At 36.1% G+C, this 144,179-nt stretch overlaps 1 protein-coding gene across 3 annotated transcripts; it reads right to left on the minus strand.

Moving 5' to 3' along the window:
• Positions 1-2,958: 2,958 nt before the first annotated feature.
• Positions 2,959-85,476, minus strand: RBBP8 (RB binding protein 8, endonuclease). Of its 3 annotated transcripts, XM_032602360.1 has the most exons (20): positions 85,270-85,448; positions 82,526-82,730; positions 69,695-69,737; positions 65,194-65,289; positions 53,831-53,943; positions 47,763-47,829; positions 44,004-44,147; positions 36,740-36,915; positions 34,743-34,847; positions 30,692-30,777; positions 29,073-29,182; positions 27,113-27,989; positions 26,905-27,031; positions 25,894-25,982; positions 24,877-24,994; positions 15,516-15,656; positions 11,300-11,369; positions 7,542-7,638; positions 4,659-4,800; positions 2,959-3,352 (listed from the first exon to the last, which is right to left on the minus strand). In XM_032602360.1, the coding sequence occupies exons 2-20, from the start codon at positions 82,632-82,634 to the stop codon at positions 3,255-3,257; spliced, it is 2,808 nt and encodes a 935-aa protein (XP_032458251.1). In that variant the 5' UTR covers positions 82,635-82,730; positions 85,270-85,448; the 3' UTR covers positions 2,959-3,254. The 3 variants fall into 3 exon arrangements, with proteins under 3 accessions (XP_032458251.1, XP_032458252.1, XP_032458253.1); XM_032602361.1 differs by lacking the exon at positions 44,004-44,147 and having other exon boundaries at positions 3,184-3,352; positions 85,270-85,460; XM_032602362.1 differs by lacking the exons at positions 44,004-44,147; positions 82,526-82,730 and having other exon boundaries at positions 3,184-3,352; positions 85,270-85,476.
• Between the last annotated feature and the right edge of the window lie 58,703 nt (positions 85,477-144,179).

Raw genomic sequence — 144,179 nt, forward strand, 5'->3', positions numbered from 1 at the left:
AGATGCCAGGAACAAGTGAATAAGATTCTTAGGTTCTTTAAAAGCTTGCCCCTTTGGAATAAACTTGTCAAAATTGGCCTGATTCTGATACTTGTATTATACCTGGCAAAGATAAAAGTGCTTGATAAAGGTTTAAGTAAACGTACTAGTGTTATTTGGTTTACGTAACACTATTCCTTTTTGACAACTAGATTATAAATTAAAGACGATCTGGGCAAGAATCTTTTCAGACTTATTTTAGAGGGCCTAAGAATATTCTCTGTAAGTTTTTTTTTTTTTTTTTTTTTTTTTTTTTTTTTTTTTTTTTTGCGGTACGCGGGCCTCTCACTGTTGTGGCCTCTCCCGTTGCGGAGCACAGGCTCCGGACACGCAGGCTCAGCGGCCATGGCTCACGGGCCCAGCCGCTCCGCGGCATGTGGGATCTTCCCGGACCAGGGCACGAACCCGTGTCCCCTGCATCGGCAGGCGGACTCTCAACCACTGCGCCACCAGGGAAGCCCTGTAAGTTTTTTAATACATATGCTAGATGCAATTTTAAATCGAGTTACTAATATGTTAAGCTGCCTTTCCAGTTGGACTTTGGGAAATTTTTCACTACGTGAGAGGTGTTAAGAATATTCTTCTGCTTCATTTGTTCTTTTCTCAAGGTAGCATGTTGTATCTTCTGTATACATTTGGATACCTATGATTAACTCATTCAGACTGTTGCCTCTGACAACCTTACGTTTCAAATGATTTAATCGGGATGCCTGTCTGTCAAAGGCAGGAAAGGTGTTAATCCAATGTGAAGTGCTGACGTTGCGGTTCTGCATGCTTTCAAAGTTTAAATCACAGGTCTTCAACTTTAGAAAGCTCACAGGCAACCTGAAACTATATGTAACTACATACAGTGATTGATACATATGTGCATGGAAATACTGTCTAACATATATAATGCTTTACAAATGAAGAAGCCCTTTCATATATCTTCTTAAATCACAAACTGCAGTTCTGTGTCTAAATGCATCTGTCTAACTCAAGTGTTTTTAAAAAGTGTCTATTACTTCATTTAAAGGTAGAGCTGGTCAACAGCAGATGGAGAGACCTCAGTTTACCCAACCTCACAGGGTTACTGAGGAAAAATGAAAAATGCTGGCTAAAGGGTTGGATTTCTGTCAAGCCACTATCAGGTAGACAATCTCTTGTCTCCGCTTAGGCTACCCTTTTTTTTTTTTTTTTGCGGTACACGGGCCTCTCACTGTTGGGGCCTCTCCCGCTGTGGAGCACAGGCGGACGCGCAGGCTCAGCGGCCATGGCGCACGGGCCCAGCCGCTCCACGGCATGTGGGATCTTCCAGGACCGGGGCACGAACCCTCGTCCCCTGCATCGGCAGGCGGACCCTCAACCACTGCGCCACCAGGGAAACCCTAGGCTACCTTTTTTTAAAAAAAAACATCACTGGCGATATACAGCTCTAACTGCACATCCTGTGGCGCCCTGTTCCAATCCAGGTGTCTCTCAGTGGCTATTCTGGCCATTGAGACACAGGGAAGGTTACTGGGAGGGGCCTTCTGGAAAACTTTTTAAAGAAGGACAAAAACAAATGACATGTGCCTTTTTCTTTTCCCTTCTACCTGGCTAGAACATGGACATGATTCCAGAGGCGGCATAACTATTTAATAGTCACAAGGATGAAGGCCACGTACAAAATATGAAAGCAGAAAGCTAGAAGAAATCTGGCTTTACGAGGGCATAGACCAGCTTTGGACTGCCCATCTCCAGACATTCTAATGTGAGAAAAAGAAAACTAGTCATTTGTTGTTTAATCTTTTTTGGATCTATTTTTTTGCAGCTTAGTGTTAAGCTGATACATAAATTCACAAAATTATTTGAAGATTAAAAGAGAAAAATCTATGTGAAGAGTGTAACACGGTTTCTGGCATATACTAAGTGACCAATGAATGGCTATTATTTGGGGAAGATTAGTTGACTGCCAGCAGAGAACAAAAAACTCAAACATAGGATAAACAATTTGGGAAGGGAAGAAAAGTGCTGAACAGAAGCTATGATAGGTCCATTAAAAAAAAAATTGAGAATCACATTCAGAGCCAAACAATGTACAGAGAGGGTCTAACATAAATGTAGATACTAAATATAAGTGATTTCTTTTCCAACCCCCTCTGTGAAAACATAAAACTGATGTCATTTATTCATGAAAACCTTGATCAATGAGGAAGATGAGACTAAAGAGATTTTTAAAAACTCTGAGAAGTAAAGGTTGTATCTATAAGGTTATTTAGATTATTTATTTAGATTTTGGTGAGGCATTCCATTCAGTGTGTCATGTACTCCTGCTTATGTAATACTGTCAAGATCTGGATTAAAGGAATACAGAAGACACTGATAAAATGCCACTAGAAAAGGTGACACAGATGTGGTCACTCATCTTGATGACTCAGACACTAGGTTCCAGAGGAGTAGAAAGTTGCTAAATAGAGAAATCTATTTTTGTTCACAAATTGGAAGTTCATAACATTAGTCAATCCAGAGAAATACAACTAACTGAATTTGAACATGTGGGCGGAGAAGAACTCAAATTGTTTGAAAACTGCACTAGGAAGAACAAGTATGATGAAAACATGTGAAGAGCTGGAATAGTATGATCAGGTGTTTGTATCTACACCTGATAAATTAATTTTTAGTACGTGGCAAAGGAAAAGATATTTGTAGTCACCTTGAAAGGAATTCACTACTGAGTAGTTCATTTCAAGTCAATGAAAGAAAGAAGCTGGAAAGTTAAAAGGATTGTTAAAATTTAGCCTTTTAAAAGACATGAACGCCAGACATTGGAATGACCTACGTAAGAGCAACTTGATTAAGAGAATAAAAATCTATGTTAACATGAAGTCACTGCTGAATGTGAATACCAAGGGAAGATGGAATAAAAGACCCGAAAGGCAACAAATCAGACTACAACTATCATATTTTCAAAACTGTAATTAGGTATTACCAAATAAAGTAATAAACAACTTTTAACTTAGAGTGCAAAATAAAAGCACCTTATTATTTTAAAGGTGCAAAAGCAAGAAAATACGACATAAACTTATCCATTTTTAAATAGTCATCTGTGTGATGGGTAAATGCTATTTCAAAACATTTTCAATAGAAAAATGATTTATAAATCAGTTCAGAAGATCAAAAAAATCAATGTTTAATACCAACTTTAACTATAAATAAAAAGAATATTGTCGTCTCTCCTGTTCTTGCTTCAACATTTATGTCTTCTGCTCTTTGCCTTTTGGAGAAAATATTGCATTGTAAGGCTGCCGTCTTTTTGGACGAGGACAAGGATCAAGGTCTTCTTTAATGTAACCTTAAAAATAAATCACAAATTTAGAAGACAATATCTGCAACATATTTCAGCATATATCCAGTAAACATCTGTCTCATTTAATGCCTTTTAAGTTCACATGATTTTTCTATTAACTGGTCGTGTTGATTAATGATTTCACTACCTAGCATCAATTTTCTCATTTATACTAAAAACAATAGCAAACATTTATCAGATGTGCTGTATACATTATCTAGGATAACACTCTCACTCCTCTGCAGCAGCTTCCACCACGCCTATTTCACAGCTGAGCTAAAGGAGACCCAGGGAAGTTTGATAACTCTGCTCAAGTTCCCAAAGCTAGGAAGTAGGAAAGCTGGCGCCCTGCCCAAGATCTAACTCCAGAACCAGAGCACTTAAGCACTTTCCTATTCTGCCTCCTGTTGGTTGCAAATGGGGACAAATGGTAAACATGAACTTTTTACTATTATGATAAATTCCAGGTGCTTATCAAAAAGACTTTTTTCAGTAGCTACTTGTTGAGATGACATGTCCCTATATTCTTCAGACTATTCGATTCTCCTAAGGTGTCTCCTTTCACGTAGTTTTCAGGGGAGGATTCTGCTCTGCCATACCCCTAGGCCGTATTAGGGGTACAAGCACAGGCTCTATCCAGACTGTCTAATTTTATTTGATGACCAAGCAGAGACATCATGTCAAAGAGGACTTGTTAATGGGGAAAGTGGAAGTATGGTAATACCTGTAAGAGACTTTGCATCTTTTAGAAAAACTTTTCTCTAAATATCTGGAGCTTTAAAGCTGCATACGTTCTCAAATTACATTAAATGTAAGTGCTGTATCTGAAGGGGCTAGTTGCATGTCAACAGTCTCCCAAACAAACAAAAGTCCTTTTTACTCAAATATGTTGTATAAATAGTTAGCATTCTGAATAGTGAGGTTTTAACATCTAAAATTCAGGGTAGTCTCTTTAAAAAAAAAAAGATGCTTTCAACGATATAACTTTGCTGGCAACTTATGTAAAGTTATGAGAAGTCATTTTGATGACTGGATAAAACAAATTACTTTCTGAAATTTGAATGATAAAGGAGGATAATGCATACACAACTCCATTAAAGTGCTTATAAACAATCTATGATTCCAATGAAGTTATTTGAAAAGTTGAAAGTTAAGCCTTTATCTTTACAAAATTGTATTTATGTCACAAAACTGGCACCCAACTTACAGCAGAAGGTAGAGGATCATGGAGAAAAAGTTTAGTGTTTAGACTCGGGTATACACAGTATTTAAAAAAGAAAAGGTTCCAAAATGTTACAATCTGTATTCTCACCTCTTTCCATACAAGTCTGAGTGGAAGGAAAACCAACTTCCCAGAAATGCTCTGGTGTGTTGGGTGGAATGTAGCGAAATCGGTGTCTTGAGCAGGAAGCCAACTTCTTTTCTCTTTCTTCTGCTGGAAAATCTGCATAATACTGATAATAAAACTGGTGAGTTTTCCACTTAGGAATAATAAATGGAGTGTTATGCTTACTGGTTATAAAGTAGAAGCTAAGAAGACTTATTCAGCATGCTAAGGAAACTGAATTCTCACTGATAGTAATACTATCTCTAAGTAAATTACTATATAAATTACTACTAATAATTAGTGCTGGTCTGTGAAATGTTTGCTCCATAAAGAAAAGGAGCCTGTATCACAATGTAAAAAAACATACTGCTTCCTGCATCAGCAAAGTCTTACAAGTAAAAAAAAATGCCAGCTGAACTTTACAGCATCCTTAGCGGTACAGCTGATTTACATACTGGTGCAAACTCTTCATCTTTCTCAGCCCAGTAACAAGAAGGCCAAGGCCTGCACTCTGAATAGCACATTTCTCAATTGTTATTTGACTATAACGTGTGTTTTGAAGTAATTTTCCTTTCACTACAATTTTTTAAAATAAAAATTTAGCTTTGAATGTTGTACGCTTCACGACTTCCCCTTTTAAACTAGATCTTTCAATTAGGATCAAAGGCATATTACTTTTTGCAAGTGTGATCATAAAGAACCTGAACTTCATGCAAAGAAAGATAAAACTTTTATGTGAAAACTATACCGGTCTTCAAGCTCTAGATCTAAAGAAAATAAAGCAGTAGTGTAAAGTTTAATAGAACACAGATGATAGGACCACATAATCCAGCTAATTCCATTTTACACTTGAGGAACTGAAAATCAAAGTGATAATTCACCAAAGATATCACCTATTAAAAGTGGCAGACTTAGGATTAGAATTTTTTTGAAGTAAAGGTTTCTAATATATTTTTGTTTTACATAGATTAATTAAAGGTTTTAGAGTATCTCTGAAACTTTTTTGGGGGAGGGTATCTTTTCCTTCATTCTCATTGCCATGAATATAAGCCTTTGTTACCTTAGCCTGGGAACTGCCCTTAGAGAATCATGGTTATCAGTCAGTGTTAGAGAAACATTGCCACCAAATTACAACATATTTGAAAACAACAGTAGGCTAGTGTAGCTGTTAACGCAGCAAGCAAGCAGAAGAGTGTTAGAAGATAAAGTCAGAGAGGAGGTGGGGTGGGAGTCTGCTGTCCTTGATAAGGGCTTTGATACCATTTCTTTGAGAGGAAGACAACTAAGCATTTTGGGCAGAAAAGTGACATGATTTAACTTTTATTCTAAAAAGATCATTTGGAAAAAAGACCATTCATTGCTGTGTTGAAAGTACAATCAGTAGGATTTGCTGATAGATCCATTACTGAGATATGAAAGAAAAAAGGTAACTGCAAGATCTCCGGTTTAAACTAGAGAAGAATGGACACATAAGAGGCTCAGAGGTAAGGTTTGACAATTGGAGATAGAAACTGTGTTTGCTTTAGGACACGTGAAATTTGAGGTGACTATTAGCCACATGTATGTTGCATATTCCACATGTGGAACAGGCAATGGGAAAAATTTAGGAAGTGTAATTGTAAGCATATAGACAATTTTTGAATACATGGGACGGGCACTTTCACTCCTGGTCATGAGGGAGTAAAAGGGAACAGAATTACTCTCTACCTTAAAAAACTGAAAAAATGTAATAAAATGCATGAAACAGTGTTTTCAGAGACTGGATAACAGCACAAAAAATGATTCCTGAGAAAAGGAAAGCAAATTAACAGTGTTTCCAGCAAAAGAGCTTTTTTCTCACTGGTAGTAATAGTTCCACTTAGAATTAAAAACTGGAGGTTTATTTAGCATAGACCATATTCCTTAATCAAGAAATCATGATACATTCATGTTATGAAAACTCATGATACAGGAGGAGGTTTTGCTTGTATCGGCAAACTGCTTTCCAAAATAGTGATCTCAATTTACACTCCCACTGTTAGTATATGACAGCATTTTTCTCACCAAATGCTTACCGGCACTGTAACCTATTCATACATAACTTTAATGTGCTTGGTTATCAAATTCTCTAGCCATAGTTTTTAAGAAGAAAATTTAAAAGGGGAAGTAAATTGCTGGAAGCAGGGATCCAAGAGCTAAAGGATAGCAAGGGAAGAAATAAAAACAGTAAGTTTCAAAAAGGCATAGAACCTGCCTAGCACTATTTATTAAGAGGACAATTAGTACAATCTACTTCAAGATATATTATCTAGTCCAAGACACCCAATGTATAAAAGGAAAATACAATTGTGTTTTAAGGATGAAGTAGAGCCTATTCATCACATTTTGTTTAGAAAGGAAAATGGGGAAGAAGAGCTTATGGTTGTACCAGTTATTTAGAAAAAACAATTATGAGTACATCTCATTTCCTGAGAGTGCTGGTGTTTAAGTAAAAAATAAAATAGCCAAGTTTCCAACTAAAATGTCAAAATTTCGCCCAAATAGTATATGTATTAGAGCCTCTGCTGTAACGTAACACAAGGTAAAAAAATTAAAAGATATACAAATGAATATAGAAAAGACAAATGGCACAAATGTCTTAAGCTGGAAATAAGAACTACTGCTTAGGCTCCAGATTCACTTAGAGAATCTAAGAGAAATTGAGGGCTTTCGTTTTCATCTATATCTCTCAGGTCCCAGCCAGTATGTATAGTCTATGTATTCATTCTGTTATTCCTGGCTCAAACTTGTTTCTAGATACAAAAACGGTTTGTATATGTGATTTTTAAATCATGTATATAAAGCCATCTTTAAAAAAACCCAAATGACAGTATTTACATTAGTACTTACAATTTCACATTCCTTACATGTGTGTCCAAGCAATTTTCTTCTTTCTTCTTTTTTCCGGACTACCTCAATATGAGGAAAATTTTGTAAGCTAGTCTCTCTGGGGGGAAAATGAATTAAATTTATCTGTTACTATAGAGAGCTTTGGTTTAGGTTTTAAATTAGCAAAGGTGAGCATCCAGAGGAGAAATAATCCCAAAACATTCATTCATTTTATTTGAAATGCTTCCTCAGAATGTGAAAAAAAACCCAAGCATGTCTTCATTCACTCTCCACTGAAATATAAAGTATTTTACATATTACATAGTATTTTACATATCAGGTATTTTTATAGATATTTTTCTCTAACTGAAAAAGATAACTATTACTTCCTATTTTTGCCTCTGGCTGGCTGAAAATAATTCAGGTAAAATATAAAATAACCTAATCGTAAAGGAATGCTGTATTAATACAGCATAATGCTGTATTATTAAACTCAGGAATTGCTATTCTATAACATAACTGAGAGAATTCTGCCTGTTAACTCGGTTTCTAGTACTAAAAACCCATAAATCAGGGCTAACCTACTCCTCCCTAAAGAACAAATTCATTTGTTTGCATGTCATTTACTATTCTCTCCAACAATTTCTTTTGTTACTTAAATTCTTCAAATTATTAGGCACAATTATCATTTGTGCTTGTCCTTAAAAACAAAGATTCTATTGTGAACCACTGGAAACCTAGGAAGGGTCAAAGCCACTGAAGTATTGATTGATGAGGTATATAGTTCTTTGGTAAGAAAAAGCAATCAGGAAGCATGGAACATTTCTTTATTAATATACCTGCATCCTACTTTAAAAAGCCCAATATAGAAAACTCCAAATTTACAAGTAAATGAGGACTTATGTAACACCATATACATTTGTTTATAATAGAAACATCACCAGTGAACTTAAACAGTCTGACTCACAAAAACTGGCTTTTAAAATGACCTGTTGGTAACACATCTACTCCTTTGAGGTATTTTGATAGTGGGCAAGTACTGTTCTTCAAAAAAAAGCTTTAAATGCTCTATTTCAAAACGTATCAGGTTATATAGGTCCTTTTTGTGCTTAAATCCAACAACTCTCTGGAGCAACCGGTAAATTAAAAAAGACCAAGAAACAACAGATAAAAAAATATTGCCATGACTATACTTTCTTTCAAATAGTTTATGGAATCTTAGGTTTACATAGAATATAATTTAGCCATATCCTTTCCTCTGAATCTGTTCTGTTTCTGTAGTGTACTATAACACAGCAGGGAATCCACTAGTAGACTGGCAGTTGCAGTAGACATCAAGCATCACCTAAAAGGTTACTAAGCTTCTTGTACTATCCCTACATCTTTACCCACGTGCTGCATCTCCAGCTATCTAATGGTTTTAGAATAAATAAAACTACTCATGTGTTTTTTTAAAAGTTAGTGAACCTATGGGACTTCCCTGGTGGTCCAATGGTTAAGAATCCACCTTCCAATGCGGGGGACACAGACTCGATCCTTGGTCGGGGAACTAAGCCTCCGTGCCAAAACTAATGAGCCCGCACGTCTCATCTAGAGCCCAAACACTCTGGAGCCCGTGCGCCACAACTAGAGAGAAGCCTGTATGCCACAATGAAGATCCGACACAGCCAAAAATAGAAAAAAAAAAAAAAAAGTTAGTGAACCTGTATTAGAAACATCTGAAATGATAGTTCTTACTTTGCAATCTTACTTCTAGGAATCTATTCCAAAGATGCACAGGCAAACATTTGAAAAGAGAATGCACAAGGCTATTCACTGTAGCATTATGCATGCTAGCATAACTGTAGACAACCCAAATGCTCGTTGCTAGGGAATAAGCTATGGTACAAACAACAAAATACCATGAAATTAAAAAAAGAAATGAGGAATATCACTGTATACTACTATGAGTGATTTCCAGGACATATATTTAAATGAAAAAAGCAAACTAGAGAAAAGCATATATAGCATTCTACCATTTGTATAGAAGAGAGAGTACAATTATCTACATCTACATCAATTTCAAGATATATAGATAGAAATTTGCTTTTACTTTTTAAAATGGATGGAAAACCATAAATTTTTAACAAATGGTTATGTGTGTAGGAATAGGAAGCTACCAAAATGAAGGGGACTTCAGAATAGAAGACAGACTTCTGAATATACCCTGTTTTACAGCCTCTAGTATCATATACATAATTTCCTTAATTTTAAAGAAAGAATTAAAGATAAAAAGAAACAATTTCTAAAAACTCAAAAGCAAAATAACACAAACATGGATACTGGGTTGGTGGCACAACTACAGTGAAAATAATTATCCTAAGTGACCTGAAAACACAGTGATTTGACTGTACCTTTCTGATGGGATACATCGTAAGGACAAAAAGACTCAAAAAAGTCTTAAACCATTTTCATAAATCATGTTATTCATGATAGTTTGAATTATTCTGAGACTGTTCTGTGGAATCAAGTTAAATGAAGAATGATGTTAGTGGCACTGAGAAGTGGGATTTTCAGTAAGCGGGGAACTAGATACAGATGTAACAGAGGAGGTTACAGAGAAATCCTGTAGTCCTGAACTTGAATTGAAGCTATCAGTATGAACACATGTAGTTTATCTTAAAAAACAAAATGACAAAAACTTTACTTCTAACACTGTCCACCTAAAAGGTCCAGAAACAATGGCTAACTGGAGCAATGAGCAACCCCAGCAGTCAGACTACGGCCTAAATACTGTTAAACTAGGGCTCCTGGAGAAATGACAGATTCCAGCCTATGGCAGGAGCCTAGAACAGCTTCTCATACCAGAGCAAGGAAGCTATGAAAGACAGCTAGAGTAGTGTCCATTCAAAGAGGCTTCTGCTGGGCAAAGATGGGACAATCTGAGTATCATAAGGGTGATAAATACAATGGATTGAAATGCATCAAACATTTAAATCCATTAGTTCATAATCATACTTAAGACACTCTCTAGTCACATTTGAGATGCTAGGGTACTATTTCTTTGGAAAACTGGTGAATAAAGGGAAAGAATTAATCATTTAGCAACAAAATGACAGCTCTTATCTATTAGAGTCTTACAGGCAACAGTAGAAATTTATCTTGGCCTGTCAGATTTCTAAATTCTTGACCAAAGTATAAACAATAACTTTACTTATTGAGTGACTGAACTTGCCCATATCATAACTTAAAGAAAAAAAAGGATAAAAAGTTTTTTTGAATAAACTGCTATGCCTTAATTCACTTCTAGGATTAACAGTACATGACTGAAAGAGAATTTGCATATTTGCATAAAAGGCAGAAAGCAGCATTATGGTGTAAAATCAAGATGCTTAAATTTTTCTTTTAAGTTTAAAAATTCTCATAAAATAATTCTGAAGCACAGCCTAAGGCCTGCCACCCAAAGGCTATACTATATACAAGTTATGGTATTCAATAAATTCCTCAAGTTCAAATAAAGTTCACAATAAAATAGGATAAGAATAAAAATACGTTATAATGAAGCAGAGAAAATAACTGTCATCACTGTCCAAAACAGGATAGTGGTGGTAAAAAAATTTCCTTATTTTAAAAATTTGTCATTTTTATACTTGAGTTCCATTTTTGTTATGGTCATAAAGTAAATGGTATAGATTCTATTTTAACCAAAGTAGCAATTTTAATAGGTCAGAGATCCTCTGACAAACATAGCTTTGTGGTACTTTCAATCACATTGCTGGTATTAACCAAGGCCAACTTACCTTTCATCATCTTTAAAATATGGCTCCACAAATGTTTTCTGTTTGACTTTATCTTGTTTATCACCAGGAGCTGTAAACAAAACAATCATACCACAAACTGAATGTAGAACTTACTTAGAAATAATTCATTTTGGGGAAAAAAAGGACATATACCAAAACTTCTATTTTTATTGGGTTTCATACTCTGGTCCCTAGGCAATTAGTTTAAATTTTCTATAATTCCTTCCTTTCTTTTTCATCTGCATAATAAGGAGAGTGCTGATTATCTCACCTAAGAATTGCTAAAGAGATAAAAATCATAACTATAAAAGTATTTAAGACTTCAAAAGAACTACTCAGATGCCCATTATCATCTGGCACCAAACAACAATAACATGGCTTTTAATCTGTTCACTTATTAGTCCCGTTGATTTTTATGTGTCTTTAAGGTAGCTGATAACTAGGAAATAAAAATATTTTAAAATTTAATCAAAATATTGGTGACAAAATAAGAACTAGAGCTCATGGACGTGAATCCCGAGTTGTCTAGACTCAAATAGCTAACTGCTATCATCTGTTCAAATAATCAAAATTTACTGAGCATTGTGCTAAGTTCTGGACATAAAATGTAGAACAGGAGAGACCAGGTCTCCTGTCCTCATGGAGTTTACATTGCAGTGAGGGAAACAGACATTAAGCAAGCAGACAGCTAAGGCTACCTGAACATGTAAGGTAATAACTGATGAATACAGAGAAGTCAGCCGTGAGAAGAGGTATGAATGGGGAATGTTCTAGGTAAAGGTCCTCGATGGCAAAAAGTTTGGCACATTATAAGAAGTAAGAGGAGGATAGTGTGGTTGAGATTTAGCAAAAAAGGGAAGTGTTGGGGAAGATGAGGCTGGGGTGGGGGTGGGGTGGGGGGAGTGGGCAGGTACCAGATCATGATGGGACTTGGAGGCCAAGAGGAGTTTGAATTTTATTGCAAGTGCAGTGGGAAGCCACTGAATACTTTTAAATATTATCTACTTTATTGAGGCATAATTTACATACACGGATTTTAAGTATACTATGATGAATTTTGACATGTATATTCCAGTGTAACTGCTACTACCCAAATCGAGACAGAGAACATTCCCATGAAAGTTTCCTATTCTATTGTTTCTCATGCAAAAGAATGTTCTCTTATGTCTCTCCCCTCCCCAACAATCACTGATTTAATTTCTATCACCATAGCTTAGTTATGTCTGTTTTAGAGCTTCATATCAATGAGATTATATAGTACGTATTCTTTTTCATCTTGTGCATTTGTCTAGCTCAACAGGTTTTGGAGACTGATCCATGTTGATGAGTCTAGTAGTTCCCTCCTTTTTGTTGTGAAGTAGTATTCCATCATGAGTATACCACAATTTATTCACCTGCTGATGGACATTTGGGTTGTTTCCAGTTCTGACCTATTACAAATAGCACTGCTATGAACATTCTTGAACACATCTTTCTGTGAACATGTTTTCATTTTTCTTGGGTATATACCTAGGAGTGGAATTGCTGGGTCACAACACAGGTATATGCTTAGCTCTTACAAAAAACTGACAACTTCAATAAAGCTGTTAAAAAACCCCTGCTGAACTGTTTTCCAAAGTATAGTCAATTTTCTACTCTACCAACAATGCATGAGAGTTCCAGCTGCTCTTCACACTTGCTAATGCTAGATGTTAGCAATCTTTTTAACCATTTCTGGGGGTGTGAAGTGTTATCGCCATCCCTGACTGTCCAAGAATGTTGATCGTCTTTTCATGTGCTTATTGGCCATTCAAATATCTTCTTTTCATTGAAGGATTTTTAAGCAAGAATACAATCCAACTTAAATTTAAACTAAATCACTTTTAATTCTCTGTAGAGACTGGGCTAGAGATAAGAGATACATAAAAAGATCAGTTAGGAGGCCTGGAATAGAATAGGTAGAGATCAGAGTGGCTGAGACCAGGTAGAGGCAACAGAGATGGAGAGAAGTGAAGTGTTATGAAATATATTTTGGAGATACTGCTGCCAGAGTATTAGACTGGGCATGAAGGTCAGGTGAAAGAAGTCAAACATTTCCATCTTTAGTAAATGGGAGAATAGTTACTGAGGCTTAATGAAACCCAGAAAGGCAGAGGAAGATCAAATATGGGTAGAAAAATTAAGATTTCTAATTGGAATATATTAATTTTAAGGTGCTTGTAAGATGTCCAGTATATAACTGGAATAAAGTCTGAGGTTCATAAGAGAAAGGATGAGGCTGGTAGTAATGAATACACTGAAACGTCTTTTTCACTTGTCTTACAGAACAGCACCTACTCTCGTGTTCTTCCTACTTCATAGGCTGCACCTCCTTCTCAGTTTCCTTTGCTGGTTTCTTCTTTGTTTCTCTGACCTTTTAAAGTTGCCATACCCTAGAGGTCAGAACTTGAAATACTCCTCTTTTCTATTTATATTCAATTCTTGGGTGTTCTCACTCAGTGCCATGACTTTCAGCTCCATCTACTTGCTGTTCACCTCCTGCCCACTAAATCATTTTCTTTTATTCTGGATTTTCTGTCCAAACTTGACACATGTCAACTGCCTACAAACACCTCCCCTTGAATATCTAGTAGGTACTAACATGTCCAGAACTGAGCTTTTGATATCCTGCCCAAAATCTACTCCTTCCTATGAGGGAAGACTAGGTAGAATTTTGTGATATGGGTGTCTAGAAAATGAAATAAATGGACAGAAAGTCCTAAATTCTATGCCTGAGTGACTGGGAAAAATAAAAAAGTCTGAAAGTTCACTTGGTAGGAAATAAATGGAACTTGGTTTAGATATCTTAAGTTTAAGCTGTTGAAGAGACGCAAAAGTAGGATAACTAAGAAATACAGGGCTGGGATTCATTGCAGAAGTCAAACTAGAGATACAGATTTGGAGTTTTATTTTCAGAGGTAATTTAATAAAAGCATGAGAGAAAATGAGTATGAGGAAGAAAACAGTGTCTTGGGGATACGCTAGGAAACAGAAGTTTGTAGAGATCAAAAGAGCAGTGCAGCACTGCCAAAAAAGTTAAGTAAGAAGAAATTCTGGGATGTTCAGTGTGAAAAACTTAAAAAAAGATAGAAATTAAAAATTATACCTTATAAAAGAATATATATATATATATTTTTAAAGTGAAACCAATTTGCAAAGGATTTTGGATCCACCAAACAGGATTCATATTCTTGGGGAGTAAATGAATTGAACAGTTGTGAATTTTTTTTTTTTTTTTTTTTTTTGCGGTACGCGGGCCTCTCACTGTTGTGGCCTCTCCCGCTGCGGAACAGAGGCTCCGGACACGCAGGCTCAGTGGCCATGGCTCACAGGCCCAGCCGCTCCGCAGCATGTGGGATCTTCCCGGATCAGGGCACAAACCCGTGTCCCCTGCATCGGCAGGCGGACTCCCAACCACTGCGCCACCAGGGAAGCCCAACAGTTGTGAATTTTTATCACGAAATTTGCTTGATCAAGTTTTTGCCATGGACTGAGCAAACAAAAGCATGCTGTTATGTATCTTTGGTTAAGGTCTCATCCTGTGGGCTGTCACTTTAAAAAGCACAAGGAAAACATAATCAAGATAGATTTATACTCAATGCTTTGACTATTGTCATAGCAGAAGTTGTGCTCATTTAAGCCACTATAAAACCACCTTTGCACTAAATTAAAAATTATGACCGTTTTACTCACAGTAAGAAAATGAGATATTTAGCAAGAATTTTAACTAATTTTCAATTCAGATTATCTACTTAAGAGTTTCACTTAGACTGTTCTTTTGATTGCTAACCTACATTATAAATTACTGCTTCTAATAAAACAGATCTGAAGAAGGCAGATATAGTATTTTATCTGGGAAGGTAAAGTATTCAAGCAGGAAACGGGTCTGAATTTTCTGCAAAACTTCCTCTTTTCACTCAATTACAATAATTCACTTAATTATGGTATCACTTAACAAAGAATTTTCTCAAAACTTTTATAAGCTGAGTGAAAGGTTCATAGGAACCCTCTGAACTGTTTTTGGTAACTCTTCTATTAATCTGAAATTATCTTTAAAAAAAACTGGAAAAAAATTTATTCAAGAAGCATGAAACTTGGTTAAGATACCTCATTAAGCCTCTGTTTAATAAGCATGATGACTTAATTTACTAAACTCAGTGTACTGGAAACACCATAATTAGAAAGGAAAGTGCCTTACAGTTTGGCTTTTTTGTAACAGTTGACGACTCCTCTTCATCTGCTATTTGGGGGAAGCTATCCACCAAACAGGATTCATATTCTTCATGTGTAGTCCGATCAAACATATCTTCCAAGCTATCATTCAGTTTTCTTTCTCCATCTGTGTGAAAAAGCATTGGCTTAGGCAACAAGCAAGCTTTTTGCTTTCTATGTAGACCAATGTGAAACTTGTAGGAACTGCCACAAAATAATTCAGATGTGTATGAGGCAAACCCCAAGCCTGGGTAAACCCCAAGCCTGGGTAGTTACTGCACATTTATAAAGGTTTTATGTTATGCCTTCAAATGTCCTTTACTCATGTCAAGAGAATGCTAGTTTTTGTTACTGTCATTATAAATGTTAAAAAGTCTTTTTCTCTCTACCTGCTCATGTATCAATATAATTCATACTAAACCAAAAGGAACTACCAAAAGGAATGGTGAGGAACAGAAAACACAGCATAATAAATGGTGAAAAATATGAAGTTTAAATAAACTATGTATAAATAACTGACATCAAAACCTCTATAGAGTTTTGTTTACCTGCTTATTTTTCTAATGTGGTAGCAAAAAAGTATTTTCTTGCATTATCATTAACACTTGGAAGTTCAGTGTTACAGAAATAATGAATTCAATTCCATATTTGATATGCAAAGTGCTAACTTCATCTTCAGAGTACTAACTACATTTCCATTATATAATTGTATTTTTAAAAACACCAGTTTACTAAAAATAGAAGTAGATTCAGTTGGCTAACAAATATGACAAAACTGAAGCCTACCAAGATTACTCTATATAAAGTAACTACCACCTCCCCCCACGCAGACTCTCTGGCACCTCACCCCGTTTTATCTTTCCGTAGCACTTGCCATCATCTAGCATACCATACTTGTTTGTTTCTCCCCTATTACAATGTAAGCTCCATGAGGTAGGTACTTTTGTTCTGTTCACTATTATCTCCAATTCCTGATACAGAACTGTGTCTTGATAATTACTGAATGATTAAACATTTGTTCATTTTTCATTTTGAGGGTCAAATCTGTAAGTAAAAATAACTTCTATGTGCCAGGCAGTATGCTACGCATTCTGAAAGCATTCTGTGTATGCTGTTAGTAAATCACAATAAGTTAATGATTTATTTGTTTGCGGGTCAGACTTCTGATTGTAAAGCGCTTGAGGACAGAGACCATATCCTTATTGATCTTTCTATCACAGCATCTACTAAGTCTAACACAGAGTAGAGATATAAAAATCAGTTTTTGACTTGAAATAGTAGTAATTGAGAGTTTAATGGTATGCTTCATCTTTAACCAATTCTAAGTATGAAAAAGACCTACTTTATGGGTAAAATGGGCAGACTGTTTTTTTCCAAGTATGGGCTCAACAATATCTCCTATTCCATTTGCTGTTCTTATAATGTGATCTTGGAACTCCTCCTACTGAGCAACTCCTGAGTCCAGATCATAAAAATATCATGCACTTCTACCTTGCTCTTTGGGGATGCTCACTCTGGGAACCTAGTGTCCAAGTAATAAGGAAGCTCAAACTAACCCATCTGGAAAGACTATATGGAGAAGCCCTGAGACTGAATAAGAAGAGAGAGAGATGCGAAGTATCTCCCATCTGTCTAGCCCTCTGCTGTTCCGGCTCGAGCCACCATGTGTCTATGACTGCATGAGACCCGGAGATAGAACACCCAGCCCAGACCTTCCTGAATTCCTGAGGCACAGAAACTATGAAAGATAAGAAAATGGTTGTTGTTCTAATCCTCTAAATTACTGGAGTGACTTATTTTTCAGCAATAGTACTCACAACACCTTAGTCAAATTTATCTAGGTAATTTTAGTTTAAGATCAAGTTAAACTCATTCGTTTAAGTTCTAGTTTCACCTACATATGATACTTGCTTCAAATATATTTAGGAAACTATCATTTTCTTAGATTAACTACATAAATTTGAAGCCAAAGTTGTCATACTTTGTTTTTCCCTTTTCTACAAAACTGAGGAAAACATTATCAGGAACTGGTCCCAGGAAAAAACTAATCTTAAAAGCAAAGTCATCTTCTTAAGAAGAAAGTTATTTAAGCATCATTTACTATAAAAAGACAATAAATCACTGTTAAGGTTTACTTTTCTTTTTTTCCAACATCTTTATTGTAGTATAATTGCTCTACAATGGTGGGTTAGCTTCTGCTGTATAACAAAGTGAATCAGCCATACGTATATACATATCCCCATATCCCCTCCCTCTTGCATCTCCCACCCACCCTCCCTGTCCCACCCCTCTAGGTGGTCACAAAGCACGGAGCTGATCTCCCTGTGCCATGCAGCTGCTTCCCACTAGCTATCTATTTTACATTTGGTAGTGTATATATGTCCATGTCACTCTCTCACTTTGTCCCAGCTTACCCTTCCCCCTTCCCGTGTCCTCAAGTCCATTCTCTACGTCTGCATCTTTATTCCTGTCCTGACCCCAGGTTCTTCAAAACATTCTTTTTCTTTTTTTAAAGATTCCACATATATGTTAGCGTACGGTATTTGTTTTTCTCCTTCTGACTTACTTCACTCTGTATGACAGACTCAAGGTCCATCCACTTCACTACAAATAACTCAATTTCGTTTCTTTTTATGCCTGAGTAATATTCCATTGTATATATGTGCCACATCATCTTTATCCATTCATCTGTTGATGGACACTTAGGTTGGTCCCATGTCCTGGCTATTGTAAATAGAGATGCAATGAACACTGTGGTACATGACTCTTCTTGAATTATGGTTTTCTCAGGGTATATGCCAGGTAGTGGGATTGCTGGGTCGTACGGTAGTTCTATTTTTAGTTTTTTAAGGAACCTCCATACTGTTCTCCATAGTGGCTATATCAATTTATATTCCCACCAACAGTGTAAGAGGGTCCCTTTTCTCCACATCCTCTCCAGCATTTATTGTTTGTAGATTTTTTGATGATGGCCATTCTGACTGGTGGGAGGTGATACCTCATTGTAGATTTGATTTGCATTTCTCTAATGATTAGTGATGTTGAGCATCCTTTCATGTGTTTGTTGGCAATCTGTATATCTTCTTGGGAGAAATGTCTATTTAGGTCTTCTGCCCAATTTTGGATTGGATTGTTTGTTTTTTTGACATTGAGCTGCTTGTATATTTTGGAGACTAATCCTTTGTTAGTTGCTTCGTTTGCAAATATTTTCTCCCATTCTGAGGGTTGTCTTTTCGTCTTGTTTATGATTTCCTTTGCTGTGCAAAAGCTTTTCAGTTTCATTAGGCCCCATTTGTTTATTTTTGTTTTTATTTCCCTTTCTCTAGGAGTTGAGCCACAAAGGATCTTGCTGTGATTTATGTCATACAGTGTTCTGCCTATGATTTCCTCTAAGAGTTTTATAGTATCTGGCCTTACATTTAGGTCTTTAATCCATTTTGAGTTTATTTTTGTGTATGGTGTTAGGGAGTGTTCTAATTTCATTCTTTTACATGTAGCTGTACAGTTTTCCCAGCACCACTTATTGAAGAGGCTGTCTTCTCTCCATTGTATACTCTTGCCTCCTATATAAAAAATAAGGTGATCATATGTGCGTGGGTTTATCTCTGGGCTTTCTATCCCATTCCACTGATCTATATTTCTGTTTTTGTGCCAGTACCATATCGTCTTGATTACTGTAGCTTTGTAGTATAGTCTGAAGTCAGGGAGCCTGATTCCTCCAGCTCCGTTTTTCTTTCTCAAGATTGTTTTGGCTATTCGGGGTCTTTTGTTGTTTCCATACAAATTGTGAAATTTTTTGTTCTAGTTCTGTGAACAATGTCATTGGTAGTTTGACTGGGATTGCACTGAATCTGTAGATTGCTTTGGTTAGTATAGTCACTTTCACAATGTTGATTCTTCCAATACAAGAATATGGTATATCTCTCCATCTGTCTGTATCGTCTTTAATCTTTTATCGGTGTCTTATAGTTTTCTGCATACAGGTCTTTTGTCTCCTCTTCTTTTTGTTACAATGGGAAATGGGAGTGTTTCCTTAATTTCTCTTTCAGATTTTTCATTGTTAGTGTATAGGAATGCAAGAGATTTCTGTGCATTAATTCTGTATCCTGCTACTTTACCAAATTCATTGATTAGCTCTAGTAGTTTTCAGGTAGCATCTTTAGGATTCTCTATGTATAGCATCATGTAATCTGCAAACAGTGACAGTTTTACTTCTTCTTTTCTGATTTGGATTCCTTTTATTTCTTTTTCTTCTCTGATTGCTGTGGCTAAAACTTCCAAAACTATGTTGAATAATGGTGGTGAGAGGGGACAACCTTGTTTTTTTCCTGATCTTAGTGGAAATGGTTTCAGTTTTTCACAATTGAGAATGATGTTGGCTGTGGGTTTGTCATATATGGCCTTTATTATGTTGAGGTAAGTTCCTTCTATGCCTACTTTCTGGAGGGTTTTATCATAAATGGGTGTTGAATTTTGTTGAAAGCTTTTTCTGCATCTATTGAGATGATCATATAGTTTTTCTCCTTCAGTTTGTTAATATGGTTTATCACATTGATTGATTTCCATATATTGAAGAATCCTTGCATTCCTGGGATAAACCCCACTTGATCATGGTGTATTGATCCTTTTAATGTGCTGTTGGATTCTGTATGCTAGTATTTTGTTGAGGATTTCTGCATCTATGTTCATCGGTGATATCAGCCTGTATTCTTTTTTTTTGTGACATCTTTGTCTGGTTTTGGTATCAGGGTGATGGTGGCCTCACAGAATGAATTTGGGAGTGTTCCTCCCTCTGCTATATTTTGGAAGAGTTTGAGAAGGATAGGTGTTATCTCTTCTCTAAATATTTGATGGAATTCGCCTGTGAAGCCATCTGGTCCTGGGCTTTTGTTTGTTGGAAGATTTTTAATCACAGTTTCAATTTCAGTGCTTGTGATTCGTTTGTTTATATTTTCTATTTCTTCCTGGTTCAGTCTCGGTGAAGGTTGTGCTTTTCTAAGAATTTGTCCATTTCTTCCAGGTTGTCCACTTTATTGGCATATAGGTGCTTGCAGTAATCTCCCATGATCCTTTGTATTTCTGCAGTGACAGTTGTTACTTCTCCTTTTTCACTTCTAATTCTGTTGCTTATAGTCTTCTCCCTTTTTTTTCTTGATGAGTGTGGCTAAAGGTTTATCAATTTTGTTTATCTTCTCAGAGAACCATCTTTAATTTTATTGATCTTTGCTGTCATTTCCTTTTCATTTATTTATGATCTGATCTTTATGATCTCTTTCCTGCTGCTAACTTTGGGTATTTTTTGTTCCTCTTTCTCTAGTTGCTTTAGGTGTAAGGTTAGGTTGTTTATTTGAGATTTTTCTTGTTTCTTGAGGTAGGATTGTATTGCTATAAACTTCCGTCTTAGAACTGCTTTTGCTGCATCCCATAGGTTTTGGGTCATCATGTTTTCACTGTCATTTGTTTCTAGGTATTTTTTGATTTCCTCTTTGATTTCTTCACTGATCTCTTGGTTATTTAGTAGTGTACTGTTTGGCCTCCATGTGTTTGTATTTTTTAGTTTTTTTTCCTGTAACTGATATCTAGTCTTATAGCGTTGTGGTCAGAAGATACTTGATACGATTTCAATTTTCTCAAATTTACCAAGGCTTGATTTGTGAGAAGATATGATGTACTCTGGAGAATGTTCCGTGAGCACTTGAGAAAAAGTATTCTGCTGGTTTTGGATGGAATATCCTAGAAATATCAATTAAGTCCATCTTGTTTACTGTGTCATTTAAAGCTTGTGTTTCCTTATTTATTTTCCATTGGATGATCTGTCCATTGGTGAAAGTGGGTGTTAAACGTCCCCTACTATTATTGTGTTACTGTTGATTTCCCCTTTTATGGCTGTTAGCATTTACCTTATGTATTGAGGTGCTCCTATGTTGGGTGCATAAATATTTACAATTGTTATATCTTCTTCTTGGATTGATCCCTTGATCATTATGTAGTGTTCTTCTTTGTCTCTTGTAACAGTCTTTAAAGTCTATTTTGTCTGATATGAGAATTGCTACTCCAGCTTTCTTCTGATTTCCATTTGCATGGAATACCTTTTTCCATCCCCTCACTTTCAGTCTGTATGTGTCCCTAGGTCTGAAACGGGTCTCTTGTAGACAGCATATATATGTCTTGTTTTTGTATCCATTCAGCCAGTGTATGTCTTTTGGTTGGAGCATTTAATCCATTTACATTAAAGGCAGTTATCAATGTATATGTTCCTATACAATTTTCTTAATTGTCTTGGGTTTGTTATTGTAGGTCTTTTCCTTCTCTTGTGTTTCCTGCCTAGAGAAATTCTTTAGCATTTGTTGTAAAGCTGGTTTGGTGGTGCTGAATTCTCTTAGCTTTTGCTTGTCTGTAAAGGCTTTAATTTCTCGTCAAATCCGAATGATATCATTGCTGGGTAGAGTAATCTTGGTTGTAGGTTTTTTCCTTTCATCTCTTTAAGTATGTCCTGCAGCACCCTTCTGGACTGCAGAGTTTCTGCTGAAAGATCAGCTGTTAACCTTATGGGGATTCCCTTGTATGTTATTTGTTGCTTTTCCCTTGCTGCTTTTAATATTTTTTCTTTGTATTTAATTTTTGATAGTTTGATTAGTACGTGTCTTGCTGTGTTCTCCTTGGATGTATCCTGTATGGGACTATCTGTGCTTCCTGGACTTGACTATTTCCTTTCCCATATTAGGTAAGTTTTCAAGTATAATCTCTTCAAATATTTTCTCAGTCCCTTTTTCTCTTCTTCTTCTGGGACCCCTATAATTCGAATGTTGGTGCGTTTAATGTTGTCCCAGAGGTCTCTGAGGCTGTCCTCAATTCTTTTCATTCTTTTTTTTCTTTATTCTGCTCTGTGGTAGTTATTTCTACTATTTTATCTTTCAGGTCACTTATCCGTTCTGCTGCCTCAGTTATTCTGCTATTGATTCCTTCTAGAGAATTTTTAATTTCATTCACTGTGCTGTTCATCATTGTTTGTTTGCTCTTGAGTTCTTCTAGGTCCTTGTTACACGTTTCTTGTAATTTTCTCCATTCTATTTCCAAGATTTTGGATCATCTTTACTATCATTACTCTGAATTCCTTTTTCAGGTAGACTGCCTATTTCCTCTTCATTTGTTTGGTTGGGTGGTGTTTTACCTTGCTCCTTCATCTGCTGTGTGTTTCTCTTTTTTGTTTAACTTACTGTGTTTGGGGGGTGTTTGCAGGCTGCAGGTTCATAGTTTCTGTTGTTTTTGGTGTCTGCCCCTAGTGGGTAAGGTTGGTTCAGTGGGTTGTGTAGGCTTCCTGGTGAAGGGGACTGGTGCCTGTGTTCTGGTGGATGAGGCTGGATCTTGCCTTTCTGGTGGGTAGGATCGCGTCTAGTGGTGTTTTTAGGGGTCTGTGAACTTAGCATGATTTCAGGCAGCCTCTCTGCTAATGGGTGGGGTTGTGTTCCTGTCTTGCTAGTTGTTTGGCATGGGGTGTCCAGCACTAGAGGTTGCTGGCCATTGAGTGGAGGTGTGTCTTAGCATTGAGACGAAGACCTCTGGGAGGGTTCTTGCCAACTGATATTATGTGGGGCCGGGAGGTCTCTGGTGAACCAATGTCCTGAACTCGACTCTTCCACCTCAGAGGCTCAGGCCTGACAGCTTGCTAGAGCACTAAGACCCTGTCAGCCACATGGCAGGAGAAGGTGGGCCACGAGTTGGGTGTCAGCCACTGCCCAGTTGTAGCTCTGTCACAGCTGTCTCCAAAGGTCACCCAGATACGTTGGGTTATTCCACCATTCCTCAGAGCTTGCACATGCCTGTCTGGGATTTGTAGATGTCCTCCTGATACTCTTCATTGAAATACCTTGCATTCATGGTGGTGAGAGATATGCTAATAGTGTTGGTTCTCTTCAGTTCAGAGACTGGGGCAGTCTGAGCCTTCATGTGGCCAAGTCAGGAGCAGCTGGCCAATGGTCCCAAAGTGATAACATGTCATATTCCAAAAAGGCTTTCTGCAGTGCCCGAGCAGTAGTCCCAGGCAGCTGCTCAGCTGGAGCACTCTGACTGGGGAACTTGGTGGGACCCTCAAACGAGGATTTCTGCTGGCCATAGTGCCTAACTTGCCCACCCAGGCAAGGAGCTGAGGAGAGCATCTTCCGGCCCCATCTCACCAGAGGAGCGGACACCTGGTTAAGGTTTACTTTTAATAGGTACTGTCCTCTCAACGTAGGCAGCCAGGTACTTGACTGTATGGATATTATTACTCAAGAACAAAGAATTAAGGCAAAGGCTATTAAAATTTTCTCTCACTTACTGCATTTGGGGCAGCAAGAGATAAGGTGTTTCTTAAGAAGCAAGGATAAGACTGGCTGTTTTACTACTGGGCCCTAAGCAGGTAGACTAGAGAATATTCAGCAGAAGATGCACACACAGTCTGAATGTCCTCAATTCTAAGAGACGATCATTGGAAAAGGCCTCTGCTTTTAGCCCTGCATCATGTGGCAGGTCCTAACTCTTTAACACATAAGGGTGATGAATGACAACTATTCCCAGTCTAGTTGATCTCATGTCATATGCCTCTGTAGTTAGGAATGTTACTAAGGTGGTGCCAAATGAAATCCTTCCATTGTTCCCACCTCTTTCAGAAAATCAAGGCTTTAGATGAAGAATTAACAGTTTCTCACTACAAAGGGCTGTAGTTTTGCCAAATCTCCTTTTCCATAGAAGTAGAATATGGCAGAGTCACTCACTCATCATATACACTATCATTCTTAGTTTACTGCTAATTTGCAAATCTATACTAATACTTCTCAGTGGAATCCTCCCATTTTTCCCTTATCAAATTGCTTTGGAAAATAGTATTTCTAAAACAGGACTCTCAAGATTCCCTTTACACCTTTTATTAAAAAAATTGTCTAAACCAGGGATCAGGAAACTTTTTCTTAAAGGGCCAGACAGTAAATATTTTAGGCCTGTGGGGCCATAAGGTCTCTGCAGAAACTACTCAGCTCTGCTGCTGTGTTCAACAAGCAGCCATAGGCAATAAATAAACGAGTGAGGCTGCGTTCCAGTAAAACTTTACTTACAAAACTGGTAGCTGGCTGTAGTTTGCTGACCCCTGGAAACAACTTGAATTCTTTTGGAAATAAAAATTATTTTTACTAAAGATTTTTTTCCTGAAATATTGACACTAAGCTTTACTAAAGAGAAATCTAGTATTATGAGAACGGGGGGGGAAAAAACTAGTTTATGGTGAAGAGGTCACTTATACTCATCAGTGCAATGGTATGTCTATAAACTTCCCTCCACATTTGTATTAAAATTAAAAAAAAATCAAATCTTACTTGGACTTTTTTCTCCCTTCTGCTCTTGATTCTTCATTTTTAAAAGCATAGTTTCACTAACCAATGTACAGTCCATGTCCACTGTCTCTCCTCCTGCTAATCTTGACTGACTGCCATCCTGAATAAATATTTAAAAATTCAAAATTTTAACAATCATTCCTTTACGTTCTAATATTTACTTTTTTTGGGGGGTGGGGTAAAATATACATAACATAAATGTTACCATTTTAATCATTTTTAAGTGTACACTTACATTTCAGTAGCATTAAGTAATATTTACCTTTACCCTTTAGGAATATAGATACATTTAGGTTTAAATGCCTATAAACCATTTTTAGCTTTGATATACAAGCATCGTCTCTCAAGCCTAGGAAAAGGACTGCTGCCAAGCATGAGAGAACTATGCGTTACCACGATCCCTGGAGCTTCCTTTCTTCCCTAATCTGCTTCACAGAAATGAACATCAATGTACACTAAGAACAAAAGTTCACAAGTCAAATTTGATTTCTTAATGGATATTTATTATTACTCTAGCAAATGTTACATACTTTATTAATATGCTACCAAGTGAAAGAGAACTTCTCAAACTATGAAGAACCTAAATACAAACCAAAAAATTTATTTCTGCTATGAATTTTAATGAAAAAATACACAGTATTTAAAAAAATGAGCCAACTGGGAAAAATGAAATTTTTTTCTTGAAGGTAGATTATTTTAAGTTAATCTTTTGATAAAAAAATAAAACTATTTAAAATATGTAATTAGCATTTTACATTATTTTAAAACTATATTTTTCAGCAAAGTTCTCTAAAGTCAGAAAGTATTATTATTACACTTTCAAAAATACTATAATGTTGGCATAATAAGTGTTATTATTTCATAGTTTTCTGAACAAATACATGAAGGCTGTAAGAGGTATGTGATTCCCTCAAGGTCACAGAGTGAGTCAGGACAGCAGGGTGACTAACAATACACTAGAATAACCACAATGGGCTTTGGTTCTATTTTCTAACTTACCTTTGTATCTACTACAGTAATATCCATTTTATACTGAGACAGGTCTGCTCCTGGATCTATACTCCACTGGATGTTTTCAAAGGATACATCTTAGATAAGGAGAAAAAAATGCACAAATAAAAACAAAGTTTTAAAATTCTCATCACTTTAAAACATTATGGGACCCACAGAATGAGAAAAGTTTTGCAAATCATATGTCTGATAAAGGACTTGTACCTAGGATATATAAAGAACTGTCACAACTCAATAATAAGACAATTACTTCAATTAAGAATAAGCAAAGGACATGAAGAGACAGTCCTTCAAAGAAGATATACAACTGGCCAATAAGTACATGAAAAGATGTGCAACATCATTAGCCATCAGGGAAAGGCAAATCAAAACCACAACTGAGATATAACTTCACACCCACAGGATGGCTAGAATCAAAAAGACAGACAGTAACAAGTGTTGGTGAGAATGTGGAGAAACTGGAACCCTCAAAATGTGAAGAAATTGGAACCCTCATGCTGCTGGTGGGAATGTAAAATGTTGTAGCTCCTTTGGAAGAAAGTTAGATAGTTCCTCAAAAGGTTAAACACAGAGTTAGCATATGCAAATGTTTACAGATATACATGTAAATGCAAAGAAAAGGACAGGCTATCTATGGGTGAGGAACAAGGTTTGGACGATAAATTTCTACTTTTTATATTTTTAAAATCTGTATAGTTTAAATTTTTTAAAGCTTTCTTTTTGTAAAGAAAGTAAGAAACAACTACATAGAACAGGTAAATCTATAAAATCACCTATAGAAAGTAGGTATTAAAGATGTCAATTTATTTTTTCAAAAAGCAGGAAAATCACATGTAAAGTGAAACCAATAAGAATTGTGCTATAAACACAGAAACACACAGGGATAAGATATTTTTTCTGAAAATAATTCAGTCTATCCAAAGAATGTACATAATATATTACAATACTCAATTTAAAGTCATTAAAAAAGAGTAGAAATGCTATTTATAGTGTACATACCTTGGTTGTTTTGTAGAGACTTTGTTTTAGCAATTCTACATGGATTTAACTGAAGAACTGATGCAAGTTCACATGCTCCATGGACTGACCTGGTTTTTATTTTTATAGGCTCACGAGAACCAGCACCCTAAAATAGAAAGAATTATTAGCATCTAGGAGAAATCACAACAACCATTTTAATCAAAATCCTTGAACATTTAACACAAACCTTCATGTCATCAAAAAGATTCTCTGTCTCCAAACTTTCACGTGGACGTAGAGGGATTTTAAAGATAGAATTTTCTTCCTTTATTTGTAACAGTGTTTTATTATCTGGAGATTTATTCAAGGACTGGAGGAGGGACTCCTGTAAGCTGCTGGGCTCTTCTGGGGAATCTCTGATTAACCCACAGCTCCCACTCAAGGCCTTACGGCTTGAGGAAGAGCCCTTTGGAACAGGCTTCAAAACCTCATAGAGAGTCACTTGCCTAAATCCGATTTTAGAGTTCTCACTTCCTTGGCTTTTCTCTTGACGCTGAATAGCTGAAAATCGATCAGACAGATCCAGAGGTTTATCCATCACATAGTCTCCATTCATGTAAGAATGACTATCCGGTGGAAAAGGAAAAGCATTTTCTTTATCAAAGGAGGCTTGGGGGCAGCTTACTTCATCTTCACTTTCTTCCTCGATTTTCTTCCTTTTGGTTCGGCCTCCCAGTGATTTCAGGGCTACCACATGTTTATCAGTAACAGTATCTTTAATGTGATCAATACTATCCTGCTCACTTGTATTTTTATTTATAAGCATCTGCTTATTAGAAGATGACTGGTTAGTGATCTTCTTCACTTCAGCCCCAATATTATGATGTGTGAAAAGGGCACCATCTTCAGATTTTAATCTAGGTTTCTCTGATCTAGAATTAGAAGTGTTGCTGAAAGGCATTGTTTTCAGATGGTTTTTTTTCCCAGTCTCTAAAAGAGAAGGGGACAAACTTGTATTCAAACCTAAACTACTTTTCACGTTAGAGGTAGCTCCAAATACAGGAGATGATACCCGAGTAGTCAATTCTTCTTGAGGAGGAGGCTTTGAATTAGAATCTGAAAATCTAAAAAAATAAAGAGTGGTAAAGCTTTTTTCCTATTAAAGAAATAAGGTAAAAATTAAAAGACAAGCATAATGAGAAAACTTTTGCTAATATACAATTATTAATAGCAAGGTCTTATCCACATCTCAGACGCAGACCATTAACCAAAATTTAAGATACAATATAGTTGCTGGCTTCTCTTTATTTGGCTGACAAAAAGCAGAGGGAAATGATACAGCAAACCTATTTCAATACAATGATATTCCTATCTATAAATATTTTTCCTAAGTAACTTAAATAAATTCACTATATAATAAAATCATATTTTAGTAAATCCCACTGGGGACCCAAATTCTTTTGCTGTTATGAAATCTTATCATGAGTAACTCCAAGAAACAAAGTTCTTATACTACAGAATTGAACATAACTCAAGACCCAGACTGCCTGTAGCAGAGGAGACAGCTGTGGCAGTAGAAAGAGCATTAGGGTTAAGTTTGAAGACGTGGAATGGCTAAGAGCTCTGACTCTCATACTTAATAGCTGTGTGGTCTTAAAAAGACATTTAACCTTTGTGAAGCTGCATTTTTGTTGACTGTAAAAAATGGGGGTAATAAAACCTACTTTAATGAGTTACTATGATGACAAATTAAATGTTATGTATCTAATACTGAAAGCTCTTTTAAAAAGCAAAGTACCACATAAATATAGGTACTGTTAGTTAAGGGATGTTCTGAAATTAGTAAAAACAAGATGTATCCCAATCTTGGAAGCTCATCTGAACTAATAATGGATTTCATAAAATGTCCAGTTTTTGAAAATACAAACCCAGAAGGGATGATTGGATCTTTAAAGGAGATAAGGCTGGGACCTCTTAAGTACTCCTTGATAGAAGTACAGAAAGAATCTAAAAGTAATATCCATCTCTCTACATTAACACAAAAAGCCCTCAATTGGTCATAAACTGGGGAATATATTTTTTTAAGTAAAAATTAATACAACCAGAATAACAAACTTGAGGGAAAGAAATAGTTTAAATATATGGAACTCACTGTAATGGAATTTCATCGACAGTTTGTAAGTTTTTACCAAAGTGCCCCAAATTACCTTAAACTATCTTCACTATTTCTTCTAGATTCCTCAAAAGGTTTTTTGTGATCTCCTTCCAGACAGTGGTAGAGCTCATCACCAACAGGGCTCATAGGACCTCGAGATTCCTTCAATAATAAAATATAAAGTACATAAATACAATGGAAGATTATTAATTCTCTCTTTGTTTTTTTGGCCGTGCCACACAGCATGTGGGATCTTAGTTCCCTGACCAGGGATCAAATCCGTGCCCCCCGCAGTGGAAGCGTGGTGTCTTAACCACTGGACTGCCAGGGTAGTCCCAAGATTATTTATTCTTAAAAAGGAATGAAATACTGATACACGTTATGATGTGGATGAGGCTAAGTGAAAGACGCCAGGCTCAAAAGCCACATATATGATCCCATTTATATATGAATTATTCAGAATAGGTAAATTCATAAGGACAGAAAGCAGACTGGTGGTTGCCAATTCCAAAAAACAAGATTAGTTAGATTAGAGGAAGGGAAGAGAGATGACTGATCATACTTATAGGAGACAAATTTAAAAGGATGCTTTAGAGAGCCGTGCTTCCTGAACTTTAACATGCATACAAATCAACTGAGGATCTTGTGAAAATATAAGTTCTCTTTCAGTAGGTCTGGGGTTAGGTTTGAGATTTTCTATCTCTAACAAATTTCCAAGGATGCAAATGCTGTCGGCCTGTGGATCACACTTTGAGCAGCAGGTCTTTAGAGATCAGTTCCGTTACTAGATTTGGTGTCTAAACTACTGACTTGCCAGGTTTATGGGCAGGACGGAATTAAAAACCATTAAAACATTTAAAGTTCAAAGGGTAAAAACTACCCACTATCACTTGAAGAGAGATTTAAAACTAGAAAGGACCAAAAAAAAAAAAATTCAAATGCAGTGAAAAACCAATTCAATGGTTTGAATATACATTTACATATATTAAATGTATATTCAATATATACATTTACTGACTAAAGCAAAAGAATAGTTTTAAAGCTGTACCAAAATGAAACTTCCCTAAGATTGAAGAATTCAAGGTTTCCATTTTTTAGGGATCAATTAAGAAAAAAGGTAAATGTGTCTGATGGAAGGAAGAACTAAAACAACGAAAAGAAAATCATGGGGTCAATTTCTGACTCAATTCCTAAAGATCTGGTCTAATTGGACTGGCATTTATAAGGACAAAGATGAATTAAAGGATCTATAGTAGACCCAAGAATTCAGACTATCTTCCAAATCAAAGCCTGGTTTAAAGGATGTTGAAAAGATCCAATAAATTCTGAAATCAACCTAAAGGTTTAAGACTTCTCTTAAAGTCTTCTCTTAGTTGGAATAGGGTAGGGAGGAGAGGGGGAGAGGGAAGACGGTTGCTAAATCCTCTATGTCATATAAATTTTGATTCAACCCACAACCTATATCTCCCAAGAATTCTAAAGATTCTAGATTTCTGCGACTGCCTGGGGTGAATAATATAAATGGGCTTTTCTAGTCACATCAATTTTTGTTCTAGGCCTTTATCCAATAATCTTTGGATAAAATAATTTTTCTCTTGCTCAATTCTCGAAAAACTGACCTCAAAAGACACTAATTAACTCATATTATCACCAAAGTAAACAATTACTTACAGACTCATCTTGAACACTAAGTCCAAGTGTTTCACCAACAACTGTAGCTAAATTATCAGGAGGATAACTGCTTTTTCCATGTGTATCTAAGTTTAAAAAATAAACAAATTATACAATTGTAGAAACTAGACGTATGAAAAAATACGTAAAAGGAAAGAAAAAGCTCAAAGGACCACTTTACAAAATGGCACTGAACAATTTTTAAAATTCTACGTGAAGTCCAAAATATCTACTATAAATTGCAGTAAGTTGCAGGTATCTAGCACTTACACTTGCCAAACTTTTTCAGCTAGTTTTCTATTTTTCCTAAATGAATTGAATGTTAACAGGTAGATTATTTTTCTTATTTCCACTGGAAAAAAAACATATAATTAAATGGAGTTCTTGTGATACAAGACACAGCATGAATATCAAACCGTATTTATATAGTAACCTTTCATGAAAACACTTTCATGAGAGTTTCACTTCATGAAAACTCTCACAGTGCAGAGAGATTTTCAGCATTGCATAATTTTCAAGTTTTAAGCTAACACAACATATTTATACAGAATTCACCTGTGTTCAAATATTTTATAAAGTTTTATGTATACAGAGTTTCAATAAGTCAACAAGTATTTACGTAGCACATACTAGGTTTCAGGCATTGTGCTACGAAGAGAAAAGGCTGTTGTCCTCGAGGAGCTTATGGGCTGCTATAGTTGAAAGGTATAAAGAAAATTGCAATAAAATGTGATAAACATTAAAGGTACATAAAAGGGGTCATTTAAACACAGAGCAAGGACTCCTAAATCTGCCTTGAGAAAACAAGGAAAGCTCACCAAGTGTTGACTAAGCTGACCCTTGAGAGAAAAAGGAATTAAACTGGCCTGAGGGCAGAGAGGATTCTAGGTATGTGGAAGGTGTGATATGTGAAACAAAACTGCATGTTCAGGCAACTACATGTGGTTCAACTGCTGGAAATCAAAGTGCAAAAGCTAAAATGGTAGTTAGGACATGAGCGCAGACAGGTTGATAAGGGATCAGATTATGCTAAAGAATTTAAAATTTAACCTGTAGACAATGAAGAGATAGTCAAGGGTTTTTTAATGGAGGACAGATGCAATATTTGGGCTAAAAAGGTGATTCAGACAGGCTGACAGAACAAGAAGCGCTCACTAATAGGCAACAGGACTAATTAGATTACTAAAAGAGTCTCATGAGAGATGCTGATGGCCCAAGCTAGTATCATGTGGGTGCAGAAGAATGTGCATGACAGATGTGTAGGAGGTGCAATCAATACGACTTGGAGACTGTTTACATGTGAGAGTTGAAGAAGTAGGAATCTAAGATGATTTGAAGTTTTCTGATTTAGGTAACTCAAAGAGGTATGTAAACTGTCATTCACTGAGACTGTAAATAAAAGGATAAGCAGGTTTGACAAGAAAGTCTCACTTTGGACATGCTGAAGTGGAAGGATATCCAGGTATAGATGTTCAATAGCAGGCAGATACATCAGTTTGGAATTCAAGAGAAAAGTCTTGGAAAGAGATAGATTTGGAATTTATTATCATATAGGTGGTAGCAGAATACTAACTCTAAGTGAAGATTCCTCCAGAAAAGAAAATGAGAGAAGACTAGGCCAAGGATCATATATACTGGGGACAGTGACATTTAAAAGACAGATGGAGAAAGAATAGCCAGTAATGGAAGGTGAAAAATGAACAATAAGTAAGAGAATCAGGAGAGTGGCACCACTTCAAGAAAAAGTGTGTGCAATGTCAAGTGTCATAGAAAGGTCAGGTAAGATAAAGACTGGTAAGCATTCACTAGATTTAACAACCAGGAGGTCTCTGATGACTACTGCCAAGCAGTTCCAATGTAATGAGTGAGAGAAGAGAGTGTGAGGATGTGTCCGCTTTTCTCCCCCTTCCTCTCCCTCTTTTCCGCCCTCCTTCCTCCCTTCCCCTGCACCCCTTTTTCTTCCTGGAGTGAATGGGAGTTGACAGAAAGGAGAAATTGAGCACAGACTGCTTTTTCAGTTTTGAAGAGAAGCTCTAGCTGAGAGTGGAGACAATTAAGAGGGGGTTATTTTAAAAGACAAAAGATAACATGTATCTTTATGTTGAAAAGAAAGAACCTGCAGAGAAACTGGAGATACAGGATAAGAGAACAACTGATGGAGTAAAGTTCTGGCAGCAGCAGAAGAAAATGGGCTCCCGAGTGCTGAGAAGCAAGGTTCTGACACAGTCTAACATCCCCTGCAGCCTTTGCCTGACAGTCTGTCTACACACATGCACACAAACATACATACACTAATATAAAAAATTTGTAGCTTTCAGAGTATAGGCTCTGATTTTACTAATTTTACTAATATAAAATGAGTAAGTGATTAACCATGGCCAGTCCTCCCAGTTTTGCTCTGCATTTCATCTCCTCTCACTTTTTCAAGGATCTAGCAATTGTTCCCTCTTTCTCCAGAATTACTCATTTCTCTCTTTACAAGATCATTCCATCAGCATAAAGACATGCTGAATATGCTATAATAGACCATCTTTTAAAATCCTCCCTGGACCCATGTTTCTCTTTAGCCACTGTCTGTTCTCCCTTCCCCCTTCACCACAAAAAGGCCCAGAAGGACTTGTTCACAAGTGCTCCTTCCGGTTCTCTTGAACATGATAGTCTAGTTGATCACCTCTACACTTTAACAACTCTCATTAAGAGTTAAACACTCAGTGATCCCCAGGGGACCACATCCAACGGTCAATACTCAGTCTTCATCTTCTGCGACCTATCAGCACTGTTCTCCACAGTGACCACTCCGTCCTTTCTCTTTTGGTTTAAAGGATGCTACTTTATCTTGGTTCTCTTATCTCACTGGCAGCTCCTTCTCTGGCTACTTGGTTGTTCTTCATTTTCACAATCTCTATATCATCATCCCAACAGCTGCGATATTGCCTCCGAGGAAGTGAAAATGGTTCTTGGGGGGCAAAAAAATATTTTTATGTATGAGACACAGATACACATACACTCAATACAGTATATCTGCAGTATTATAATCTCATGGGGGAAGTGATGCAGGGGGGCGGTAGGGTGTCTAAAAAGGCCACGTGGGATTGATAATAAAAAATAGCTGAGAATCACTCCTTTACATAATGGAGTGCCTCAGGGCTAAGTACTGGAACTTCTTCTCTTTCCCATCTTCACTCACTTGCTTGGCTATCTCATCCAGTCTCATGGCTTCAGACACCACCTACATGCTAACAACTTCCATTTGTATCTCTATGTTAGACTTCTCTACATTCACACCCACCTACCCATCCAAAATCTTTACCTGAATGTCTACCCGGCATCTGAAAACAAAATATTCTCAAAACCAAACCCCTACCCTCAGCCACCCTGCAAACCTCCTGCTCCCAGTCTCTCTCCTCTTAGCAAATAGCAACTCTAAAGAACAGAGTTGCCCAAACCAATCTCCCTTTCCCTCACTCTGCCCCAGCCACACAGGGCTCCTTAATGTTCCTCAGTCAAACCAAAGAACACCCCCACCTCAAGGCCTTTGTGCTTACTGACTTCTCCACCTGGAATGCCCTTGCCCCAGAAATCAACACGACTCACTTGCTTCCCTCAGTCTCTGCTCAAATGTTGCTTTTAAAGTGAGGCTTTCTAATATCTCTTCTTACCCTGCTTTATTTTTCTTCAGAGCCCCTGATCCATCTAACATATATTTATTTTCTCTCTTCCCCAACTAGATTGTAAGCTCTATGAGGTTAAAGATTTTGTTTTGTTTAGTGCCCGGTATACATTAGGCATCCAAATATTTATTGAATGAATGAGTAAACCACAGTAAAGCCTTATTTACTTAAAATTACTAGCAATTGTAATTAATGTGGATAGGAATATTAATATGAATTAATAACAGGATAACGTTATTTTCCAATATGAAAAGGACTACTAAACAACAAATAATACAAACAAAATTATACGGAAAATACTTTAAAATGTTGTCTAATTCAGACGGTCACTCTTGTCCACCAATTTTAAACTTATAAAGTAATCTCAGTATCTTGCTTACTAGCCACTGAAGCTTGACTCTGATCACAAGTGTCAGCCACTAGAATTTCACGTTCATTATGTTTATGTGGTGGATGAGTTGAAGACTTTGGTATTTTTCTCAATTCTAAGGGAAAAAAGAAGAGAGATTACATATAAACAATCATGAAAAATGATAAGCCAATACAAATCTATCTTTAAATGCACTAGAAGTGCATTTTATTCACGTAACTTTAATATTCTAAAAAGGTTATTCCTTTAGTTTCACTGAGAAACAAAGTTGGTAGAGAGGACTGGAACAGATAAATTCTTCTGACCTAAGCCTTCTAGAGTTGTAATATTTTAATGTATCTTTTTCTTGTGTATCATTGCAAATCAGTAGGTTCATTTGAAATGAATATTGCATCATACAGCTTTTTCAATCTTTGTTTTAGAGTTTTCATTTTCTGGAAGGAAAGCTGAAACATGCTTTATCAGAAATCATTCCACTATTTAAGGGTTTAATTCAAAGAAAACCAAAAGAAGGACAAAGTAAAGGGAAATAGACTTTTACTAATTATAACTAGAAATTATCATTAAAAAGCAGTATACATGTAAAAATAAATAAGCATGGATGGTTAGAAAGAGAAAAGGAGTAACTAGTCATTAGTTTTACCATAATTTGCACGGCTCAAAAGCATATTTTAAAAGCAGAATTTCATATTCCAAGTAAAAATGATCAGAACAAGATTAAAATTGACAAAGTTTTAAATAGTTACAGGTTATTCTCATACAATGAAGAAATAAACCAAGAGCATTTTACTAGATACAAAAGACGACTTTTCCTAAAAAAGAAAATTGCTGTGATTTGCTTTTCTGGATATTCTTTCAGATGGATTTAAACATGATCTAAATTATGCCGATGCTTATCTGTAGTGATTCATGTTCTATCTGATACCAGACAAAAAGGCGCACAAATGTTCATTCTAAATCCATGATCTTACATTTTAATTTAGCTCCTAATTACGTGTAAGATTTTTAACAATTCTTTTGTTTTCCACTAGATGGTGATGCAAGCTCATATAAAATGGGGGAAAACTGTCAATTTTCCAGTATCAAAGATTAAGATCTACTGTTTCTTTAAAAGGCATAGCTACTGTCAACAATTTATTTGCATTAGAAAAATATCTCTAAGACTGTGTATACTCCTTTCCCTCGAGTGCTTTCCTTGTTACAAACAGTTTAGGTTAAGATGAAAGTTTTAAAAATATTTACTTTTAGATTAATGTTAAAAGGAATAAGCACTGTATCACGTCACAGGATGAATCTCAGGACTACATGGAAAGGTATTTCCAAGGCATTTTGCAGAAATGGTCAACTGGCTTGGAATTAGAAATATGCCACTGACAAGCCACGAAGTAGATACATTATAAAGCCATTTCTTGATTTACCACCAAGTGCTACATATTATAAAAAATAAAAATAGCTAGTTAAAGCACTGGTGGGAGTAGCTGTGGATAAGACTTGGAAACTACAATAGTTTAGAGCCAGGAAGATCTATATTTGAATTTTGACTCATCTACTTACTTGACAGGTTACTTAACCCCTCTAAAGAGCAAATCTTTCCTCATCTATAAAACGAAGGTGCTAGTAGCTACCTCAAACCTGTCATGAGGATTAAAACACAGTAATAATATATTCAAATCAGCAAAATAACCAGCACACCGTAGGTGGAACTTAATGTTAGGATATCTCCTCTTCCCATGTATCCTACTCAGATATATACACACAGGAATAGTTTTTAAATAAAAAGAAAACTATTCACTACCTTTGTAAAATGCTGAGTGTTTACATATTCAGATGAGCAACACACGTCTATACATAATACGGGCAGTAGATGCCTTCCCGGTCACTTCACTAATGGAAGTTAAACTTACAGTTGTAACGTAAGTTACCTGAAAAATGACTATCTTCCTAACAATAGATGAATACTTTTTTTTTAACAGAACCAGGTAACTAAACTACAACTCCAATCCTTACCCTGTGCACACCCAGAGTGCTCCAGTTTAGTATGTGTTTGTTCTACGTATCGGACGTGGAGGTTCTCCTTCCTTCGTAGTCGGTTAGCGCCAGAAAATGAAAAGGTTGTTATTGGTGAATCTGGAATAACATCTTCCTCAGTTTCAAGATCGGTTGCTTGATGTGGTTGATCATTCCTAGAGGAAAATAAGGACAACTGAATGAAAATTAGTTTGATAAATATTTATTAAAACATCTAGCACATGGTATGAGTGACAGCAGAACACAGGTATGAAGCCGTTATAATTCCTTGCATCTGATGTTCCAAGTCTAAATACAAGGATTAGAGAAATACTCACATGACCGGAGTACCAGGTGGGGAATATTACTGTGAGAAGTGAAGTAGAAAGTGTAGTTGGTGGTACTTGAGGTGAAATTAAAAGAATTTCAAATGGCAGAGAAAATCAGCAGAGGATCCTCCAAGTTTGAGTCAAAGGCAGGCAGTACTGTGTACCTGTGTTAGAGAAAGACAAGCCGGAACTACATGAAGGAGAGCCTCGACTAAGCGTGCACATAATTTAGAAAGCAAGAGGAAAGGAATGAAGGTTTTAGAGAATGGAAGTAATGTGACAATCTAGCAGCAAGACTGTGCAAGATTGACTGGGACAGAAAGAAAGGAAGTAGTGGCTGTAATAGTTCAGCAGGAGCTTCGCTGGGTTTGAACTGGAATTCTGAAGATACGTATGGAAAGGAAGGAACCAGTGTTAAACACTCTGGCAACAGAATCAACAAGACTTGGCAAATGACAAATTCAGGGTGATAAATAATACTAACACCGGTAACACCAACATTTGTTGCAGGTTTACACTAGTAGGCACTGTTCAAAGCGTTACCTGTATCAGTTTAAGTATAAGGTATTATCATTATTACTCTCATTTTACAAACAGAAAATACAGATACAGAGGTTAAGTCACTTACTAAAATAAAATAGGAAGGGCTTCCCTGGTGGTGCAGTGGTTAAGAATCCGCCTGCCAATGCCGGGGACATGGGTTCAAGCCCTGGTCTGGGAAGATCCCACACGCTACAGAGCAACTAAGCACGTGCACCACAACTACTGAGCCTGTGCTCTAGAACCTGTGAGCCACAACTACTGAAGCCCAAGCGCCTAGAGCCCATGCTCTGCAACAAGAGAAGCCACCACAATGAGAAGCCCGTGCACCACAATGAAGAGCAGCCCCCGCTCAACGCAACTAGAGAAAGCCCACACACAGCAGAGAAGACCCAATGCAGCCAAAAATAAATAAATAAATTTATAAAAAATAAAATAAAATAAAAACGTTTAACAGAAGCAGGATCTAGACCCTGGCAGCCAGACTCCCAGGACAACACTGTTATCCTTGGTATAGACCATGGGGCTGATGACTGACTACAAGTAGGACTCAGACTTTGAATTTCTACTTCTGCTTCTATCCACGCTTCACTGTCAGTACTCTCAACACATCAGTCAGAATAGTCTTATTAAAACTTACATCATATCATGTCACTCTTCTGATTAAAACCTGCCACATCTCCCCACTTCACTGAAAACACAAGCCAAACTCCTTATAATGATTGATCTGATCATCCCCCTCCCCCATGACCTGCCTCCTCTCATATTACATTCTACTCCAGCCACCCTCACTTCCCCAGGCTCCTCAAACACACCAGGCACACCCCTACTTTACGTTCTTTGCTCCAGCTGTTCCATCTGCTTGGAATGCTCATCCCCAGATATCACATGGCTAACTGCCTCATCTTCTTCAAGTGTTTGCCTTCTCATCAATGCCTGCCTTGAACATGCTATTTAAAACTGCAAACCCCCTTCCCACACCCTAGTACTCTGGTTCCTTGTTATTCTGCTATTACTTTATCCATAGCAGTTACTGCTTTCTAACATAGTACATAATTGATTTGTCTATTGCTCACCAGCCAGAAAGTAAGCTCTAAGAGGATAAGGATCTTTTTGGTTCATTGATACACCACAAATGTCTGCAATAGTGGGTACCTGGTACATGCCCAATAAATATTTATTGAATGAATGAATATGAGAGGTTCCCAGATTTCACTAGAAAAATAAATTTGTGCTGATCTAGGCATATGTTCTTGCCCAATTCAATTCAGGCCCGAAGGCACCTAAAGACTGGGTTTGGACTGAATTGTGGGTATTGAGTAAAATAAAGTTAATTCACTTTAACTCAACTGCCTTTCCCATGTCAAGCCATCACTGACCTTATTTGCCACCAATTTTTATCAGTCTGTCAGGCATTTAGGCTTTACATGACAAAACCAGTCTATCCTAATACACTCATATCAGTTTGTAATACTACGTATTTCAAACAAAGAATAATGAGATTTTTATAAATTATGACCAACAGAGATTTTTTTTAATTAAAAGAGATTAATTTTTCCTAATGGATTTGTATCTTAATTTCCTAGATAATATCAATATTTTTTGTGGTCTATAATCCTATATACTGAGTAAAATCTTTAGCGCTAATATCTAATCTCTACCTACAATTCTACCATCTTATTCTGGAAAAAACAGTAAACTAAAGTCATACGAGAAACCTTTACAAATTAATGGAGTATGAAATCTATCTGACCTCACTTTAATTAATCACATCACAGGCTACCTGCCTATTAGTCATAAAAATTCAACCTGAAACATGAATGAGTCACGAGAAGAAACTGATTTCCTGGCAGAGTCAATCTAGAAGTAGCTGGGATCACAAAAGGAAAACACACACACCCACACACACACATACACACACACACACACACACACAAAACCAGCTCTAACTAGAGGTGTCCAAACTAAGTAAACAAGTGCTGGCTTTGTCCTCCTTTGTCCTTTGTCATAAAAGAAAAAGAAAAAAAACAAAACAAAACAACTTTCCATGTGTTAACCAAGTTTCTTCTTTAAAGCATTAGGTCTCATTCGGATTTTCTGAGAAAAGTTAAAATTTTATGCCACAGCTTTAGGTTAATTATGTACACTGGCCATCTTTCTCCTTCCACTTTTCTTTCTAATGGCCCGAGAGCCTCCCCTTATATTCCTGTCAAAACAATTTTAGTTGTCCATTTTTCTAAGAGCTGTAAGGATCCAGGGTGTCCCTTCATAATGAGTCTGTAAAGAAGCTTTTAATATTCAAGCTTTTCTCCTCCTCCAAAAAACTTACACTTCCAGTTAAAATATAATTTAAATTTAATGAAGTAGTTACAGCTATCAGGTTCACTTAAACATTCTGATTTTCAAAAAAAGGGTTCCCTGAAATATACACTAATGAGTCTGATACCCTGCTTTCTTGGAACCAGTTTATGATATGAATAATTCAAATAAGACTAATTTTTTTTTTTTTTTTTTTTTTTTTTTTTTTTTTTGGTGGTACGCGGGCCTCTCACTGTTTGGCCTCTCCCGTTGCGGAGCACAGGCTCCGGACGCGCAGGCTCAGCGGCCATGGCTCACGGGCCTAGCTGCTCCGCGGCATGTGGGATCTTCCCGGACCGGGGCACGAACCCACGTCCCCTGCATCGGCAGGCGGACTCTCAACCACTGCGCCACCAGGGAAGCCCAAATAAGACTAATTTTTAAAAATAGGGTTATAAAGCCAGTTTTCTGAAGAATGCTCTACTGCATATCTCGCTCTCAGGAAGGCATCTGACAGTGACACTCTTGTTATCTTCTCACTGTAAACAAAAGGGAGAAATACAAACTTGGTACTAATAGAGAAAGACAGACTCCAAACTGACTGAACACCATCAGACAAAGAATTATATCGATGAGGAAACCTGTGGAAGTATGCCTCAGGGCTCCATCCTCAGGCAGGTTTTGTTCAACGTTTATTACTGATTTTGATGAGGGTACTGATGGAATATTCATTGAATTTGTGGAAGACACAAAGCTGAGAATAAGTTAACCTAATACATGGTAGGAAAAAAATCAACATATGAAAGACCCCCAGAGGCTGGAATAATGGGCCAAATCTAACAAAATGAAATAGAACAGGATAAATGCCAAGAGAAAAAGCCTCACTGAAGTGAGTCAGAAGAGAGAGAATCCACCTACGCAGAGTGACACCATGCAGGTAACCTTCTAAGGCTGTTTCAGCACAAAACTATACAGAGGGTTTAAAAACTCTGAAGTTGAGGTAGACCTGGGTTCAAATCCTGCATCTGACGTCTACTAGTCACATTGGGTAAGTTAGTTAACCTTTCTGAGCCTCTATTAAAGTAGATACAGTACTGTACTTTCCTACTTCGTTTTTGTGGGAAAGTGGTGAGAAAGAAATAATATATGTAAAAATGTAATGCAATGCCCAGAAAATAGTATTTAATCAATAGTGCTCTTTACCTTACAATGAAGACTCCTTTGATAGAAGGTTTCCATAACAACTACTATAAAGCCATAGGGAAGACTTTGACTTAGAGGTTCTAGTTAGCAGTAAACCTGGTAAAGAACCACCAGTAATGTATGTTTTGACCACATTAATATAAGTAAAAAGATACAGAAAAATGGAGGGAGCAGTATTGCTCTACTGGTCAGACTATACCTAGAAGACAACTGAATTAATTAAAATATTGACAAACTGAAACATTAAAGAGAAATGATAATTTGAAGAGTCTTGAAGTAATGTCTCACAAAGAACAGTTAATAAACAGAGAATATCTACTCTGTATATCTACCTATTTACAATTAAGACTCAGGAGGGCCCATACCCTGTCTTCATGTAAACAAAGGGCCGTCAGATAGAAGGCGGGGGGTGGGGGGGGTGGGGGGGTGGGGGGGTGGTGTGTGGGGGGGTGGTAAACTTGCTCCAGATGGTCCCAGAAGGCAAAAATCAGAATCAATAAATATCACTCTGTACAGTGACTTCTACCCAAACTTAGAACTTCTAACAGTATCATCTCGTTAAAATTAAATAGGCTTAGGACACAGTGAACCTGTATAAGAGGTATTCGAACAATGGCTATTTGTTAAAGAAGTTATACAAGGAATTCAATTTAAAAGAGAGCACTGAGGGAACTCCCTGGAGGTCCAGTGGTTAGGACTCTGTGCTTTCACTGTCGAGGACTTGGGTTTTAAAAAACAAACAAAAAAGCAGACTCCTTTGACTTTCACATCCAGCTCATCCATTTCCCCAAACAAGTCATGACCTCAACACTTAGCTTATTTAATTACTTGCCTTCTGTGACTGGTACAGCTGAGTATATATTTTGAACTTTATAACAGCACATTTTTTCTGAATAATTTCATACTATAGTGTCACTAAACAACTGTCCTACCATAAAAGGTCTCTGTGGGACTTCCCTGGTGACGCAATGGTTAAGAATCCGCCTGCCAATGCAGGGGACGTGGGTTCAATCCCTGGTCTGGGAAGATCCCACATGCTGCGGAGTAACTAAGCCCACGCGCCCCAACTACTGAGCCCACGTGCTGCAACTACTGAAGCCCACGCGCCTAGAGCCCATGTTCTGCAACAAGAGAAGCCACCGCATAAGAAGCTCACGCACCACAACGAAGAGTAGCCCCTGCTTGCCACAACTAGAGAAACCCCACATGCGGGAACAAAGACCCAATGCAGCCAAACAAAACAAAGCAAAAACAACAACAAAAAAGGAAGGTATCTGTAACATCAAACCCAGACAAGGTGAGTCAGAATTACTGCATTTAACAAGAAGAAGTATAAATAAAATAACACTTTTTCTGAAGTTCAGGGAAATTTCAGGCAAGATAATACTTGCTACTTCTTTTTCTGACTGAAAGCAAAAGGGAATTTGAGGAGAACAAGTTGTAAAAGAAGCTGGCTTATGAGAATAACTATCTTAAATTTCAGGAGAGAACTGAAAGACACAACAGATTACCTCCTACACTGTTCTAAGGCCATGTACTAAATAAAACATACAGGCCCTGAGCTCATCTATATGATTGATCTTCACTGTTATTACAAACTTCAGCTTTTACTTCTTTTCTAATGTATCAATGAGCTTCAACAGAAAAATCTGTGAATTCGAGAACACTAAAACTAATTCTGAACAAATTAGAATTCACAGTTGACCAAGCAAATGACATTATCTAGTTACAAATCACTTTATAACCTTGGTTTTGGAGGCATTCACTCATCTAATTCTGTATAACCTCTACAGACTAGTTATCTTATTTATCTTTGGAATTCATAAATATCAGGGCTGATGTGTTCAAAATACCATAAGCTACATGTGCCAAATTAATTCACAGAACATAAATTAATGTAGGTCAACCACCACTTATCTGAAATCTTTGGAACCAGATGTGATTCAGAATTCAGTTTTTTTAAAATGAAGGGTACACCTAAAGCAACTAGAGAAAGAAGAACAAAGAAAACCCAAAGTCAGTAGAAGGAAAGAAATCATAAAGATCAGAGCAGAAATAAATGAAATGGAAACAAAGAAAACAATTGCAAAGATCAATACAACTAAAAGCTGGTTCTTTGAGAAGATAAACAAAATTGATAAACCATTAGCCAGACTCATCAAGAAAAAAAGGGAGAGGACACTACTCAATCAAATTAGAAATGAAAAAGGAGAAATCACAACTGACACAGCAGAAATACAAAGGATTATAAGAGATTACTACAAAAAACTATATGCCAATAAAATGGACAACCATGAAGAAATGGACAAATTCTTGGAAGCGTGCAATTTTCCAAGACTGAACCAGGAAGAATTAGAAAATATAAACAGACCGATCACAAGTAATGACATTGAAACTGTGATTAAAAATCTTCCAACAAACAAAAGTCTAGGACCAGATGGCTTCACAGGTGAATTCTATCAAACATTTAGAGAAGAGCTAACACTCATCCTTCTCAAACTCTTCCAAAAAACTGCAGAGGGAGGAACACTCCCAAATTCATTCTACGAAGCCACCATCACCCTGATATCAAAACCAGAAAAAGATATCACGAAAAAAGAAAATTATAGATCAGTATCACTGATGAACACAGATGCAAAAATCCTGGACAAAATGCTAGCCAACAGAATCCAGCAACATATTAAAAGGATCATACACCATGATCAAGTGGGATTTATCCCAGGGATTCAAGGATTCTTCAATATGTGCAAATCAATCAGTGTGATACACCATGTTAACAAATTAAGGAATAAAAACCATATGATCATCTCAACAGATGCAGAAAAAGCTTTTGACAAAATTCAATACCCGTTTATGATAAAAACTCTCAGAAAATAGGCATAGAGGGAACCTACCTCAACATAATAAAGGCCATATATGACAAACCCACAGCAAACATCATTCTCAATGGTGAAAAACTGAAAGCATTTCCACTAAGATCAGGAACAAGACAAGGATGGCCACTCTCGCCACTCTTACTCAACACAGTTTTGGAAGTCCTAGCCACAGCAATCAGAGAAGAAAAAGAAATAAAAGGAATACAAATTGGATAAGAAGAAATAAAACTGTAATTGTTTGCAGATGACACGATACTATACATAGAAAATCCTAAAGATGCCACTAGAAAACTACCAGAACTAATCAATGAATTTGGTGGAGTAGCAGGATACAAAATTAATGCACAGAAATCTCTGGCATTGCTATACACTAACAACGAAAAATCACAAAGAGAAATTAAGGAAATAATCCCATTTACCACCTCAACAAAAAGAATAAAATACCTAGGAATAAACTTACCTAAGGAGATGAAATGCATGTACTCAGAAAATTATAAAACACTGATGAAAGAAATCAAAGATGACATAAACAGATGGAGAAATATACCATGCTCTTGGATTGGAAGAATCAATACTGTGAAAATGTCTATACTACCCAAAGCAATCTACAGATTCAATTCAATCCCTATCAAACTACCAATAGCACTCTTTACAGAATTAGAACAAAAAATTTTACAATTTGTATGGAAACACAAAAGACCCTGAACAGCCAAAGCAATCTTGAGAAAGAAAAACGGAGCTGGAGGAATCAGGCTCCCCGACTTCAAACTATACCACAAAGCTACAGTAATCAAGACAGTATGGTACTGGCACAAACACAGAAATATAGATTAATGGTACAGGATACAAAGCCCAGAGATAAACCCACATACATATGGTCACCTAATTTATGACAATGGAGGCAAGAATATATAATGGAGAAAAGACAGCCTCTTCAATAACTGGTGCTGGGAAAACTGGACAGCTCCATGTAGAAGAATGAAATTAGAACACTCCCTAACAGCATACACAAACGTAAACTCCAAATGGATTGAAGACCTAAATGTAAGACCAGACACTATAAAACTCTTAGAGGAAAACATAGGAAAAACACTCTTTGACATAAACCACAGCAAGATCTTTTGTGACCCACCTCCTAGAGCAATGGAAATAAAAACAAAAATAAACAAATGGGACCTAATTAAACTTACAAGTTTTTGCACAGCAAAGGAAACTATAAATAAGATGAAAAGACAACCCTCAGAATGGGAGAAAATATTTGCAAACGAATCAATGGACAAAGGATTAACCTCCAAAATATATAAACAGCTCATGGAGCTCAATATCAAAAAACCAAAAAATTCAATTAAAAAATGGGCAGAAGAGCTAAACAGACATTTCACCAAAGAAGACGTACAGATAGCCAAGAGGCACATGAAAAGATGCTCAACATCACTAATTAGTAGAGAAATCAAAACTACAATGAGGTATCACCTCACACCAGTCAGAATGGCCATTATCAAAAAGTCTACAAACAATAAACGCTGGAAATGGTGTAGTGAAAAAGGAACCCTCCTGCACTGTTGGTGGGAGCGTAAACTGATACAACCACCATGGAGAACTGCATGGAGGTTCCTTAAAAAACTAAAAATAGAACTGCCATATGACCCAGCAATCCCACTACTGGGCATATACCCTGAGAAAACCATAATTCAAAAAGAGACATGTACCACAATGTTCACTGCAGCACTATTTACGATAGCCAGGACATGGAACCAACCTAAATGTCCATCGAGACATGAATGGATAAAGAAGATGTGGTACATATGTACAGTGGAATATTAGCCATAAAAAGAAACGAAATTGAGTTATTTGTAGTGAGGTGGATGGACCTACAGTCTGTCATACAGAGTGAAGTTAAGTCAGAAAGAGAAAAATACCGTATGCTAACACATATATATGGTATCTTAAAAAAAAAAATGGTACTGATGAGGCTAGTGGCAGGGCAGAAATAAAGACATAGACATAGAGAATGGACTTGAGGACACAGTAGGGGAGGGGTAAGCTGGGGCGATATGAGAGTAGCACTGACATATATACACTACCGAATGTAAAATAGCTAGTGGGAAGCAGCAGCATAGCCTAGGGAGATAAGCTTGGTGCTTTGTGATGACCTAGAGAGGTGGGATAGGGAGGGTGGGAGGGATGCTCAAGAGGGAGGGGATATGGGGATATATATATGCACATGGCTGATTCACTTTGCTGTACAAGAGAAACTAACACAGTATTGTGAAGCAATTATACTTCAATAAAGATCTATTAAAAAAAAAAAGAAGGGTAATGCAGAGCATATACAGCTTGTTACAAAACACCTCCAGTGGAGCCTGAGGTATCATCCTGTAGTCAAACACACTGATATTATCACAGTGAAGCATAGGAATGCTCACAGGAAGTGGGACAAATAAGGACTATAATAAAAAGTATCTTGTCAATTGAAGTGAGATTAGGTTGTAACTTTTCAAAGAGAAAAACTCTGTGTTTTGGAATCATATAGAAAAGACTATTTGTTTTCTAGTTTCACTTCACTATGCAACATGAGTAAAATGAGAAAGGGTTGACATTTTCATACACACATGTTTGATAACCTCAGTCTGGCCTGATAGCCTTCTTTCCTCATCTATTATCCCCTCTCAAAATTCTCTTTGACTACCAATATTCAGTGGGCTGAATATTGGACCAATATTCATGATAACATGGGAGAAATATCAAAATCCTATTGGACATCCACTAATTAAAAATATACTGATATGATAAAGATGTTAATTCCACTTGTGATATGTGTTTATACATAAGACAGTAAGTACTCGTAAGCCAAAATAATGTTACGTCTACATAGTTTAGCAAAGTTTTTGTAGATGTCCACTCAGATGCAACAGAGTCTTTAAAACCCTATAAACCATTAACATTATCCTGAATCCTAACTTTTAAAAAATATTATATAAGCTTTACATAAATGGGAACTAAGAACTGGCCATAACTCTGCTTGGCATCAGTCAGACTAGACCCAGAAAAGGATTCTTTTTTTGAGACGCTGTCAAATAATGGAAAGAACAGAGGCTTTTAAGTCAGAAGATGGGGTTCTGAGTGATGTCTCATTATCTACTAGTTGTGAGACCATGGCAAGTTACTTGACTTTTTTAAGATGTGGATTCCTCATCTATAAAGTAGAGTTAATAAAACTACCTTGAAGAGTCACAGTGAGGATTAGAAATAATAAACATGAAACACAAAGAAGAGTAACTGGATGAAAAATGAAAGTTATTATTTTTATTATGAGAAATTGGGGGAGAGGGAAAGGAGGAAGTTCTCCAGGCCTGAGAAGTGTATAAGAGGAAATAATTATTCAGATTGCTTTTATAAAGTTTCTGGGACAGGGCTAGAAAGGTGGTAACAAAACTCAAATATTTAAAATGTAAGTACTTCAAATAATTTATTTGAATGCTTTGTTATTTATAATAAAGTTATAAAAATTAAAGTGCTTTAAATTAAAATGTTTTGATTTTTATATATTCACACACTAAGCTAAGAGATGCATACACACCCTTCATATATACTCCCAGAACAAAAATATAGTGATTTTCTTTATATTTTCATTTGCAGAATACTTTATAACTTTTAAAAATGAGACCTTTAACTCTTAATATATCTTTACAGTTTGCAAAGAGCTAAGTAAAATGAAGAAAGAGAAGCTAGGGGAAAATATTCAATTTTCTGCCACAATTAAGAAAAAATACTTACTCAATTTTCTGCTGCAGCTGTTCAGAAAGCTTTTTGTTTTCTTCCTGTAGAGTATTCTTTTCATTCACTTAAATATAATGTGAAAAGAAAGCACAAATTATAGCTATAATAAGATGTATGTCAGGTTCTTTCAACAGTTGCAACAATCATGGAGAATTAGGATTTCAAATTCTAAGTCATGATGTTAGGGTTAATGCTACTGTTCAAAACTAATCTGTTACTAGGTAGTGATTATTACATCTCATGTTGTGCAAGTTCCACGTAAATGATTAACTGATAATTCTATGTAGTGCTTGTGGGCAAAAAAGAAAGAGTACCTCATGTACTGGGGAGTATAGTTTAATTATTCATACTGAGCACAAGAAAGCATTCCATCTGGTTACTCAGTCCTACTAATTTCAAACACCACTTATCTTGGAATAAATCTGATCATAAAATATAACACTGAATATCAGTGTAATTTTTATAACATAAGCACACTTAAGTAAATTTTCCTCCTTAGTCATACTCTACGTTTCATTAATAATTATGGTGTCAGTAACTTAAATATACCATTGAAGTAGTATCTCCTTGTTTGAATCTACCTTGACGAAATTTTCCTTTCCATCCTTATTTATAAAGCAGAAACTCAGTTTTGGGCTATAATTTCTACTGCTGCCAGCACAAAATTATCAATCCTTGATATTATGTCACTGGTTAAGCATGTGTTTTACGAGGAGAAATATATCAAAGAAATCAAGTCACAGTAAGTACAATTAACCTCTCAGAAAGAAAGTTAATCATACTCCAAAAATCTGTTAATAATTTAGTGGTTTACAAATCCAAACATATTTTCTTACACTGAGTAAATAAAAATTTGTTGACTATATCAATACGTGAGGGTTAATAAACTACCTCCTGTGGAGGATCTGGAAAAAAACAAAACAAAACAAAAACCTGAAGATATGACAGTGACCTAGAGGAAAGTGTAGTCTAATGAGAGACAAGATATTATATAAACATATTTTTTAAAATTGAAAGTGACAAGGGCATTAGAGAGGTACAGATAAAACACTAAATGAAATTCCAAGGAGAAAAAATGAAATTCCAAGCAGAAAAGGGTTAGGTTGAGCTGTTGAAAAAATCAGGAAAGGATTCAAGAGGACAACTGAGCTGGACACAGGAAGAGAAATCCAAGAGCCTCCCATTCCACCACCACAATCAACAACAAAAACAAAACAAATTGTGAGTAAAACCCAAGCAGTGTAAGCAAGCGGATACTGGTATCAGCACTGGTGGAGGGACTGAACTTGAGATTTCCAGTTTAAGCCTGAACTCCTGGAATGGAGCCAAAGTGATCTGAATTCACTTACCACTAGAGTCAGTAGAAAATAACTCATATATAGGTTCCCAAGTATTTCAGATAACAGAATTATATGATAATGAAATGTTTAAAGATGGAAGGCTCAAAACTAACATGATAAAAGTGATTACCAAAAATGAGTAGACAGACAAGATTGAGATAATTTGAGCATCAATAAAAATAATGAACATAACTGAATGACACACACTGAATATATAAAATTACACATCTATTATGCTCAAAAAAGAGAAAGCTCCATTCGTGTCAAAAGCAAAATGAAACATAACATATACAACACACAAAACCTCATTTGTCCTAGAGACTGTCATACAGAGAAGATGTGGTACATATGTACAATGGAATATTAGCCATAAAAAGAAACGAAATTGAGTTATTTGTAGTGAGGTGGATGGACCTACAGTCTGTCATACAGAGTGAAGTTAAGTCAGAAAGAGAAAAATAAATACCGCATGCTAACATACATATGGAATCTAAAAAAAAAAAGGTTCTGAAGAACCTAGGGGCAGGACAGGAATAAATATGCAGACATAGAGAATGGACTTGAGGACATGGGGAGGAGGAAGGGTAAGCTGGGACAAAGTGAGAGAGTGGCATGGACTTATATACACCACCAAATATAAAATAGATAGCTAGTGGGAAGCAGCTGCATAGCACAGGGAGATCAGCTCAGTGCTTTGTGACCACCTAGAGGGGTGGGACAGGGAGGGTGGGAGGGAGAAGCAAGAGGGAGGAGATATGTGGATATATGTATATGTATAGCTGATTCACTTTGTTATAAAGCAGAAACTAACACACCATTGTAAAGCAATTATACTCCAATAAAGATGTTAAAAAAAAAACCTTATTTGTCACCATTTAGGTAACTATTATACAAGATATTACTCTGAAAACTGGCAATTAAAGGGAAAACATTAAGATGTATCATGCCTTTCAAGTAGGAACTACATCCCACGGTGACCAACAGCCCCAAACTGATGAGGGAGAATTCTTGTTTACAGAAGAATGCCAGCTGATAAAGAATAAGAATAACAGAAATGGAAAATTATCATTTTGTAGTCTGTAATTAAATAATTGATTCAGGCCAGAATCACAAATGGATATTAAAACCATTAAAGAAAGATTGAGGGAGAACTGTATTTTTGCAAGATTTCAAAATATCACACATTCATCCTCCCAATTTAGACTACTTGGTGGTACTTGGGGGAGAATATAACTCTATAATGGAGAAATGTGGCCACCAATCCCAGAGAGTGGAATAACCTGACAATATCTATATGCTAATATGATACAATATGAAGTAGACAATTTTACCTATAAAGTACTGCTGTCAAAAATGTTTAATCTGGACCTAATCAAGGCTTCAGATACAATTTCTATTTTATAGGAAATAAGATAAAGAAAATGATGAGAAAAATCCAGAAGGTGGCATAATTTTAGGAAAACAGCCCTCCTTCTTCAAGAAGTCAATGTCATAAAAGAAAAAAATAGGAAGGGAGCTTATTCCAGATTAAAAGACAAATGCAATGTGTGGTCTGTGATTGGCAGGTTTGAACAAAACTGTTGCAAACAGAGGGACAGCTGTAGAAATATGAATATGGACCGGCTCTTAAACAATATTAGAGAAAATTATGGGTAATCTTTGGTAGGCAAGGTAGTGGTATTGTGGTTAGGTATAAATTATCCAAGTATTTAGGGGAAAAAATCTCCTGATGTATGTAATTGACATTAAAATATTTCAGTTCAAAAAGAAATGAAGAAAATACAGCAAAACATGAACAACTGTTAAATCTATGTGATAGGTGTATGAGGGTTCCTTACTATTCTCCTTACTTTTCTATATTATTAAGAAATTTCATTAAAAAAAAGACTACACAGATTTGAAAAAGAACCAAACAGAATTTTTAAAAATGAAAAATTTGGTTACTGAAATAAAATAACTCAGTTTAACAGAGCTGAAAACTTAGTATAATAAGCAAGAAAGCTAAAGAAATTACCCAGAACGCAGCAGAGTGAAATGAGGGGACGAAAAATAAGAAAGAGATGTTAAGAGACCAAAGGATCGAACGACAAGGCCTCATCATAACCCCCAAATAAGGAGAATGGAGAAGACACAATATTTGAAGAGCTAGTAGCCGACAGTTTTACAGATATGATTAAAGAAGTGATTAAATAGATTTTGTAATGTATACTAAACAGACTTTTTTCTTAAAAACCTACTTGAAATTGCACTAAAACTACAGAATACCAAAAATTAAGGAAAAAATCTTAATAGTAGCCAGAGAAAAATAATTGTTATCCTGTAAAATAGCCTTATAAAAATAACGGTGAAATAAAAACATTGAGGATAAAAACTGAGGGTTTAGAACCAACAAATATCCTCTAAAGGAACTTTTCAAGAATGAATCTCAGGACTTCCCTGGTGGTCCAGTGGTTATGACTCTGCACTTCCACTGCAGGGGGCGCAGGCTTGATCCCTAGTTGGGGGAACTAAGACTCCGCATGCTGTGCAGTGTGGCATGGCCAAAAAAAAGAAAGATCAGAAAGGGTAATAATACCAGAAGAAAAGTGAGATGTGAAAAGCAATAATAAGCAAAGAAACTGCTGCACATGTAGCTAAGTCTTTTAAAAACTGTCTGAATAAGGTAATTTTTTAAAAAGTTTCTAACTTGCAGGGCTGAAAAAATAAAATACAGGCCATAAACAGTATGTAAATGGAGAAGGAGATGATCAGAGTGAAAGTGTAAAGTCCTTGTACTATTCAGAAAAGAGTATCTTTATATTTTAGGAAAGCATGGTAAAATTTCAAGGTTGATCAAAAAAATAGAAATAAAGAGTTTAGAAACAAAGTAAAGGATAAAATAAAGATGAAATAACAAGATAAATATCCTCAAAATGCAATACCTGGAAAAAGTAAGAACAAAAAAGAGAGGCAGGCCGGGGTGGGGGGGGGGGGGGAAGTAGCAACAATATAGAAACAACAAGAATTCATAAACATGAAGCCCTTAGTATTTTTATTCATAAAATAACTTTGTTTGGGATTTGACCTCAATGATTTTCCTGTTGCTCATTTTAATGTAAAATTAGTTTTCCTGAACTTTTCAGTAATCACATTGGGGGTATTATTAGTGGTATTATTCTAAGACTATTGTGCTATGAGATTAAAAAATGAGTAGTTAGGGGATATTTTAATTCTAGCTCCCTGTGTCCTTGAGAACCATGATTCTCAGTGTGGAAGAAAGGGGATACAGATATTATTAGAAGAGGTTAGCAAAAGCTCTATAGTCTTGAATTTGAATTTTCAACATGAACTCATAAAGTATTTTATCTATCTGAAAATTAGACAAAGGATATTCAAACCATTCACCCAAGAAGAAATGCAAACTGAAGATCAAGTAAAAAGATACTTGACCTGAATAGTAATAAAGAGAATGCTAATATTAAAAAGGTATATCATTCTTTACCCACTGAACTGGATATTGTCAATTAATACATTTTTGCACAAAACTGAAGAGAATGTAGGGAAACTGAAATTCTCAAACACTCAAACAAAAAATTGACTTGTTCATCAATATGAGAATGGGTAAATAAATGGCATCTACACAATGCAGCCATTAAAAAGAATGCTGTCTTATTCCTCAATACCTAGGGTTTTTGTTTGTTGAGTTTTGGGCTATTTTTCAGACAGTTAAAGTTGCTAGAAATCTATTAGACATGTAGACATTACTGCAGATTATTTCAAGTACTAATGGTAATATAATTGTGGATCGCAACTATATCTATTGAAATGTAATAGTTTTCTACTCATTGATAATCTTATATTCCTAAATAAACCACGCATGCATTCATTCATACACACCACAGAATCTATGGGTCTAAATATATAAACAAACATATAAACATGTAAAGACTTCTAATATATAGTCTAAAAAAAAATAACATATGTCAGAACAAGAAGTATGATATGATCCCATTAAAAATTTAAAAGAGAAGATAGAGGAGGGGGTAAAATGAGGGAAAGAGACAAACAGAAAGATAGATAAATCTGGACCTGTAAAGATATTTATTATATACTTAAGAGTAGTTACCTCTGGGAGCAGAATAAAACTATGTTCCTTCTATCTTTTTTTAAAACAATCAGCATACATTCATATATTCTTGCTTGAGTAACCAGAGGACAGCAATATAATTAATAGAAAAAAAAAAGTCAAAATACCAAATTAGTTTGGAAAAGAAGATAAATGTAAGAAAGTCCTACATAAAATGGTAAGTAGACTAAACTAAAAATGGTACACTTGTAATAGTGTGTCCAAAAAAATTGTGAAAATAAAAAAAAATACACCTTTGTAGAACACTAAATTGTCTGCTTTGTGTTTAAATTTACTAAATATAAATAGTTGAATTAATATGAAATAAAACCAAAGAAGCAAATATGGATATAACCAAAGAAAATTCGCTTCTTGTCTTATAGCTGGTGAGACTTTAAGGCCAACGAGGACAGTATCTGCACAACCTTTCTGTACCCTATTTCTTACTAAAATAAGCATGAGATTAAATCTACAAAAAGGGAAAAAACAACATTTGAACTTTTGCCTAAATAAAGAAAAACATATGTAAACAATCCATCTGATTGTAACCAATTTAATAACAGGTTTAACAATAGCATACTATGCTTTACATACTTAATAAATGAAGAAAGGAAACTCACTAAGCTCTGTGATAAGTTTAAGATTCTGCTGTCGAATATTTTCAAACTCTTGTTGTTTCTTCCGCATATGTTCTTCAGTTACTGCACAGCGATCACATAATCCTGCTCTTAATCTACAAAACAAAAACAAAACATTTTCAGAGTAGAACTTAAATGTTCTCATCAAAAAATAAAAAAATATGTGAGGTGATGGATATGTTAATTAACCAGATGGTGGAAATCCTTTCACAATATATACATTTATCAAATCACCATGATAAATACTTTAAAAAAATAATTTTGTCAATTATACCTCAATAAAACTGAAGTTTAAAAAATTTTTTCAACTACTAAAAGATACTTATTCATATTTGAATTTCAAGATTTTTACATTTTATGAAGAACTGAAGAATTTACTTGGAAAATACAGAGAAAACTAACTAGTTATTATACCTTTAACATATTCCCAAATAGGCTGAAATCATGCTACATCATTTTCTACAGACTGCAATTCTGTAAAAATCTGCCAATTTTAAACTCTATTCAAGGGAACTTATTTATTGAAGCTCCCTTGTTTTAATTTATTAGAGCCAAAATATGAACCAAGTCTCGTACCAATGGACAGAATTTTATCTTAAGCAAGCTTGCATCTGCTTAGCATAGCATATAACACATAATGAGTGTTCAACAACTAAGTTTTAGTTGAATGAATACTAAAGGTCAAAGAATACAAAGTTTAAAAAAAAGTAATGCTCTTTTCAGCATTAAAAAAAGACTCCAGTGTTAGTAGAAATTCACAGTGTACTATTTTTTAAAAAAAGAAAAAAGATTACAAAATAGCTTTTACTAATTATTTGTGAGTGCTGAAGGGAAAAGGGAAATACATGTATTACACAGGAGGGGTGGGTGATGGAGAGAAAGGTGTATTTCAAAACATTAATACAGTTATCTTGTAGGTACCAGTAATATAGAAGATTTTCTTTTTAGTGTTTTACTATATTTTTCAAAATTTCTCTAATTTCATTATATATATAACCAGGAAAAAATATGGTTGAAAAAAATGACACATATCCCACATTAGGAATTTAGAAAATATAAAATCTAAGATAATCATTTTAACTCAATGACCTAAGTCAATAAGGTACTAAGTACGTGAGTGTCTATGAAAGTCATAGCATGGTAGTACCTGCCATGAATTTTAAAATAAGACGACAAAACATGAAAACGATACAACTAAAACAAAAAGAACCTAGAGATTTTTATATAAAAGTAAAACTCATATCAACAGTATTGATATGGATGTAAAAAATAAAGATTATAGATCATAGGTTGCATTAATAGGACTAAAATTTCTAGAATGAAGGAATAAAGCATTGGGCAACATGGTTTAATTGGAGTACATTCCAGAACAGGAATTAGGCCAATCAAGATCTAAGTAAAGATGACGAAGTGAACATCTGCATCTACTGTCGCTTCCTCCCCAAATCCCACTAAACTAGAGTAAAGATCTGTGTATATTTTTAAAGACACAAGACTATGAGAACTGGGAGAATGGGAAAGAAAAACAAACGAATTAAAAAGCAAGGAGCTGGCGGACAAATAGAAACTGACCTGAGAATGCTGAATCGTAGGCTAACAATGGGAGAAGTCTAGAACTCTTGTCCAAAATGGTAGCCACAAGCCACATGTGGCTATTTCAATTTAAATAAATTAAATTGAGAAAAGATAAAAAAGTAGAAGATTATCCTAGAAGGTCCATCATATCAATAATAGGAGTTATAGAAAGAGCAAGGTGGGGGCAGGTACAAAAAAACAGGAACAGAGGAACAAAAAAGACTTGAGACATACAGAAAGCCAAACGACTAGCATAAATCCAACCATATCAATAACATTAATTATGAGTTGATTAAACACTCCAATCAAAAGGCAGAAACTGTCAGACAGGACAAAAAAAATAAGATCTAACTATATGCTGTCTACAATAGACACACTTTAGATCTGAAGATACAAATAGGCTGAAAGCAAAAGGATGGAAAAAGAAATGCCATGCAAACAAAAACCAAAAGAGAGCTGGTTATTAATTAATTAGTATCAAACAAAAGAGACTTTAAGGTAAAAGTGTTTCTAGAGACAGTGAATTCTATAACAAAAGGGTCAATTTATTAGAGATGTAACAATTAACATTTAACACGAAAGCCCCCAAATATGCAGAGCAAAAACTGACAGAATTGAAGAAAGAAATATATAAATTCGTCAATAACCGTTATAGACTTCCACTCTCAATAGTGGATAGAACAAGACAGACAGAAAATCAGCAGAGATATAGCAGACTTGAACACACTACCACCTAAACCTCTAGGTTTAGGAACATTCTCTAGGACAAACTATTTTCTAGGTCACAAAACAAGTCTCAATAAGTTTAAAAGCACTGAAATCAGACAAAGTATGTTCTCTCATCACAATGGAATTAAATTAAAAATCAAAAAAGAAGGAAAATTCACAAATATGTGAATCTTAAAAAGAATGCACTTCCAAATAAGCAATGAGTTAAAGAAGAAATCACAAGGGAAATTATAATAATAGGGCTGTAGCTGAGTGAGTGCCCCAGTCTAAAATCCTACCCAGGTCAAAGGATAGCTCCTCATTTTCTTATTGAAAAGTAAAGCTCCCATAACATATACAGAGTCCTCAGTTGACTTTCCTATTCATAGGAAAACTCCTGGGGGAGGGAGAATTGGGAATGGCTGGGGTAAAACAGACAGACAATTAAAAGCAGACTACATATACCATATGTAGTCTAATGCAGAAAATTCATTGCAGCCATACACTACTAAATACAGACAACCAAAGATCAATAGTGTATGAAACAAACCAGTAACATAAAAGAGCTAGTATCCCTGGAAAAATGAGAAGTGATGTTGACATAAAACAAGAAAAGGGTACACATACACACACGTACATATAAATGATCAACAAACAATAAAAAGTTCTTGGATACTAAACATGTGATTACCAAAATAGCTTCAATAATAGGGTTGGGGAGTAAAATAGAAGAAATCTCCCAGAACATGGAAAAAAACAAGTAACAAAAACAAGACGAAAGATTGTACAGGATCAGTTTATGACTAAGAAGTGCTCCAGAAAGAAAGAACCTATAAAAATGGAGAGAGGAAATAATAGTCAAAAATAGTATCTTAAGAGATACTGGTCTTCAAGTTAACGGGATGACTGGACAGCACAATGAAGGAAACACACACACACACACACACACACACACAATTATGAAATTCAGAACTAGGATAAAAAGATCTTACATTCCAGAAAGGGAAAACAATCTATTGCCTATAAAGGAATGAACATTAGAATGACAGCTTTGGATGCGCACAGGCAATGAGAAAACGTCTTCAAAGTTTTGAGGGAAAACTATTTTCAAGCTAGAATTTTATATCCAGTCAATATACCATCTAAATGCAATAGTAAAATAAAAACATTTTCTCAGATATGCAAGACTCTTTGAAAATTTACTTCCTGTGCATTTTTAAGCAGTTACTTGTGGGTGAGCTATAAGGGAAAAAAAAAAAAGGAAAAACAGGTCCACATTTTTCCAACCATGTATACTAGTATATCTTCAAGGTCTAAAATAGTGCCTGGCACAAGACAGGAGCTCCATAAATATTTGTTGACTAACATGAGTTGAAAGAAGTAATGGAATTAATGTAGGGATCCAGTGAGAGAAATTCCAGAATTGCTGTTGTAGGACAGCCTAGAAAGTAAATGGTCCAAATTAGTACAGAAAGTTTTTCAGCCCAAGAAGTATGTCTGCAAGAAAAAGAACAAAAAAGATTATAATCAAATAGAATAACAGGCATTAAATAATATTAATGACATGATGAGGAAAACACTTCTAATCTCAATAAGAAAAAAGGTAGTTAGAAATTATAAAAACAACAAAGCAAACTTATACAAGTACGTCGTTATCATAATACAGTTATAGGGTGACTTGAGCAACTGATTTGGGACAGAGTAGAAAAGAATCTATTTGACCTGGACATTAGAAACACTCTCCTTGAGTGGCACAGGGGTCATGACAATGGATCTATAGAGAAGGAAATGAATCTTGGCTCAGCAGTGAATAGTCAATAAACATTGTTCATTATTTTCCAACTTCTACAATCAACTTGTAAACAAAATACAAGGGACTGAAATCTGGTAACAGAAAAGAACATAGCAACTATCAACTTTGTCAATATTTATTGGTTCCGCTAACACAAGGCAGAAAGTAGCAAGAGAGGAAGAGTGATGCAGGTAAGGGTGAAAGCATCAGTATCCTCCTGTGATACAGAGGTGAGTTCAGGGAGACTGTTCAGACCTCTCTCTCTAAAATATCTTTATGTAAATATGTATATCTGCATAAATGTATATATTAAGGTCCAAAAAGAAAACAGCACTAAAATAACTTCAAAAATAGGTGAGGGAGGGAAAAATTATTCCTCTTCATAGCAAGATGTAAACAACTATTGTCTCAAGTTGATAAATCAAGTGTTGAAGTGAAAATACATCATTTAGAACTTTGGAGAACTAAAACCTGGGACAGGCATGGGTGGGAAAGAGTGGAACAGGAAACTATTGGTTGATGATAACTATACAACTTTATAATGTACATGTATTACTTGAATAAAAATTATAAAAGGAAAAGCGTAAAATCAGCTAAATAGTACGTTATACTCCTTTTTCGTCATAGCTTTTTTTTTTTTTTTTTTTGCGGTACATGGGCCTCTCACTGTTGTGGCCTCTCCCATTGCGGAGCACAGGCTCCGGACGTGCAGGCCCAGCGGCCATGGCTCACGGGCCCAGCCAATCCACAGCACGTGGGATCCTCCCGGACCGGGGCACGAATCCGTGTCCCCTGCATTGGCAGGCGGACTCTCAACCACTGCGCCACCAGGGAAGGCCCGTCATAGCATTTTAATTTAATAGAAATATATTCTAGTAAACTTTACATCATTTTTTTTTTTTTTTTTTTTTTTTTTTTAAATTTTGCGGTACGCGGGCCTCTCACTGTTGTGGCCTCTCCCGCTGCGGAGCACAGGCTCCGGACGCGCAGGCCCAGCGGCCATGGCTCACGGGCCCAGCCGCTCTGCGGCATGTGGGATCTTCCTGGACCGGGGCACAAACCCGTGTCCCCTGCATTGGCAGGCGGACTCTCAACCACTGCGCCACCAGGGAAGCCCTACATAAAATTTTTTTGAGAACTGAGGTACTAAGGACGTACACCTTCTTATCTTTCTGCTGTAACACTTAATGTTTTCAGACTTTCAAGCATTTCCAAAGCTAATAGTAAAGTCTATTTATGCCTTTAAAATTCCAAAGGAAATAAGAATAAAGTTCTCTCTAAACTATTCCAAAACCAAGACATTGTTAAACTGTTATAAAAAGAAACTCAATTTTAACTATTGGTTTAAAATACTTCACATTTCACTTTTATATTTCTCTTTTAAGATCTATTCAAATTAATAGCTTGAGATTCATGCAATAAACATTCAAATAGTTGACCTGATTGTGGTAAATAACTTATACACAGAACTACTAAGCTAGAGAGGCCAAAAAGAGCACTGACACTGAAAGGTCACTGAAAAACACTGAAGGAGTTAAATGGCATTAATCAATCCTAATTAAGTATTCAAATGTCACCCTACCACTTTGTCATTGAAAACTGAACACCTTATTGTTTCCAAGAAATCAACTCTGATATATTAAAATGTCGTAAGATATCATGTTAGACAACCTCTTGAAACCCTTAGTTTCCAAGTTTAAAAATGCCACTGGTATAAACAGTTATAAAATGAAACAGTATTCCCTAACTTGTTTATTACATCTAGTTTTCTCCAGTTAACTGCCACTCTTGATAATACCTGTGAAAAAGAGTCAACTCTTGATTGTTCACTGATCCTAGCTTAAATTTAAATGAATGTGAGAAAAACAGGCTAGCTCCTATTCCATCAGCAGGATTCTACTGTTTTCCTCTTGCCTATCTTCAACTGCTGCTGTCAGAGAAAGAAAAAACAACCTCAATTTCACAGGAGAATGCAATTTCAGTAGCTATAAACAGGTAAACGGGAAAGAAGAGTAATTCTACTTGTAAGGGCTGAAAGTATCATGCATTCTGAGTTATATTCCAGCCTGTTCACAGATATGAAGAAAGAAAAGATTTCAGTTTTCAGTTAAAACTTACCAGATAAACAAGTATGCTCAACTGTTTGCTATACCCTAAAAAGATTTCCTCACACTTACTCATTTTCATTCAAAAGGATTTTACTAAACACCTACAGTGAGTACTGTAAGTGCTAAAATACAACAGTGGCCAAGATAATGTCACTTCTTTAAAAGTTTACAGTGTACTAAAAAAAGAAAGACAATAAAAAGTAATTACAATAAAGTATGATTCACAACATTAAAGTGGAAATACACGGTACTATGAAACCACAGAGCACAACTAAGTCGAGTCTAGGAAGTCTGGGAAGGTCTCCTGAAGAATACATTTAAATTCAAATCCATAAGTAAGAAGAGTTAGCAAGACAAAAGAAGACATTTGGTCAGTATTTCAAAAATAAAGAACCACAAATCCTCTGATTATGAGTACCAATTTTCCCTTTTAACAACAGTTGAAATATGAGTTTCCTAATATTGACAAAAATGCTTTTAAAAATATTAAAATCTATCAGACAACTATGGTTTAACTGCTTTGTTCAGATTTTTCTTTTTTAAATGCCTTCTATCCAGTACAGTGACTGTTCCTTAGATTAAGGAAATACTTTAGTTTCTTGAGGGAACCTGCAAATGGTTCCTGTAAATAGTAATGTAATAACAGTACTAGTAAAACACAAACAAGCCACATTAAATTAGAACTTTTTATTATCTAATTTATCTTTACTGAATAATTCCTTTCATCTAAACATCTCCTAATGTTTTCATAATGTGAGCATAAGAAATAAGAATCACTTCAACTTATGAAGGGTAAACAGCAAGTTGCAGAATTACCATTTAGAAATTTAAACAAAATGTATGTTGCTTTTAAAATGTCTCAGCAAAACATTAATTTTTATAGATATTTAAAGCTTGCTCTAGGATTATCATTCTTACATATGACAAAATTAAAGTAAAATTTTAAGTAAGGCAGAACTTTACTAAATGTTACCTACTTTGACATTTAAAGGCAGGATTTAGTTAGTAGCAATTTAAAAGAAAAATAACCAAAAACAAGCAAAACAACCTTCCAAGAAAACAAGACTAGATAATAGGCAATGTTGAAGACTTAATATTACAGAGTACTTGTTTTGGTAACTTAAATCAAGCATAAATACTTTGAGATAATCAGTTAAGTTGTAATTCATTTAAACGTTTATAAAGTTAAGACAACACGCAGACAAGGCATCGTCAAACAGTAGAAATTGGGAAGTTTGAGGGGCAAATTTAACCTAATTATCCATTAATTATGTGATCCTGGGGAAGTTTCTTAACTCTTTGTCAGCATAGTTTCCTCATTTGTAAAACAGATTTATCATCTACCGCACAGTGTTAAGGTGAAGATTAAGTGCTGGAAGGATGGGTATAACGTGAGCCCTCACAACTAGCAGATCCTACGTTAAAAAAATGATTAGATCTACATTGTTCTTGGTTTCATTAAATGAACTTCATAAAATGAGGGACAAATCTTAAAGTAATCCCAGAAGGAAATTTCAGATTTAAAGAAAGGAAAGAAAAAGCATGTAAATAAAGAAATGAGCTACACTCCTTGTCCCACCCCCAGATTAATACCATGTAATGAATTATAGGCCCACCTACCTAAAAATGTAAAGGTGAACAGAATGAAAGGCAAGAGAACATTTAGGGTAAGAAACAGCACAGAAGTGTGACATCCACCTGAAATTAGTGAAAATAGATGATAAAAAGAAAATCTACTTTTTAAAAACTGCAGAATAAAAATGATAATTTTAACAATTAAATATATTAACCAAATAAAGGATGGTAATTTAGAAAATACTTCAATGGGAAGGGTAGGGGCACACATCCACTAACATTTCTTCTCAGAATGAGCCTGGAGAAGAAAAATTCACTTAAGAAGAGAAGCACAAGATGCAAAGAATAAAAGAACAGCCAAAACTTTAAATCATAAAATGAAGAAATGTTCTGAAGATATTAGAAAGGAGTGTCTTCAAGCGCTAAGATGAAGAACACTATATCTTGGGGATGAAATGGAGAGCGAACTGTATTAAGCCAATTCGTGTAAAACATAATGAAAACCTTGTGATTTTTTTTCAGTGTACTGAGTCCTAAATAACTTGCTAATTATCAACTAAACCGAAAGGATGCTGGAAATAAACACAATCAGTCTTTGAGTGTGGCAACCATGAAAACGTATCTCCTATTGTGGGAAGTAAAATCACCGGCTCCAGCTGTTGTGCTCTGAAATCCTTCACCCGCCAGACAGGTGAACATACCAGGCATCCCACAGTGAGAAGCCAGCCAATGAATGAGTAGAGCAGGGATACCATGGCTCCAGAACTCCCCATTGGCCTTGCCAAAGCTTTCTTAAAACTGCAGTGCAGTCTAAGACCTTCCTTTTTCTCTCTTTTTCAAAAGGGTTAGATGCATGGACATCTCACAGCTCTCCCAGTCACCTCCAGCTCCTTCTTCATTTACCTTACAGGTGTGTTTCCCCCCAAAATCTCTTGAATATCTAATGTCATCTTGATGTTTGCTTTCTTAGAGAACTCAGACTTAAAATTTTCTATCCTTGGAAATCACTGAACAGAAAGAAAGTTCCTAATCTCTTGCCATTACTACCATTATTATATGGAAGGAAGAACCTCATCGCTTGTAGAAAGTAGTGGAGCAGTAGAGATGAGAGAAAAAGTATGGTGAAGTAAGAGAAGGAAGTGCTTCAATCACTGGAGAGTTAAAGGCTGAGAAAGATATGCTCTCCACCCTTCCTGCTCAATCCTGTACTACATATCCAGAGAAAATAGAAGGAAAGGCTGCACCACACTGCAGGAAGAGTAATTGATGATTTCCTCTTTGATCCTGGACTAGGGAAGAGTGAGACGGACAGATGGCTTTCTAGTTTCCAGATATCTCAGCTTGAGGGACTAGTCTGGCTGTGTGTAGAGTACAGACTAGAGCACTAGAGGTTGGAATCATATTCACCAAACAGGAGGGATATTGTAAGTCTTTTTAAGCTTCCATTATGTATTTTTACTTGCATTATCTCATTTAACGTTCAAAACAGCCCTGTGAAGAAGGTATTGTTAGTGTCACGCCATATGTTCTTGGCTTTTCTCCTACTCTGCTAATTCCTTTCTCAATCTTTTTTGCTGGCTGGTCCTTATTCTTCATTAAACCTTAATTAGTATGCCCAAGGATTCAGCCCTGAGCCCTCTTCTATTCTTTTCCTATACTTTTAAAGATGTCCTTAGGAGATCTTATCAAGTCCCAAGATTTTAAATGCTGTTTATATACAGTTGATCATTTTCAAATTTGTTTCTCTAGCTCTAACCTCTCCCGTTAGTTCCAGACTCACATATGCAACTACCTACTCGACATCTACATTTGGATATAACAGATGCTGTCAGTACCTGCTCGTATCCCTTTGGCATTCCCCTGCTTAAACCCTCCAATGGCTTCCCAATGCAATTAAAATCCAAATTTTCTGATGTCCCTACAGAATTTAGTTACTTCCCACTTTTCCAATATTATCTATCATTCATCCTCTTACTCATTTAGAATCACAGTGGATGTCCTACTCCTCAAATATTTCAAAATCTATTTCCACCATAGGCTTTTGCACTTGTCCTCTTCTTATCTTCAGTTCTTCAAGTGACGGCTCTTTTCTGTATCACTCAGGTCTCAGTCCTAATGGCACCTCCTCAGAAAGGTCATCCCTGACATCCATCAGTAGCCCTTCATTTCCCAATGCTTGTAGTCACTCAATTACATAATTCATTTTTATTTCTTCTTCAGCTCTTGTAATCTGAAATCGTCTTATTTGCAGGCCCACTCCCAATCTTTGAAAATTAAGTATCAGCTCCATGACATACTAAGGATAGTATTCCTAGCCCCTAGAACAACACCTGGAACATATTAAGTACTCAACTATTAATTGTTGAATTCAATTAAGGAGATAGTGTGAAGTTGGAATTCAGATTCATATCTATGATTCCAAAGCATATGGAGCCTTTTCCCACAACAGGCTGCCTATTCCAGTAAATGTGCATCCACTGAGATAGCAGTCATGGAAGAAAGAGTACTCAACTTTAGTTTGCATCATGTAGAATGTTAGATTATTCCACCACTAAGACACAGTGGCGAATTCAAACCACCAGCCTTCCTGTAACATATACAAAAATGAAAATAATGGAAAAATATTAACTATAAATTAAAAAAGCAAGAAACATAGTTTGCTATAAAGAGTTCAAGTTCCTAAATAGCACTTACAGTTCAGACAAGGGAAAACAGCAAAATCTGAAAGCCTTTTCTAATGTAGAGTGTTAACCTCAAAGGAGTGGGAAAGAAAAAAGTCTGCACATGAGGTGAAGTAATAGGCATTATCTTGGGAATACTCAGTAAAAAGAATCCCTAGAATGCCTAAAAGTGGAGAAATATGCAAGGAAGAAAAGAGAATGGCAGGAGTAAGAAAATAAGACAGGAATAGGGCTTCCCTAGTGGTGTAGTGGTTAAGAATCCGCCTGCCAATGCAGGGGATGCGGGTTCGAGCCCTGGTCCGGGAAGATCCCACATGCCGCAGAGCAGCTAAGCCTACGCCCTAGAGCCCGTGAGCCACGAATACTGAGTCCGCGTGCTGCAACTACTGAAGCCCGCGTGCCTAGAGCCCGTGCTCTGCCACAAGAGAAGCCACTGCAACGAGAAGCCTGTGCACCGCAACTAACAGTAGCCCCTGCTCGCCGCAACTAGAGAAAGCCTGCGCGCAGCAACAAAGACCCAACACAGCCCAAAATAAACAAATAAAATAAATAAACTAAAAAAAAAGACAGGAACAGAATTGTGAAGCAGTTTCCACCTATTTAGAAGTAAAAATGGAATGAAAGCATCAAATGCATTAGAACACTGCTACTCTTGAGCTTGTCCTACAACAAATACCAGATAAAGAAACATCATTTAAAGGGTAAATTGATGTGATTGCTGTAATTAATGAAAAAACAAACCTGTAAGTTTGTTTTAATTTCATAAAGTATTTATCCAAAGTTGACATAGAGTTGGAAAAAAGATCACTTTAAGTCTCAGAACTGATTACAAATGAAAACCAATGTATACTCTCTATTAAGAGGGAAATCACCTCTTACACAAGAAGACCCAAGAACCAGACTCACCGATCTTCTAAAACTTTAATGGTTTCATGAAGAACTTTCTGTTGCTCTCTCAGCTGTTGATTTTTGGTGAAGAATTCTTCTAGTCTCTGTGCATCTCTAAAAGTCAAGAAATAAGTCATTTTTTTTTTAATGGAAAAATACTCTAACAAGACTATTCTGTCATTAAGAACTCCAAAGCATGATCTCACCACTTACATATTATGAATTCGTTGTATCAAAACAAACAACTTAGAAGGTGAGGTTTGAATATCTTGTTAATCAGAGTTCAAATTATACTAGAATTTGCTCTGCAGTATTTTTATGTTCTACAGAAGTATCTTCGTAAGCACCAGGTATTCATTATACAATGCTGGAACACAGATGAAGGAGTAAATTCTGATGCCACCACTGACTCAACATTGTCAAAATTGCTATTAAAATGTACACTTACTGTTTTTTTAATTATTTTATCTACATTCAATAATGTAAATAGGTAACTCCACTCATATCATTCCTATTCCAATTATGAGGGATTTGTACTTTCTATTTTACTAATTTTTGTGTTGCTTAAACTTTTACCTGGTATTACTTTTAAGCCAGGGTTTACTGTGAAGTAGAAGTACACAAACCCTACATCCTGAAGCCTAGGTTTGAATCTCAGCTGTCACGTACCAGCTGTGTGAGCTGGTGCAAGTAACCTAAACTCTCTGTGCCCCCAAAAATGTGGATACATTAGTAGTATCTACTTCATGAGACATTTGCAAGGACTAAGTACTAATGACTATACAGAACAGTGCTGGCACACAGTAAGTTCTATTTAAGTATTTACCATTTTGATTTTAGTCAGGAAAAAAGAAAGACACCTAAAATTTTCTTCTAGTAAACTACCTGGTTACTTTCCAAGGTTGTGCCATATTTTACCTCTCCATCATTATACTTCAAACAATCACATATATAAAGTATGCATATATTTTAATTCTATGAAAACCCATTACAAATTGAATCAGGATTCTCTGTGTCATCTGGAATCTGAAAATATAGGATAATACCATGGTTCAAATATCTTCTCCCAGCCCTCTCAAGGGTCTGAAATATCAAATCAAATAAAGGAGACAAACCAGTCTGCCAGAAAAAGGAGATGTCCAAATGACTGTGTCAAAATTGCTAAAACGTAGAATGTAATATCACTGGCAACAAAACAGACGAGCAAAACAACTAAGTCAAAATGTCAGATACCAATACGAGGGTACTTCTTATATACTGATTGAATATTTGATATTGAATGAAAAGCCAATACATCTAAGAATGGCCTCCTGCTATACAACAAATATTGTTCTGGTAGCATATGTATATATATATGAAATTTTGGAAGTAATAGATAGCTGAAGCTAATAATAAAAAAATTTTCTAATACTTCTAGAAAATGTATTTAATTCAGAAGCAGCACTAGGTTTTCACTGATCCTATTTTGGGAGTATTCAAGTCAACATTTCTATTGATACATGTGTAATTTTGTAAATGAATCCGTGTAAGAGAGGAGCATTAGTCACGTGCAGAGACAACGATCATCAAAACACAAGTCTGAAGCAATTAAGTGACAGACAAATATAGTGCAGTTGCTGATTTCTTTTCTAATTGCTTCTTCCAGGTGGGAATCCCTAGGACTAAGATACCTCACAAATAAAGCTGTTCTAACAATATGGAGACCAGACATCCTATTACTGTACCCTGACTGTCTATCATAAAATATACTTGGAAAGGAGAGTTATGGTCATACAGGCAAATCTGAGTTCTTGGTCCCACAATGCAATGACCTATCCTTCTACAAAATAAAGCATCCCTTTAATTCTCTGATTACTCAGGGGATTTAGTTACTTACCCATGCTTCCAAAATGTGTAACCCCAAGCTACCTAAGGTAGGCAGGTACAGAGTAATTACAATATATATTAAAAGGTTGCTAAGAGGATCAAATGACTGAGAACTATACAGTGAAGTAAACCATTATTATCACCTACTGAACAACCAGCTGTGTTTCCACTCCTTAAGATTCAGAAATGTTTTAGGTGATTTTTGATAAAGTAACATTCAACAGTCATTTACAAATTAAAGGTTTTTCATGTGGTTGTTTGGTTAGAGGTATGGAGAAATACATTTTGTATAAAAAGTCTCAGTTTAAAAAAAGTACATTTGTTATAAGCAAATCTAGATCTTTTAAAAAATTTTTAATTTATTTTTATTGTTTTTGGCTGCATCAGGTCTTAGTTGTGGCACGTGGGCTCTCTTGTTGTGGTGTGTGGGCTTAGTAGCTGTGGTGCGCGAGCTTAGTTGCCCCGCGGCATGTGGGATCTTAGTTCCCTGACCAGGGATCGAACCTGCGTCCCCCACATTGGAAGGCAGATTCTTAACCACTGGATCACCAGGAAGGCCCTAGATCATTTCTAACTATGCCTAATCATTCAATCTGCAGGAAAATGATTCTGATTCTAGCTAAGAGGAAATACTATTCTACAGCTATAAATCTATCATTTAAAATAGTAACATTTTAGAAAATAAAATTACTAGGTCTACAAGAAGGATCCATTTTTAATAAAACTAAATTCCTTCAAAAACATTTAGTGAATGTAGTTTAAAATATAAAATCAAATAGCAAACACAATGTTTCTAAAAACTGACCAACACTTTGATTCTAAAGGATGTCATTCTAATCAATGGTTGTTAATCTAGGATTTACAAGGTCATTTACTTCCAACACTGAACCAAGGTACAATATAAAGAGCTCACTGTCTAACTACTGATCAACTCCAAAATATTATACTTTGGGTATTATAATGGTAAGAGGGAACAAGAATTCCTATACAGTATTATTATATATAAAAGAGGAGACTTGTAGAATAACTCCAACAAACAGTAATTAGCTATTTAGTGTAGTATGTGTTAAATCAGCATACCAAGTCACTGATAGTACATACTCATCTTCTGATTAACAATGCTTGTAGCCACCATCACTAGCTGGGCTATAAGCAAAGGTGAAGATGAAAACAATAGAATAAGTGTATTTCATAATTTTTAATCTCAAACCACTCAAAAACAATTTCACCACTGAGGAAAAGCCTCCTTATCAACAATATATTTATTTGTTCACTTAATCCTAGAATACATATAAAGTAGTGTCAGAATTAGTATAAGCCAATCATGTGAATTCAATTCTCTTTGCCAGTTATTATTTAGGAATGAACATTGTCAATGAGTTAGAGGAAGTCTGCTGGGGGCTGCTTCTGACAAACCTTTATAATTAGTAAAAATAAAAGGACACAAAGATGCTGTGCAAGTGATAACTAGAATGATGATGGCCAGCTTGACATACTGAAGTGAATCAAGACTAACAGGGCAAGTCTGAACTCTAAAGATGGCAGAGAAGAAAGACAGAAGTAAGTGATAACCAGTCCTAGAATCTCCGTACTTTGGGCCTTCTATGTGAAAGGATACATCTTCTTTACCATAAAAGTCCCTTCTGGTGTTTTCTTGGTCTCACAGTAAGAAAATGATAAACTAATAAGATATACATCCTAAATTTAAATGTTTAAAATGACACCTTTAAGGTAGGAACAGGTACATTTTCAACATGCAAAGCATTTAAAAGTGTCAGCAATTAAGAATCATAAAATTATTCTTCAAAAAAACTTTTAAAAATTTATGATTTCTCATTTCTGTATCTAGGTCATCTTCCAAACATGACTACAGGCGTAATGGAAAACTTCACAATTTCTATTTTCAGATTATAATAGCAAAAATAGTGAGGTGTGTTTTGATGAGTGGTTGGTAACTCCAGCTTCTGGTTAGTCTTGGAAGCTTTAGAATATGAAGGAACTGAGACCTATTGGTATATACTGTAAATCAAATGCAATTATTATTAGTCACAATGATATTAATTTTTGTTATGAGTAATAACATTCTATTATGCCATCTGTTTCAGATTCCTGAATGCGGAAGGTCTAAAGAACCACGAGTAAAATCTGTTCCTGACTTAGAAAATCAGATCTGATTCTGGGCTTAATAACCAAAACAATTCAGGGGAACTGCTGGTAATTTCAAATTAGTTAAAAGGGGTCTCAGAATATCCATTTAGTTCCCATTTCTTATATGAGTTAGAAATCCCAGACTTATTCTGCTCCCCATCTTGTAGTATCTTAAATTCCAGGTATCAATCATAGCTGAGAAAAAAATGCCATTAACAGATCAAAATGATTTATAGATCAGTTTCCATCTTAATAAATATTTTAAGGAAAAAGATTATACACATATTAAAATTATGTTAAAATATAAATATATGCAAATATTAACTAAGATTATACTCAAAATTATTCTTTTTCCTTTAGAATTTTGAATAACTCGCTGTCAACTACACAAGGTCCACACTAAGTAAAGCTAACTTCCTTATAAATAAAACACTCAATTCAAATAGGACATCAATATCAATTACTTTATAAATAGGACATCAGTGTTATATATGCTGATACTTACAAAATTCGTTCCTTTTTCAGTTTGGTTACTTTTACTTGTAAACCTGAAAAAGAAAAAAATCCTCAGTATTTTATTTATACATTTTATCGTTTCAAAAGCAGTTAATCTAAGTTTCTTTATGAATCTAATGCTACACTATTAAGTTACTTGAGCCTGGCCTCTAAACAATGAGCCAGGTCCCATTAGTTTGAAAAGTGTATTTCCCTCACTTGCACCCTTAGGTCACAAAAGAGTATTTGCAACATTATTGCTCTTAGTCTATTGTATGACAGCCAAATAGAATGAAATTTTCTCCACCTAAAGTGAGTTACTTCCCAATAGCATGGGCAAGCATATAATTAGAAGTTCACTATAAATGAAGGTTTATGTTCTGGCATAGCCTATGTATTTTGATAACAGCAATAGTGCTTATGTAGGCTCAAATCTTCTGGGATTAAAGCAGATTGTGTCAGGAAGTCCGGGACTAGGAACACAATTGCTTACAAAAAAGTACTTAACATAAGGCAGTACTGTTTTTAGCTCAAGATATGTATTACATGTGTTATATGTATTTTTAATTTTAATTGAGTCCAATACAAAATAGAAGACCACTGCCTATGGGACTTGGGTAATTACTGTTAAGAAAGCAGGCTGATGAGCATTGAGACTGCAAGAAAGGATATAAACAAAATAAGAGTGACATTCCTCAGTCTCGGAAACAATAATTAAAAGGAGAAAAACAGCCATTAAACAAACATGAAAATATATCCAACACCACTAGCAATATAAATCCAAACCCAAAAAATTACTTAGCAAAATTATAAAAATTATAATACCCAGTGTTGATAAAAGTGTTGTAAAACTACACTGCCATGCTTTGCAGGAGGTATTATAAATTAGCACAATTCTTTTGGAAAGCAAGCTAGAGATATATAACAGGACTCTTTTTCATCAATATCCCACATCTTGGATTCTAACCTAAATAATCCAAACTATAGAGAAACTCATAGTCACAAAGAATATTGAACAATGTATTGAAATATAAAATGCTTAAAATAGGGACGAGTTTAAGTAAAATATGATGTAACCACTAGACAGAATAATACACAGCTATTAAAATCATTAAGTAAAAAAGAATAAGTCTATTTAGCAACACTAAACTATTTGGTTCTCTATTTTCACTATGCTATTTTCTGCAATGTGATTATTAAAAGGGGGGAAAAACTTCTGTGTTTACATTTTCAGATTCCTAAACCAATTTTTTTACTATTCTACAATTTTCCCACTTGTGGATATTATATTCACTTTTAAAAATAGTGCCTAGAAAGTTTAAAAATTCTATATCTACTTAAGAATTTCTTTTATTTGGGGTCATAGTTAATCCCCAATAAATGGTTATTAGTTAACTAATTTCTGAAAAATTAAACATTGACTGTCTTTGGTAGTTTATGGATTCTAATAAGTTATACATTTAGAAAATCTTTCCATATAATTTGTATAGAAACATTAATAAATTTGTCACTTCTAAGAACAGGATTTTTTATTATCTGTCTGAACAACATTATTTAGCTAAGTAAGAGTTTTAGAAAACAGACCTATACATTTCTCCACAATCTCCCCCTCCCTGGTGCTGACTAGGGATGAAATTAAAAGTCATACAGATACTAATGGGGAAGTCACCTTTTCTTACTGCCCAAGAGGTAAGGATTTAATGCCAGGAAATCCAGTTATTATGGAAAAATAAAGGCCCTGGAGAATTTTTTAGTTATACTTCTGCCCTATATCTCAAATTTCACCTCTAGGAAATGTCCAACTGATATGATACATTTACCCTCATTTCTATGGCCTATAATTTGAATAAATAAAATGTTATGAATAAACCTGTAATCAAATGTTCACAGCAGCTTCATTCATAACAGCGCCAAAAACAGAAACAACCCAAATATCCTTCAGTGAGTGAACTGTTAAAAAAAACAAAACGAAACAAAACTGCTGTACATCCTTGTACCACATGTACTACTCAGCAATAAAAAGGAAAGAAGTATTAAAATATGCAACAACCTGGATGGACTACAAGGGAATTATGCTGAGTTGGAAAAAAAAGCCAACCCAAAAAGTACACCCTATGTGATTCCACATACATAACATTCTTAAAATGACAAAATTATAGAGCTGGAGAACAGATTATGGGTGGCCAGGAGCTGGAGGGGTTGGGGTGGGAGGAAGGTGGTTGGGGACTTAGCATTAGGGACCCTTGGTAATCCAGGGATCTACACGTTAGTGAATTAAAACACACACACAAATGAGGGCATGTAAAAGTAGCAGAATCTAAATAAGATTGATAAATTGTATCAATGTCAATTTCTAAGTTGTGCTATTATACTATAGTTATACAAGATGTTACCACTGGGGTGAACTGGGTAAAGGGTATATACTACAGTGTGAATCTACAATAAGCTCAAAATGAAAAGCTAAAAAAAAAAATTATGGAAAAATATTTACCCTAAGAGTTGGAATACTGTTAAAATGTAAATTATTATAATAAAGGGAAACATTAGTTTTTCACTGTTTAAAATAAAAACTGGTGTGATCTTTTGATTTTTAAAAAAATCTTTTCCATCTGTCAAGTTCGTAGCTGGAGAAGCGTCCTTCTTTTTCAGGTAATGATGACAAACTCACAAGACCTTGAAAGTACTTAGTAAAGCATCAAATCATTCTTGAAGAATTAAGAAAAGAACTTGTGACCCTACTAGGCCAAAGACTAGAGTCAGCAGTTTTTCACTCTTTTACCCTTCCCAAAGTGTGTGAAAATTTACTTGCTTTTAGATTTTCTTGTTTTTCAATTTTGGCCGACTCTAAAACTCAGGTCCGCCTTTAGAAGTGAAAAGTGCACCCAAGATGAAATGGATTATTGCCATAAACCATTTTAAGAAAAGAAACAATGAGACAGAAAATCCTTATAAACTTCAAAAGAAAATTCTTGGGAAATATGGAAAGACTACTCTTTTATCTTGTAAGCATTCAACACCTGTGAGGCATTTGTTCTGTCACGCAGATCAGCCCTGAAACAGGTTTATGTGTGTATGTGTATGTATGTGTGTTTAAATTTTAGCATTTGCCATTCATCAAGTCAATAAGGCATCCACAATTAGAACCCCTATAAAGTGTGCTTTAATCCTGCTCCACACCCATCGGAAGGAATGAGGCTATACAACAATGCAGCTCCTGTATGAACAGGTAGTCTGTTCAAAAAAGTATTTAGGATTGTAACACTGGCAACCTGAGACACCTAATGAGGAAACAGCGCTCAAAAGACCAAAAGCGCTGCACTACAATTAACCTTATAATGTGTATGTGAATTTCCAAAGAAATGAAACAATTAAGGGCCCGTATGTGTAGTCACGAACATAATACAAGAAACAAATTTAAGTAAGAATTCAGAAATAAGCCAAGAATTCAATTTGTTATAAACAAAATAAAAATCATTGCTATGTTAATTTTTACTCATTCTCGTTTGCTACCCAGAATAAACCATATATGTATGTACTGTCACTGTAAAACAAGTTATTTATGGTTCTGAATTATAAATTGTAAGCCTAATAACACTTCTTGATAAATAGTGGCTTTACATATAGCTCAAAGAATTAAGCTTCTACCAAAAACACAACTACTAGTATTTCTGTAACTGCCTAATCAATTATTTCAACTTCAAAGTAAAGACACTTGTCTTTATGAGATGCAGCCATATTTAAGGTGTGCTTAGTTTACTCTTAAGATTTAATGATCTCAAAATGGGTAAATTAATTTTTTGTGGATATTATCGAATTTATGTTAACACAAATGGAAAATAACATGTGAGTTAATGATAGTACTTTTTTTATTGAATTATAAATGATGTATAATACTGTTACAGGTGTACAATATAGTGATTCCCAATTTTTAAAGGTTACACTCCATTTATAGTTGTTATAAAATATTGGCTATATTTCCCGTGTTGTACAATATATCCTTTTGTTTTTGTTTTTGGCCGCACTGTGCGGCATGTGGGATCTCCATTACTGGACGAGGGATCGAACCCAAGCCCCATGCAATGGGAGTGCGGAGTCTTAACCACTGCTGGGTTAATGGACTGCTGGGGAAGTCCCTATCCTTGTAGCTTATTTTATACCTAATAGTTTATACCTATTAATCTCCTACCCTATATTGCCCCCCACTTCCCTCTCCCCACTGATAACCACTAGTTTGTTCTCTGTATCTGAGTCTGAGTGAATCTGCTTCTTTTTTGTTATATTTACTAGTTTGTTGTATTTTTTAGATTCCACATATAAGTGACATCATACAGTATTTGTCTTTCTCTATTTCACTTGGCATAATACCCTCTAAGTCCACCCATGTTACTGCAAATGGCAAATTTTCTTTTTTATGGCTGAGTAGTATTCCATTTTTTTTTTTTTTAATGGCTGAGTACATATACACACTACATCTTTATCCATTCATCTGCTGATGAACACTTGGGTTGCTTCCATATCTTGGCAATTGCAAATAATGCTGCTATGAACATTGAGGTGCATGTATCTTTTTGAATTACTGTTTTTGTTTTTTTTCGGATATATACCCAGGAGTGCAACGGCTGGGTCATATATGGCAGGTCTATTTTCAGTTTTTTAAGCAACCTTCATACTTTTTTCCACAGTGGCTACAACAATTTATATTCCCACCAACAGTGTATGACAGTTCCCTTTTCTTCACATCCTTGCCAACATTTGTTATTTGTGCTCTTTTTGATGATATCCATTCTGACAGGTGTGAGGTGATATCTCATTGTGGTTCTGATTTGCATTTTCCTGATGACTAGCCTTTCTTAATGACTAGGACACTGATGTTATGGACCAAAATTACTTGCAATTCCTTTCATTGCTAATTTGTGTAGTCAATATGAATGTTATCTTTTTGGAATTTTTGATGAAACATCTAAGAAAATAAATGGAGCAATCCAAAACTGAATCAAGAAATATTTATCCTGTCATATTAGAGTCTCTATACTTTTCGTTTCTTCAATGGGGCTCCAATTCTGTCTCAAAAATCTGCCTAGTTTTCTACGAAATTGATTACCTTATTTACCAGATATAGAAAACATTACTAGATGAGATGTTGATGGTAAAACATAGCGTGGACAAAAACCATTTATTAAAATGGTGACATTATGAAAAATATTCTAAATTCCATCTTATTACCTGTGCTTTTTAATAATAAACCTGATACTGAAAGGGATTTTAAAAGGCAAAAAAAAATTGTATCCAAACAAGTTCAGATGCATTTAAGTTCTTATGCATATCTAAGAAAAATTATGTAACTCAGGTACTACCTTCATATCTTTTCTTTCCCCCCTTTTTTTTTTAACCTGACACGAAGTTTTAAAAGCAATGACTGAATTTTAATTCCTATGTATACTTCAAAACCTGCAAAGTCTGGACAAGTCCATGTTTGACGTCTTTCAAATAGCCTCTTATACTGGTTTCTCCAAGTGGATCCTCTACTTTAAAAAAAAAAATTAGGGCTTCCCTGGTGGCACAGTGGTTGAGAGTCCGCCTGCCGATGCAGGGGACACGGGTTCGTGCCCCGGTCCGGGAAGATCCCACATGCCGCAGAGCGGCTGGGCCTGTGAGCCATGGCCGCTGAGCCTGCGCATCCGGAGCCTGTGCATCCGGAGCCTGTGCTCTGCAACGGGAGAGGCCACAACAGTGAGAGGCCCACGTACTGGAAAAAAACAAAAAAAAAATCTAAAAACCTAGCTTTCTAGGTAGTTACAAACGCACTGGAGAGGGTATGGAGAAAAGGGGACACTCTTGCACTGCTGGTGGGAATGTGAATTGGTTCAGCCACTGTGGAGAACAGTATGGAGGTTCCTTAAAAAACTACAAATAGAATTACCATATGACCCAGCAATCCCACTACTTGGCATATACCCTGAGAAAACCAAAATTCAAAAAGAGTCATGTACCAAAATGTTCATTGCAGCTCTATTTACAATAGCCAGGACATGGAAACAACCTAAGCGCCCATCATCGGATGAATGGATAAAGAAGATGTGGCACATATACACAATGGAATATTACTCAGCCTTAAAAAGAAATGAAATTGAGCTATTTGTAATGAGATGGATAGACCTAGAGTCTGTCATACAGAGTGAAGTAAGTCAGAAAGAAAAAGACAAATACCGTATGCTAACACATATATATGGAATTTAAGGGAAAAAAATGTCATGAAGAACCTAGGGGTAAGATAGGAATAAAGACGCAGACCTACTGGAGAACGGACTTGAGGGTATGGGGAGGGGGAGGGGTGAGTTTTGACAGGGCGAGAGAGAGTCATGGACATACACACACTAACAAACGTAGTAAGGTAGATAGCTGGGGGGAAGCAGCCGCAAGGCACAGGGATATTAGCTCGGTGCTTTGTAACAGCCTGGAAGGGTGGGATGGGGAGAGTGGGAGGGAGGGAGACGCAAGAGGGAAGACATATGGGAACATATGTATATGTATAGCTGATTCACTTTGTTATAAAGCAGAAACTAACACACCATTGTAAAGCAATTATACCCCAATAAAGATGTTTTAAAAAAAAAAAAAAAAAAAAATTAAGTACCCTTTAGGCATATCTTTGATGTTATCACAGAGTCACAGGATCTAATTTTATATGGAACTATCTGGAACACATTGACAAGGGACTGTCAAAAAAAGTCTTCCTTTCAACAAATTTGCCTGGGCCCAACCAAAATGTTTTTAAATAACATACTAATTTTTAAAAAATAGTGCACGATCATTTAAAACTCTTAAGAATCCATAAGTGATTTTGAAATTGGCAAAAGTAGCCTGATCAATGTATTATAATATGCCGGAAGTTATCTTCTCTCATCAGCTCAAACATATATCCAATACCTACCATTCATAAAGCACATAGATGTTAATCAAAATCATCAACAACTTCTGTATTCCTCCCTTAAAGTTTTTCCATGTATATAAACTAATGCTCCTGCAAGTGTCATGGCTACTAAGAGTATGGCCATGAGGAGTACACACTTTAAAAAGAAATTATCCATTATGTAATATTTGTGAGTCTTATATGTTCTGTAATCTGATGAATAGCATATTGTTCTTATCAAACAATATGTTATTTATTTTCTTGATGCTTCCTCATCATAGAGGTCTCCTGAAGACCCTGAAACACCAATGAACATGAGGAAGAAAGCTGCCAAATACTTTATCCTTGTTAAATTAGGAGCCTAAAAAATAAAGCTGTCCCAGTTTTAAATGGGTATGCCTAAAAATTCTAAAATGAAGATTATGTACCACATGAAAAACAAGCAGTTTGGTTAAGTAATGAAATAACCGCAAAAATAAGTCACATATAAAACAGTATGTACACTGAACACAACAATACAATAAGCTACATGCATTTCTTTTAAAACTAGGAAAGAATAAACAAATGCCATTCCTATAAAATGGTGATTTATTTTTCTTTTCCCAACTTTCTACAGTATCATCTAAAAATAGGAAATTTAAAGTAAATGGGTAGTAAAGCATTTCAGGGTTTTAGAGATATGAAGTTTTGATATTTTCATATATTATGGGATTTTAAAAACTTATGTTCACCCAAAAAAAAAAAAAAAAACACAAGATCAAAGCTTTGGGGCTTCCCTGGTGGCGCAGTGGCTGAGAGTCCGCCTGCCGATGCAGGGAACACGGGTTCGTGCACCGGTCCGGGAAGATCCCACATGCCGCGGAGCGGCTGGGCCCGTGAGCCGAGGCCGCTGAGCCTGCGCGTCCAGAGCTTGTGCTCCGCAACGGGAGAGGCCACAGCAGTGAGAGGCCTGCGTACCGGAAAAAAAAAAAAAAAAAAAAAAAAAAAAAAACTTATGTTCAAGAAAATGTTTCACTGATGCAGCTAAACTATGCAATTCATTCAGATACCATTTACTAACTTCTTACTATGTGCCAAGCACTTTCAGCTATGGAAATGGAGGTAGAAAGATGAGTAAGATAGGGACTCTGCATAATAAAATTTTAATGATCTTCTTAAAATTTTAATGTCTTATTATAAGACAACAGAACGTAATCATTTAAAGGATAAAGAATTTAACCTTATACTTGAAGATGGCAGAATGCTAATTCTTCTCTGTTAAATGTTTAATTAAAAACTCAAGTACATCTGGTCCTATTTAAATCATTTGAAGATATTGTATTTGCTTTACCTCCAGGTGACAAAGAATAAGCTTTTTCATAGTGTATAGCTCCTATAATAGTTTAAACTTGAAACTGTTCCTATTGGTAAACTTACATGCTGGGGTCACAGTATTATAAACCAAGAGGAGGATATGGCTTCTCTTCAACAGAAGTTGGGAGATGTTATTATTCCTTTGCAGTTTTAAAAGTGCATGTAGCTGACTACATTGTTATTATCAGTGTAGCCATTATACAAGACAGAATATCTTGTATCTGGATTATTTTTGCTATCATTTCGTTATATAACTACAGTGTATAAATATTTTCTGAAAGAGAATGAATACAATGCCCCCAAAACCTACTGTGTCTTCTTCACTGTTGTATTCTCAGCAACTGCTACCATTCTCAGCATATAATTCAAAAACTACTCACTGAATGAATAGCAAGTCAGTACTAAAACTCAGAATACTTCCTCAATGTTTCACACCACATTTTCTGGGGGAAAACAGTGTAGTCAAATGAAGAGCAGAATTAATGTAAAATACTCATATTTGTCCCTGAACATATGACCACAAGCACAGTCACTTAAAAATCAGATGTTTGGGGCTTCCCTGGTGGCGCAGTGGTTGGGAATCTGCCTGCCAATGTAGGGGATGCGAGTTCGAGCCCTGGTCTGGGAAGATCCCAAATGCCACGGAGCAACTGGGCCCGTGAGCCACAATTACTGAGCCTGTGCGTCTGGAGCCTGTGCTCCGCAACAAGAGAGGCTGCGATAGTGAGAGGTCCGCGAACCGCGATGAAGAGTGGCCCCCGCTTGCCACAACTAGAGAAAGCCCTCGCACAGAAACAAAGACCTGACACAGCCATAAATAAATAAAATTAAAAAAAAAAAAAAAAAAAAAAAAAAAAATCAGATGTTTATCACTAACAACAAATTTGAATTTCTAAACTTTCAAATATTTGAAGTGAACTAATCTGCCTCACATATAAACAGCTCCTATCAATTGATAGGGAAAAGGCCAACAACCAAAGAATAATCAGGTATATAAACAGTTCTTAAGAAAGAAATACAAATCACCCTCAAGCATAAGCAAAGATGCTTAATCTCATTCATAAGGGAAACATAAACTAAAACTACACTGAAAATAATCAATAGATATATTAATCAAACACAACATGGAGAATTCTTCTAGATACAGATGGGAACAAACCAACTATAAAAAGACATTTTAGATAACTGGGGAAATTTGAACATAATCATCTAATAGGTATAAGATGACATTAAAGAGTTTGTTTTGTTAGTATGATAATGGCAATTTTTTGTTAAAAAAGACTACTGGAATATACTGAAGTATTTATAGATGAAATTATGTCAGAAAGTTCAAAATAACTGAGTGGAAGAGGGATAAAGATGCAAATGCAAAATAAGTAAAACAAGATTGGCTGTGTACTGATAACGGTTGAAGCTGAGTGATGTGTAAATAGGAGTACATTATACTATTTTCTTTACTTTTATAAATGTACAATATTTCCTAAAATTAAAAAGTCTTAAACTTTAAATTTAAAAAAATGGAAGAATACACACACAAAAGATAATAAAAGTGGTTACCTGTTTGTGTGTGGGGAGAAGAGGGTAAATTTTTGCTGTTTATTTTGTGTTTTCACAATTTTAGAAAAAAAGTTTAAATTAAAAAAAATGGATAAAACAATAATAACTTCATTGACACCTGGATTTCTAACGGAACACTAATGTACCCTGACTGCATCAGCAATTCTAATATGCTGAAAGAGAGCTTTAATGGAAACATGGATCAGAAAAATCTATCAAAGAATGAGCGTAATAGAGCAGTAACAGATGTAAGTGAAGTAGCAGATGTAGTTGAATTCCAACCTTTCATAATAAAATTAAAGAGTTTCTAATGTTTTTCTCAGCTAAGAATTCAAAAACTACAATTAAGAAATAGAAACTTTCAGCAAAGCTGTAGGATACAAAGCAACACACAAAAATCAGTGGTGTTTCTTTACATTAACCACGTGCACTCTGAAGAGGAAATTAAGAAAATCCCATTTACAATAGCATCTAAAATTAAGAAAATTCCATTTACAATAGCATTCAAAAGCATCCAACACAAAATAAGGAATAAGCTTAACCAAGGAGATGAAAGACTTGTATGATGAAAACTACAAAACATTGCTGAAAGAAATTTAAAAAAGGAAAGACGTCTCATGTTCATGGACTGGAAGACTTAATATTGTTAAGATGTCAGCATTACTCAAAGTGATCTACAGATGCAATGCAATCTCTATTGAAATCCCCATGATGTTTTTTTTGCAGAAGTAGGGAAATATGTCCTAAAATTCATATGAAATCTCAAGGGACTCCAAATAGCCAAGACAATCTTGAAAAAGAACAAAGTTGGAAGTCACATATTTCCTGATTTCAAAACTTAATAAAAAGCTACAATAATCAAAACAATACGGTACTAGCATAAAGACAAACATACAGACCAATTAGAATAGAGCCTTGGCACCCTTCTCAAAAAAATGGTTTTTGAGAAGGGTGCCAAGACCATTCAATGGGGAAAGGACAGTCTTTTCAACAAATGGTGCTGGAAAACTAGATATCCACAGCAAAAGAATGAAGTTATACCCTTACCTTATACCATATACAAAATTCACCTCAAAATGGAAAAAGGACCTCAACGTAAGATCTAAAACTATAAAACTCTTAGAAGAAGACACAAGGCAAAACTTAATGGCAATGGATCTGGCAATGATTTCTTGGATATAATACCAAAAATATAGGCAACAAAACAAAAAAGTAGATAAATTAGACTATATCAAAATTAAAAACTTCTATGCATCAAAGGACACAATTAACAGAGTGAAAAAGCAACTCACAGAATGGGAGAAAATACTTGCAAACCATATATCAGGTAAGAGATTATTATCCAGAATATACAAAGAACTTCAACCACAACAAAAACCAATATGATTAAAAAACAGGCAAAGAACCTGAGTAGACATTTCTCCAAAGATACACAAATGGCCAATAAGCACATGAAAAGCTAACATCACTAATCATTAGGGAAATGAAAACAGTATGAAGTCTCCTTAAAAAACTAAAAGAAGAGTTACCAGTTGATCCCACAATCCCACTCCTGGGCATATATCAGGAGAAAACTCTTATTTGAAGATACATGCACCTCAATGTTCATAGCAGCACTATTTACAATAGCCAAGACATGGAAGCACCTAATGTCCATCAATGGATGAATGGATAAAGAAGATGTGGTATATATATACAATGGAATATTACTCAACCATGAAAAGAATGAAATAATGCCATTTACAACAACATGGATAGACCTAGAGATTATCATACTACGTGAAGTAAGCCAGACAAAGACAAATATGATATCACTTATATGTAGAATCCAAAAAAAATGATACAAATGAACTTATTTACAAAACAGAAATAGACTCAGAGACAAAGAAACCAAACTTATGATTACCAAAGGGGACTGGGGGTGGGGTGGGGGGAGATAAGTTAGGAGTTTGGGATTAGCATATACACACTACTATATATAAAACAGGTAAACAACAAGAACCTACTATACGGCACAGGGAACTATATTCAATATCTTGTAATAACCTATAATGGAAAAGAATCTGAAAAACAATACATATATGTATATATATGTGTAACTGAATCACTTTGCTGTACACTTGAAACCAACACAACATTGTAAATTAACTATACTTCAATTTAAAAAAAAGAGAAAGCTATTCAACTGAGGGAAAAGAAAAAACTATAAAGCACAGTAGTATTAACCCATGGTTGCAGTAGGTAATCAAGAAACAAATGTAATATGAAGCATTTCCCACACATGGGGGAAATGTATTACATGAAAGTCACAGAATTAGATAGGTATATTAAGGCTTACTATCAGACGTTGAGTTTAGCTTTAACAGTTTAGCTTTTAATAGTACATTTTAACACAATCATATATAACATTTATATACTCAACCTAATCGCAACAGCTCAATTCTCTGTATGCTCATTGCATTTCATATAAACCTTTTAGCCCTTATTTCACTATACTGTTAATTATCTGTTCACATGACTCTCTCTCTACCAGACTGCAGGCTCTTTGAAGGCAAACTGCCATTTACTTTTGGGTCTCAGGGCTTGGTGGCAAACCCAAGCACTGAGATACAAATTCTGAAGGTTTGTCGAATGATTTAGGTAGTATTTTTATGTCAATAAACAATCCTGCAAATAATTTTACAGAAGATAATTAAGTTTAGAGGTTATGTAACTTGCTGAGATCACAGAGAAAGTACATAAATGAAATTAGAATTCAAATCCAGATCTTCGGTCAACAATCTCTATGCCCCTTCCACCACACCATACATATTACAAGTAACTACAAGCTGTGCAAGAGCTACATTCTGTGGTTAGTTGTCTGTAGTCAAAAAGCAACAACTCAACCATAAAAATGAATCTCCCAAAATTGGAATAGTAAAGGTCCCTTAAAAATGAGATCTTTGAACTGTCATAAAAATTAGTTATTATTATTATAGTCTCAGCAGAATACTGCTACCAAGTATTTCAGAAAAAAATTACCTTGTACTTCTTTATCATGACACTCCTTTAGTTTTGTCCAAACATCCTTAAAGTCATTAGATACATCTGCAGAACTAGGACTTCCACAACTGCTTCCCGAGACGTTCATCTTACTTAATATGCTCACACTTCTACTGCCTAATGTTTTCTGACCTTTTCTGTTACATTATACAGGTCTGAAGTTGTCTTTGGTCAGTTCAAATACCTGAAACAACAGATTGCAACATAAGTGAATTCTGCATTTATCTCTGTGTAATTTGAAATCAGGATGACTTCAAGCCCAGGCAGCTGATCTCAAGTTTTCCTTATTTACCTATGATCAATCACTTTAGAATTTGAGGGGGTGGAAGTGAGGAAAAAAGATGAGTATGGTGAGAAAAGCCCCAATTTCAGTTATCTGGCCTTAAGTTAAGCTACATTTTCAGGCAAATTTTTTCTTATTCCGCCTATGAGGAAGTAATTACCTACATTATGTTTAATTGAAAGGACTATGATATAGAGAGGTTTGCAATCATTCATGGTCAGTACTGTTTCCCCATTCTAAAAGAATTTATTGCTTTCTTAACTTTTGAGTTGATATGGAATACAACAATATATTGAACCAAAAACTGGAAAACACTCTGAAATATTCTTGACTTAATAAGCATTCACATCTAGACACACAGACACACACACTGTAAAAGAGCAAGAAAGATGACTAACACGAGTATCTGAACAGCTTTCTCATAACAATGAAATTTGGTGAGCAAGATACAGACACAGCCAAGATCTATGAATACGGAAACATCTAAAAACAAGGCAAATATGGGTAAAGCTATTTTGTGCCTCTCAGAATAAAGGTGAATGATTAAGTTTATTATTTGTGTAGCCCCTGAAGGAAGCAACAGGCTGTTAAGTTCAAGTGGATTAATAAATATCTTAATATGTGTTCTTAAACTGAAACCATTAACTAGCTACTACTAAAAAAATAAAATAAAATGATTAACAAATCTACTAACCCTCACATCTGGCTCCTTAGTCAATGCCTTACCATTGCTAACAAGTGCCCAAACGGATTTAAGTGTCTTTTACTAACCATTTCCTGAGGTCTCTGATGAAGAGGCTAAGATAAGCAAGGGCATGTCTAAAGGGAGCAATACTATGTGCAGAGCCACTTGGTAAACTATAAAACACTAAAGAAATAAAAATACATTTATTAAGCTTTTCAAAAATTGTGATTACACTTTTTTTAAAGATAATCAGTGAAAATTGAACAAGTACTAGATTTTACATAATATTAGGAAATTATTTTTAATTTCTAAAGAGGCTTGTATTCAACTATTTATTAATTCTAAAAGATAAATCAATGGGTCTATACTACTGTCAATAAAAGCCACCATTTATTAAGTGTTCACTATGTACCATGGAGTGTACTGTTTTATATTTCCTTTTAATTTAATCTTCACATTGTATAAAACAGCTACTACTGATATTATTAATTTCATTTTAGAGTTTAAGAAAACAGGCTTAAGAGACTAAGTGACTCGCCCGAGGTCACATTGCTAGGACACGGCTACTACGGCCACGTCACTGCTGCAACTCAAGTTGTGATGCCGATGAACTCCAAAATACTTCTAAAAAGCAAAAAAAACCAAAACAAAAATGTTAATTGTTTTTATTAATCAAAAAGTTCAAAACAAAGTTTTAGTTACTTTAATGAACAGTTTAAAATTGTATATTTTAGCATTCAATAGTTTAAAACCAACAGTGTAAGATAAGCTTCCTTTATTCTACCTTCAGGGGTAATAAAAAGGTTAAGTGCTTTTTTTTTCCCCCCACATAACAATTTATCAATACTAAGCTGTTCAGATACTCGTGTTATGGCAATCATCTTTCTTGCTCTTTTACAGTGTGTGTGTGTCTGTGTGTCTAGATGCTTGTTAAGTCAAGAATATTTCAGGGCGCTTTCCAGTTTTGGGTTCAATATATTGTTGTATTCCACATCAACTCAAAACTTGAAACCCTCTCCAATCTATTTTGCATGCTTAGCACTTTTTGCTGGCATTTCTTTTGAGATTGAACCGTTATTCACTGCACGAATAATTTCTCAAAAATGTGCATCTTGCCTCTCGAGTTGCATCCTGGGCTCAACAGTTTGCAATAATTTAATACATTTCTGTGCCTCCTGTTGCAGTGTAAACCATAAACCACCACACTGAAGGTGCTCAAGAGAAGATCTTTCCTGTCACACCACACACATTCTTAAGTGAGGCAAGAGCCGCTCCTCAGTTCACACAAGGGCCCTGAACAAACTGAATAGGGACTCTGACTGCTGCTCTTACGAGCAGAACAGAGGTCCAGTGGCTCCCATCCCAGGACCCTTAGCCATCAGCCTCCTCCCGCACCGCTAAGGGCTGGCGGTCAGCCCTCGTCACAGCGCTCCCCCGAGCAAACCGCACGACTGGCGCCGGAAGCGCGCGCGGCGACACCCGGCGCAGGTCGGCGCATGCGCGTGGCGGGCCCGGCGCCGGCAAGCAAGTTCTCAGCTGGTGCGAAGACTCGGGGAGCGCTGGGTCGTCCGCAATCCGGTCTACCTCCTGCGTATTTTAGGCCGGCTCCAGCCGACTCCTCAGATTCAGCCCCAGCGCCATACAGCCATCCCCACCCCGGGGTCAAACGCCTTCGGTCAGCCGGCAGCTCCAGACCGGAAATAGCCCGCTAGGACCCAGCGCTTTGGGTCGGGGAAAGAGATTCCTTTTACTCACGGCTTGCAAGATTGCGTCGAGATTCTCGAAAGCCCCAGCAGGAACGCGAGCACGCTCTGGAGAGGGGAAGAGACGGCCGTTCGCTTTTCTGCTCGTTCCCTCACTAATCTGCCAAACCGCCAGCAGCCAAGCCGCCCCCTCGGGGCAGCCCGCGTTTTCCAGCGCTGGGGCAGGGCCCAAGGGCCGCCGGCTACGCTCGCCCCGCCCGGACCTCGCGCGACGTCACGCAACGTCGTGTGGGAGTTCCCGCGACGTCACGCTTCTTCCTCCTCCTCCCTCCGCGGAACTGGGTGGCGCCCCTCACGCCCCCTGCGGAGGAGCTGGGTCGGCGTCGAGTCCCACCGCGTTGGGCGGTGACTGGAGAGTGGAGCTCCTCCTCTGAGCCGTCAGAAGAGTCTCCGAGAGCTGGCGGCCGCCACCGCGTTTTTCGAGAGGGCCCGGAGAAAGCTAACGCTGTTCTGTCAGCGGAGCTTCACGTTCTCCTGAGAAGTGATCAATGTGTGACTTAAGCCCGTTCTGGGAAAGCACGTAGGAGCGGCCCGTACCAGATGGAAAGTTAAAGTTAACTGAGGAGGGAAGGAACACAGATCAATCTAACGTAGCTTTCCGGCTGGTAGCTCTTACCTACAGTTTAGTGATGCGACCTGACCGGACTGGGTGGCGAGGCCGCGTAGCAAAATGAACGATGTATATTTTGCTCAGGTTAAAGAAAGTTTCTGACGAACCTGAAATGAGACGGAATCAGAAGTGACGCATTATTTATTGGAACAACATGCTGTTAGGTAATTTTTTTAAGTCAACGTTTTATGTGGCTGTTCGTTTATAAACATTCAAATTATTAGTATATTTTCCTATTTATATTACCTATTTAAAAGAAGAGTTTTAGCGTTAGAAATTCTAAATATATGAAGTTGAAGAAAATAAACAGAATAGACAGTATCATAATATTTTTTAAACCAGTTCAATACTTTTTTTAATACTTATAAGACCTGGGAGGAAGACAAAGGATATTATAAACTTTAAAAAGTAGAGTTGTATTTGGGAAATCGAAGATATAAAATGTAAAAGTAATTTTCCCATTCATTCCCGGTCTTAAGGGATGAATATCACAGCTTACTCCTTGCGAGTGGGCATAACAGGATGTTTCTGTACCATTCTAGCAATGCTGTAAGAACTTGGTATCTTTATAAAAGAGAGCTGCTGAACATTCATTACCCTGTTAAAGTATCATTCACTTCCAAATTTTATCTTGTTTTAGTCTTTTCTATCAGATCCTCTTACAGCACTATGTGCTATGTGCCTTCCTATCTGACACTTATTGCAGTTTTCATTATTTATTTAATTAATTCAGTCTCCTCACTAGACTCTTAAGTTTCTTAAGGTCAAAACCATGTCTTGTTCACCTTTTTATCACCAGAAACTAACCCAGTGCTTGCCAGAGAGCAGTCTCCGTGTAAAATTAATGAATTGGGCATTCCTTGAGGGACTCATCTTTTTCATTTAAGCGGAGAATATCTTTGAATCCATTCTAAATTCTTAGATTCTCTTTATGGGATTTTATGATAAATCACTTTAACGGTGGAAACAGTAGGCGTACGTGTAGATATCTGCCTCCAATAAGGAGCCTTAAGACCTACATATAAATTATGAAGTCCTATGAGAAAACTTCTATGAGAAAACTTCTTTAACAGTGAAGCATATATTTTGAACTCTTTGTAATACTGGGTTTCTCAAATTTTATGGCTTAGAACAATGCTTCCCAAACTTTTTCAGTACCTGGAAAAAGAATACTTGTATTAATTGTGATAAAAAATGAGACTGCTTCCATCCTGAGGCAACAGAAACTAGGATTCCAGCCACCTCAGGCCCAGCACTGCCACCTTGAGGGTTGGGAGTTTAATGTCCTAGCATACATATTGGAGGCCCTTGGTTAGGACGCTCAATTTAAAAATTGTGTGGTGAAATGGTTAAAACGGTAACTTTTATATATGTACACTTAACCGCAATGAGAAAAATTGTGTACTGAAAACTCTAGGATTCTTAGAACTGTAAGAATTTTGGAACTGTAGATTTTGAAATCATGTAACTCAAGCCATTTTACAACTGAAACTCTGTTGATTCATTCTATACAATCTGCTTACCTCCTACAGCTGGGTAGCTGAGGGTTGTGACGGGAAAAATCACATAACAGGTTAGACTGATATCACTAAAATTACATGGTTTCAGACCTCATATAGGGCACCAATTAATCTCTAAAATAGCCTTTATTTAGCTCCTTCTGTTTCCTTTGCTATCTTCCAAACCTTCACTGTTTTCCTTAAGCCTCTATACAGTATTCTCACTCTCAGCAGACACCTTCACCTCTTGGTTAAACAAGACAATGGGACTCAACAAGTGTGATCTTCCTGAACTTACCTTTTCCTTTCTCAACTCTGTGAACTAGGAAATACCATTTTGCAGAGAAAAATGCAACCCTAATCCAATTGCTTCTCATCACCTCATCTGTATCCACCCTGGGCCAAGCCACCATCATCTTAAACCTCTTCTGCAGCAATAGCCTTCCTTTTTTTTATTTTTTAATCAACTATCTTTCTACTTACACTGTTTTCCCTTTACAGTGTATTCTCCAACAGCAGTCAGAATGATTCTTTAAAACCTAAGTCAGAACATGACACTCCCTTAGTTTAAGACATGCCAGGGTCTTCCCATCACTTTAGAATAATATCAACCCCCTTTCCATGGAGTCAGGACCGGTCAATCACTGTATTCTACTGATGTTACCTCCTAAATAGAGTTCTGAATTAGTGCTTTCCTATCCATCCTCACTCTTTTTGCCCTAGTTTTGGCCCTGACATTTCTTACCTAGACTGTGCTTCCAGTCTTGCACCTAAATGCAGTTTCCACACAGCTGCCAGAATGCCCAACCATTATTTCTGATCTTGGCACTCTCTTGTTTAAAACCCTTCAAGTGGCTCTCAATTGCCTAAAGATTAAAATTCAATCCCTTTAAAATGTCAAAGAAGCCCTTCTTAACCTTACACCTCTACTCCCCACCTTACCCTTTCCCTCTAAAACAGGAGACTGCTTATATTCCTCCTTCCTGCTCTTTGCTATTTCATTGTCTTGACTCATACAATCCTCTTCTCTTGAAATTACCTCCGTCCAGATCCTTAATATTTCACCCCCTTTCTACGTATCCTTTAAGACTTAGCTCAGGTAGTGCAGCTTCCAGGAGACTACCTTAATGTCTCTCTTCACCCCTTCTTCCTACCCCCTTCCACAAATAGCCCTCCTCATTCTCCCATGCCCTTCTATATGTATCTTTGTCACTGCATTTAATGCTATTATATTGTAATTATGTTTATATCTTTTATCTTACCCAGCTAGACTGCAAGGGGTTTCTTGATAGCGGGGACTGTGCTTTCTTCATTCTCCTCGGTATTCCTAGTTCTTATCAGAGAGTCTTAGAACAGTACTACCCAATAAAGCCACATATATGATTTAAAATTTTCTATTAGCCGCATTTAAAAAGGTAAAATGAAACAGGTGAAATTAACTTAATATGTTTTGTTTAACCTAATTTATCTAAAATATTATCATTTCAACATGTAATCCATATACAGATTTATGAATGAGGCCTTTTACATTATTTTTCTTCATACTGAGTCTTTAAAATCTGATGTGTATTTCACCTCCACAGGACATCTCAATTTGGATTAGCCACATTCCAAGTGCTCAAACTCACATGTGCCTAGTGGCTACCATATTGGCACAAAACATGCCCAGCATATATAATGAACAAATGAGGTTACATGATTTACCTGAAGAACCAAGTTGGAGCTGATTCCTATGGAGCTGTTTCCTACTCTAAGGCTACTTCTGCTATTTGTGCTGGGCATTTCCCATCTCTCTCCCACTCTACACATCATGCCATTCTCTTCCCCTCCCAGCAAATTTTTTGCCTGTATCCCCAGGCAAAAAATCTAGTGATTAAACCCATTATGATTATTTACATAATAATGTCCAGCACCTTTAATACAAACACAAAATACTAATAAACTGGAGTGAGCTATATACTTATAGTCAGGACTACTTTAAGAGCAGAACAAAAGAGATAATAAGAAAGATAAAAATAATAAGATAAAAAAGATAAAAATAATAAGAGGGATAAGAGGGGAGAGAAGTATTAACATAATAGAAAATTATGCTGTCAAAATTTGTGTCAACCTAAATGAACACGATTTAATTTTTAAAAAGTTGTTTACAGTAATTACTAAGTGTTGTTTGGGGGTAGGGGTACACATCAATTAGTGATCTTGCCCCAAGTGCCAAAATGTTTTATAATTTGAGTTGATGGTGCTGAGATTCCAGTTAGGTTGAGCAGTTTTATAATTGTTTTAAAAGATATATTTAACATTCATGGAGGATGTCAGTATCACAGTTTTTCTTTTGACAGTCAGGTGGTCATTAAAATGCTTATAAAAGACATTAAAGATTATACATTGCTTTCCGATTAGAAAAAGTAGCCTCATGTAGTCTAGCCAACTTCCAACTTAGGTAGAGAAACTTTTATGTATTTTGATTATCTCTATGGCTACATATACCTTCTTCATTTCCCTTTATAAACTATTAAAGTAGTTTGTGTTTTTAAGTACTTAGCTACTTCATTTCGCATCAGCAATGAGCAAAGTTTTATTAGATATATAATTTTCCCAATTTAGGAACTATCACTTTATACTTGATAAATAGTCTTATATAGTATACTGTGTGCTTGCCTATTGGCATAAGTTTAAATGATGGTGGGTTGATCCAGGATGTTAATGATCTGCTATTTATTGTCAGTGGAAAGAGGCATCCTTTTCTTCCATGCCATCAGTTTGTATACAGTGGCTGCTTGGGCAGTATTTCATATCTCTGCAATATAGGTTAATGAAGCTTAGGAATTTTGTTAGATAGACCTTAGACTCTTTCTTTAACACTGGCATTTGTAAGAACCTCAGAGCTTAACCGCTGCAGAGATGATAAAAGAATTTAAGAGTGATCACTCAGACTGTAGAGTAGAAAAGTGGATTGTATTTTGGGAATCTTGAAAAACCAGTCTTTATCTTTTTATCCAGTAAATGTAGTTCTATACAAATTGTCCTGTGTACATATATATAATGCTGCCATGATGGAAACTGTGGGAACAATATTTACAGTAATGTAAATGGAAAATATTATGAAGAGTTAACTGTAGGAACAAGTCACTGACACTTGGAGTCTATTAATTAAAGCATTCCTTGATGGGTTCACAGGAGCAAACACATTTAATATTCATTGCTTTGTCCACTTAAAAAAATAATGATGCACGTCTTAAATGGTAATTTTTCCACCTATGAATTAATGAATTTATTCACTGCTGGCATGTAGTTGTGATCTTTAATGTACTCATGCCTCACAAATTGCAGCTATATCTTCAAACACACTGGCTGACTTTTTCCCCCCATTTTTTTCTTATTCTAACCATGTTTGAGAAAAACAGACTATTTAAAAAATAATGACATTTTGCTTTTCCTAATCCATATGTCAGTCTAAGGTTAAGGAAGCTTTGATAATTACTGCTCCAAAAATGTTTTACGTTTAAAATTCAGTTCTTAGAGGAGGCCTTCAGTTTTAGCCAATACTTTTCTATTTTACTTAAGTTATAATCGGAAGTATTAGAACTGAATAGTGAAATTAAATTATATTTTAATTCACTTCTCACCCTTTGGGACAATTTGTTTTTGCAGACTATTTAGGATAGATAGAATTCCTCTTCCCAAATCTAGTACACTTATATAAAATGACCATATGCCCTGGCTTACCAGCAACAGTTCTGGTTAATGTCTGTTCTTCTGGCTTAACTATTAACAGGGCTCCCATTTACTCTAAAAAATGTCCTGGTTTGGGTGATAAGTCAAACGGTCAGAAGCTTTAGGGAATTTGAAATATAAACTAATAAAAAAGGGAAGATTCAAATGACCTTCTCTTGTCAGGAGTATTTTCTTCTCAACTATGTACAGATCTATCTAAACTCATTGTAAAGAATATTATGATACAGATAATGTAAGCCATAAAAGAATTGCACTTTTTGATTTATTGCTAGTACTCTGAAATTCCCATTAGTTGGGAAGTGGTTTGTTTAATACTGATAGAAAATGGGTTCAAGAAAAATTTGTGATGATAAAAATACAAAGTACTGTTCCTACTTATCTTCTCTTTTGAACCTAAAAACTGTATCATACAGGTAGAACAGGTACAGTTTTCAACTCTTCAGAAAGGTTGATAAATTAGGTGGTGTGACTAGCACTATATGTACAAACTAGTAGATAAGTTGACCCAAGACTTTAAACCCAGTCCTCTGGACATGAGTCCTGTGTCTATGATCTTTTCAGTACACCATGCTATTTTTAAATAATAGAATCTCTATGAAGCTTATTCTGTGCTTTTCTGTTTTTAATTTAGAAAATGCTTTTGAGAAAATAACCAAATAACGTTTCTGAAAAATTATTACCTAAAGGCTAATTTGCAGTCCCAGTACATTTTTCTGTTTACTTCAGAAAGCTTTACATTATATGAGGTTACTATAAGGACTTTTAAATTTGATAGCAACTTAATTTGTCTTATTGAGAAGAGGAAAATAAACTGGGCTCTCTTGGTCAGGATTGGAGTGAAGCACTATTCTATGGGTTAATCTCAGTTTTTTTAGACTTTTTTGCAATAATTTTATTTCTTAGTAATTATGGCACATATGGCCTTTTACTTGGTTTACGATAGATGTGGACATTTGAGAGATGGATATAAATTGACTTCTAATGGAATTAGTGAAAGTGTTTATACTAGATTCCCAGCTAGATTCTTTCATGTAGTAAGTTTAAAACTAAGTAGATTGAAGAGCCTTGAATTATGTTGTAATCTCAGAAAGGACCAGAGCAGGAAGTGCTCCAAAAATTGTGGCCTTATTTTACAGTCAATGATGGTGTATGGCCATATTCCCAGCCTATGGTACTGTGCAAGTCCTGAGTAAGAGACGACCAGGGTTTATGCTCTGGCCCTATCTCTGGTTATCTGCATGTTTCCTAGACAAGTCTTACTTCTTCAACTGGAAAATGAGAATACTCATACTTAGTATGTCCAAAAGGGTGGTTGTAAAAATGAGGTATTATATGTGAAATTTCTTAAAGCTTGCCAGTTGGGAACAGAGTGGTAGCAGGCTTTCCAGGCAGAAGGCATGTGCAAAGGTTCTGCTGTGGGGAATCATTGTGAGCTCTGGAAAGTGCAAGTATATAGTAATGTATTTGTATAGGTTGATAGTGGGAAATCAGTAGCAGTTCCACCTGATTTTTTGAATGAATTATAATTTGTAATTATAATCCTATTAAGCAAGTAATTTAACTTCTCTGTGCCTCAGTTGTTTTATCAGTGATATGAAGGTAATAATATAAGCCTTGGGTATTTCACAAGATTGTTAAGGATTGAATGATTATATATATGTATTCAAATAGTGTAAGAAGCTGTTGTTAATAACAGATAAATTTAAGAGCTACAGCTAATCAGAGAGATCTTTCCAGTTGCTAACATTATATAATTATAGTGAAATTGTTGAATTGCTATGCAAATTGTGAGAGATTTATAATTATAGAAGGGATTAAATGATAATTTGTTAAGTGCTTTTTTTTTTTTTTTTTTTTGCGGTACGCGGGCCTCACACCGCCGTGGTCTCTCCCGTTGCGGAGCACAGGCTCCGGACGCGCAGGCTCAGCGGCCATGGCTCATGGGCTCAGGCACTCCGCGGCATGTGGGATCCTCCTGGACCGGGGCATGAACCCGTGTCCCCTGCATCGGCAGGTGGACTCTCAACCGCTGCGCCACCAGGGAAGCCCCACATCTTATTTGATTCAAATAATTAAGTTTAAATAAGTCTGGTAGTTAAATAGTCAGGTAGTTATTATATTGTTGTTATTTCCATTATATTACAAGGGATTTTAACCATTATCTAGCTGAACTGCAGAATTGTATAGAAAGGAGAAACTAATTTATTCATTTATTTCAGAAATTGGTGGTTGTAAGGAATCATTTATTTGACAGAGATTTATGATCTATTCAGCTTCAAGTCCAAGAAAGGGAGCATTGGTATCAAGCTGATTATGATCTGAGCTAATTTAGTGAAGACCTGAGTATATTTGATAAATCCTTTTGAAAATAGTATCTGCTATTATTGGGCTGTGTTCAGTAGTGTGTGTCCCCACTTTTTCTTATATCTATGCCCTCTTCAGTCCAGTTTCCCTTTTTTAGTTCATTAGCTAATTTAACCACCTTCTAAGAAAGAGTTTTTTTAAAACTCAGATAATTATTCTATTCTAACATAGTTCAAGTTAAGTGAAAAAAGGATATGATTTTAATCAGATTTCTTTTTTATTTGTACCTGTTTCTTCCTCATTTTTCTAAGCTAAGTTTCTATCATTATGCAAATATGGTATTTACTTAATTAGAGCACATAACTGGCTATTCAGTTTTCTGTTTTTAATCCACTTGACTAGAGCCTTCATCTAACGTATTCTTCAGAGCCATGCTCCAGGATCACAGTATAGGTTATAATGAATTAGTTCTTGTAACCAGACCCTATTGGACATAGTCCAAGACAAACTTGTAGCTTTCAAAATTCTGTGTTTTACTATAGTGAGAAGTGTTATTTGAGGGTCCAACATAGTCAATCTATTTTAATTACAGTTTTACCAGTGTAGACTTAAACAATAAAGTCTTTGAATCAATGCTGGATATAAAAGTATTTACAGAGTATGTACTAATTGTTCATTTTGTGGCTGTTTGGCTCTTCAAAAATTGGCAGCCAAATTCAGGAAATGAAATGTAGTTTATTAGAAAATACCTTTCTCACAGAAGATCAAGTTTCTGTGCATCTCAGGTTTTGTGGGAATGGATCAAATACGTCAGACAAAAATTGGCTAAAGTTCCTTATTTCCATTTGAAATTGCTGTACTCATTTCTCAAAAAATCTATCGTAGTTGTACAGTGTATTAGTTAAAAGTATATTGTTAAACCAAGGAAAAAGTGGTTTTACGATATTTGTTCAATAATAATAATGTACTGGACTCCTCTTGGGCCCTGCTTACATCCGTCATTGCAGTGCAAACCAGATTCCTGTCAAGTAAAACCTGACACCTCACCTGACTTTCGGCTTTAACATTAGCGTTAACAAGTGATTTGTTACGGTATCAGAGGAACTGCTGAGAATTTAATTTACACTAGATGTGTTTAGTTTACACTTACTGGTGGAACTAGAATAACATGCCATTCATCTTAAAAAGTAAAACTGTGGGAAAAGAGACTGGTTTTATTGTGCTGGAATGGACTGAACAGCTTTTCTTCCTGAATGGACTATAGCCAGGTTCCAGTGTAGCCAGGTTCCAGGTTCCTGGTTCCTGGCCTATAGTCAGGTTCCAGTGGTTAGTTCTATATTATAGTTAAAAAGCAGTATACTTGTTCCTGAGCAACATATATTTGTTTTAAGTTTTGTCAAACAAGCACTTGGACAGTGAATAGAGCAGAAGGTAACAGCTCACGAAACTGCTATGTAGATGGTATTTATCATTCAGTACTTATTATATGATTGAAAATTGATCACAATATTAATATCTTCAGAAATGCAAATGTTCCTTTCATCTCAGACTGAATTTCATCTACTTTCAGTTAGGAGACCTCCAAATGTAGACCTGTATGGATGGTCCTCAACTTAAGATGGTTTGATCTTAGCGATCTTTCAACTTTATGATGGTGTGAAAGCCATACGCATTCAGTAGAAACCATAATTCGAATTCTGAATTTTGATCTTTTCAGGGGCTGGCAGTATGCAGCATGATGCTCTCAGGTGATACTGGGCAGCTGCAGCTCCCACTCAGCCATGCAGTCACGAGGGTAAACAGCTGGTACACGTAAACCATTCTGTACCCAGACAGCCACTTTCAGTACAGTATTCAATAAATTACTTAAGATATTCAACACTATTATAAAGTAGGCTTTGTGTTAGATGACTTTGCACACCTGTAGGCTAATGTAAGTGTTCTGAGCATATTTAAGGTGAACTCGGCTAAGTGATGGTGTGCAGTAGGCTAGGTGTATTAAATGCATTTTTGACTTATGATATTTTCAATTTACAGTGGGTTTATCGAGACATACCCCATCATAAGTTGAGGAAAATCTGTGTATGTTAAATGTAAATTTTTTCTAGAAGACCTCATCGCAGAATTCTATAATATTGCTCTGTGTCCATAAATATTATACTGCAAGCTACAGAAAGTTATCGATATGTATTTCTTAATGTTTCAAGATTCATTCAGAAATTCATTAGATTTAAAATATTTTCATATTGGAAGGAAGTGTTTCTCACTCCTAATCTAAATTATTGTAGAAGGGATAGGCACAGAACCTTCAAGGGAGTAGACTTACAATAGAACTTTGAAAAAAAATTTGCCATGTAAGTTATATTTTCACTTTGTCAGTAATACATAATTTCTAAGTTAATAGTTTTCTGATTACTTTTAAGACTATATGTCTTTAACACGATGAGCTATACCATTTATTTCCCAGTCAGTTTTTGATGCATAGCAAGTTTGGTCATTAGTCCTGTGTTATCCAAATTAGCTATTTATATAGAAACATTTAAAAAATATATGCCTGCTTTTCAATTATTTATAGTAATATCCACTCTGTATGTATGAAAATTAAATGCAAATTAAATACTAATTTAATGAATAGCCACATAAGGTTAAATTGCTTATGTATCTAATAGTTTTAATAAGAATGTATAATTAGTGGGCTAAATTGGTGAAGTGGTACTTTTGTCTTTAGGTATACCATCTACATACACGCTTTTCAGTTTAAGAGAAAAACAATGCATTTACCATGGATACAAATTCAAATTATACTATTCACATAACGCTTATTTGTAAAACAGTTAAACATCTTTCAGGAAATTAAAGTTGACTGCAAGAGCTCAATAAGATCAGCTTGTGTTAGAAGTGGATCTGTTTGTTGGTTCTAAGATGAAGTCATAGCCTCTTTCCTGTTCTTTCTTCACACATTGGAAGATGTGTCAATTGACCCAGCTTTCGTTAGATAAGCTCTTAAAATGTTTTGTCACACTCTTCTGAGCTCCCTTCTGGCTGATGACATGCATTTCATGAATATCTCACGTGTGAACTTTGCTTATTGGCTCCATCTCCTAATCAATTTATCAGTCTGAGGCTAATTTAATATCTTTAGAACATGTTAAATCCTATTCTATCTTCTTACATCCAATTTTGGATTCACTCTTCCTATCATTATTTACTATCAAGGGAATGTAATATAATTTCATATTGACCTACAGTAAATTAATTCCTAAGAGAATCTTTTGGAAGAAAAAACATACTCTAGAGCCCTGAAGAAATAATTCAATCGGTAGTAGAAAGCACAATCCTTAGAGCATATAGAAATCCTTGGCCAACTAATCTGATATGTGAAATAATACAATAGATATAAATAGATGTAAAATGCCTTTGAAAAACTCAGATACTAGGCACAAGCAAGGTATAATTTGGACTATGTCACAATTCCTTCCTTTGGTATAGATGATTGAAATTTGAATTTTTTTAAATTAAGCCTTTTAATCACCTTGGTATATTGCTCTCAGAATATGTTTAACAAAGGCATCTTTGAAGTGATTCTTTAATTTGATTCAATTATATGGGTTTCTAATTTTTTTAATTTAATAAGATTAAAATGTTTTCCAATATTAAATCTTAATGCTTTCCAAGGTTGCTGATTTAATTTTATCTCTGACCAATAGAAAATGTATATTCTAAGTTAAGCTTTGACTTCTCTTACTCAAGCTATTTGTTGAAATTTATATATTCTATTAAAGAGGGGGGAAGAATATTGACGTGCTACACCTACTATGTTCTAGAAACTCTGCTAGGTGTTTACACAGAATATCTCATTTGATCTTGCCAACAACTCTTAGAGAATGGTATTTGTTTCCTTAATTTACAGTTGGAGAAAAGAGAACTCAGTGTTAAATAATTCCCAAGGGTAAACTAGCTTGTAGCAGAGTCAGTATTCAAACCCATCTCAGTTTGGCTCAAAAACCCATATGTTTTTCAATATACTACCTTTTCTCTTGATTGTAAAGACAAGAAACAAATGGAAGTAATTATTTTCCAGGGTCTACTTGAACTGAACTAAATTTACCAAATTTAGAAACATCCCTCTGGTAAGATTTTACCTGTAAAAAGAGAAGGGGCTTAGTAGAATTAATTTTTAGCTCTAAGAATCAGAATTGAAAATTCTGAGCCTTTGGTTCTCAAGCTTTCTATGGTCCTATTTCCTTGGAATTTCTCAAGTTAAAAACATTTAAAGCATTTTTGAGCACTTGTGCTCAAAGCACTCTATTAAGATCTCACGCTTTAAATAACAGGTTTTGTCCTGTCTAAGATGGGTTTTGAGTCCTTCAGTTCTGGGCTTCATAACCTTATTGAAATTTTCCTCTCAATTCTAACCAAATTTTAGAAGTACAACCTTCTTAGGCAAATCCTAAACTATATCCATATAAGAGTGATTAAAACAATACAAGAATACATACATGCTAAGAAAATAAACAGTTGAGACAGTTTAAAGCAATAATAAGTCAGAAAATGACAGCAGGATCCACAAATAATCTGGGCAAATATGAAGGAATGTGAGGTACTCATGATTTTGATTCACAATTTTGTGATGGCACTAAGAGATTAGGTTTTGAAGTGGTCGTCATCTTCATTGCCAATGGCAACCCCATAAGTTCGGCCACTATACCAAAAAAGTTTGGGGGCAATAATTATATAGATTAAAATATAAAAGCAAATAATTTCTTGGTTCAGTAAATATTCCTTAAAATAACTTATACAACACAATTTTACCTTTTTACAAATCCTTTAGAACTCACAGAACAGATTTCACGTAGTAGTCAGAAGAATCAATGTAGAGCAGTGAAACAAATATTCGTCTGGGCTGCTATCAGGAAGCTGGGATGTTCTGGTACCACCTCTACCCTTAGATTGTATAATAGTGATTTAGCTACGTTTTGGGGCTTTTCATTCAACTAAAAAGTGAGAAGTTGAATTCATTAGTTATTCTTAAAGAGTCCTTCTAGCTCAAAAATTTCATGATTCTAAGTGCTTTTGGTAGGAAACACATGAATATATTCAGGAAGGAAAGAGGTTATAGTTGTAAAGAAAGCTAGCATGGTTGACAAAAAGAGTCATTGTGTGAAACTGTTGCCAGGAATAAAGACAAAGGAATGACTTAGACTTAGAGAATAAAAAGATTTTTAAATGACTAGAACAATTTTTGACCTGGGCCCTCAGATAATGCAGGGCTATATAAAATACATACACACACACATGTACAAACACAGACTCCTAATTTGATAGGTAAATCCATATAGCCTTAATTTTCATCAAAACATCACAATGTATCAATATTTTAAAGGAATCAATATATGGAAAATACATCAAAGTTGTATTTAATAGGACTTTCATATATTTGAAACTAAAAATCCATTAAGTGAAAACTGTTGACTCCTCCCCCAAAATGTAGAGTTAGACTTCAAATTTTACCCACAAATTTTATATGAAATATATATCTAGTTCCTAAATAGCTTTCCTCAAAACCATAAACATAAAAACCACTTAATAAATAAGTTGGAATCCCAAATTAAGTTAATCGTTGAAGAGTAAGCCCTGTATTTTAAACATAGTAAGATTTAAAAATTTTAAGTTACTATATATAATATAGTTACCAGAACCACTAAAACTATACTCAATTGACATATATTTATATTTAGCCTGAAAACTAACTGAAAAGAGAAAAATTCAACTAACTAAAAATTTTGGTCCATATTCTCCAAAAATTGTCCAAATACAGTTTATGCTGAATAAAATTAATTTTTGGTTTGCTGAATCAGCACATTCCTTTTGGAGATTCAACATTACATAGCTTTTTAGAAATTCAGCTGAATATCAGAAGTTTTATGCAAAATTGCCTTGGAGTAGGCAAGCATCCAAAAGGTTTCCCTGCAAAAACTGAAATCTCATCTGAACATTTATTCTCACTTTTTAAAAATTCTTTATTAACATCCTGAAGAAACTCTTATAGCCTTTGAGTCTGAACATAATGACAAAGTGAAGACTCTAAAGGGCCAATGAAAAGGATGCATCAGTCTTGCTCAGTTCAAGGCAAGTCATATGATGGCCTACAGATAGTCCTTGAAGGGAAAGTATTTAGTATAAATCTGTTTTAAAAAGCAATTTTTAATTCCCAGGTAAAGTTCATGTGTCAGCTGTTATGTTAGATTGAATGCCCAGAAGGTGTGTACATTCAGTTCCTAATATTAATAACTAAGGGTATGCCAAAATAAATCTAAAGGGATTTATAACTTTCATTTTAAGTGACACAAATTACTAAAATAAATTAATTGGATCAATGAAAAAGAGAGGTAAAAGAATTATTTTAAAATATAATATAAATTAAAGGAAGATCCAAATATTCTTTAACCTAAAAAGGTTTTCAGACCTAATAGGCATGACAAAACCTGTCTTCATTCCTTTCTGTTCAGCTCAGCAAGTGCTTTTGAGCTCCAATAGTTAATCAGTTACCAGATTCCACAATCTTTGTTTTTCACACTCCTCACTTCTTGCTGTGAATTGTTCTTTTAATGTGCTGAGGATCACCAAGCAGGCCAGCACTATTTTTTTTAATGCCTTAAAAAGGCAATTATTTTATCCACAATTAGATTTGCCATATAAAATGTTACCATATAGCAACAGACTGTAAAACATAATAGTATATTATGAAAGAAGTAGATAGCTTAAGATGCAACATTACATTAATAGGTGAAATATATTTAGCAAAATTATTCAACCCAGCTTTCTTAATGACCATAGCCATGCCCAACGTACAAAAAGTATAGCAAAAGTGATTATATACCAAATAACCTTTATCCAAACAAATCAATGAACATATATGCAAGTATTATAAAACAATATCTAACCAGCTTTATATAAAAGATATAAAGCAGGTATTACCATGTTAAAAATAGATATCTTCTTAAACATCATTTCTGAACTTAAACTTCTAAAAGTGCATAGAAAATAGAGAAAGATAAAAAATATATTAACTTACCCTTCCATTTGTTTAGAAAACTTCTGCTCTTGGCCAAAAGCAGAAGGTGTTTCACTGCTGACTTTCCCTGAAGCTATGAACTTACACAGTAAATCAGTGGGAGACACCTCTGTGGACCACGCTAGAGTTTGCTAGACACTACTGCTATGTGGAAGAGTTCTGCTGCATCTAAGCTATATAAGGCGTGCAGTGGATAACCTAATATGCCTTTCATTTAACTGGCTGGGCAGGTTTCTACCGTCTGTGGAACATGGAATCACACCAGAATATGTTGGCACAACAGGCCAGTCAGACCGGTTCTTCTTTAGATCCAGAACCCGTCCAACCAGTCTGCATCAAAGGCTAGCCCAACAAGCTGCAGCGGCTCAGCTCTGCTAAGCTTGTACCAGGTGAGTTATCCCCACCTCCCGTCAACTCCCAACAAACTGCTCAGAATGTTGTAGCCTCCAGCAAAATAATTCAGAGTTCTAGTGGGAGGGGTAGATCTGTGTCAGGTACAGCAAGCGTCCATTGTTATACACCTCTCATTGTAGATAACTTGAGAGTCTGTCATCCTCAGAGGTAGGTAATCCTTTTTTAAATGTACTCCATGGCTCTGCAGACTAAAGCCTCTAGAAAGAGATTACAATGAAGAAGAATCCATAATGCCTGACCTTTCCACTAGTCCACTTGGTCTAGCTCAGCCTTGAGGGGGTGTTGTTATTCCCCACAAGGGCAGTGGCCCTGAGAGTTTGAAGGAAGCATTTCTAGAGGGAGGAAAACAAGATGTGAATTGACCAGACATTTGTCTGGGTGTGTTATCTTTCTTGTACTCAAATGATCCTCATACCATTCCAGTTTTAAAATTGGAAAAACTCCTATTTCTACATACTAGGACAACTTGGAGAGGTTTTACTTTGGATATTCAACAGTTGAACACAAATTCATGATAACTACTATATGCCAGGAACTGTGCCAGGTAAAGGGTTACAATGGTGAAAAAAGACAAATTTAGTAAGAGATGGGAGCAATGTCCAGATTCCCAGTTAAACACGTCTACTAATCATTTGGATGGAGGAAGTGAGCAACACAAGATCACATTTTGACAAAAATTGGTTTGTATTAAGAGAGATCATGTGAGATTTGTTTTTACTCTCTCATGATACACATTTAGAAACAGTCTTTTCTATCTGCTGATGGAGTGATTCTACAACTTTCCTGCTTAAGTATAACCTGAAGTTTATACTGGACCTCACCTCCAGAGATTACTGGACCTTACCTCCAGAGATTCTGATTGAGTAGGTCTGGGGTGTTATCCAAGTATTGATACTTACAGCGATCCTGCTGCAGTTGTTGCAGGGACATGGGCTTAGCCTCTGGTGCTCAGCTTCTTTTCTATTTTTGTACCTAATTAAATAGACTATATTAATCACAAGTTGCCATATTCATCTTTATATCTCTAGTGTCTAGCACAGACACTTAGAAAGTGTTTAATAAATGCTTATTGAGGAAATACCTACTCAGGGACAACACTTGCTAGATCCCAGGGGTATCACAACTAGTAAGTGTTATATGAATCAAACTGCATTAAGAACTGTAATTAGAATAACTCAGGTAGTAGCGCAGAAAAGGGAGCAAGTGCGACTGAGTATAGGAGATTACAAAGGAGATTGGTTTAGAGACTTTCCTTTTTAACCATGACCAAAGATTGCTATCTGCAGGATAACAAAAGGTTGAGGGAACAATAAAAAGAATGCCTTTGATAGAAGTAACAAAAGTTTTAGGTACCTGAGGACACCATGACCTCAACACTTAGTAATAAGGTTATTTTCTATAGCAGGTGTCAGCAGATTTTTCCATAAAGGATCAGAGATTAAGTATTTTAGGGTTTGTGGGCCAGATTGTTTCTGTTTCAGGTATTCAACTCTAACATTGTAGCACAAAAGCAGATATAAAGAGTAGTCAATGAATGGGGTGGCTGTGTTCCAATAAAATTTTATAAACAAGTGACAGGCTGGATTTAACCTCTGCTCTAGAGTGTAGCTTGTGAAAATTAGCAAGTTTGCATAATTGGTTGGGAAAATAGGGTTGGAAGTCAAAAAGTCTATCTCTTCCACAGAATCCTGCAAAATTTCAGGAATTGGAGGCATAAGGTACCTCTAAATAGTCTTTGGGTATTGGGCAGGGGTGGGGGGAATTTGAAGTAGAGGATTGGTTGAAAATATGCTTAAGCAACAGTTTGCTCCCTAGATCCCTTCCCCAGCCCAGGAGCCTGGAGACTGCCCCTCTTCAACGTTGATGAAAGACAGGTAGGACTTGTTGATTCATGCTGGGAGAGATTGTCCCAGGTTGGTTTTGGACTTGAGAATACTAGGCAGAGCTGGGGGTAAATGGTAAAGTAATGAGATTGTATTAGTTTCATAAGGCTGCTGTAACAAATTGCCAGAAATTTAGTGGTTTAAAAGGACACATATTTATTATCTTACAGATCTGGGGGCGGAAGTCCAAAATGGGTCTCACTGGGTTGAAATCAGCAGGGTTGACATTCTAAGATATAGAGAGTCAGCCAGGTTGAATTCTTTTCTGGAAGCTCTAGGGGAGAATCTTCTTGTCTTTCCCAGCTTCTAAAGGCCGCCTGTGTTTTTGGCTCATGGCCCCTTCCTATCTTCAAAGCCAGCAATGGCCAGTCAACTCTTTCTTACATTGCATCATTCTGACATTGCTTCTGCGCCTTCCTCTTTCATATTTAAATCCAGTTGTATAATCCAGAATAATGTCCCCATTTTAAGGTCAACTGATTATCAACCTTAATTTTATCTGCAATCTTAATTCTCCTCTACTATGTAACAGAACATATTCACAGGTTCCCAGGATTAGGATGTGGACATCTTTGAGAGACCATTATTCTGCCTACCACAGAGATTAGGTCAAAGTTTCCAAATTGAATAGTGAGATGGCCAGATCCATTCCGCTGCATGGCTTCTGAATGCTGATAACGAGGTTCATACTCCTCACTCTGAAAGCAGAAAACTGGAGAATTTCTCTCCAAGAAACTCTCAAGACTCTCATCACCCTAAGACAGTGGTTATTAACTAGGGATGATTTTGCCCCTAGGGGCCATTTGGCAATATCTGGAGAAATTTTTGATTGTAAACAACTGGGGAAAGTAGAAGAGAGTTGTGCTACTGGCATCTATTGGATAAGGGCCAGGGATGCTACTAAACATCTTACAATGCACAGGAAAGCACATCCTCTACCTCCCTCACTGCTTCCCTACATAATTTTCTGATCCAAAATGTTAGTAGTGCCAAAGATGAGAAACCCTACTCTAATGTTAAGCCTACCAGTCAATATCACCCTAATATAAATAAATAAGTCCCACCTAGGCACACAGAGTTGCAAATCAGTATTTTTATGCCTCATTCTAAGATACAGAGAGTATCTAACATGAAAGAGACAAAAAGAAACTAGTAGATAAAAAGAACTTACAGAAAATAGTGTAGGGAACAGAATAATAATAATTTAAAATATCCACTATAAGAATTTCTTCAAAGAAACAAGAGAAGATACTGAATACATGAAACAGGAACAGAAGTCTATCTAAAAGTGGTACTTTTGGAGAATAAAAAAGAGATATTGGAAAGTAAAAATATGGTGGCAGGCAGAAATAAAGCCAACAGGAGTTGGAAGATAAAATTGAGGAAATCTACCGGAAGTAAAATTAAGAAAGTACTGAAGGATGTGTTACAAAATAAGAATAAATTGAAAAAGATGAAATATGGAATCCAGAAGTAGCTCCATTTCTTCTCTTTGCTTAAAGTTCAACATGGCCACCAGTCCCAAGACCACAGCACTCTATAGGGTCACTGCACACTAGTAAGTTATTGAAGACTCTGTGATTTTTACTTCAAATTCACATTGCCTATGATTGAGGGAAGAAAAGGGAAGTGGGGCAGAGGGGGAGAGAGAGAGAGAGAGAAGAGGAGAGAAAGAGATGTGAATATGATTAGTTTTTGGTTTTAGATTTAAATTTAAAAGATTTTCTTAAATGCAAGTATTCACTTTACCCTTTACCAAGGGTTAATGTTCACAGATCATAAAATGAGGAAGGCAGTCAAACTGGTACAAGTACAAACGTGCACCTGCAGAAAAAGTTTGCATAAACATTCATATCTGCCAATATTCATAAGTAAAGGTTTGCAACATTCTATCCAACAGCTAGTAAAACTTGATTACAATGAAGTTAAGAGCATGTTTTACCTGAATAAACCCAAATCAGGAAAACCTGATTTTGAGCTTGCCTCAATTGTCCTTAGAGTATGGAAACATGGATTAGTTATTTATTTAACATCCTGAGCCTCAATTGCTTCATTTATTAAATGAGGGAGTGTGATTGGATATATTCTAAACATCTATTCAGCTCAACACTTTTATTCGAAAGTTCTTTTGGGCAAGTGAACAATTCAAAAAAATATGGGAGCAAAAGCAAGATAGACCAATCAAGGAGACATTTTACAGAAGAGAAATTATAAAATGCAAGTTAATTTTTGGTTGTATATTCTCCAAAAGTTGACACTGAAATATGGATTCACATTCAAGTGATTTATTAGAAATATGCTCCGATATGAAACTAGTTAGGGAGTGAGGAAGGAAGGACCAGAAAGAAGAATAAGAAAAGCAAGGGTATGATTTCAGCTCAGCCTGGTGCCAGGGAGCTCTAGACCATAAATTACAAGGAAAGAATTTATCCCACCTAGAGGCAAAGGAAAAGGCTTTCATACTCCTGAACCATTCACTGCCTACTGGCTGCTCCAGGGATTTGTAAACTTCCAGGCACTTTCAGCTCTCCATGAGAAGTGTTTCTAGTAACCTGAGAACGTTCCTTTGAAGAAGGTTGTAGGTGCTATAACATTAAGAGTGAAGCATTAATATTCCTGCTTCCAGCCAAGATGAAGATATAGGAATCAGATTTATCCTACCACCTAAAAAAGCAACAAGGGTAAAATGTATAAAACAGTGGTTTTCAAGACATTGTGCATCAGTCAACAAAGAACAGTTATCTCTAGAGAGAGAGTAAACAAACAAGGTGAGTCCCACAATCACTCCAGCTTACTGCCAGGAGAGAGTATCCAGGCCATGGAGAAGAGAGGGATTCCTCAGGTAGAGTTTAGTGGTCTTATGGAGGTTGTCAGATTGGATAAAAATGCAAAACCCAACTGTGTACTCCCCTCAATAAACATATTTTTAGATATAAAGATGCAGATAGGTTAAAAGTAAAAGGATCAAAAAAATATGCCATGCTAATACTAATCAAAAGACATCTGGAGTGGCTATATTAATCAGACAAAATAGGTTTTAGATCAGAGAATATTACTAAGGACAAAAAGGGTGATTTCAAAATGATAAAGAGGTGAATTCATCAAGGAAACCTAATAATCCTACACATTTATGTATCTAATCATGTAAATAAAAAATATGTGAAGCAAAGGCTGATAGAACAGAAAGGATAACAGAACAAATCAATAATTATATTTAGTAGCTGTATTTGGAGATTTCAACAGCCCTTACTCAAAAATTGATACATAAATAGACAGGAAATCAGTAAGAGTGTAGAAGACAACACTATCAATAATCTTGATTTAATTGACATTTGTAGATCCCTCAGCCTAAAAACAACTGAATGCACATGTTTCTTCAAATGTACCTGGAACATTTACCAAGTTAGACCATTTTCTATGTTCTAAAATGTCTCAAATTTAAATAGATTCAAGTCATACGAAGTATGTTTTTGAGCTCAGGAGAATTAAATTAGAAGTCAATACAAGAATAATGTGTGGAAAATCTCCAAATATTTGTAAACTAAGTAACACACTCTTAAATAACTCATGGGTCAGTGATGGAATAAAATGGGAAATTAGGAAGTATTTTGAGATAAATGGTAATAAAAACACAACATACTAAAATTTGTGAGGTAAAATATATAGTTAAATTCAGAATGCTCTAATGTTGTAATGGTGGTAGGTAACTCATTTATAAATACAGTAAGAAGGTTAAAAGATAAAAGTATTAAAAATAACTATAATTATTTGTTAATGGATACACAAGGTAAAAAGATGTAAATTGTGATATCAAAAACAAAATGTTGGCTGGGGGGGAGAATAAAAATGTAGAGCTTTAGTATGTGTTTGAAATTAAGTTGTTATCAGCTTAAAACAGACTGTTTTAACTATGAGATGTTTTATGTAAGCCTCATGGTGACCACAAAGCAAAAAACCTATGGTAGACACACAAAAGAGAAAGAGAAAATAATCTAAGCATACCACTACAGAAAATCACAGAGGAAGAGAGGGAACAAAGGAATTACAAAATATTCAGAATACAATGAACAAAATGGCAATAGTGAGTCCATACTTATCAATAATTACTTTAAATGTAAATGGACTCAATTATCCAATCAAAAGACGTAAAGTAGCTGAATAAATTTAAAAAATGTCCCAACTAACTAATGCTGCCTACAAAGAGACTCACCTCAGCTTTAAGGGCACACATAGACTGAAAGTGAAGGAATGGGAAAAGATATTCTACGCAAATGGAAACCAAAATAAAGCAGAGGTTGCCATATTTATCTCAAACAAAACAGGCTTTCAGTCACTATAATAAGAGACAAAGATGGTCATTATATAATGATAGAAGTGTCAGTTCATTAAAAAGGATAGCAATTGTAAATATTTATGTACCCAACATAAATATATAAATACCTAAATATATAAAGCAAATATTAACAGATTTGTAGGGAGAAATACACAGCAGTACAGTAATATTAGGGGAGTTTATGCATGTTGTCAATTAATTTATGACAAAGGAACTGAGAATGTACAGTGGGGAAAGGGCAGTCTCTTCAATAAATGGTGCTTGGAAAACTAGACAGCCACATGCAAAAGAGTGGAACTGTACCAACTGTATAACACTATACAAAAAACTCAACTCAAAATGGATTAAAGGCTCAAATGTAAGACCTGAAACTATAAAACTACCAGAGGAAAACATAGGTGGTAAGCAGCTTAACATTGGTCTTGGTGATGTTTTTTGAATTCAACATCAAAATCAAAGGCAACAAAAGCAAAAATAAACAAGTGGGAGCACAGCAAACTAAAAAGCTGTAAACTGTACTGTATATATGAAAGTTGCTAAGAGAGTAGATCTTAAAAGTTCTCATCAAAAGAAAAATGAGTAACTATGTGTGGTTATGGATGTTAACTAGAATTATTGTGGTGATGATTTTGCAATATATACATATATCAAATCATTATGTTGTACATGTGAAACGAATAAAATATTATATGTCAAGTATAGCTCAATTAAAAAACAAACTCAGTGAGGTCAGGGCCTATGTCTGCCTGTTCTCCAATGTACTTCCAACACCTAGCATAAGGTCTTCCTGGCATAAAGTCAGCATTCAATAAATGTATATTGCATGAATTCAACCAAATTCTATTTGACTTGGTGACCTGAGCAAATTTGTTCTTTTCTCTAAGCATTAGCTTCCATATCTGTAAAATAAGGGCTTTGGGCTAGATACTCTCCGAGGTCCTTTTTGGTTCTGACATTTCATGGTTTATTTTCCTTAAACTTTAATCCCACTCCCAGTAACATTCTCACTCATTTGGGAAAAAAAATGTAGAGGACTTCAGTACCCCACTTTCAACAATGGATAGAACATCCAGACAGAAAATCAACAATGAGATGTTGGTCTTATACTACACGTTTGATCAGATGAACCTAATGGACATATATAGCACATTCCACTCACATTAGACCAGGTGGACCTAACAGACATACAGGGCATTCCATCCAGCAGCAAAATACACATTCTTGTCAAGTGCACATGGGATATTCTCCAGGACAGATCACATACAGGTCACAAAACAAACTTTAGCAAATGTAAGAAGATTGAAACCATACCAAGTATCTTTTCTGACTGCAATAGTATGAAACTAGATCTCAGTAACAGGAGGAAAACTAGACAATTCACAAATGTGTGGAAACTTAATAACACACTCCTGAAAAACCAATGGCTCAAAGAATAAAAGGGAAATTTAAAAAATCATGAAACAAATGAAAATGGAAACACAGCATACCAAAACTTACAGGTTGTAGCAAAAGCAGTTCTAAGGGGGAAGTTTATAGTGATAAACACCTATATTATGAAAAAAAGATCTCAAATAAACAACCTAACTTTACATATTAAGGAACTAGAAAAAGAAGGACAAAGTAAGCCCAAAGTTAACAAAAGAAAGAAAATAACAAATATCAGAGCAGAAATAAATAAAATAGAAACTAAAAAGGCAATATAAAAGATCAGTGAAGCTAAGAGCTGGTTTTTTCGAAAGATAAGAAATTGACAAACCTTTAGCTAAACTAAGAAAGAAAGAGAGAACATTAAAATAAATAAAATCAGAAATGAAAAAGGAAACATTAAAACTGATAACAGAAATACTAAGGATTATTAAGAAACTACTATGAACAATTATACACCAACAAAGCAGATGACCTAGAATATATGGTTATTCCTAGAAACGTACACCTATCGAGACTGAATCATGGGGACTTCCCTGGTGGCTCGGTGGTGATCCCAGTGCAGGGGGCCTGGGTTCAATCCCTGGTCAGGAAACTAGATCCCACATGCATGTCACAACTAAGAGTTCACATGCCACAACTAAGGAGCCCGAGTGCCGCAACTAAGGAGCCCACGAGTCACAACTAAGGAGTCTGCCTGCCACAACTAAGACTCAGTGCAACGAAATAAATATTTTAAAAAAAGATAAATAAAAAAGATCATATTTTTTTTTTAAAAAAAAGACTGAATCACGAAGAAATAGAAAATCTGAACAGGCCAGTTACTTATTGAATCAGTAATAAAAAACCTCCCAACAAATAAAAGCCCAGGATCAGATGGCTTCACTCATGAATTCCAACAAACACTGAAAGAAAAATTTATACCCGTCCTCCAATTCTCCTAAAAAATTGAAGAGGAGGGAATACTTCCAAATTCATCGTATAAGGCTAGCATTGTCTTGGTACCAAAGCCAGAAAAGACACTACAAGAAAAGAAAATTACAGGCCAATATCCTTGATGAGTATAGATGCAAAATTCATCAACAAAATATTAGCAAATCGAATTCAACAGTACATGAAAAGAATTATACATCATGATCAAGTGAGATTTATTCCTGAAATGCAAGGATGTTTCAACATACGCAAATCAATAGATGTGATACACCACATTAAACAAAATGAAGGATATAAATCATATTATCACCTCAGTAGATATCTAAAAAGCATTTGACAAAATTCAACATCCTTTCATTGTCAAAACTCTTATCTAATTTAGTATAGAAGGAGTGTACCTCAATATAATAAAGGCCATATATGACAAGCCAACAGCTAACATCATACTCAACAGTGAAAAGCTAAAAGATTGTCTTCTAAGATCAGGAATAAGACAAGGATGCCCACTCTTGTCACTTTCATTCAACATAGTAATTGACGTCCTAGCCAGAGCACAAGGCAAGAAAAAGAAATAAAAGGCATGAAAATAATAAAGGAAGAAGTAAAATTGTCTTTGTATGCAGATGATATATAGAAAAACCCTAAAGACTCCACCAAAATAAACAAAACAAAACAAAAAACTGTTAGGACTAACAAATTTATTTAGTAAATTATCAGGATACAAAATTAACATACAAAAATCAGTTGAGTTTCTATACACTAACAACAAACTAATGGAAAGAGAAATTAAAAAAACAATCCCATTTACAATTGCATCAAAAAGAATAAAATAGGAATAAATTTAACCAAGGAGGACAAAGATCTGTACACTGAAAATATAAAATATTGATGAAAAAAATTGAAGAAGACACAAATAAATGGAAAGATATTCCATGTTCATGGATTGGAAGAATTGATATTGTTAAAATGTACATACTCCCCAAAGTGATCTACAGATTTAATGCAATCCCTATCAAAATTCCAGCAGCATTTGTCACAGCAATGGGACAATCCTAAAATTTGTGTAGAATCACAAAATACCCCAAGTAGTCAATGCAATCTTGAGAAAGAAGAACAAAGCTATAGGCATCATGAGCCCTGATTTCAAACTATATTACAAAGCTATAGTAGTCAAAGCAGTATGATATTGGCATAAAAATAAACACATAGGGAAAAAAAAGACAAAAAAAAAACAGACACATAGATCAATGGGACAGAATAGACAAATGGGATATTATTCAGCCATGAGAAAGAAGGAAATTCTGCCATTTGCAACAACATGGGTAAATCTGGAAGGCAATATGAGTATGCTAAGTGAAATAAGCCAAAGACAAACACTGCATGATATCACTTTTAAAAAATTTGAACACGTAGGAAAAGAGGGTAGAATGGTGGTTGCCAGGAACTTGGGGGTTGGGGAAATAGGAAAGGCTGGTAAAAGGGTACAAACTTTCAGTTATAAGATGAATAAAGTCTGAAGACATAAGAAAATATAACATGGTGACTATAGCGATAATACTGTACTGTATAATTGAAATTTGCTAAAAAGGTGAAACTTGAGTGTTCTCACCAAAAATTTAAAAATAAATAAAAAGGTAAATATATGCGGTGATGGATGTGTTAATTAACTTGATGGTGGGAATCCATTTACAATGTATATATATATGTATCAAATTATAACCTCAATTTAGCTGAAAAAAGGTCATTGATATATCCATGGTCATCTAGGTTTTTCTTATGTTATCATCTAAGGATTTTATAGTTTTGCATTTAACATTTAGGTCTATGATTCATTTTGTGTTAATTTTTGTGAAGAGTGTAAGGTATGTGTCTAGATTCATATTTTTGCATGTCCAGTTGTTCCAGCATAATTTGTTGAAAAGTCTTTTCCTTGCTCCATTGTATTTCCTTTATTCCATTGTCAAATATCAGTTGACTGTATCTATTTCTTGGCTCTATTCTGTTCCATTAATCTACTCGTTTATTCTTTTGCCAATACCACACTGTCCTGATTACTGTAGCTTTATAGTAAGTCTTGAAGTCCAGTAGTGTCCGTCCTCCAACTTTGTTCTCCTTCAATATTGTGTTGGGACTATAGCGTTTTCATAATAATAACTAATAATTTAGGGTACTTGTCACCTCTAAGCACTTTTTATACAATAACTCATTAATTATCATAAAACATTATAAGGTAGGTGTTAAAATATTTAGAGATGAGGGTAAACAGGTTTTTTAAAATTAATTAATTAATTAATTTTATTTATTTAGGCTGCACCAGGTCTTAGTTGAAGCATGCTGGATCTTTGTTGCGGCATGTGGGATCTTTTAGTTGTGGCATGAGGACTCAGTTGCAGCATGCATGCAGGATCTGGTTCCCCAACCAGGGATCGAACCTAAGCCCCCTGCATTGGTAGTGCAGAGTCTTACCCAATGGACCACCAGGAAAGTCCCAGTTAAAGAGGTTTTGGCAGCTCATCTCTAGAACTCATGTGTTTAATCATTACATTATACTGCCTTAGAGGTGAACTAGATTTTGATCCTCAAATTGATATTTTTTCTATTATTTAGCTACTTTTATTTATATGTGTTATTGTTAAGGCAATAATTACTTTTAAAGTTCCTTTCAATAACATACTTGTTTTTTTTCTGCCACTCAGTGAGTGGGAAAGAAGAGTTTTATATTCACCCCCTCCAAAAAAAAAAAGTTTCCTCTACTTCTCGCAAGCTATTTATTCTGTGTTAGTATTTCCCTAACATATTTGACCTGAGAACACTCTTTTTTTTATAGCATACTATCATACTTGTTAACCTCCTACCTACTACCACGTGAAGTATTCTGCAGGACACTAGTTTGGAAAAATGAGATGGCACGAATACTCACTGTATGTTGTAATATCAAATATTCTCCCTGGAATAGCAGCAGGTGTGATTAAAACCTCCCATAATTATCTACCTGGTTTTGCTGTTTATTTTTCATACTCCTTTACATGTATTTTACAAAGCTTAGTTAAATTCTTTTGTCACAAATGAAACTAACTTGAGATACTTTAAGCCAAAAAAGGCAGAGATTTATTTTGAGGTTATAAAGGTATCCTAAGAAGAATAAAGGAATGTAGGTATTTTGAAAGCAGGGAGTCAGTCTGGCCAAATGAGGAATTTGAACCAGGAAATAGAAAGCCTCATTACTCTCATTCTCTCCCTCTTTGGGGCACATGGTCTTTCATTTCTGCATGTATCTGCCTATCTACTTCATTTTCCGTTCTTTGCAGATCCAAATGTCAGCTAAAATATCCCAGGACTTGAGATTTAGATAATATTGGCATGAACCACATTCCACACGCATTGAGGCTCTGGAGACTTCTATGAGATTTCTACAGATTTCTGAGTGAGGGCCAGTGAGATAAGGGAGTGGGAGAATGCCAGGCTGATGCTCTCCTGGTCACCTCTGGCTCTGGGTCCCTGTTTCCATGTCATAGACTTTGTTGAAGATTTTGGAGTTTATATCACAGCAATATAATCAGTACTATTTGCTGAGAATATTTTTAACCACTCCTGAGAAATTTCCTTTGGACCTTCACCCACAATAGTCCTTCCACTTCAAACTTCCTTGCTGAATTCTTTCTCCTTCTCTTTTCTGGAGGGAAATGATTGTTTCTGATGTCATGCAGAGCAGCTTTACTATCTCCTTTGTTTCTATCTCTTCTGATACTTACACCCTCAGGGTTTTATACTCTATCCTAAGCAACTCAAACAAAGACACATCCCTTTATGTTTTTATTAGTTTGCTAGGGCTGCCATAACGATACCACAGACTAGGTGACTTAAAAAACAGAAATTTATATTCTTACAGTCTGTAGGCTAGAACTCTGAAATCAAGGTGTTAGCAGGGTTGGTTTCTTCTGATGGCCATGAGGGAAGAATCTGTTCCAGGCTTCTCTCCTTATCTTGTAGATGGTTATCTTCTCCCCATGTCTTCCTTCTGTATTTATCTATATCCAGATTTCCTGGTTTTATGAGGACACCAGTCATATTGGATTAGGGCCCACCCTAATGACTTCATTTTAATTTAATTCTTTAAAAATCTATCTCCAAATACAATTATATTCTGAGGTACTGGGAGTTATGATTTCAACACATGAATTCGGGGGTTGGGGGGTAACATAATTTAGCCCATAGCACTGGTATTTGTCTCTAAAATAGTATAAGTTTTATCTTTGTTACTTTTTGCTTCTTAGTGTTTATTGGGGGAAGAAAGTCCTCTCTATAGCAAGTCAGTTTAAGCAAGCAGCTTTAGCGGATTAGAATTGGGTTCCAATTCCAAATTCCCAGGACAGAGAATCAGATTGACAGAATTGAGGTTATATATCTACCCCTGATCACTCAGCACTTGCCAGCGTGAGATTATTTAGTACATATCAGGTTGATGGGGCCCATCCTTGTTGACTAGCTTCCAGTGAAGTGAGAACAGTTAGGAGCTGGTCAGTCACCTTAAGCATTATCTACCATTAAAAAACCAGTGTAAATAGTGTAAATTAAAATTTATTTAGAATTGAAAAGGGCAATATTGTATATTTTCCAATTTTTATGACTAAAACTAACTTAAATAGTAGAATAAACCCTTGAGAATTACTGAGAAACTTTTATGATCAAGACTTAAGAGAAAGAACGTGAAATGGGTATTTTATATCTGTATTTAATGTGGAAGTAATTGGTGTACTCAAACTTCTAATGTGCAGTCATAGAACTACAAAGCAAAATGAACTTATGGTTAAATATCGCAACTTGCTTTGTCTGAAATTACCTAAGTACTACACAGATGCTAATGAATTCTCCAACTTGAGGAGACATGCAATGAAAATTGCATCACTCTGGTTCTAAGTGCTGCTGTAAGCAGTGATTATTTTTTTCCACCCATAGCTTTTTCCTTTAAATTTCTGCCTTGTGCCAAATTAAGAGAGATGAATTTGCAAATAGATTCACTTTACGTGTCAGCAATAAATAACTAGACTCACCAAGGAAAGGTAACCTCAGCCACCTTTACAAAAGTTCATGTATTTTTTTCTTTACCTTTATGCCTGTGTCACTACTACTTATTTTTTGCTGTGACACATGTTAGAGATTTCCTATGTCTGAGAGTATAATGACCAGTGTCTTTAGTGACAGAGAAGTTGTAATTAGCCGGAAACATGGCTGGAGGTCACATTTTCTAAGTAGCAACATGCTTTTACTTCTGGCTTGGAAGGCAATGGCAAGCTTCTCTCTTCCTACCACTCCAATTCTTTCCTCCTTGGCATTATAGTATAGTTGTTAGGAGTCTGGGTTTCAAAATGAGAAAGGCCTGTGTTCAAATCCCTGTTCAACCATGTATTAGTTGTTAAATTCTTAGGTAAATTACTAGGCTTGTGAGATTAGTTTCTTCATCCATGAAGAGGGATAATAAGATTATTAAAAGGATTAAATGGGATATTTGCATTGTGTTTAGCAAGAGCCTGGCACATAGTCAATGTTTAAAAAGTAGTAGCAAGAGTTACAAATAATACTAATTATTATTTTCAGTGCTAAGCCTGGGGAAACAAAGGTGCATGAGGCATGGTCCCTGTCTTGAAGGAACTCACAGACCAATAAAGTGTGGGACTCAAAAAGTATCAGTGTAAATGTATCTTTATATTGGGAAGGCACTTGGTACTTGATAGTTGGTTCTTAATTTTTCTATTAAGGCTACATTATTATTTTGAAAAATACCTGTAACTGAAGTTTATTCTTAACTTTAGATTTTAAGAACTTTATCCTCAGAGCAAGTTATCATAAATGACTCATTAGACCTGTAGGTGTTGGCATTCTTTGCTCTGTTCTCAGTTCTGTCCCAGCTACATAGGCTGCCAGGCTCTTTCCTAGGTACCAGGGAGAGGACAGCCAGGTGGGTATCAGGATCAAAATGATGAACCATATTCAACCCAGAAGATTGGCTCTGGTCCCAGCTTTGGAAGTTGAGCAGAAGAACTAGAATGTGAGGTGGAAACTCAGGAAATCTATCTAGTATTGAGGCAAAGGAAAACAGGCTCAAGTCATTCAGTTGGTACCCAAGGCCAGATTTCCTCCAGGCATCTTGGGGGAAGAGGGAACAGAGAAACTTAGGAACTCAAGGAATCTGTGAAGGTGCTCAAAACAGCAGCCTGACCTTCATAAAAGTAGTCTAACCTGGGACTAGGGTAGCGTAAGAGAGGTAGAGAGAATGGTGCTACCCATGCCTTAGCCCAGTGGCCTCTAAACCTTTCTGGCTGTTAATCTTTATTTTTATTTATTTATAAATTATATACATGTACCTGTATTACTAGTAACATCTCAGTGCATAATAAAATTCATTGTTAATGATAACTGCAATTATTTAAATAATTTAAGAAGTAGTTTAAAATTATTTTGGCTGGCTTCTTGCCAGATTTGATTATACTGTTACTGTTTTTAAATGAAGGTAGACTGATGAAGAAGAGATTTATCCACTTTCTTGTTGTTTGGTATTGTGCTTGCTTTGTTAGTGTTATCTTTGTTTTGCCTTTTCTTTGTCTTTTCAAGCCATCATTTGAGGGTTATGTTTAATAATCCATAAATGCACTTAATTAGGCATGTATAGACAGAAATGCATTGCTTATATACTGAAAACCAGTGAAAAATTAGGGAATTATCTCTTTCTGTTTGTAAAACTCCTGCTCCTCCCCCAGGTTACCTTGCATATCGTATGGAATGTGTTTCCTCCCCTAACATTCGAAGGGTGAATGGTTATGATATAATCCTTTTATTTTTTCTGAACTGATGTTAGAAGAGTTTGGGAGAAGTTAAGGAAGTAACATTCTCCTTTTTATAAAGAAGGAGAAGAGAGGCAGGTCGATGTGTAGAGCTGCAGAGGAGAGGAGAAGGAGTGGAGGTTGAAAAGATGTGATAGTTACCAGAGGGAGTGAGTTTTGGGAGAAATAGATTAATAAAGGATCTTTTCAGGAGGCTTTACTATGTGAAATTGGTGTGCCCTGTCCCTCATATCTCCATATCTTTTGTTCTGGTTATACATTTTTTTTTGACTAAATAAGAATGCTGCATTCTTTAAAATTTCTTAATGATAGAGTACACACAACATTATACACTCAAAATGATTTTCCTTGCTACTTGCCTATCCAAATCCTGCTCAGCTTAATGTCCACTTTTTCCAAGTAGCGTGTATCAGACTGTATTTTCTAAAATGGCAGCAAAAATATTGCGCATTCCACATAATTCTTTTCCAAGGTGACTTTGATACTCTCCCCTTCACTGAAGGGTTTATACAAATGGCAAACAAATACATGAAAAGATGTTCAACATTAAACATCACTAGCTATTAGGGAAATGCAAATTAAGACCACAATGAAATATTCTTAACACACCTATTATATAAGCTAAAATTAACAAAAATAAATAGTGGCAATACCAAATGCTCGTGAGGATGTAGAGAAACTAGATCTCTCATACATTGCTGGTGGGGAGGGAACATGGTACAGCCACTCTGGAAAATAGTTCATTGGTTTCTTGAAGAACTAAACATATACTTAACATATAACCCAGCAGTCACACTCCTGGCATTTATCCCAGAGAAATGAAAACTTATGTTCACACAAAAACCTTTACGTAAATATTCACGGTGGCTTTATTTGTAAGAGCTCCAAACTGTAAACAACGAAAATGTCCTACAATAGGTGACTACTTAAACAAATGATGGTGTATCCATACTAGGGAATACTACTTAGCAATAAAAGGAATGGATTATTGACACATGCAGTAACTTGGATGGATTTCAAGAGCATTATGCTGAGTGAAAAAACATCAGTCTTAAAAGGCCACATACTATAGAATTTCATCTACATAAAATTCTGGAAATGACAAAATTATGAGATAGATATAACAAATTAGTGGTTGCCAGGGTTTGGAGATGGTAGGGGGAGAGTATGACTATGAAGTGATAGCACAAGAGACTTATTTGTGGTGATAGTTCTGTATCTTAATTGTGGTAATGGTTCCATGAATGTACGATGATCAAATGTACACACAGGAATGTATACATGTGACATTGTCACTATCCTGATTTTGAGATTTCCTGGTTTTGAGTAACTATACACAGTTACTAAGATGTAGCTATTGGGGGGAACTGAGCGAAGGATAGGTGAGACCTCTCTGTACTACCTTTGCAACTTTTTTTGCAATTGTAGTTATTTCAAAATAAGAGTTAAAAGAAGGCAAAAGACTAAATTTAGATTAGACCCTCATCAGCCTTTGTCTGCACTCTTTTCCCACCCCTGGAAAAGGCAGCAGAAGGGTGTTACAGAGCACACGAGAAATGTTTTAAATTTAACTTGTGAACTTTTTCTTTGACTTCAGTATTGCATAGCATTGTGTTATTTAATTTCCAAATGTTTGTGGGTTTCCTAGATATCTTACTATAATAACTTTCTAATTTAATTCCATTGTGCAAGATTTTAAACTTTTGAAAAATGTTGAGGATTTATAGCCTACTATATACCTACCTTAGTGTACTTTCCATGTACACTTGAATAGAATGTGCATTCTGTAGTTATTGGATAGAGTGTTTTGTAAACATTGATTAGGTCAATATGATTTATCATTTACTTCCTTGCTGAATTTTTGTCTACTTGTCTTATCAGTTACTGAGAGATGGTTATTAAAAATGTCCAATACTGTTTGTGGATTTGTCTATTTCTTTATTTCTGCTAATTTTTGCTTAATGAACTTTGAAGCTCTTAGTAGGTACATACATATTTAGATTGTTAGGTCTTCCTAATGAACTGTGCTTCTTATCATCAGGAAATTTCCTGCCTTATCCCTTGTAATATTCTTCATCTTGAGTCCTACTTTGTCTACTATTAATATAGCCATACCAGCTTTCTTATATTTCCTATTTGCATGACGTGCATTTTTCCATTCTTTCACTTTCAACCACTTTATGTATTTATATCATTTTTATATTTGCTCTTCACAGTGTAACATTTCTATTAATTTGTCTTTGTGTTTACTGACTCTTTCAATTGCCATCTCCAATATGCTGTTATGCTCATTTGGTGAATTTTTCTTTTCAGTTATTGTGTGCTTTCCAGTTTGGGATTTACATTTAATCCATAAAAAATAATAGCTTTATTGAGAAATAATTCACATAATACAATTCACTCATTTAAAGTGTACAATTCGATGGATTTTAGATATGACGCTAAAAATATGTGCATCAGTCAATACAATCATTTTTAGAATGTTTATATCACCTTAAAAAGAAGCCCTGTATCCTTTAGCTAACACCCCCAACCGCCCATCCCCTAAGCTCTAGACCATTAAGTTACTTTCTGTCTCTATAGATTTGCCTATTCTGGACATTTCATGTAAATGGAATCACACAAAATGTTTTTTTGTTTCTGGCTTTTTCCATAGTATATTTTCAAGGTTCACCAATGGTGTAGCATTCATCAGAACTTCATTCCTTTATATTGCCAAATAATATTCCCATGTACAGATATACCACATTTTGTGTACCCATTTGTTTGTTGATGGACATTTGGGTTGTTTCTACCTTTTGGCTGTTAAGAATATGCTGCTAAACCATTTGTGGGCAAGTTGTTGTATGAACATATATTTTCATTTCTATTGGGTAGAAATCCTTTACAAGGATAAAGATCCAGGTGTTGTCTGGGCTGTCTTTTCATGTAGAGCTGAAGTCCTCTTTCAAGCTCTTATGGTTATGGCAGAATTCAGTTCCTTGTGGAAGTATAACTGGGATCCCATTTCCTTGCTTGCTGTCCAAGTATCTCATATAAGTGAAATCATAGAGCATTTGTCTTTTTGTTACTGGCTCATTTCACTTGGCATTATGCCTCTAAAGTTCATCCATGTTGTAGCATATTGCAGAATTTCCTTCCTCTTTAAGGCTGAATAATATTCCATTGTGTGTATATACCACATTTGCTGATCCATTCATCTGTTAAGGGACACTTGGATTGCTTCCATGTTTTAGCTATTGTGAATAATGCTGCTATGAACTTGTTCATAGTACTCTCTTACAATCTTTTTTATTTCTGTAGAATTGGTAATAACGTCCTCACTTTCATTTCTAATTTTAGTAATTGAATTTTAGTCTATCTAGCTAAAGGATTGTCAATTGTGTTGATTGTTCTGAATAACCAACGTTTGGTTTCACTGATTTTCTATATTGTGTTTCTATTCTCCATTTTACTCATCTTTGCTCTAATCTTTATTATTTCATTCATTCTTCTAGCTTTGGATTTTGTTTGTTCTTCTTTTTCTAGTCCAATAAGTTGTAAACTTAGGTTGTTGACTAGAGATTCTCTTGTTTTCTATTTAAAAACTTTTTTGGACATCAAGTTGGGGACTTAGCCATCTGTCACATTTCTCTTTCTAGACAGTCCTCTGCAAGTAGTGAGTGAGGTTAAATCAAGCAACGTAGAGTGTTTAGTACATCATTTTTCTCATAGTATTAGCAATTCTACACTTAGTAAGAACTTAGCAGAGGTTTGTTGATTAGATTTCATTTTTTCATTCAGCAAATATTTTTTGAGCATCTACTGTAAGCCAGGAACTGTTCTTTTTTCCCAATTGAGGTATAATTGACATATAACATTATATTACATTCAGGTATACAACATAATGATTCGATATTTGTATATACTGCAAAATGATCACCATAATAAGTCTAGTTAACATCCATCATCATACATAGTTACAAAATTTTTTTTCTTCTGAGGACTTTCAAGATCTACTCTCTTAGTAGCTTTCAAATATGCAATACAGTATTATTAACTATACTCACCATGCCGTACATTACATCCCCAGGACTTGTTTATTTTATAATTGGAAGTTAGTGCATTTTGACCCCCATTTTTTAAATTGGATTGTGTGTGTGTGTGTGTGTGTGTGTGTTTGCTAGTGGGTTGTATGAGTTCTTTATATATTGTGGATATTAACCCTTTATCAGATATATGATTTGCAAATATCCTCTGCCATTCAGTAGCTTGACTTTTCATTTTGTTGATGGTTTCTTTTGCTGTGCAGAAGCAAAATGATGTAGTTCCACTTGTTTATTTTTGCTTTTGTTGCCTTTGCTTTTGGCATCAAGTCCAAAAATAAATCATTGCCAAGACCAACGTCATGGAACTTACCCTCTATTTATCTTCCAGGAGTTTAATTTACTATATTTGTGGGTTTATTTCTGGGCTGTCTATTCTGTTCCATTTGTCTGTATGTCTGTCTTTTAGCTAATACCATACAGTTTTGATTCCTATAACTTTGCAATGTAGTTTGAAATCAGGGAGTGTGATGTCTCCAACTTTGTTCTTCTTTCTCAAGATTGCTTTGGCTACTCAGGGTCTTTTGTAGTTTCATACAAATTTTAGAATTGTTTGTTCCATTTCTGTGAAGAATGCCATTGGAATTTTGATAGGGATTGCATTGGATCTATAGATCACTTTGGGTAGTATGGACATTTTAACAATATTAATTCTTCTGATCCATGAGCATAGAATATCCTTCCATTTATTTTTGTGTTTTTCAATTTCTTTCATTAATGTCTTATAGTTTTTAGTATACAGATCTTTGACCTCTTTGGTTGAATTTATTTCTAGGTATTTTATTCTTTTGATACAAAGTTAGACTGTTGATGTGAAATCTTTCTTGTTCTGTAATGTAAGCATTTATAGCTATAAATTTCCCCCTTGGCACCATCTTTACTGCATCCCATAAAATTTGGTATGTTGTGTTTTCATTTTCATTTGTCTCTAAGTATTTTATAATTTCCCATGTGATTTCTTCTTTAATTCATTGGTTGTTTAAAAGTGTGCTGTTTAATTTCCACAATTTGGTGAATTTTCCAGTTTTCCTTCTATTATTGATTTCTTTATTCAGCCTGTTGTGGTTGGAGAAGATACTATAAGATATCTATCTTTTAATCTATTGAGACTTAATTTGTGGCCTAACATACAGTGTAGCCTGGAAATTGTCCCATGTGCAATTGAGAAGAATGTATATTCTCTTGTTGGGTAGAGTGTTCTGTACATGTCTGTTAGATCTAGTTAGTCTATTATGTTGTTTAAGTCCTCTATTTCCTTACATATCTTCTGTCTATTTATTCTGTCCATTACTGTGGTGGGGTATTGAAGTCTCCAACTAATAGTATAGAACTATATGTTTTTTCCTTTAATTCTGTCATGTTTTGCTTCATATATTTTGATGCTCTGTCATTGGGTATATAAATGTTTATAATTGCTATGTCTTCTTGAGTATTAACTCTTTTATTAATATATAATATCCTTTTTTTGTCTCTTGTAAATTTTTTTCACCTAAAGTCTATTTGTCTGATATTAATATATATACCCCTGCTTTATTTTGGTTACTGTTTTCATGGAATATCTTTTTCCATCCTTTAACTTTCAATCTATTTATGTCTTTGGATCTAAAGAGAGTCTCTTGTAGATGGCATATTTGCTTTTATCCATTATGCCAATCTCTGTCTTTTGATCAAAGAGTTTAATGCATTTACATTTAAAGTAATTACTGATATGGAGGTACTTTTATCTGTCATTTTGCTATTTGTTTTCCATGTGTCTGATAGCTTTTTGTTCCTCATTTCCTGCATCACTGTCTTCTTTTGTTTTTAGTTGACTTTTTGTAGTGAAATGTTTAAATTTTTTTCTCATTTTCTCTTTTATATATTCTATAGTTATTTTCTTTGTGGTTGCAATGGGGATTGCATTTAACATTCTTAAGTTATAACACTGCATTTTGAATTTATGTCAGCTTAACTTCAGTAACGTACAAAAACTGCTCTATTACAGCTGTATCCCCACCCCTTTCAGTTGTTGATATTATGAAATCACATCTTTATACATTGTGTGCCCCAAAACATAAACTAACAATTATTTTAAGTGCATTATTTTCTTAAATTGAAGTAAACAAGATTTGGAGTTACAAAGCAAAGTTACAATAATACTAGCTTTAGGTCAATTCTTCTTATTATTTTTTATTTGTATTAATCCCTTAAATCATGTAGAAAACAAAAAGTGCATAAAAATTGCATGTAGAAAACACAAAAAAGTTACAATAATACTAGACTTTATAGTTGCCCGTGTATCTACCTTTTACTGAGATCTTTATTTCTCCATATGGCTTCGAGTTACTGTCTAGTGTCCTCTCATTTCACCTTGTTGTACTCCCTTGAGTTTTTATTGCAAGGCAGGTCTAGTAGTAATGACCCCCTCAGCTTTTCTTTTATCTGGGAATGACTTAATAACTCCATCACTTTTTTGTTGTTGTTGTTGTTAGCGGTACACAGGCCTCTCACTGTTGTGGCCTCTCCTGTTGTGGAGCACAGGCTCCAGACATGCAGACTCAGCGGCCATGGCTCATGGGCCCAGCTGCTCCACAGCATGTGGGATTCTCCTGGACCAGGGCATGAACCCGTGTCCCCTGCATGGGCAGGCAGACTCTCAACCACTGTGCCACCAGGGAAGCCCCTCCATCACTTTTGAAGGACAGTTTTGCTGGATATAAAAATCTTGGTAGACAGGTTTTTTTTGTTGTTGTTAGTACTTTAAATATATCATTCCATTGTCTCCTGGTGTCCAAAATTTCTGAGAAATCCACTGATAATCTTATTGAGGATCCCTTGTATATGATGATTCACTTCTCTCTTGCTGCTTTCATGATTCTCTCTTTGTCTTTGTCTCTTGAAAATTTGACTATAATGTGTCTCAGTGTGGGTCTCTTTCAGTTTAACTTACTTGGAGCTTGTTGAGTTTCGTGGATGTTTACAGTTGACCCTTAAACAACATGTGTTTGAACCACACAGGTCCACTTATACATAGAGTTTTTTCAATAAATACTACTATAGTATTCCACAATCTGTGGTTAATTGAATTCATTGATGCGGAACAGAGGACATGGAGGGCTGACTGTAAAGTTATATGTGGATTTTTGACTGGACAGTAGGTCAGTGCCCCAACCCCCACATTGTTCAAGGGTCAACTGTATATTCATGTCTTTCATAATATTCTCTCTGCCCTTTTCTCTCTCTCTTCTTCTGGTACTCCTGAAACGTGTTATGTTGGTCTGCTAGATAGTGTAACACATGTCCTTTAGGCTCTGCTCATTTTTCTTCAATCTTTTTTGTTTCTGTTCGTCAGACTTGATAATTTTCATTGTCCTATCTTTAAGTTCACTGGTTCTTGTCTTCTGCCTAATCAAATTTGCCTTTGAATCCATCCCTCTAGTAAATTTTTCATTTCAATTATTGTACCTTTCACTTCCATGATTTCTTTGGTTTCTCTTTAGGTTTTATATCTATTGATATTATCATTTTTTTCCTACATCTTTTTCTTGACCTTCTCCACATCTTCCTTTAGTTTTTTGAGCATTTTTAAGACAATTGTTTTAAAGTCTTTTGTATATCTGCCATTGGGTCTTTTTCAGGGACAATTTCTGTTGATATTTTTTTCCTTTGAGTGGGCCATACTTTCCTGTTTCTTTGTATGCCTTGTGATTATTTTGCTGAATATTGGACATTTGAATTATAAAGTGGTAATTCTGGAAATCAGATTCTTTCCCTTCCCCTGGATTTATTGTCATTTTTGAATGTCCTAGCCTTTAATGTCTGACTCCCAAAAGGGGAAAGAGAGAAAAACGAAGTGGGGAGGAAGGGCATTAGCCCTTTAAACCTCCTGGAAGTCACTTCAACCAGAAGGGAAAGGGCTTGCATCAATGGGAGGAGGTGCAACAGCAATTGCTGACCACCTCTTTGTCTGCACCTCTGTGCCCAGAAGTAGCAATCAGTGATCAGAGCACAGATCCCCTATATTTAGAGGATAGGGTCCTTTTTGTCTACCCTGGCTCCCACAAGCTATGTGCAAACTGCCCCCAAGAATATGTGCACAATTCCCTGCCACATGGCTAGGGTTGAGGGATAGGTAGCTATTACTGTGCTAGGAGCTGAGAGCTGAGATTGACTAAAATTAATTGCAATTTATTGTCCAAATCTTTCCCTGGAAGTTGCAAGCCTTCAATAGACTCCAGGATTCCAAAATAGTTATATCAGACAGTTTCTGCCAGTCCAATTGTTGTCTAGATGGGGAGACAGATTCCTGGTGCTTCCTACTCCACCATCTTCCCAGAATCCTCTGGTATATCTTTTTCTATAATATTATTTCCAAACTTTCGTGCTCTCAGGTTTTTGTTTTTGTTTTTTGCAGTACACGGGCCTCTCACTGTTGTGGCCTCTCCCGTTGCGGAGCACAGGCTCCGGACGCGCAGGCTTAGCGGCCATGGCTCACGGGCCTAGCTGCTTCATGGCATGTGGGATCTTCCTGGACCAGGGCATGAACCCGTGTCCCCTGCATCGGCAGGCAGACTCTCAACCACTGCGCCACCAGGGGAGCCCTGTGCTCTCAGGTTTTAAATGTCTCTCGTTAATAGCATATAGCTGGGGCTTCCCTGTTGGCACAGTGGTTAAGAATCCACCTGCCAATGCAAGGGACACAGGTTACAGCCTTGGCCCAGGAAGATCCCACATACCGCGGAGCAACTAAGCCTGTGTGCCACAACTACTGAGCTTGCGCTCTAGAGTCCGCAAGCCACAACTACTGAAGCCCATACTCCTAGAGCCCATGCTCTGCAACAAGAGAAGCCACGACAATGAGAAGCCCGCACACTGCAATGAAGAGTAGACCCCGCTCACCTCAACTAGAGAAAGCCAGTGCACAGCAAAGAAGACCCAACACAGCCAAAAGTAAAACAAATAAACAAACAAATAAATAAATAGCATATAGCTGGATTTAAGAAAGTACCAGTTTTGGAGTCTCTGTTTTGTGTCTTGTGAGTTACCCTACTTAGTGATTACTGGCATATTTAGAATTGTTTTTAATCATCTTATTTTGTGCTTCCATGTGCTCTGGGGATTTTTTTTCCCCTACTTTTTCCTTTTCTCACTTCCTTGATTGGTTTGATCTTTCTCTCAACTGGTTTATTCTCTTTGTCTCAACTGGTTTGATAGCTATATATTCTCTAATTTCAGTGGTTTTCTTAAAATATGTACATTTCTTAACAAATCTAAAGTTAATCAACATCTATCCTCCAGGTAAACAAGATAGGAACCTTAAATTACTTTAATTCCAATTATCCTCTTCAGTCTTATAGAGAGAAAAGATGTATTGCTTGTAAGTGAATGACAGTCTGATGGAAGATTTCTCATCAGCATCAATGATACAGCAACAAAATATCTTCTAAGAGCTGAGGAAAATTAACCATTTACTTAAAAGTCAGTATCATTCAAGAGCAAAACTCACAGATACTTAAATTTAAAAAAAAATTTTATATTGGAATATGGTTGATTTATAATGTGTTAGTTTCATGTGTACAGCAAAGTGATTCAGTTATACATATAAATATATCTATTATTTCTCTGATTCTTTCCCATGTAGGTTATTACAGAGTATTGAGTAGAGTTCCCTGTGCTATACAGTAGGTCCTTGTTGGTTATCTATTTTATATATAGTAGTGTGTATATGTAAATCCCAACCTCCTAATTTATTCCTCCCCCCCACCTTTCCCCTTTGGTAACCATGTTTGCTTTTTAAGTCTCATAGATCCTTTTTGAAAGTGTTACTGACTGTCTCAGATCAGGTGGACCCCAACTGGTCCTTCCCTTGCCTGGTACCAATCGCTCTAATTGAACAAGACTGGGTTTGGCAAAGCAGAGCAGAAACTTTATTCATTGATCAAGGAATGGAGAAGGGCGAGCTCATGCTCTAAAGACACCTCCTCCCAGAAGGGAGGAAAGTGGGAGACTTCTATGGGGTAAGAGGCAGATGTGTCCTAAGAAACTGGGGAAAATGGTGGAGATTTCCAGAAATAGCCAGGGCACATGCAGTCCCTCAGGCTCCCTTGCACATGGCACTCATTGTGCCTAGCAAGGTACAAGTCCCCACTTTAGGCAGAGATCTAGCATGGTAATGAAGCAAAGACAACTTTTGGACACTTCTAGGTTTCCTCTGCACAGGCACTGCCCTTGCAGTTAGGCTAGAACTGGTTCAGGGCAGTTGACTGTGTTTCCTTTGAGTTGTAACTGTGAAACATCTTTGACAAACATCAGGTGTTTTGGAACAAGAATAGAAGTAGGTTAAAGCAGAGATTTTTCGGCTCCCTGAGATATGTATGGGTGACAGAAGAACACTAAGTGATGTATTTCAGTCAGAAAAAAACTGAATGCAAAAGAAAGGAGTAAGGTGTAAGAAACAATGTTGTTCAAAGGGACTGGTAAATGTATTGGTAAATTTTTGTAAGTTCTGACTATAATATCTAATACTAAGAATACTCCTGTGAGGTAGTTGGCTCCCCATTTTTACAGATGGAGAAAATAAGGGTGGAGAGGCTAAGTATCAAACTTGCATGAAGTCACACAGCTGAAGAAGACTAGAGCTAGGAGAATGCTCTCTTGTTCAGAAATAGCATGAGACTTAAAAAGCAGTGCTAGCAATCTATGTTCATTCTTTGAGCTAAGCTGTGACTCAGAGTTCTTGTGTTTATGAGCTCTAGAATGTATAAGGAAAATTCACTCAGGTATTATCCTCTGAATTAAGGAGAACAGGGAGCAAGAAGACCCACTAAAGATAAATTGTGAAAGTTTATCTTACTTGAAATCACAATTGTGTGGAATAATTTTTCAGTCACTTAGCATGATTAATAAACTTGGAGAAATATTAAATAACTGATGGTGATATGACTGTGTTAAGAAACCAAAGGCAGAGAGAGAAATCAGATTGAAGCAACAAAATTACTCTATTAGTAAAATTAGTAAATAGCAAAACATACGAGCTCCTCTGTATATGGGGATAAATTCTATACAATAAAACACATATAAAGTTGTATTTTTAAGAAAACATCACTTGATTTGTTCTTTAACCAGGCTTACAAGCTGCAATGTAATCTTTTAAAATTATAGGTAATTACAAGAAGGCACATTAAACCTCAGTTAATCACAGTTGTTTCAAAAATATGTCTCTTCTCTTAACAAAGCAGTAACCCAGCCAAAGCTTGGATAAACTGGCATTTCCCTAGATCACATGTTTCATTCCTAAACACAATGCCCCTTGTGTTTGTTTCAGGTGTCCATACTTTCTCTGAAAAATAGATCTCCCCTTCCAAAGCTTGAGCATTATCTGCTCTTTGTTTAAAAATAAATGCATTGTTCATGTGTGGACTAGTAGCGCAGGTGTTTTACGTCTCTTTTCCCAGTCAGGCTGATTCTTAAGCCTCTCGTGAAATCAGTTCAGTTTAGTTAAATCTCTGACATCCATTTCTCATTGCCATTTCCCTTTATGGCCATAATATAAGCCCCAAATACAATCAGATCTTCTTTCATTCCATTATGTTTACATTTTTTATTATCTCCGGAGTTGCCAACACTATTTCTTTCTCAGTTCTTGAAAGCTGATTCGAGGGCAAGGCCAAAGTTCTCATCAAGCATTAGCAGTCTGGGTTGCTTTCATTTTTCCTGAACTTCCAACTGCTGCCTAATGGTATGTGTTTGCTCCTATCACTGGAAAGCACTATCTGAAAGCTTTGCATGAAATTAAACTCCCTGAGGTGTAACCAAACTGAATAAAACCACAGAAGCATGTATTGAAACAACTCTTTTCCTGAGTGGGGCATGTGAAACACTGACATTCTTAACACAGTGAGGATTGGTATTGAATGTCGGGTAACTGATTCTGTCTTCTGAAGTATAGGGTTTCAAACCCTCATTTTATTTTCAAACAATCACTTTCATGTTATTCCCTAGAGAAAGAGGACGGTATGAATCTCAGATCACTGGGCAAGCTATAGCTGAGAAGGGAAAAAGGAGGGCAGAATTACTTAAAGACTTCATCTCTTCAATGCAAAAGATAGTAATTGATATTACTTATCAAAGTTTCTATTTTCTAGCTGTGTAATTTGAAGTTTCAAGCAATTTCTTACTGTTATTCATATCTCTAGATTTTTTTACATAATCCCCCCTTTCTGAAATTTACTGTTACTGAGGTGTACTTCAGTAAAATACAGTGCATATTTTAGGATTTTATTATTCCTATTGCTTTCATGTCTAAGAGTTTTAAAAATTTCATCTTCCATTGTAAATGTTAGAAACTTTCCATGAAAATAGTGAATAATCAGCAACGAATCTAGCTTCTTTACTTTTTCTTATCCCAGTGTTTTGCTTAATACAAAGTGCTCAATGCTTTGTTGGTTAAAAAGAAGAATGTAACACACTGATGGTGTGTATTATTGCTTCTTTGTCCATTTACCAAATGTAACTGATCTGAACTTAATTGTGAAACACATTATTCTCCTGTGTCTGTAGAATTTCTCTAGGATGTTGCAACTTCATTTAAAAAACAAGAGCCCATTTCTTCAGTTGTGTTAAAAAGCTGCTTTTTGTAGGATTAACAATTTCAAAATCACTTTCACTTTATATTTTAGGATTGATAATTCTATAGATTTTAGACCAGAGTTTAGTATTCATATTACTACTGGCAATTCTCTGTTACACTGTGGCTACAGTTCATGTGGACTCTAGAATGGAACTCAGCATTATGTGAAGATATTAAGGAGATTTTACTTAGAAGTTAAGTGCCATGCCTCTGGCCTTAAGGAAAGTATTAATCAAGACACTCAGTGTTTTTGAGATTTTGATTATAATGGCTGAAGTGAATTTGCAACATATAATATGGAACCTAAACTCAAGCACAATTTCTCCTTTTATAGTTGTGTTTGAGCAAAGGTTCCTTATTTCTTCTTGAGCCAGCTGATTTCAGAATTCCTATGTAATGTCCCCTTGGGACAGCTAAAGAAAGATCTACCCACAGATACATGGGAAATAGCACTCTGAACTCCTTGAGATGGAGAAAGGGAAAAACTCTATTTTTCCAGCATCCTGGAGTTAATGTTTGAAAATGCAATTTGCACAATATGTCTAAAGAGTTTTACTTAAGTGGTAAACACTACTGGTAAATTGACTCAGCAATTACTTTTTCCTTTTCAACTTTATTGAGGAGTAATTTATGCACAGTAAGTACAATTTGTCTCTTCTCTCCATTCACTATATTTATTTGACCATTTAAATATGTCAGTAGTGACTCATGTATATTTATTTTATAATTTGGGATTATAATCCAATACCATGTTATTTATTTTTGTGCTCAAATTGTTCCAGCTTTGGCCATTGGGACCTCTTTCAGGTTGGCTCCTGTGTCGCTTTGACATGCCCCAGCCTTTTGTTTTTTGTGAGCTTCCTTACTTTCTGGTGCTACAAGATACTCCAGGCTTATCTTTTATTTTCTTTCCCTGCCCCAATCCTAGAATTAGCCATTTTCCCAAGGATCCCTAGTTCTTTTTCTTGGAAAATGGCATTTAGAAACCAAGATGTGGGTGCTGGATTTGCTCTTTGCTGCTGAGGTTTGATTGCTTCTAGGTCCTCGCAGTAGACAGAGCTAAGTAATATATGTATACATACTAACCCATGTATGCACATACACTTATAATCGACCTGTATCTATCTGTATATAAATTAATTGGAACATGAGTTCATACTGATGTCTCTGACTCTGATCCAGCACCACAGGGTTCATTCTATCCTTCTCTTCTTGTTTATCTGCATCTTTCATCTCTGACAGTGAGAAACCTGGCTCATCCACATTCTGTTCACTTAATTGTTCAACTTTAGTATACATGTAAAGAGGTTACTATCAACATCTTATATGCAATTCTGTGTCTAAGAGTTTATCCTACCATACATTCACACTGGTATGCAAAGATATATAGACAAGAACTCTTCACTGAAACATTGGATTCTCCCCCTTTCCTTTCTATTCCTTTTCTTTTAAACCATATTAAATTATCTTTGATTTTTAAACAAAACTTTTAAATTATGGACATTTTCAAATATACACAATAATAGAGAGAAAAGTATTCTGAACCCTATGTCATTATAGTACAACTATAAAAATTTTTAGCATTTTGCCTATCGTGTTTCACTTATTTCTTATTCTTTTAAAATGTGTTTTATTGCAAATACCAGATATCATATTACCTCATTTATAATTCAGTAAGCATCTCCACCAGATGGCCTACACTAAAAACATAACCAAAATACCATGATCATAACTTTAAAAATTAACAATTCCTATATATGATACCCAACCTATGGTCATATTTTCCCAATTCTATGAAAAGTGTCTTTTTTAACAGTTTCGTTGTTTTAATCAGAATCTGTGGCAGGCAGAATAATGCCCCTTCCTCCCCACCCCCCGTGAAATGTCCACATCCTAATCCCTGGAACCTATGTTACATGGCAACAGGGGCTTTGCAGATATGATTAACTTAAGGATCTTGGGATGAGAACATTATCCTGGATTATCTGGGTGTTCTCAGTGTAATCACAAGGGTCCTTATTGAGAGAGGTGGGAGGTCAGAGTCACAGAATGAGATAAGGGCACAAGTAAATCTTGGAGTGATGCCATTGCTGGAAGGAGGCCACTAGCCAGGGAATGTGGACAGCCCCCAGAAGCTAGAAAAGGCGAGGAACTGATTCACCTCTAAAGTCTCCAGAAGGAATGCAGTCCCAACACTTTGATTTTAGCCCTGTGAGGTCCATCTTTGGACTTCTGACCTTCAGAAGATAATAAATTTATAAGGCGCTTCCCTGGTGGTGCAGTGGTTGAGAGTCCGCCTGCCGATGCAGGGAGTGCGTGTTCGTGCCCCGGTCTGGGAAGATCCCACATGCTGCGGAGTGGCTGGGCCCGTGAGCCATGGCTGCTGAGCCTGCGCGTCTGGAGCCTGTGCTCCGCAGCGGGAGAGGCCACAACAGTGAGAGGCCCGCGTACCGCAAAAAATAAATAAATAAATAAAATTATAAGCTAATCACTTTGTGTTGTTTTGTGTTAATTTGTTACAGCAGCAATAGGAAAACACAGGATCCAAACAAAGTCTACATATTGTGTCGGGTTGTTATATTTCCCAAGTTTCTTTTAATTTGTAATGGTCCTACTTCTTTGTCTTTTCTGATTTGTTGGAGAAGCTAGTTCATTCTTCCATTGAATCTTCTGCATTCTGAATTTGGCTCATTTTTACCTTGTGGTGTCATTTAACACCTTGTGGTGTTCTTCCATATCCTGTATTTCCTAAAAACTGGTATTAAGTTATAAAGTCTTGTTTATAATCAGGTTTGATTTGGGCAGGGGCAGGATGTTTCTTAGATGGTGTCTTATACTTCCTATTATATCACATCAGGAGATAGCTAACAGTTGTCCCATTGTTAGTGCTGCTTGGCTGATCCACCCACTAGGAAGCTTCCATTAACTTTTAACCTAGGGTTTTAGCACCCATTGATGATTGTTGCTTACGTCCATTATTTCACTAGAGGCTCCAAAATGGTGATGTATTAGCTGGAATTCTATAAAGAAAAACTTTCCCATATCAATTATTTGGTTACTCTGAAACAATTTGTGTATGAAAGCAGGGTGAATGCTTAGTTCTTTCTTTTCATTCATTAATTTTTTCAAATAATAAGTTTGTGTGCCTTAGCAAACCTCTAATGGTGACAAATGAATGTTTTTTTATTAGTTTAATTATGAATTCATGGATTTATATATATTTGTTGTGTTTTAATCAGTTGGAGACAGTATTATTTTTCATGCTCAAATTGTCCTTTGGCGAGTGAAAACTCTTCAAGGTGACTCCTGTTCCTATTGATGCTGTAAAATAAGGTACAGAGAAATTTTGTTCCCGTGCCTTTTCAATACAAAAGAATGGAACAAACATCCTGAGCCAATTTCACTACGTGTAAATTCATACTGTTTAAATTTTTTATGCAATCTGATGAGTAGATGAGCTCTGATTTAAAATTTTTAAAAAGCATGTTTATTGTAACAAGAATTATGTTTTAATACTGCAGTTTTCAATAAAGATTGACATAAGTTGCAAAAAAAAACATTTGTCAACCCCCAGAATATCTTTTATATTTGTTTTTAGTTTAGCTTTTCATTAATTCACTTTGAAAATGAAGGCAAAGGTGTGTATATTTTAGTATTCTTTCCTTTTACACAAAAGTTAACATACCGTACACAGTGATCTGCACCTTGTTTTTCATTTAATAATATCTTCTGGAGATCCCCACATAAAAATAGAGAGAGAGACGCCTCATTGTTTTTCACAGCTACACAGTATTCTATGTTTGGATGGACCACAGGTTAGCCAACCAGTTCCATATTGATTAATATTTATATTGTTTCTAGTCTTTGGGAAAGAACAAGAGAATCATTCCTGTGTATACTTGCTGTGATGTTTTAGGATCTTTAGGACCCTAGCTTCTCCTTTTGTCAGTGAGTTCTGGTTCTAAGCACTGGCTCAGCTCTTAGAACCAAGCAAAGGACTGCATCTTTTTATTGGTGAAATTACCATCAGCCTCTTGTTTCATCCATCTTTGATTTCTTTCCATCATTGAGATTGAGCAGTACTTTTCTTGCCTGCCCATTTATCTAGCCCCAAGGGTACTGTTCCCTATTAAAAAATTATATCTTTCTGTGGTTCAGGCCTCCCCCACCTGCCAACTTCCACAATGAACTTCTTGTTCCTTATGATAACTGTGCCCACCTTGCTTCTACTAACTTAACTTCATCAACTGGCCTCTAATTTGGTTTGAGTCTTAAACTGGTATTTGTAATTAAAATGCTCAGGTGATTATAGCCTTAGATATTTGCCTAGAAATAAGTAAATAAATAGAGTATATGAGGTTAATAATTACCACTTCCCTTCTCCCCAGTAACGCAGCAACTAGGATTTTGATTTAAATAATTGAGCTAAACCTAATCTGCTTCTGACATCTCATCAGTTTCTCCCCAGGTAAGGCAGAAAAAAGATGTGCACATCTTCCAGATTTTAAAATCCCATACAAAATAAACAGAAAATGCTGTGTATATTGAGTACACAACTAAAACTGATGTTAAGCACCTGAGGAGGTAAATCATTATAGCTTGTCATGTTTCTTCAAAGCTTTTCATTTTTCATATAAAATAGGTGTTCTGAGATCTCTGTTGGAAATCGATACAAGCTTTCCACTATCAAACACACATCAAACCCTTGTCTACAAGTATTCCCAAGTAGATCATTTATTATTTTGACATGCTCTACTTTGTTTACCTAATGTAGGGTAAAATATTAGTTTTTAGTTTTACATCCTATTTCTGCTTTGCTAGGAAGGAGTCCATAGTCTTTAGCATAATCTCATTGTCGGCCTTTAATGAAAATACAGTAAAGACCACCAATAGCCAACTCTGCGTTATAACTGATATATAACTGACCATCCACTTTAGCCTTATATTTTGTTACTACAAGTCTTGATGGATTATCTCACTCAGTCACAAAAACCTAATAATAATTTCTTATAGTCAGGAAATTCATAAGCATCTGTCATAGATTTAGCATCGAAGCCATCAGTTTTCTAGATTTTCCTTTCCAGAGAGCACCCTCGGCTCTTGAACGCTGGTATAAGGAAAAGTCAAGGATCTTTACTGTTCTGCCCATCAACACCCTCCTTGCAGGCACCAATTATGATTGGTGAGTGGCAGTCTTGAGTAGATGTTGTCTGAAATTTGTGGGCTTTAAAGGGACTATTTGGGAGGTATGTTGAAAATACTTCAAGCTTCTTTTTGCTTGCACCAAGGCAACAAAATAAGCCTTTTAGCATTCATGCAAAACAAAACCAAAAAATAGAAAGCACCAAAAAAAACACCCCCAAACCCCCCAAACCAAGCAAACAGAAGAACTACCATCAGAGGCAACTGTTTTCTTGATAATGAATACGTCTGTTGTCTTCAAACCTGCTTCCTTTGTTCCTGTGCTGGATGTCTTCCAACTGCACACTCCACCCTTCTCTACTCTGCTTTCTGCCCAAAGAGGCTGACCTGTTTAGATGAAATCAGCGGTTTTCTAAGTGTGGCCTGAGGAACAGCAGCATCGGCATTACCTGGGGACTTATTAGAAATGCAGATTTTCAGGCCTCATACAGACCTACTGAATCAGAAACTCTGGGGTGGGCCCACCAATCTGTTTTAAGAAGCCAGTCCTCCTGGTGATTCTGATGCATGATAAGATTTGAGAACCACTGGAGTACATGTGAAGCTCCCTTATCCTGTGGCCTCTTGTTGAGTTTGGTCCATGGGGTGCACCAGCAGGAAATCTAAGGGAAGAAGGAGGGTGACATCTGGGCATTTATTTTCCCAGTTCTCTTCCTGTGACTGAATGTCTGTGTCCCTGCAAAATTTATTTGTTGAAACCTAAATCCGCAATATGAGAGTATCTGGAGGTGGGGTCTTTGGGTGATGATTAGGTCATGATGGTGAAGTCTGCAGGATGGGATTAGAACCCTTATAAAAGTGACCCCAGGAGCTCTCTTGCTTTCTCTGTCATGTGAGGACACAGTGAGAAGATGGCCATCTGTGAACCAGACCCTCCTCACCGGACACCCAATCTGCCAGCAACTTGATCTTGGACTTCCAGCCTCTAAAAGTGTGAGAAATAAATTTTAGGTTTTCTTTTTTCTAATAAATTTATTTATTTACTTTTGGCTGCGTTGGGTCTTCGTTGCTGCGTGGACTTTCTCTAGTTGCAGCGAACGGGGGCTACTCTTCGTTTCAGTGCGTGGGCTTCTCATTGGGGTGGCTTCTGTTGTTGCAGAGCATGGGCTCTAGGCATACGGTCTTCAGTAGTTGTGGCTCGCAGGTTCTAGAGCGCAGGCTCAGTAGTTGTGGCGCACGGGCTTAGTTGCTCTGCGGCATGTGGGATCTTCCTGGACCAGGGCTCGAACCCGTGTCCCCTGCATTGGCAGGTGTATTCTTAACCACTGCGCCACGAGGGAAGTCCCAAATCTTTGGTTTGTATAAGCTACCCAGCCTATGGTATTTTGCTATAGCCATCTGAACTAAGACAGGAGGTGTTACAGTGTCTTTGCTGTATGCAGTCATGAGAAATCAAAATGCTAATGCCTTCAGCTCATTGCCTTCTCTCACCTGTTCCACCTCAGCTCTTTGGCTTCCCATTATTAAAGCTGGTTTCAATATTTATTAACTGAGTTCAGATGGAGGAATTATAAGAATCATAAAAGAGTTTAACAGTTGGGGACCACAGGTTAAACATTAAAACCCATTTAAAATAGTCTGACCCCAAATACCATTAAACTCAGTAATTAAATAATGATTATTATCTAATTTATAAAATATGTAGAAATATTTTTATTTCCTTATCACAAACAGCTATTTTTCCTCTTCCTAATAGCATGACTGTGAACTTTGCATTGGTATTAAGACATCATAAAATGATGCGTGCAATCATCTGAATAGGTAAAAAATTCAGCAAAAGAATGTAAGGGGGTCTTAGCAGTGATTTTGGCTCAATGTGTGTGTGAATTGTGCAGTCACAGAGGGCCCTGTACTCAGAAGGTCTTGTGCTTGGTTTGATGCTCTGTTGTGAAATTTTTTTTTTTTTTTTTTTTTTTGCGGTACGCGGGCCTCTCACTGTTGTGGCCTCTCCCGCCGCGGAGCACAGGTCCCGGACGCGCAGGCTCAGCGGCCATGGCTCATGGGCCCAGCCGCTCCTCGGCATGTGGGATCTTCCCGGACCGGGGCACGAACCCTCGTCCCCTGCATCGGCAGGCAGACTCTCAACCACTGCGCCACCAGGGAAGCCCCATGTTGTGAAATTTTTAAGAAATTTTGAACAATGGCCCCACTTTTTCATTTTGCACTGGATTTGGTAAATTATGAAGCTGGTTCTTGCCCGGTCATGTTTGTTCAAGGTGACTAAGTAAGTATGAACACTATCAAAAATAGAGTCTGGGGCTTCCCTGGTGGCGCAGTGGTTGAGAGTCCGCCTGCCGATGCAGGGGACACGGGTTCGTGCCCCGGTCCGGGAGGATCCCACGTGCCGCGAAGCGACTGGGCCCGTGAGCCATGGCCGCTGAGCCTGCGCGTCCGGAGCCTGTGCTCCGCAACGGGAGAGGCCACAACAGTGAGAGGCCCGCGTACCGCAAAGAATAAAAAAACACACAAAAAATAGAGTCTGATTGTTAGTGTCATTATACCTATTAATAATTGCTTTATTCATACTGGTTTCTAGATGAAAGGTGCTAAACCCCAGGTCTCACAGTATTAAATAAATATGTCCCTCTCAAAGACTGAAAAATAGTGTCACCTATATCACTATTTCTAATCAAATGTAACAGGTAAGGAAACAAATGACATCTAGTACGCAAAGCCTTCAAGATTATGTTGAAAACACTGAGAGGCTAATTTCAGGTGCTAATAGGAATTGCTGTTCTAATTTCATCAGGCAACCAAACCCTGAAGACTGACTCAAAACTAGACACACAAATGAAAAGATTTTTCTTTGAGAACAAAATAAGAAACAGGAGATGTCCTTTGTAGCACAGCAACAGGTAGATATCCTCTAAATAATAACAAAAAGTCAGAGACTATCTTCCCTGAATAACTGAAACTTGTTGCTGGAAGTAGAAATGTCTTGGGTTTGAGGGAAAACTTTTTCTATAGGGTTGAGCCTTGGCTGGAATTAGAAGTAATTTCTAGTTAAAAATTTATTTCCTGAAGGAATAAGTATCTAATACCTGACATAAGGGTGACTCAGAATGTCACTATTTCCATTTTTGGCATCCAGTGCACAAATCTTAGAAAAGGCTACATGTGCCAATTGACAGTCTTTTCCCAACATGGTAAAGAAACAGTCTATTCAGTTATGGTTTGCACTGCAGGCTCTGTCACTATGTTTACTCTGACCAGGCCTAGTGGGACATGGCATAATATACAATTGGGTCCATTCAAATAATTTCCCCACTGTATATTCATAATATACAGAACCTTGTCATGGCAAGTCAAGCAATCTCACTGCCTGAAGCAGCCATAAGCTAAAGAAATGTCCAGGCTTGCAGGGACAGATATTCTGGAGGCTTACAATGTGTGGGTAGAGTTGTAAGGACTCATGCTGGTGCTTGGTTACATCATCTAGAATTAAATACTGAAGGATTTGCCTTTCAGTACGTTCTTATACCTAGAACTTTTCTCCGTGTATTCCTTGATTGAACTCCACTACAGGAAATTTATAACATTCAAACTTAGTATCTATTTTCTCATTTGGTAAACCACTCAACAAGTGTTTCGAAAAAAAAATCAGAGTGAATGATATACCATTTCTTCCTCATAAATCACTAAAGTGGACACTTTGAGTGGGGCCCTTTGAGAGCACAGAGACTGTGATGAGATGGGCTTAGGGCATCACCTAAATAGAATATTTTCTGTCATTTACTAGACTTTAAAAGGTCTTGCTACCAGTGTGCCTTAGCAGAAATTCTTATCTACCTTATAGAATTTATTAGTATCAAATTTCATTTTGTCCTGACACAAGGGCCTTTGAGAAACTAAACAAACCACTAATAAAATTTTTGCAAAATGGAAGAGTTTAAAGATAAAATACACTTAACTGTTTGAACTCAATTTCTCCCCTCTTTTAAAGGGGCTGAAAAGTTATGTATATTGGATTTCACAGGGTAAAATCTCTAGAACAAAATCGTGTGTATTCCAACAACTCTGATATGCACAACTCAGTGATCTGCAATTCAGTTCTTCAAAAGAGGAGTGCGTCTATAATCGTCCAAATTATTTATCATCATAAACAGTCCTGACATTTTCTTTAGTGATCTAGTTGTATAAGAGATACTGCCTTTGTGAGACATACATGTAATTTTCAGGATGAGAAATACCAAATTTCATGGAGGGAGTATTTACACCAATTGTAGGCCTCCCTCAGTATCCGTGGGAGATTGGTTCTAAGACCCATATGAATACCAAAATCCATGGATGCTCAAGTCCCTTATATAAAATGGCATAGTACAGTTGGCCCTCCATATCCACAGACATAGAACCCAAGGTTACAGAGGGCCAACTGTGCTTAAGAATAGTGGAAGACTTCTTCCCCTGGACAAGACGGAGAACAGAACAGTATTCACTCTCCTGGTTGAAGCAACTAAAACACAACAAAATATCTGAAAAGACAGTTTTCAGACAATGGGCATCAGGTAGTGAAGCACAGTGATCCCTGAGAGAAAGGAAACAGATGAGGAAAGCCCTAAGAAGGGAAGAAGACCACCTGAAGATGGAGGCAGAGATTGGAGTGATGCATCTACAAGTCAAGAAATGCCAAGGATTGCTGAAATCACCAGAAGGGAGGAGAGAGGCATAGGACAGTTTCTCCCTCAGACTGTCCAGAGGGAATGAACTATGCCAACATCTTGATTTTGGACTTCTGGCCTCCTGAACTATGAGAGAATAGATTTTTGCTGTTTTAAGCCCCAGTCTGTGATAATTTGTTATGCCAGTCTTAGGAAACTGTTACACACAGGTAGAATAAAAGCCTGAAAAGAAAATCTACAGTGATTCAGCAAACTGGGAAGCTTCAAGCAACCTAATATATATGTACTTGGAATCTCCAAAGAAGAGAAATGAGAGGGAGAAATAAAAAAATTATCTGAAGAAATAATAGCTGAGGATTATAAGCCTAGAGATTCAAGAAACTCAACAAATTCTAAGCACAAGAATTATGAAGAATGCATACCATAATAAAACATCAACAAAGAGAAAATGTTACAAAAAAACAGTGATAAGGAGAAAATATTAAACCAGTGATAAAAATATTAAAGTCATCTAGTAAGGAAAAAGACACATTATGTCCAGAAGAAAAAAGGTATTCTTTATTCACATAAAGAATGTCAATGACATTTTATGTCCTTGTGACAATGACACAAGACTTCTTGTTGGAACAATGCAAGCCAGAACATAGTGGAGCAGCATTTGCTGAAAAAAAGAAACAATCAACTTATAATTCTATACCAAGTGAAAATATTTTTCAGAAATGAAAGCAAAATACATTTCAGATACACAAAACTTGAAATAATTAATCACTAACAGACTTACATTTCAAGAAATGTTAAAGAGAAAATGATACCAACTGGAAATCTGGATCTACACAAAGGAATGAAGAACACTGAAAATGGTAAATATGTGAGTAAATATAGAAGACATTTTTTAATATTTAGAAAAATCTCTTTAAAAGATAACTGTTTAAAGCAGACATAATAACATATTGTGGGCTTTATAACATATGCAGAAATAAAATATATGAAAACAATAGCACAAAGACCAGGAGGAAAGAAATGGAAGAAATGGAAGTACAATAAATTGTTGTAACAGTCTCATACTAATATGAAGTGATATAATATTACTTGACAGTAGAAAGGAGAGAAGATTGTTGTGTTACCAGAAATTGCACTTGCATCATGGCTCATTATACCACATATGCTAAAACCTATTGTGAATAGTCACTTTAATTTTCTTTAAAAAGTTTTTATTATGAAAAATTTCAAACATGGAAAAGTGGAGGAAAATATAATGAACCCTCATGTACCCATAACTGAGCTTCAGTAATTATCAAAACATTGACAACCTTATTTCATCCAGACTCTCCCCAACTTCTCCCCACCTTATATCATGTCAAAGTCAATCCTAAGCATTATATAATTTCATTCACAAATGTGCAGTATGTATCTTTAAATATACTTATCATTATTATAGTTAACATTTAACAGAAATTCCTTAATATCATCAAATACTAAATTGGTGTTTAATTTCTCCAATTTCATTTAAAGAAAAACCAATTGCTTTGAGTTAGATTTCTTTCTTTTTTTATTTTGCGGTACGCAGGACCCTCACCGCCGTGGCCTCTCCTGTTGTGGAGCACAGGCTCCGGACACGCAGGCCCAGCGGCCACGGCTCACAGGCCCAGCCGCTCCGCGGCATGTGGGATCTTTGCAGACCGGGACACGAACCCACATTCCCTGCATCGGCAGGCGGACTCTCAACCACTGCGCCACCAGGGAAGCCCCTGAACTAGATTTCAAATGAGGTCCACATATTATACTTAGTTGGTATAGTTCTTAAATCTATAGGTTATTTACTCTTTTTTATTTGTTATGTTTTGGTTTAATCCTTTAATATAATTTCTATCTTGAAGGTGGTTAGAGACCTTGGAAAGTTACTTAATCTCTCCCTCACTTTTACTTCAAGCAAGATCACACCTAACTATCTTAGACAGTGAGGTGCTGTCTGAGAAAGTTTCCATTTTGACAAAATCAGCTCTCTTAGGGTCTCTTCTACACTGAAAAATCTGAGGCTATGGAGACACTTTGCAAAAGGAGCTATATAAATGAATTTAATGTGCACAATGGATTGAACTGCTGGAAAGACCTCTTAGATCTTTCAACTCCATTAACTAGGATTCACTTTTGCTACTAACCTGACAAGAGGTTTTCTTTGTTAGGTACAAGAGGTTACTATGAAAGTACAAAGAACTCTTCTCAATGGAAGAGTTTGTTTGGGGATGATGTGTCCCCTCTGTGGGTCTCTGAAATTCTTACCTTAGACAGAAATTCAGTTAAATAGTGTTTATATGCTGCTTTATATTATCAAAGAGTAATTGGTGTTTTCCTTAGAATCCTGGCCAAATTCCAACTCTGATAAATACATTCTACTTCCCAAAATTTCCCCTGCAATTTGAAATGGATTCCATACCCTTAATTACCTGTCCCAACTTGTTGCTTGGTGTTGAAGTTCACCTATTAAGCAGCTGCTGCTTTGGGCCTCAAAGGCTTGTTCCTTTTGGGATTAGAAAAAGGGATCCTGGTAAACTTGGTAAACAAGTACGTGTGTATGAGAGTATGAATGACTGTGATGGTTTTAGAACTTAAACCTATCATCTAATAAGAAAAAATTGGAAACTTCCAGAGAGAGAGAGAGAGAGATACACAGTCATTTCAGAACTATGAAGCCTTCATTTGCTCAATAAACTTTTATTAAGAAGTTTGTATGTGTGAGGCATTGTTCTAGATATTGTGGGAGATATGAAGATGAAGTAGATAATAGTTCTTGCCTTAAAGGAATATACAATCTAGTAGAGTGGATGTTTTCATAATATTAAGCAGTGCTAATTATACTTTTTAAAAAGTCTTCCTTAGGACTTCCCTGGTGGCGCAGTGGTTGAGAGTCCACCTGCCGATGCAGGGGACACGGGTTCGTGCCCCGGTCCGGGAGGATCCCACATGCCACGGAGCGGCTCGGTCTGTGAGCCATGGCCGCTGGGCCTGTGCGTCCGGAGCCTGTGCTCCGCAACGGGAGAGGCCACAGCAGTGAGAGGCCCGCGTACCGCAAAAAAAAAAAAAAAAGAAAAAGAAAGAAAGAAAAAAAAAGTCTTCCTTATAGTGGATCAAAACTTGAGCAAATTCCATACCTCTTTAATCCAGGGTTTTCTCACCTGTAAAATGGAGATAAATATCTATTCAGAGTGTTTCATGAAAATTTTATGATGTAAAGCATTTAATATATTACCCAGCACGTAGTAAGTGCTCAAGGAACATTAGTTACTGTGGACATACATTAGATACGTGTGGACACATTAGTTACGTGTCACTTGGGTCAGCAGCCATGGAAATGTTAATGCCACTGAAGTATTGGGTTGTTCATATAAGTTCAGATATCTTGACTCTCTAGGTAACAGAACTGTGGGTGGACAGCTCACTCATCCCATAAACAACAAGATTACAGGAGAATTCCACACCCAAGTGCCTAGCAGGCTCTAGATCTTTCATTTACTGGTTCTATGAGAAAGATCATAAAGGGAGAAAAGGAATTGGGATCTTCCTATTCTCATTCCATTACCTAACTTAAAATCCTGAGTGGTGTTAGGGACCAGGATTTGGAAATTCAGACCTTTAAAACTGTTACAACAGGAGAAAATAAAAACCTTACTGTTTGACATTGGCACATATTACAAAGTCCCTCCCTGTTTAACAAGCTTTAAACTTTCATATGAGACATAAGACACTTAAGGGAAAAAGTATTGCCATAAGGCTGATGATGACAACAACTGCCAGCACACCTTCCATCAAAAGCAAGTGAAGGCTTGAAACAAATCTGAGCTCCAGTTCGGTTTAGAAGCATCACTGTGACATGCCTGTGCCGGCAGAGGCTCAGAGTGCATTCCTTAACACTAGAACTCTAAGACGTACTGGGTGCCAGAAGCCCAGTGGTAATAAGGGAGCAATTGTGAAGCTTCGTTCAGATGGTGATCTTTCACTGTGGGTGTGCTGGCTCCAAAAGTTTGGTGCAGGGAGCCACAAGAAAGAACGCGCCAATTCCTTTCCTTCATCAGGGGTTATAGTCCAGCTAATCCATTCTTTTATACCTTTATCTTTCAGACATTTATTGAATGCCCCTTATATTCAAAAGCACTCTGTTGGTGATTAATGCAAGTGAAATAGTATATTTAGAAATGGCGATACGTGATAAACTTCATATTCTATTCTTTGTGCAATTTGGAGAAAATCCACTGGCATACTTTAGATTGAATCAAACAACAGATATACATAATATGACTACACAGTAGTGAACTTGATTCTTTTTTTAAAAATAAATTTATTTATTTATTTTTGGCTGCATTGGGTCTTCACTCTTGCGCACGGGCTTTCTCTAAGTTGCAGCGAGCGGAGGCTACTCTTCGTGTGGTGCACGGGCTTCTCATTGCGGCAGCTTCTCTTGCTGCAGAGCACGGGCTTTAGGTGCGCGGGCTTCAATAGTTGCAGCACGCGGGCTTCAGTAGTTGTGGCTTGCAGGCTCTAGAGTGCAAAGCCTGTGTGATCTTCACGGGCTTCAGTAGCTGCAGCATGCGGGCTTCAGTAGTTGTGGCTTGCAGGCTCTAGAGTGCAGAGCCTGTGTGATCTTCCCAGACCAGGACTGGAACCCGTGTTCCCTGCATTGGCAAGCAGATTCTTAACTACTACGCCACCAGGGAAGTCCCTGAACCTGATTCTTTTATACTGAGAATTTATAATTGTAGAACCCCATTCTAGGTTCTGAGGAAATCCTAAAAATAAAATGATTGGACTCTAATAAGTAGGTTGGTGTGGGAGCAGATGTCTTCACCAGCTCCACAAAGAGGAATCTGTGTATTTTTTTCTTGGGAATAGCTCTGCTTATAAACAGGTGTTCCCTTTACTGAGTCTTACCTCCAACCTGTGTATCAGGTAGCTAGCTCATTCTAAAAACCCTAAATTGGTAAGTTGTAATCTCAATCTTCATAGTTATCTGTGAGATTTCCATATACATTTTTGCTGTGATCACTTTCCTACTTTCAATCTGAGTGACTGGTGGAAGTCTATCTTCCCTCTTTCAGCATTTAAAAAGAATTATAGTTCTGTAAATATCTACTGGAATAAACAGTATATATCTAGTGTCTCCATTTCAAACTATATTTGTCTTTCACATGTGGAGTGAGAAGGAGTCTTGGGAAAAGTTTGTACAAATTCTTTTTAAAATTTGTGTTATACATCAAAGTTTAATTGGTTAAGGAATGCTGTACGTAGTAAAAATGTGCTGTATTTCTAACTTCTAAAATTATATAAACAGGTTTTTATTAAACTA

The sequence above is a fragment of the Phocoena sinus genome, chromosome 14 (genome assembly GCF_008692025.1).
Source record: "Phocoena sinus isolate mPhoSin1 chromosome 14, mPhoSin1.pri, whole genome shotgun sequence".
Taxonomy (NCBI): domain Eukaryota; kingdom Metazoa; phylum Chordata; class Mammalia; order Artiodactyla; family Phocoenidae; genus Phocoena; species Phocoena sinus.

Excerpts from the sequence above, each read along its gene's own strand:
- RBBP8 (XM_032602360.1), bottom strand. The coding sequence starts at position 82,634 with ATGAACGTCTCGGGAAGCAGTTGTGGAAGTCCTAGTTCTGCAGATGTA. Across the intron at positions 65,290-69,694 it reads CTGAAAAAGGAACGAATTTT|AGATGCACAGAGACTAGAAG; the intron begins GTAAGTATCAGC and ends CTTGACTTTTAG. Across the intron at positions 27,032-27,112 it reads ATCTTTTTGATGACATGAAG|GGTGCTGGTTCTCGTGAGCC; the intron begins GTTTGTGTTAAA and ends TTTCTATTTTAG.